We start from the raw sequence: 144,179 nt of genomic DNA on the forward strand, positions 1-144,179 counted from the left end.
TCTTGGCTTCCTGTCTGCCAGCTAGTTCTGTATCCACATCAATACTGAACCCCCAATACCATGTGCTTTAAGTTTGGAGAATCGCACAGCTCGCATCGAGAAGCGGTAGGACACGGGATTCTAACTGCAACGGACCCGATGCCAATTACGATTGCTTCTGATTACTTTAGGGAGATAATTAGTGCAAATGGGGAATTTTAACAGTAAATCCGCTAAATGTTGCCGTAAAGCAGGTGGACATTCTTTGTTGGTGATTATCTTTACCATGCAGTTCGTGTTTATCTTTTATGTGTTATTTATCTGTTAATCTAAATGCGATAATTTGCTTTACCAAGAGTCACTAGTTAAACGTCATACGTGGACATGAAGGCAACCTGCCCGGAACTAAATTAGCATCTTAAAGGAGAAGATTGAGTGGCGAATTGCATATAAATCAAATGAGCAAGACAATTAACCAATAGTGAGTACCCAGCCATAAAACTTCCAACAGACAGGTAATCCAATAGTAATCTTCGCATCCAGCAGATTTGTATTAGAACTACTAAGTTAATTATTGGCACCAGACACGTTGAACTCCTATCACTGATTTCTGTATGAAATTGGGACCACGAATACTGTGCCTTATTCATCATGTCATTTAAAAATAGCGATTTTTACATTTTTTATTAGTGGATCATTATAATTCGCTAATAATTTAATATTTTCATCTGACAATTTCTTATCAATTTTATTATATTGTCCTGTTTCGTATTACGCTGTGATATCTATATAACCCATTACACGATGTGCGGCAAGGAACTGCAGGAACTAGTTTACACTGAAGATGGACACAACATGCCGGAGTAACTCAGCTGGAAAGGCAGCGTCTCTGGATAGAAGGAATGGGTGGCGTTTCGGGTTGAGATCCTTCTTCTATGATGTTGTGTCTTCGTTCTTTACATCACAATAAACATAGGGCAACGTGACTAATGGCTAAAAGACAAGAATTAAAGTTAATTCAAACTGGTGATGGCGCAAGGAACCACTCTGGAACATGTCAACTGTAAGCCTATTTGGGATGTAGTAATGTGCGTAGTTTACCACTCAGAAGACAATTACGTTTACATCTAGCTCCTTGCGAAATATTTAGCCACATACCAAATTAACCGCACAACCTCGCAGCTTTATTTTACGAAAAGAATGAGATCATAGGCTGAGAGTGCTGTTGTGACCTTGGCCTATCATGTTCACGGCAGAATGAACGGCCAATCGTGTCAAATATGAATCGTCATATTCTACATATCAAAATATAGCAGAATTTGAATTACCAGTCATTTTGTTATTTAAAGTTAATTCGATTTCAGACTCTTGAAATAAATGCATCGTTAGTTACATTTATTCTCGTCACGTGTGGTTCGGAATTGAAGTTAACATTTATTTGGTATCTTTGGCCTGCACTGGTTTGATTCGTTCTCATGAGAACACGATAAAGCAGGATTCGACCAGTTATTTTTATTTAGGTTAATTAATTTTGGGAACAACAAGACATTCTTCAGAACACTAAGAGCGGTACTTTTCGCTACAAGGGACTCCTAAACATTTTCGTGATATTGAGAAATATTACATAACACGTGAAGATTTACGGACACAACAACACATTGGAAATGCTAAAGAAGTAAGCGAGAATCGAATTTCAATGCAGAAGCAGGTCAATGCCATCAACTGTAGTCTCTAACACGGTGAAAAATAATCATTTCTGCAGTCCTTCATGTCTTCGCTTGCAATTTTAATCGCATTCTAAAATGATGTCTGTTGTGATATTCTGTGAATCGTTCAATGGTTCCTGTCCTGTCATTGTCTTAATTAAGCTTTATTCAACCAATCCACTTCTTGATTGTTGCGAAGTGAACGGGAATGTGAAGACTCCACCAGGAATATAGCTTCCATTTCTCTAAATGCAAATTCGTTCTTTGATCATTGGAATTGTATTGGCTATCGATGGACCAGCAACAATTTCTCTCGAAGTCCTTCCAATGTCCGAAAAGACATATTACAACAGCATACGGTCGTGAAGAGTATTTGCTGATGGCAAGTCTACCATTTCAAACACGTAATCGCAGAATAGGTTCTGTTTTGGAGACGTATGTTGCGATAAATGCCCATGAGACGATGTGTGGTCAGCAGAATACTGCCGCAAATCGATTTGGCTCATTACGAAGACTTGCAGTTACAACCGTATTAGACATGAAGCGTAATCATGCACACTGAGATGGCCACTTGAGTAAATATAACGGAGAACAGGCAACATCTATGCAAACTGCTCGCCGCAATTAAGAGACAAAGTCATTTCCATCTAGTCGTGCATTCTATAAGGCGTGGGAATGTATTTCCATAAACCTTCTGTGATCCGGTTCCACTTCATTTTCACCCAAATTATACTGTCCAGAAGGGTACATTTCCATGGAAGATTGCTCCATATCCCACTGACGGTTACTGCAGATCTGAAATCGAAAGAGAAACCAGGTTTCAGAAATATATATTGTCAAGCTCTCTTATTTCGATAACGATGTGTATTACCGCGGAAACCTCAAAACCTTTTACGTCACGGTGATACAGTGATTACGTTCGCATTACGTTCCCAGACCTCTCAACTAACAATCCCACCTTGGCAATAATGTAATTTAATTCAATTCCTAATGTGATCACAAAAAAATAACGTTAGCAATTTTGTTTTGTTTAGAGATAGAGCGCGGAAACAGGCCCTTCGGCCCACCGCGCCCGCACCGACCAGCGACAAGCCTACACACACTAGGGACAATTTACACTTATACCAAGTATACAAACCCAAACCAATTAACCGACAAACCTGTACGTCTTTGGAGTGTGTGAGGAAACCGAAGATCACGGAGAAATCACACAAACTACAAACTCCCAACTCCGTACATACAGCACCTGTAGTCGGGATCGAACGCTGGTTTCCGGCGTTGCAAGGCAGCAATTTTACCGCTGCGCCACCGTGCCACCCAGCAATGATAATCCACTAAAAGGTCTTAATGAGATTGTGGCGGAAAGAGCAAAGGTTGCCCATTATATGGCAATGCTGTTGATTCTAAAATGCACATTGAAGTGGTCCACGAAATTGTGAAATACTACGTTATCATTCCAAAACCTCCCACGATAATCCGGAAATGGCTCTCTAATTTGGGAACTGTGCCTGGCAGATTAGTTCACCAACAGTCTGACAGCCATTCCTGCATTGTCAGCGCACAGTGTCTGTGTTATGCACCGTCGACAGAATGCACATTGCAACTCACCTCGGCTACTCCAACACTGCTTTTAAAACTCGTGAACTATGAAGGAGAACAAGCGACGAATACGCATAGAAAGGCCAGTACCCATTTATCCCTTGAAGCTGCATATTATCCTGACTTCGAAACATAATACAATCCATTCAATCTTCCTGCGTCCAAACCCTGCAACTCCTTATCAACAGCATAAAGGAGAACTATCTCCAGAATAACTGCAGCAATTCAAGCATCATACTCACAACTGCCTTTGCAAAGGCAATTAGTTGTCAGAGACAGTTGACAATAAATGGATTAGAAATAGTGGCACAAATAAGCAATGGTAGACATCCAACTAAAACATTTTAAAATGTGTTAGAAAAAACAATTCTTTTCGTAATATGTCGCAATTTACATTAGCATACTAGTCCATGGGATTATAAATTTATATAGTCTTAACTATTGTCTATTTACCTGAAACATGTTTAGGCTGCTTGAAATCAGCTTGTCGCCGAGTGCGTCCATTCAGCGCAAGAAATATGTTTGTGACTGTAATTGGGTATTATCGAATTCAACGTGGTGACTATTTGTACATCCACTTGGTGATGACACCGCTGCGTAATTTCTACGGTCATGTATATTTTATGTCTATGCGTAATTTTCTGATGTTTCACAAAAAAACTATGCAGTGTTCATTAGAGATAGAAGTGTATAACGAATACAATACATATATGTGGTGATAATACCACTCAGGCACCAGTGCAGGAAATATTTAGTAACTCATAACCGATTTTGTTTTCTAAATAGACTTTATTCAGATACATGAACCGTGCAAAAGACTCATCCGACAAATTACGGAGGCAATATAAAATATTCAATACAGTCTACATACATTGCTCAAATTTCACAAATGTATCCCCCACGCTTGACACTCATGTGGCCCACTGGCTTGGAATCCCTTCCCTTATTTTGAGGGCGTCTCCCCCACACCCTGCCCCCCATGTCCTGCAGCGGAAGGAACCTAGACTGCGGTCCTCCCGCACCGTGCCTTGGCGGCTGCACCGAGCTTCAGTGCGTCCCTCAGCACGTACTCCTGCATCTGCAGCGCGCCAGTCGGCAACATTCCCCGACGGACATCTCGCTCCGCTGGGTGGTGAACAACGCTCGGGCAGACCAAAGAGCGTCTTTCACCGAGTTGATGACCTTCCAGCAGCACTCGATGTCAGTCCCTGAATGCGTCCCTGGAAACAGTGCGCATATCACAGAGTCCTCTGTGACGGAGATGTTCGGAATAAACTGTAACGGGGACCCTTGCAGACCTCTCCAGGTCTCTGCAATCCACACTCTGCAAAGAGGTGGGCAACCATCTCCTCTCCATAACAGCCGTCCCGAGGGCAGCGTGCGCTGGTAGTGAGGTTCCAACGGTGCAGGAAGGATCTAACTGGAAGGGCTCCCCAGCCAAGCCAGGTCTTGTAGGTTGTTGGTGAGTTCTGGTGATGAGGCATGTTGCCAGACAAGCTGGGCAGTCTGCTCTGGGAACCAGGCCACAGGATCCATGGAGTCATTTCCCTGCAGTGCCTGCAGGACGTTGGTGCACGATGGACTTATGGTTAAAGGTGTTGGTCAGGAAGAACCTTTCCACAAACGACAGATGGTGCGGCAATGTCCAACTGACTGGCATATTGCGTGGCATCTGCGCCAGGCCCATTCTTCGCAACACCGGGGAAAGGTAGAACCTCAGCAGGCGGTGACACTTGGTGCCCACGTGCCTTGGCTCCACACTCCGCCTGATGCAGCCACACACGAAAGGTGAGGGCGACATTGGGCAGGCATTTACCCACGTTGTCTGCTGACTTGTGTATCGTGGTTCATCGCACCTGGTCCATCCTCGACCACAGATGAACTGGACGAAGGCACGGGTAATCCCTGTGGCGTAGGAGGGACAGGCCACACTTGCGCCAAGTACAGCAGCCTCGAGAGCACCTCACACCTGATGACCACATTGTTCCCAGTTATGGAGTGGGAGCGTTGCTTCCACAGCTCCAGTTTCTTCCCAACATTGGCTATCCGATCATCAGCATATCCGTCTGCAAGGATGTTACCGAGCCATCCTCCTCCCTAAAGCTGTTCATCGCAGAACTCCCCCTGTGAGCCTTATGGAAGAAGAAGCGTGAGCACGTCTCATCCTGCTCCGTGTGGCGGACCCTGGATCGGAAGATGATTTTAGAGGATTCAGAGGTAAAGTCGATCATGCTGGCCCTTCAACTCTCTAAGTTCCTCCCTCACATCCACCCCTCTCGACTGTAGAAGGAGTAGTTGCTGCAAATCTGTCTGGAGTTGACACAATTCCCTCTGACTCTGTCTTGCTTTCTGAACCCCTTTAAATATGAAGAACCTCTTAATGTTCTCCTTGGTTGCTTCCCACCAGTGTGTCGGGGAGTCAAAGAGGGGCTTCACCGTTCTCCAACATGCGTAGTCCCTCTTTATTTCCTCAATGGTCTCTGGGGTCAACAGCTTCACATTTAACTTCCACGTCCCTCTGCCATCCTTCTGGTCCCCCTGTAGGTGACAGGAAGCCTGAAGGAGGCAGTGGTCAGAGAAGAAGACGTGAGGTCAGTGTGTCTCACTGTGACGGCCTACGATGTGAAGAGGAAGTCTATCCGAGACCGGACTGAACCATGTGATCTCGAAAATGTGAACCGTGACTGGGATCCGCCTGCAGGGTTGCTGAAGGTGTCGCGCAGCTTTGCGTCTTTTACCGTCTCCACCAGAAGATTTGAGGTGCTGTCCAGTCAGCTGTCGGCACTTCTGGATCGTCCAGACGCATCAATAATGCAGTTGAAGTCACCAGCCAGAACGAGTTGCCGGGAGGTGGCCAGCAGCGGTGGGAGCTGCTGAAGAACTGCCAGCCGCTCGCTCCGCACCGGTGAGGCGTACACATTAACCGGCCGGAGCAGAGAGACACGGTACATAACATTCACGAGGAGACGCCCCCCAACCACCTCCATGACCTCAGTGATGGCGAAGCTCCCTTCCCGCAGCAAGATTCCCAGACCGGAAGCGCGACAATCATTGCCCCCCCGACCACACCGATAGTCCATGGGGCCACCATCGCGACCACATCCGATAGAAGCAGAGGTGTGGCAGCCCGCACTTCTGCATAAAAGTCACGTCCACCTTAACCTTGGCCAGGCACTGCAAGGCGATCACACCTCACACTGTGCACATCTAATGATGCCTCCATTGTCCTTTAGAGTCACTGACCGTCATCTTGTCCCCTCATGCCCACCGCTTTGGTGAATTGCAGCACCTTTCCGAGGCTCAGGATGCCAGCATCCTCAAGGAGGGGGGTCTGTCTTCACCTAAGTTGTCGTAGGGAGGACCCTCCTTGTTCCACCCCATTCTGGGCGCACCGCCCCCATCCGTCTCCTGTAGCTGGGGTACGGTGGCTGATTCAGTGCTACCAGTCTCCCAGACCTGGGGCCATTGGCCGCTGCACTATTACCAGTCTCCCGGAGCTGGGGTCCATCGGCCGCTGCACTGCTCCCGGTCTTCTGGAGCTGGGGGACAATAGGCATGACCTTTCTCTTTTCCCTCGCCCATTTTCTTCCTCTACCTCCGTCGTCGGGTTCTCGATGTCACCTCATCCTTCGACGAGGAGAGGTTGTTGCCGTCTGTCTGGGGAATAACTCTTTTCTTGGACTTACCATCTTTTGGCTCTTTAGGCAGAACCCTCCGGTGTTTCTTCCTGTTCAACAACTGCCATTAATCATGCTGTTCCCCTTCTTCCATCGATGGGGGTGAAGTGCGGCTGCACTTTCAGCAGCGACAGCGGAGCTTCATTACCCTTCTCCCGGAAGTCTTCCATCAGCTTCTGCCATCCCGTCGGATACATGAAGGTAACATCAAATTATCCATTACCCAGGAAGTCCTGGAGGCAGTAGAGACTAGAGGTCCAGTGAGAAGTGAGTCCCCTTGCTAAGGTCCTTCACACTGACTCGCAGGATATTGCGGATACCCTGTCCTCCCGCTCCAGTTGCTGCTGCCATTGTGACTGGAAAGGTGTTAGGTTGATCATTTATTGTACATGAATACGGGTTTTGTAGCTGAAATTCAGATAACCTTTTAGCTAGTGCAGGTGCATTCATCGGTTCCACTTTGTAGACAGCATAAGGTACTTTTTCAAACAACAATAAATTAATCAGGCACGATTTCTCGTTCACAATCCAAGTTGGATGTGTCTGGTAACATAATTTTATTTTACAAGTTCTTTGTTATTAACAGCTTCTAATATGTTCACATGGTAGGTTTAAAGATAACTACTTTATGTGTGCTTGCCTTTTTTCAATAAAGGAGTAATGTTTGATATGTCTTCATCTAATAATATTTGAAGAAACTTCGAAACTAAAACCAGCAAATGAGCTCTTACTAATCCCTTCTTTGAAATCCTCAGTAAACAGCCCACGAGGACTATGAGCGGCAACATTTATTTTAATTCCCAACTTACTTCTGGGAGAAAGTTCTCTACGCTACTTTGTCACTTCCAGTGACAGCTTTGTAGAACTTTTTGGTGCAATATATTGAGTTCAATGGATTAATGCAAACTACTAATATGTATCTATTTGTCTATTTTCCTATTATTAAATCTCCAGATACATGTTTTATCAGATCCGTGCTCATTTTCAAATATTCATAACAAATTTTACTAGCTTTGTCCTATCTTGTTACCTACTCCGTATGTTCTTTATTAACCTATTGCCATATTGTGAAAGATTATAAAATACTGATGGTCCGGTTTCTTTATGATATGTATGTCCCTGCCCCCCCCCCCCCCCCTAAATTGGATAATAAATTGGATAATACATATTTTTGTTTTAGTTAACGTGGATGGTGTGTCTAGCCATACATAATCATGTTAACCATATAACCATATAACAATTACAGCACGAAAACAGGCCATCTCGGCCCTACGTCCGTGCCGATCAACTTTTTTGCCCCTTAGTCCCACCTGCCTGCACTCATACCATAACCCTCCATTCCCTTCTCATCCATATGCCTATCCAATTTATTTTTAAATGATACCAATGAACCTGCCTCCACCACTTCCACTGGAAGTTCATTCCACACCGCTACCACTCTCTGAGTAAAGAAGTTCCCCCTCATATTACCCCTAAACTTCTGTTCCTTAATTCTGAAGTCATGTCCTCTTGTTTGAATCTTCCCTATTCTCAAAGGGAAAAGCTTGTCCACATCAACTCTGTCTATCCCTCTCATCATTTTAAAGACCTCTATCAAGTCCCCCCTTAACCTTCTGCGCTCCAGAGAATAAAGACCTAACTTATTCAACCTATCTCTGTAACTTAGTTGTTGAAACTCAGGCAACATTCTAGTAAATCTCCTCTGTACTCTCTCTATTTTGTTGACATCCTTCCTATAATTGGGCGACCAAAATTGTACACCATACTCCAGATTTGGTCTCACCAATGCCTTGTACAATTTTAACATTACATCCCAGCTTCTATACTCAATGCTCTGATTTATAAAGGCTAGCATACCAAAAGCTTTCTTTACCACCCTATCTATATAAGATTCCACCTTCAAGGAACTATGCACGGTTATACCCAGATCCCTCTGTTCAACTGTATTCTTCAATTCCCTACCATTTACCATGTACGTCCTATTTTGATTTGTCCTGCCAAGATGTAGCACCTCACATTTATCAGCATTAAACTCCATCTGCCATCTTTCAGCCCATTTTTCCAAATGGCCTAAATCACTCTGTAGACTTTGGAAATCCTCTTCATTATCCACAACACCCCCTATCTTGGTATCATCTGCATACTTACTAATCCAATTTACCACACCTTCATCCAGATCATTGATGTACATGACAAACAACAAAGGACCCAACACAGATCCCTGAGGCACCCCACTAGTCACCTGCCTCCAACCCGATAAACAGCCATCCACCATTACCCTCTGGCTTCTCCCATTCAGCCACTGTTGAATCCATCTTGCTATTCCTGCAGTTATACCCAACAGTTGAACCTTCTTAACCAACCTTCCATGAGGAACCTTAGCCAAAGGCCTTACTAAAGTCCAAATCCATGTTCACTGTTCCTAATCAGACCCTGTTTATCTAGATGCTTATATATATTATCTCTAAGTATCTTTTCCATTAATTTGCCCACCACTGAAGTCAAACTAACAGGTCTATCATTGCTAGGTTTACTCTTAGAACCCTTTTTAAACAATGGAACAACATGCGCAGTACACCAATCCTCGGGGACTATTCCCGTTTCTAATGACATTTGAAATATTTCTGTCATAGCCCCGGCTATTTCTACACTAACTTCCCTCAATGTCCTAGGGAATATCCTGTCAGGACCTGGAGACTTATCCACTTTTATATTTTTCAAAAGTGTCAGTACTTCTTTTACTTTGAACCTCATAGTATCCATAGCTACTCTACTAGTTTCCCTTACCTCACATAATTCAATATCCTTCTCCTTGGTGAATACCGAAGAAAAAAAAATGTTCAATATCTCCCCCATCTCTTTTGGCTCTGCAGATAACTGTCCACTCTGTCTCTCCAATGGACCAATTTTATCCCTGGTTATCCTTTTGCTATTAATATAGCTGTAGAAACCCTTTGGATTTACTTTCACCTTACTTGCCAAAGCAACCTCATATCTTCTTTTAGATTTTCCAATTTCTTTCTTAAGATTCTTTTTACATTCCTTATACTCCTCAAGCACCTCATTTACTTCATGCTGCCTATAATTATTGTAGATCTCCCTCTTTTTCCGAACAAGATGTCCAATTTCCCTTGAAAACCAGGGCTCTTTCCAATTTTTACTGTTTCCTTTCATCGGAACAGGAATATAAAGATTCTGTACTCTTAAAATTTCCCCTTTAAATGTCCTCCATTTATCTTCCACATTTTTCCAATAAATCAAAATGTCCCAGTTCATTCCTTTTAAATCATCTCGCATCTCATCAAAGTTAGCCTTTCTCCAATCAAAAATCTCAACCCTAGGTCCAGTTCTGACCCTCTCCATAATTATATTGAAACTAATGGTATTGTGATCACTGGACCCGAAGTGCTCCCCAACGCATACCTCCGCCACCTGTCCCGTCTCATTTCCTAACAGGAGGTCCAGCACTGTCCCTCCTCTAGTAGGTACCTCTAGGTATTGCTGCAAAAAACTATCCTGCACACATTTTACAAACTCCAACCTATCCAGCCCATTTACAGAATGTGTTTCCCAGTCTATGTGTGGAAAGTTGAAATCTCCCACAATCACTACCTTGTGCTTACTACTAATATCTGCTATCTCCTTACATATTTGCTCTTCCAATTCTCGTTCCCCGTTTGGCGGTCTATAATACACCCCTATAAGTGTTGCTACACCTTACCCACTTCTCAATTCCACCCGAATAGCCTCCCTAGATGAGCCCTCCAATCGATATTACTGCCAAAGCACTGCTGTAATATCTTCCCTGACTAGCAATGCAACACCTCCACCTCTTGCCCCTCCAATTCTATCACACCGGAAGCAACGAAAATCCTGGAATATTTGCAATGGATATATCGTCTGTGTTCTTAAATATTCCTTTAAATAGTCCCTAATTCTTGCAACCTTGCCCATCACTCTAACAGGAACATGCTGGTCCTGAATTCTCTCAATCTCATACTTTTTCCAATCACGATTGAAAAGCCAATAAAATTGTGGTAACTCTTCCAAAAGTGCTCCCCCATGATACTTCAATCAATTCCCCGGCTGCATTTGCCAAATAGGAGATCCAACATAACACTTTTCCTTGGTGGGTCATCTACATATTGTTTGATTTAAATCTTTTTATTTGAATTTCACAGCAATTTGCATACATACAATGATATCAGATAGTGTCAGTCAAGGCATAATTGTGCAACAGTATGTAAGCGACCCTCAAAGCCTTTACCCTTACCCACCTTCAACCCACCCGAATCAGGTCGGAACCAAACGGGGACAAACAACACTCACATACGTACACATCCACACAAATATGGTAAGATGAACGAAACAAAAAGCACAAAAAAAAGAAAAAAAAGGGGGTCACTAATAACAGTAAATAAGTAAGTAATTAAATAAGTGTGGGGAGGCGGGCGGGGGGTTAGGGGAGAGCAGCTGCAGTAGAGCAGGACAATTGTGGAGAGCACTCAGTCCTCTTGCGAGTCCGGGGACAAGTTGAGAGAGTTAACAAGTTCCAAGAAAGGGTTCCATGTATCTAGGAATGTCTTAGTAGAGCCTTTGAGAGAGAACCTAAGTTTTTCAAGCTTTAAATTGTAAAGCACCTCCTTAATCCAGCGGGTGTGTGTCGGGGGACAGGTGAACCTCCAGTTAAGCAAGATCAGTCTCCGGGCTAACAAGGTTGTAAAAGCTAGAACCCGTTTCACCGCAACAGAGAGGTTGGTGTTGGGAGGGGTACCGAAAATGGCTGACAGTGGGTTTGGAGGAATAGTCTGGCCGTAGGTTCTGCTTATCAAGTCGAAAACACTCCTCCAAAAGGCAGCTAGCTTAGGGCAAGACCAAAACATATGGCTATGGTTGGCAGGAGATTGATTACATCTGTTGCAGGTGTCCCTAACAGCGGGGTAAATTCTAGATAATCTTGCATTTGTGTAGTGGACTTTGTGAAGGGGTTTGCATTGGATTAGGCCATGACGGGCACATATGAAGAATGGATCAAATCCAAGGCAGAGTCCCATTGCTGGTCTGTTAGTTTCGTATTCAGCTCATCCTCCCACGCAGCTTTTAATGAGGTATGAGGTTTCAATATAACCGACCCTAACATGTTATACAAAACAGAGATGCATTTCTTCCGGTTGGGATCTAGACCTAAGATGGTATCGATCAGGGTTTCAGGAGGGCGATTTGGGAAATGGGGGAATGTCTTCTTCACAAAATCCCTAATCTGGGAAAAACGAAAAAGGTGGGAGTTTGGGAGGTTATAATTGGACGAGAGCTCCGCAAAAGACGAAAAGATGCCACCTTTGTATAGGTTTTTGATACTACTGATACCGTTGCTATGCCAGGTTTTGAATGCGTGGTCTGTACTTGAAGGTTTAAAGATGTGGTTTTTAAGCAGTGGGGTCAAGATGGAAGGGCCTTGTAAGCCGAGGTTTTTCCTGACTTGACTCCATATCTTGAGCAAGCGGGAAGCAATTGAGCCTGCACCCACAGGTGTTATAGGAAGGGGGAGTTTGGAGCATAGGACAGACCGCAACGGGAGATGTGAACTCGCCTTTTCCATGTGTACCCAGGTCGGTAGGTGGTCGCAATCGTCATTCATCCAATACAAGAGTTTTTGCAAGTTAGCTGCCAAACCAGTTAGCTGACCATTGAGAGGGGATCTTATAGAGAGGGTTGGGCAGGATCTTATAGGAAGATTGTTCCCGATGTTACAAAATTCTTAAGGGGGTTAAGGATAAGGGGCACCGGATGAGAAGAACTTTTTTCACGCAGGAAGATCTCTGAACTCTCTCCCGAGGGTTGAGCCAGTTCATTGGCTATATTTAAGAGGAGTTAATGTGGGCTAGGGGATCAGGGGGCTGGAGAGAAGGCAGGTTAGGATACTGAGTTGGGGATCAGCCAATCCTTTGAATGGCGGTGCAGGCTCGAAGGGCCGAATGGCCTACTCCTGCACCTAATTTCTATGTTTTTTTCACTTGTGCCAGAGAGTGGTGAATCACTCTGGAGACTGCAGAATCGCCTTCCATTCTATCCGGTTTGGTATTTGATATTTTTCTTTCTAATTCATCAAAAAAAGATTTGGCTATATTATAGGGACGTGCTGGAAAAGATTAGATGGGTGGCCTTGACCAGATTTCATCCGGCCTAAGGGGATCGGTAAAACTGGGGGTCAAAATCTCTTTGCTTTCTCATCCAGAGGCAGGCAGTTTTGTGGGCAACATATCTACTGTTTTGAACATTTTCCTCATTTTTAAGAAATTCTGCCACATGCTCTATATTGAAGTGGCGAAAGTTTGCACTGGCTCGACCCTACTATTTTTACAGTTAATGCAACCTTCCTACTCCTGCTCCCTAACTTTCTGGAGGCTGCAATACAACCGCAAAAAAAAAATTCCCCGCTTCTACCTAACTCCCAACCATGTTCACTCGGTCTATATTCTCTCTAACTTGTGCCATGAAAAGACTGCCAAATATAGTGCCTAAAATGAATGGGCCGTCACTCTTATTTGGCGCAGTTGAGACTGCCTTCAGAATCCCATTCCCTCCACACTCATTTACGGAGGCCCTACCTAGAAACCGGCAGGTTTTGGGGATGTGGGAGGAAACTGGAACACTTGGAGGAAATCCACATGGTTACATGGAGAATGTGTAAACTCCACACTGACAGTACCCAAGGTCAGGATCAAACTCGGGTCTCGGGCAAGCTCTGCCTGCTGCGCAAATGTGTGCCGACTCTGTTGTCCTGATATTTACAGTCCTACCAATATTAAAACATATGTGATGGGAAAGAAGGCCAAATGACCGGGTTTTAACTCGAAGAAAGGCAGCACATGTTTTTATTTAACAATGTTAATTAATCTCTATTTATATCCCTATCGTACCGTACAGTCCCGTATCGTGCCATACAAAGACTATCTCCGGAAAAAATATGTTTCCACTGTTAGATTCGGCTTGTCACTGAATACTCAAAGAAACGTCGACAGATATACCATAGAAAGTATCCTGGCACTTTACATCATGGCCAGGCATTACATTTCTAATTTCACAGCGATCTTGACCAGATTCATGGCCCACCATTGGGCGCCACAACAGCCTGCCACAGGGATAGTGGGTCAGGTAAACTACTTTCCTTCAACCATCGGTCTTGAAAAATCACTTTCACAACCTTCCTCAACATTGGGAGGCACAAACAACTACCTTGCTTTGCGCTGGACTTGTTACCTTTCCCATATTGTGCTGTTAACTGAATGATTGTCTTTCCCGCATAGCCGCTTTTTCTTTTTAAATTCATATAGAATATATGTGTAATGTATGTATCTTTTTTGTATTTGTGTGGTTGTTTGAGACTATACGTCTGCGATGCTGCAGGCATGATTTTTATTTTATTATACGTATGCCTGCTTGTATAAACTCCTGTGCTGTGGATAAAGGGGTAGTATTCTGTACTGTGTTTATCGGTTCTTCATCATATTGTCTTCCTGAACTTGAACAACACATCTTTCTGTTTCTCAATATAGAAACGGCACCCTAGAACCATGACATTTAAAACAATAGAATGATGCATTGAATCATCTCGATTAAATTAATTTTGGATTTACATGTTTTCTCCAGTAGTTTTCCTCGTCCATAGTCCTATTTTATCTTGAATTGACTAATTTCACCAGTTGAAATTGATTGCACAGAATGCTAATATTCAACCCTTTAAGATGAACGCATATCTAACTTGAAAAGGCAGTGTTATTCGTGGTTAAGGTATCAGAATCTCCCCCAAAAACATCTACAAAGTTATTTAATCATCTCACAAATTAAAGTGTGTCATTATCTCAACACCATTTCGCAGGATTTCGAAATGATTTATGCACATTAGTCTTAAAGCAGTTTCCTATATAAAATGAATAAATGCATTCTAGATGCAACTTAACACAGTATGCAATACATTTGCCAGAAAAACGAAGGTGTTATCATAGGTCATGTATAAGCTGCGTTGACGGATGTAGAAACAAACCGCGGCAGTTGGCAGAAACGCACATAATCAGAGGCAGCATCTGAGATCAGGGTCGAACTCGAAATTATGAGGCCATTTAGAACGGCGACGAGGGAACACTTTTTCTCACAGAGAGTGGTGAGTCTGTGGAATTCTCTGCCTCAGAGGGCGGTGGAGGCAGGTTCTCTGGATGCTTTCAAGAGAGAGCTAGATAGGGCTCTTAAAAATAGCGGAGTCAGGGGATAATGGGGAGAAGGCAGGAACGGGGTACTGATTGTGGATGATCAGTCATGATCACATTGAATGGCGGTGCTGGCTCGAAGGGCCAAATGGCCTGCTGCTGCACCTATTGTCTATTGTCTATTGAGGCAACAGCACCAGCTATTGCACCACTAGGCCGTATAGCAAATTCACATAAGCCCCAATGCTTCAATAATAGAATAAGCACCAAATAAGCGATACATTAATTGCTGGCATTTCTATTTCTAATTTGGAGACATTTTGTATACGGAAGGCTCTTTTTCTTCTTATTCCCTTCATTGTTACTAGCTTGAATTCATTGACCTGGAAAATAACTTATATTGAAACGATGGCATCAGCTATTGTTTCAATATAAATGCACGCTAGTCATTGCGCCAAGGTATACTAACTTTTTTTAACTGGTTACTTCAGATTGACGTTAACGTTAATGCTAATTTTAGCTCAGTTGATTAGCATTTTTTTTAATTGATCAATCATGCTATTGACAGGAGGTATCTCAATGGGCGCCACTACGATCCCCTGCCTGCCCCCCCCCCCCCCCCCCCCCCCACCCCCAATCTACCTTGCGTTATTCCCTCAATTGCTCGGTGCTTTCGAGATGATACTAACCAATGTAAGAATTAGAACCAATTCTCCAAATTTCATTGATGCCTCGATATTTTATTCACCTGAAATAAGAAGGACGTTCTTCTTCGAATTCGTTTGAATTTACTAAGTTACAGGGCAGTAGACTCTTAGACAATGTAACGATTCAAGAGCATCTGGATATGGTAGGGAAATCGCTTGATATGGTGGAGAGAGCAGGAAAGTGGCATTGACTTAAAATTATAGTTATAATAGCGAATGGTTAAACAGTTACCAGAGGCTGCTTAGCCTAACACAGCTTCGATTTCTTATGGAGATTTGCCTGGCCTCAAAAAAACATTATTATAAGGTTTCGCAAACAAGCAAACAATTCCTACTCTGTTTATTTCTTAACACAACCTATTTCTATCCAAGATGTTTATTCTGATTAGAATCGGGATCAATTGCTGGCACAGAACCAATTGAAGAACCAATAACATTATTTTCTGTTACGTGCACCGTAAACGAAGGCTGCGTAAATTGTGGGGCGTTGTCATTTACATCCGCAATTTGAACTCGGATTAATTTCTTGGTCGAAAGTGGAGGCGAGCCACTATCTGTGCATGTAATAGTAACATTATACTCCGGCACCTTTTCACGATCTATGTTACCACGGGTAATTAACGTGAAGTAATTATTAAAAGAACCATTCAGATTGAAAGGGATATCTCCGGGGATGCTGCAAGAAACATAGGGTGAGTTTTCAAAATCTCGGTCCCTAACTCTTATAAGAGACACTGCCGTATTCGCAACAATATTTTCTGGTATTGTGTTGAAGGTGGACGTTGTTATTATTTCAGGCCAGTTATCATTAACATCGCTAATCTTTAATATAACTTTACAGTATACTGGTATTTGCTGAGTGCCTCTGTTTTCAGCTTGTACCAAAATCTGATAGTTATTTGCTTCTTCGAAATCCACAGCACCAATTACCCTGATCTCCCCGCTTGCTGGGTCCAAACTAAACAATTCGCGTACTCTATCAGGAGTGTGATCACTGAAGGAATATATTACCTCGCCGTTTAGGCCTTCGTCCAAATCCTCGGCTGTTACCTGCACTATCAAGGAATCTTTAGGCACATTTTCTGGGGTTGTGATTTGATAAATGCTTTGCTTGCAGACCGGAGCATTATCGTTCACATCAAGCACTGTAATAATAATTTGGGTAGTCCCGATTTTTTTCGGGTTCCCGCCATCAGTGGCTGTCAAGGTTAATCTATGTGTTGTTTGCTGCTCGCGATCTAGTGGTCGTTCCAGTACCAATTCTGGGATAAGACTCTGTTCACTATCTGATTGCAGTTTTAAACTGAAATGCGCGCTTGGATTTAGCTGATAGGAATGAACACCATTTATTCCAGCGTCTGCGTCCATCGCACTCGGGAGTGGAATAATCGTCCCGACCGGCGCCACTTCAGATATTGCTTTGTTAATTTCCTCTCTCTGGAATAGGGGCGCATTGTCGTTTATGTCGAGTATTTCAACTTCAATGCGATATATCTCAAGCGGGCCCTCGATTATGGCTTCTAACATCAACACGCAACTGAAACTTTGTGCACAAAGCTCTTCTCTGTCTATTTTTTCATTGATAAATATTGCTCCCGTCCTCAGGTTCACGGCTAGGTGCTGTATTTGCTTTTCTGATGCAACTCTAAATCTGCGCTGCGAAAGCTGCTTAATCTCCAACCCGAGATCCCGGGCAACATCACCAACAAAGGCACCAACCTCCAGCTCTTCCGGAATTGAGTAACGAATATTACGTTGTACTGTACCAGAAAGGTGGAAGAGTAGCACATGAAAAACGGAAAGTTGCAACACTCGGTTGTTTAGCTGTGCGACCATTCTGGATTAAATTAGCCCAGTCATAGCGGCCGAATTTACGGATTTCTTCCAGCACGTTGGAAAGAACGCCGACAATGTAAATGCTGATTACCTTCAATATGTCGCCGAAAAGCTGTATTTCTTTCCCAAACATACGAGCGATTTTTCTTCTGCGTTAATATGAAGTACAGAAATCCTTTAAGCTGAGATATGAGTCCAGAGTGTGGAACAATGAAACCGTTGCCTCTCCTCGATACTGCGCAGTGCTTGTTCAAAGGAGACTGATGCAGGATCCTCGACTACATTTCCTCCCCTCATTGGTAGAGAGCGACACATAGGGACTTGACCAATTATAACAGCAAATGCTCTTAAAGCAATAATGCCTCCACTATGCTTCGGAAGATCTGCTTTGTGCATTTATCGGTGTGCAACTTTATATTTTGTAGCCTTATATTTATAAATGATATGTTATGTACTCTTTGAGATGCAGCGTCATTAAAATTATACTTCCCATTATTGTAAATCATGTATTTGACGGATATTACTTACCTATTTTTAAAGATAGATTGCATTGAATAACTGAAAGCGTTTGCTCCAAGTGCCTTTGAATATTATCTACATGCTTGTGCAACTAATTTATTATTCATCTATTAAACATACATTTAAAGTAATCTTCCATTAACATACAAAGTCTCTCATCATATGAAATGTGGCTGTCTTGTAACAATATTGTTAGTAATACAGAGAATATTTACAGAATGTGGAGCAGCTGAATGTCTCTATATTTTGAACGTTATTGTGTTCAATATGCAAGAAAATTTATCAAACTATAAAAGTAAACGTGCAGCATAGCCCGTTCGGCTCGTTCAATCCTAAACATTGCGTTCAATGCAGACATCAGTGGAGGTGACCAAGATCTTCATATTCCGATGTGTAAATGTTACTGATAGTTTTTTCCTGATACGACTACAGTGCATAAACTACATGAATTAATCCAGTGTCTCTTCGTCCCCAGAAGGCAAAGGAAGTTCGTTATTTCTTCATTGACTTTGGCCAATTTCCACAGTAGCTCTAGAGAAAACTATATAACCATATAACAATTACAGCACGGAAACAGACCATCTCGGCCCTTCAAGTCCGTGCCGAACACGTACTTTCCCCTAGTCCCCTATACCTGTAGCCCATAACCCTCCATTCCCTTCCCGTCCATATACCTATCCAATTTATTTTTAAATGATAAAAACGAACCTGTCTCCACCACTTCCACTGGAAGCTCATTCCACACAGCTACCACTCTGAGTAAAGAAGTTCCCCGTCATGTTACCCCTAAACTTCTGTCCCTTAATTCTCAAATCATGTCCTCTTATTTGAATCTTCCCTACTCTCAATGGGAAAAGCTTATCCACGTCAACTCTGTCTATCCCTCTCATCATTTTAAAGACCTCTATCGTCCCCCCTTAACCTTCTGCGCTCCAAAGAATAAAGACCTAACTTGTTCAACCTTTCTCTGTAACTTAGTTGCTGAAACCCAGGCAACATTCTAGTAAATCGCCTCTGTACTCTCTCTATTTTGTTGACATCCTTCCTATAATTAGGCGACCAAAATTGTACACCATACTCTAGAATTGGCCTTACCAATGCCTTGTACAATTTTAACATTACATCCCAACTTCTATACTCAATGCTCTGATTTATAAAGGCCAGAACACCAAAAGCTTTCTTTACCACCATATCTACATGAGATTCCACCTTCAGGGAACTATGCACAGTTATTCCTAGATCCCTCTGTTCAACTGCATTCCTCAATTCGCTACCATTTACCATGTACGTCCTATTTTGATTTGGCCTGCCAAGATGTAGCACCTCACACTTATTAGCATTAAACTCCATCTGCCATCTTTCAGTCCACTCTTCCAAATGGCCTAAATCTCTCTGTAGACTTTCAAAGTCTACTTCATTATCCACAACCCCACCTATCTTAGTATCATCTGCATACTTAGTAATCCAATTTACCACACCATCATCGAGATCATTGATGTGCATGACAAACAACAGTGGACCCAAAACAGATCCCTGAGGCACCCCACTGGTCACCGGCCTCCGACCTGACAAACAGCCATCCAACATTACTCTCTGGCATCTCCCATTCAGCCACTATTGAATCCATCTTGCTACTCCACCATTAATACCCAACAATTGAACCTTCTTAACCAACCTTCTATGAGGAACCTTGTCAAAAGCCTTACTGAAGTCCATATAGGCAATATCCACTGCTTTACCCTCATAAATTGACTGTTCCTAATCAGACTCTGTTTATCCAGATGCTTATATATACTATCTCTAAGTATCCTTTCCATTAATTTGCCCACCACTGACGTCAAACTAACAGGTCTATAATTGTAAGGTTTACTCTTAGAACCCCGTTTAAACAATGGAATGACATGCGCAGTACGCCAATCCTCTGGCACTATACCCGTTTCTAATTACATTTGAAATATTTCTGTCATAGCCCCTGCTATTTCTACACTAACTTCCCTCAATGTCCTAGGGAATATCCTGTCAGGACCTGGAGACTTATCCACTTATATATTTTTCAAACGTGTCAGTACTTCCTCTTCTTTGAATCTCATAGTTTCCATAGCTACTCTACTTGTTTCCCTTACCTCACATAATTCAATATCCTTCTTCCTGGTGCATACCGAAGAAAAGAAAGTGTTCAATATCTTCCCCCATCTCTTTTGGCTCTGCAGATAGCTGTCCACTCTGACTCCCTAATGGACCAATTGTATCCCTCGTTTCCATTTGCTATTAATATAGCTGTAGAAACCCTTTGGATTTACTTTCACCTTCCTTGCTAAAGTAACCTCATATCTTTTTTTAGCTTTTCTAATTTATTTCTTAAGATTCTTTTTACATTCTTTATACTCCTCAAGCACCTCATTTACTCCATGCTGCCTATAATTATTATAGATATCTCTCTTTTTCCGAACCAAGTGTCCAATTTCCCTTGAAAACCTTGGCGCTTTCCAATTTTTACTATTTTCTTTCAACCGAACAGGGACATAAAGATTATTTACTCTTAAAATGTCACATTTAAATGTACTCCATTTCTCTTGTACATCCTTCCCATAAAAAAAATGTCCAAATTCACTAATTTTAAATCCTTTCGCATCTCCTCAAAGTTAGCCTTTCTCCAATCAAAAAATCTCAAACCTAGGTCCAGTTCTGACCTTCTCCATAATTATATTAAAACTAATGGTATTGTGATCACTGAACCCGAAGTGCTCCCCAACACATACCTCCGCCACCTGACGTAACAGGAGGTCCAGCACTGCCCCATCTCTAGTAGGTACCTCTATGTATTGTTGCAAAAAACTATCCTGCACACATTTTACACACTCCAAACCATCCATCCCGTTTACAGAATGTGTTTCCCAGTCTATGTGCGGAAAATTGAAATTTCCCACAATCATTACCTTGTGCTTATTACTAATATCTGCGATCTCCTTACATATTTGCTCTTCGAATGCTCGCTCCCCATTAGGCGGTCTATAATACACCCCTATAAGTGTTGCTATACCTTTCCCATTTCTCAGTTCCACCCAAATAGCCTCCCTGGACGAGCCCTCTAAGCTATCCTGCCAAAACACTGCTGTAATATCTTCCCTGACAAGCAAAGCATCCATCCGGATGCATCACAGCTTGAGGTGGCAACAGCTGTGCCCACGGCCCCACGAAATTGCAGAGTTGTTAACACAGTCTAGTCAATCACATAATCCATCTTTTCCCCACCGTCGACGCTACCTATTCCTCACGCTGCCTCAGTAAAGCAGCGGTATACCAAATACCAGTGGAATTTGATCATTCTCTCTTATCTGTTCTCCCGTCGGACAGATGAGACAATAGCTGGAAAGAATGAACCTCCACATTCAGACTCTTGACCGGAATCTTCATTGGCTACGGATGATTTTTTGATCTTAGTCTACTTCGTTATAGCTTAAGCCCTTTTCATCTGCACTTTCTTTGTAGCAATAATGCCAAATCCTGACTTAAAAAAAAAACATTTTACTCTCGTGCGCTACCTTGTTGCTCTTATTTGTTGGTATAATTTGCCTGAATTGTACAGGAACGATGCTTTATACTTTATCTCAGTGCACGTGGAACGAATCATATAGACCTGTACTGTTCATATCCCTATTGCATAAAGTATAAACTAATCTGAAACGTTTCTAGCAATTATTCACTTGGTACACCTTTGGCCACACGCTTCCACTGCAAAATACAACACTCCATCATCACGCTCTGCCTCCTAATATAAAGCTAGGTATTTGATCCAATTGCATTGGATCCCATGGGCCCGTACATTTTAGACCAACATCCTTCGTGGAACCTCATGTCCAAAAACACTACATCAACCATGCTGCCATCGCCAATGCATTTTCTTCCAAACAAAGCCATATTAAAAGTCTATGATTAGTTCCTGACTTTGCAAGTGTAAAGTAATCCTTTGCCTCAGTTCTTTCTTTACAATAGACTTTCTTGTCACTGCACTTAGTCTAATGGCGTGTAAATACGGCCGTATTTTGGTGGGTTGAGGGCGCTGCGAGTCGGCTGTCCTGCCAGAAGCGTGTTCGTTATTTCGACTTTTTTTGTTTTTTGTAGTATGTCCAAATGTTTGTTTTAGTGTCGCTCGGTATGTCTTATGTGGGGGTGGTGGGGGAGAAAAGAGGGAAAACGTGTTTCAGTCATTTCCTTGACGGAAAGGCAACTTTACCATGTCACTTCTCCGCCTCGCCTCTCGCGGCCAGCAGGAATTGGAGCGGCCTTTCCCGTAGTCGGGCCCAGAGCTTCAGCAGTGGGCGCAGCGTGGACTTTTCCATTGGAGAGTGGGGCGAAACCCTTGCCGGTGTCGTCAGAAATGAGTGCTCCTGGTGACTTTGGCATCATGGGGCTGTGGTCTGCGGAGCTTCTAGTCGCGGGCGTGGCGTGGACTTATTACCATCCGGAGACTGGGATCCTTTGGCGGGGATCACCGAAGAAGAGCTCCGACCGCCCGTCTGCGGCCTATAACATCCTGAAGCCGCGGAGTGTGTTCGACCGTCCAGACGTCGGAGTTTCCATCATCCCGACGAGAGGGCCTATACATCTGGCCGTCGTAGCGGCGACTACGGAGGGTTCATGGCCCCGACCAGGGGTGAACAAAGGAGGAGAGGACTGACTGAATTTTGTTGCCTTCCACCACAGTGAAGAATGCTGTGGTGGATGTTTATTGTTAAATTCTATTGTGTATTGTGCGTTCTTTTTTCAATTGTATCGCTGCGTGGCAACTTCGTTTCACTGTATCGTAGTTGGTGCATATGACGAATGAATGTGTATTGTACTGTATTGTATTGTAATAAATCTGTATTGTATTGTATTTCTATTGTTCTTCCTGAATAAAGTTACCGTGCATTCTGTCCTCCGCGAATCTGCATGTTTCCTGCAGAGATGTAAAAATGTCTACCGTGCCTCGGCAATCTCCTCCTTTGCTGACCCGTATGTCTTTCAAGTATTTATACATGCATTTTAATTATTTTTAACCTTTTCAGCCAGTTATATTTCCTGTTCCCTCTTTGCCTTTCTAAATTATTTTTAATACACTGACGCTAACTTTAAACTCCACAACCAAGGCTCTCACTGCCTGTCACTTACACGAACGCATATTTTAGCGTTCCTGAAGGCTCTCCCAATTTTCAGCTCGCTATACTTTTCGTACACTTCATCGTTTATCATCATCCATTCCTCGACATCCCTTGAAATGTGGATTCCTTGTATTTCCTGCATTTATATTTCTCTCTCATGGATACACTGGGGCCCTGAAATCTCATTATTTCACTTTTGTATGACTTGGCGGATATAAATGCACCTGAAAGTAACTGCTCCAAGTCTATTGTTACCAGGTCCTATCGTGTAATATTGGAATCCGTCTCACCCAATTCAAGCTCTCATTAGCCAAACCATTCCTGTCTATTTCCAAGACTATCTTGAAACATACAGATCTATGGTTACCATCAACAATACCATTCCCTAAGATAAGTTTCAGTATTGCCTTTTGTCTGGTTGTGTCATCTACATACACGCCCATAAGGATCTCGTGGAAATAGATTAAAAACAGACTTTCTATATTCCTTCCATAGTAAAATGATCCCATTTGATATTAGGATTTTTTTTTAAGACGCTGCTCCCATAACCATATCATCGTTAAATCTCTGTTTCGCTATATCCAACTGACTGTACTGTGACCCGCAGTGTGTTGCCAGCACAGAGTTTTATTCTCTCTAACCTCTGCACATGTGGTCTCATTGGAAGAATCCTCTACTATGCTCTCCTTCCATACCATGGTAGTAGGCGTATGAAACACACCTTAAGATTCGATACTGTGAAATGTTGAGTTACATCCCCCGCTTTTTTTTTTCAAACATAACTATGATAGTTAACTTATTTCGGTGTGCTAATCAATGCCCAATATTATTGTGCCTCACATTCTTGTCTTCGACCCTTGAATTAAAGTTGATGCAATATTACCATATTTCCTTCATTGTTAATTATCACGCCAGGCCTATAATGCCACTGGAATGACTTAACTTACCTTCTATATTTGACTGAACATGCCCCCGATCCAAACACTGGGTTTCCAATTAGTTTTGCCAAATTAGTTTAAACCATTCCCAACAGCACTAACTAATAAGCCTTTCATTCTGGTTCCATTTCCAACCCAACTTCTCTGGAACTGACGACAGTTTGGGAGCCCACTGGATACACTGGAATAGATGTGTTTATTGATAATTGCTGACCTTTGCTATTCAGAAATACTAAAACGTTAATAATTGATTATTTTACTTAGGCCAATGATTCCTACTTTCCTCGCCATGAAAATTTGACCAATATTAAACTCAACATCGTTTCAACGAGATGGCCCAGTGCCATTGCAGAAGGAGAAAATTATGATGAGCGGAGAATAAATATCAGCATGTTTAATTTTCCACACTCAGAACTAATAATATGATAATAATAATAATAATAATAATAATAATAATAATAATAATAATAATAATAATAATAATAATAATAATAATAATAATAATAATAATAACAACAACGATGATGATAATATTGTTATGTTAATGTTAACTGAAATTTGAGATGAAAAATAATGGATATTTGCTTCAGTGACTCAAGAGAACCAAAGGCAACTCTGTGAAAGGCAAATGTACAGCACTTGCCGCCTTTCTGAATTTATGAATACTTCTAAGTCCTTCGCAACTCCATTCTCCAACGTCTGTCACTCTCATTCTGCCTGTAACACGTTTCATAAGTTCACACGGGCTGGGACGAGAATCAGGCCATTCCGCCCATCAAGTCCACTCCGCTATTCAATCGTGGCGGATCTATGTTTCTCTTTCAAACCTATTCTCCCGCATAACCCCTGATACCCTAACTTAACAAGATTATGTCAATCACCGCCTCAAAAATATCGTTGACCTGGCCTGAACAGCCGTCTGTGGCAACTCATTCCACAGATTAACCACCCTCCGACTAAAGCATATAGTAAGCATTGCTCATCTCGACGTTCTGCCAGAAAATAACATTCCTCCTTCATTACTCTCTATCTATTGGAAGCTATGTTCGGTAGAATTTACCAAATTATCGCTGAAACCATAGAACATAGAACATAACAGTGCAGCACAGGCTCCGCAGCCCACACACCCTGTGCCGAACATGACGCCAACACCATATCTTATCTATTCGCGCATAATTCATATATATATATCGATTCCCTCCATATCTATATGCCTATCCAAAGCCTCTTGAATGCCACTATCATATGTACCTCAACGACCAACCATGGCAGCGCATTCCAGGCATTCACCATGCTCTGTGCCAAAACGTTGCCCCGCACATCTCTTTTAAACCATGGCCCCAGACATTAAAGCAATGACCTCTAGTATTCGATTTTTTCCATCCTGGAAAAATGTTCTGACTAACTCGCTTATCTATGCCTCTTATCATATTACATATTTCTATCAGGTCTCTCCAAACCCCCCAGCATTCAATAGAAAACAACCCAACTCTGTCCAATCTCATTCTGTAGCTTATACATAAATGCGTAAATATGGACGGGTTGGTTAGGAAGTTTGCAGATTACACCAATGTTGCTGGCGGTCTGTGAGGAAAGCTGCGAGGTCACACAGCGGGATATATATATATATATATATATATATATATATATGTGTGTGTGTGTGTATGTGTGTGTGTGTGTGTGTGTGTGTGTGTGTGTGTGTGTGTGAGAGAGAGAGAGAGAGAGAGAGAGAGAGAGAGAGAGAGAGAGAGAGAGAGAGAGAGATGGAGAGGAGAGATCTGAGATGAGAGAGAGAGTCAGAGAGACCCCAAGCGAGAGAGTGGAGGAGAGAGATACTTTAGCTTTTTTTACCTTTCTACCACGGCGGATCTTATAATACTCCTCTTATAATAATACAATGCTCCTAATATACGCTTAAATTGCCATGATATTTTTCTTAATGGAACCCCACAAGGACATATCATGTCATCTGTTCATGTCATGTCATGACATGTCCTCCCAAGGACATGTCATCTATAGAGAACCCAAGCGAGAAGAGTGGAGGAGCCTCCAAATATTTGAGATACTTGTGCGAGCTGCATGGTGGACGACATAAATGAATATGACAGCATGCCAAAGGAAGCCTTTCAAATGAGTGCGAGGACATAACAATAATCTATTCGTGGAATGTGTTGACTCTGTTCGCCGTGGCGAGGATGAAATGTCCAGAACCGCATGACATCTGATTAGTGTCAGCATTCGCAATAATAATCGGTATTGGACGGGGATTTACAAGGGAAATTAAAAATCAATTCCCCTCGTTTTCTGTAAAGGTCGGTGACTTAGCCAAAATGCAGAAAGTGCTACTGTATAGCTAATGTATGGTCAAGCCTCAAATTAATGAGCAGAACCAAGGTTATACGTCAAGGTTATACGTCCTATTCGAAAGACAGATGGGTGGGCAGAAGGGATGGGGTAGCTCTGCTGGTAAGGAATGAAATTCGGTCTTTAGCAAGGGATGACATAGCATCAGAAGATGTAGAGTCATTGGATAAAGCTGTAAAATTGCACGGATTAAAATACCCTAAGGGAAGTTGTTTACAGGTCCCCAAACAGTAGCCAGGATATAGGGTACAAGTTATTTCAATATGCTGGTAGACCGGGTAAATTAGGTTGGTGCTGGACTCCAAGAACGGGATTTGTCGAGTGCTTCCGAGATGGTATCTTGGAGCAGTTTGTTGCGGAACATGCCAGGGAAAATGTTATTCTGGATTTAGTGTTGTGCAATGAACCAGATTTGATAAGGGAACTCAAAGTAAACTAATCATTAGGAGGTAACGACCACAATATTATAAGATTTAAGCTGCAATTTGAAAGGGAGAATATGAAATCAGATGTGACGGTATTACAGCTGAGCAAATGAGATTACAGATGCATGAGGAAGGAGCTGGCCAAAGTTGAGTGGGAAGGAACCGAGCAGGAATGACGATGGAAGACGAATGACAGGAATTTCTGGGAATAGGTTGGAAGGTGTAGGATCTTTACATTGAAAATAGGTAGAAAGATTCTAAGGAGAGAATGGGGCGACCGTAGCTGATAAGGGACATCAAGGACAGTACAAAACTAACAGTGAAGGTATAAAACATTGCAGAGATTAGTGGGAAACCAGGGGATTGGGAAGCTTTTAAAGAATAACAGAAGGCAACTAAAAAGGCAATGCGGAGAGGAAAGATTAAATCCGAAGGTAAGCTAGCCAATCATATGAAAGAGGACAGTAAGAGATTATTCAGTTATATAAATAGTAATAAGGAGACAAGAGTGAACGTTGGACCGTTGGAAATGATGCAGGGGAAGTGATAATGGGGAATAAAGAAATGGCAGAGGAATTGAATAACTTTTTTTGCATCAGTGGAAGACACCACCAATGTACCTGAAATTCAAGACAGTTGGGGGGTGGAAGTTGGTGGAGTGGCTATTACTAAGGTGAAGATGCTTGGGAAGCTGAAAAGGTTGAAGGGAATGTGAACTGGACCGGATGGACTGCACGCTAAGTTTCGGAAAGAGATGGGTTTAGAGATTGTGGCAACATTAATAGTGATTCCAGACGATTGGAAAATTGCCAATATTACCCCGCTGTACAAGTGTGGAGTCATGCATTTTGGTAGCAGGAATAAAGGCATAGAGTATTTCCTAAATGGGGAGATAATCCATAAATTGGAGATGCAAAGGGACTTGGCAGTGATGGTGCAAGATTCAGTAACAGTTAACTTGCGGTAGTAAGGAAGGCAAACGCAATGCTGGGATTTAATTCAAGAGGGCTAGAATACAAAAACAGGGATGTAATGCTGAGGCTCTAAAAGACGCAGGTCAGGCCGCTTTTGGGGTATTGTGAGCAATTTTGGCCACCAAATCTGAGGAAGGATGTTCTGCCTCTGGAGAGGGTCAAGAGGAGGTTTACAACAATGATCCCAAGAATGTGGGTTAACATATTGGTTATATGGACTAGGGGAGAATAAGTGTTCGGCACGGACTAGAAAGGCCGAGATGGCCTGCTTACGTGCTTTAATTGTTATATGGTTGTTATATGTTATATGATAAACATTTGACCGCACTGGGCCTGTAGCTGGAGTTTAGAAGGGTGAGGGGGGTTCATTGAAATTCACCGAATGGTGAAAGGCTTGCATAGAGTGGAAGTGGAGAGGATGTTTCTATTAGTGGGAGAGTCTTGGGCCAAAAATCATAACCTCAGAATTAAAGGGTTTTCATTTGGGAAGGAGATGAGGAGGAATTTCTTTAATCAGAGAACGCTGAATATGTTGAATTCTTTGCCACAGAAGGATCTAGAGGTCAAGTAAATTGATAAATTTAATGCAGAGATAGATAGATTCTAAATTAGTACGGTGTCAGGGGTTATGGGGAGAACGCCGGACAATAGAATTAGGAGGGAGAGATAGATCAGCCATGATTGAACGGCAGAGTCGAATTGATTGCCAGAATGGCCTAATTCTGCTCTTATCACTTACGACCTTATGAACCTCAAGGGAAAAATTTCAGGATTAGAATCTGAGCCACGATTTTTTTTGCCACGGGGCCAATAAAGATTAGCTAAATAAATGCATGGATAAAAATAATCGACGGCTAGATGCGGGTTCTAATTCTTAGAATATTGCCGCTATAATTTTGAAAATCGGGATCGAATCCACTAAGATGTTCTAACGTTGAAACACTTTACGAACAATTTTCAACTGTGTTGCCTGTGTGGAAAGTACAAGATAGTTGGCAAGGGATTCTGGTCGGATCATGCAGTACAAGAACAGGAGAAAATAGCAGCAGGTGAAGGTGTTCGGCCATACCAGCTTGCCCCGATGTTCAATATACAGGTCCCGCTCCTATAATAGGATTGTGTAGGATAGATTTCCAAGGTGGATTTGTTTTCTGCTTATCAATTTCAAGATAGCCCTTAAATGGTTCTCCATTTTACGATCGTTTTATAACCCATGTTTCCATGTAATACATAAAGTACTTCCTGATTCTCCAATCGCGTTGTATCTAATTCGTGTTATGCAAATACGCGTTGTGGCAGAACTGCGTGTAATGATAGCGATACAAGAAACTGCTGATGCTGGAATTTGTATTTTTAATCATAGCTGATCTCTGCTGACCTCGGCTCACTAAATACTTGATTGCGGGATACCAGGTACATTTGAATAGATAATGTTGGCTGAGTTACTGCAGGTTGGCGAAGAAACCAAATTGGCCGTGATTAACGTGGTTGTACTAGGCTTAGATTCCCAAAAGGTGTTGATATGAGGCTACATCAAAAGTTATTGCAGATAATAAAAGCTTGTGGTATAATATGTAACATATTGGCATGGGTGGAAGATAAGAGACGTAACTCTGCTATATATATCCATACTTCCATGACAAAGCATTTGATTATTAACTCACTTTGTGGGCTGTTGCGGTTCAACTCCTATGACAAAGCATTTGATTATTAACTCACTTTGTGGGCTGTTGCGGTTCAACACGACTGTGTGTGGCTTCAGTCAAGACCACAAATTCATTTAATGAACACCGGGTGATTTTATTGTTATTCTATGATTCTAAATAATCTTTGGGCGAATGGAAATGGAAAAGCTGGAGCAGAGTTGAGCGCAACTGAATGGGAGGCCTTTCCAACCAGCTCAGTTACACCTCATGTATTTTCGTCGCTATTTTTCCCAAGTTACTTGAACTTGAGAAAATATGTTTCGAATTGGAACTGCACCCACCACCTCAACTCGTTTTAGAGATCAATGAGTACAATTGAATCATATCCCCACGTGACGTTTTGTCATTACATGTAAACTGCCCACTCCTACCCACTATTATTCGCGTTTGCTTTCATAATCTGTGAAATCCAACTAGGACCTGTGCGTATCTGTCATGGTCCTAAATATACAGTAATGTACGGTTTCCAATGTTATCAAATGTCTGTACTCCGATTCTCCTTAGGTGGCGGACTATTGCCTTCTTCCGTTGCGTCAGTCTGATCCGCAGAGATAACTAATTTGTGTATAATACTATTCCTTCATCTACATTTTAATTTGGCAGCAAGTAAATTACCCGTGGGCTGAATATCATCGGTACATTACACCGTCCATTTAATTCAATGTACTTCGCTCTTATTACTAGGTAACAATATCGCAAAGATGTGTTTTGAATCATAGGGTCGCAATGAAATCACCAGGGGGTTATTCAACAGTTTACTGGTCTTGACTGAGATCTCACGGCTATGTTCATGCCATAGTCTGACATGAACCAGAAGCGCATCAAATGTGAAATAAGAGCCAAATGCTTCTAGGTGGACAGCAGAGCACAGAACAGCAGAGCACAGGCATGGTCCATAGTGTCCGCGAGCGGCCTAAACTGTCCAAGCGGACGGCCAGCCCCTACGTTTATGTTCCTGAGTCCACCTAGTCTGCTGAATTCTGCACCAGACTATGGGTACGTTGCATTTCAATGTTAAACATTTTGTCAAATATATGGCGATTAGTTTGATTGCGTAAAGACAGTTGGTGTCATGTCTTAAATTATATTTAGAAAGTTAATAATCTGTTGAATTTAGGAGTTCCTCCTGTTTAATCAGCACGTTTACACAGCATACTCTATTTTTTCTTTAACCTTGGTTTAGTGTAATTGAAGACATTTTCACATGCTCATTTTAGGATATCCAAGTTTCTCCTTGTACAGGTCCAGGGCGTTAATTGTTGCATTATGATACACTTTAAAGTACTTGATGAACGTTACACGTTTAAGCGCCTGTTAATAGAACTTACCTCATTAAATTCAGTTGGATCCTTGTTCGTAGAGCTTGCAGACAGTATATGTTTGTCAGAAGGATGAGGACCATTCGTGTTACTTATCCAGGGCGTAGAAGTATCATGGTACTTTAAGAGCATGAAATCCTTTATAGCTGGATCAGAACAGACTTCATAGCGAAATGGTTTCGAGAGAGTCTCTCTCTGGTAAACATCTGCGTAATTGACAGGCACTTGAAGATTCACACTAGCCTTTTGAATTCCCTGAAGCGAGCTTCTTCTCGAGAAGTTGCTAATGTCCCAACAGCAACATGATTTACTCTTCTGAGTCCTACCTTTCTGCACCATAATGCCAAGAATTGTAATTGCCACGAGGAATGCGAAGGAGGCTGAGCCAAATGCAATAATCAAATAAAATTTCATGTCATATTGCCATTGACCAGGCATTTCATCTCTGTCTAAATTGGATGCGTTTTCTGCATAATCGTCTTGCACCAATACAGTAATCGTGACAGTGGATGAAAGGGGTGGAGTTCCTTTGTCCTTTACAATAACGACGAGTTTTTGCTTAGCTGGATCTTTGTGCCGAAAGCGGCGAATTGTCCAAATTTCTCCCGTGTTTGGAGACACAGTAAACAGACTGTCATCAGTGGGCTGAGTAAGCTGATAGGAAAGTTGCGCATTTTGGCTAGAATCGAGATCAGTGGCCATCACTTTTGCAACCAAGTAGCCAGAGTCTGCAGATCGAGGTATCGTGTCTTCAATTCCTGTGCCTTTATTTGGTACAGGTGACACGATCAAAGGAGGATTGTCGTTTTGGTCGAGAATTATCACGTTGACGGTCACGTTATTGAACAGTGGAGGAATTCCAGCATCCACTGCTTGCACGTGGAGATTAATCCGTTTCAGTTGCTCAAAATCAAACGACCTTTCCGCAAAGATTACACCACTGGCAGCGTTTATGGAGACGAAAGTAGATGCAGGCAAGCCATTGATCAACTTATCTAAAATAAGGAACTTAATCTGTCCGTTTTCTTTGGAATCTGGATCGATGGCTGACGCAGAACCAATTGAAGCACCCACGGCATTATTTTCTTTCACATACACTGTGAAGGAAGGTTGGGTGAATCCTGGGGCGTTGTCATTTATATCAGTGACAAGAACATGGAGGGTTTTGCTGGTCGACAATGGAGGAGAGCCTGAATCAGTACATATTATAGTAATGTTGTATTCTGGCACCATCTCACGGTCTAACTCACCGTCGGTGACTAACGTGTAATAGCTATTTAATTTGTTAAGCTTAAAGGGGATACCTTTGGTGATGCCACAAAAAATATCCGCCGAATTTTCAGAATCCCTGTCGGAAACTCTGAGAAGAGCTATTGTGGTATGTGTGCCTATATTCTCAGCTACAGTGCCTGCCATCGTGGTTAGCATCATTTCAGGACTGTTATCGTTAACATCTGTAACCAGGACCACAACCTTGCAGTATGCTAATAATGGATTCGACCCCCTATCCTTGGCTTGCACTGAAATTTGATACATTTCTGTTTCTTCAAAGTCCACGTTACCAATTACTGTCATTTCTCCTGTTAATGAATCCAAGCTAAATACCTTCCGCACTTTTTCAGGAGTATGAACATTGAATGAATATATTAACTCACCGCTTAAGCCTTCGTCCAAATCCACGGCAGTTACTTTCACCACGGAGGTATTAGGGGGGACGTTTTCGGCTACTGAAACTTGTTGCACGTTCGGTTGGCAAACAGGGGCGTTGTCGTTCACATCCACGACAGTAATTTTAATATGGCTGGTTCCAACCTTTTGCGGATTCCCGTCATCAGACGCGGTCAGTGTTAGCTGGTGAACGGCTTGTTGCTCTCTATCAAGGGCCCGTTCCAATACGAGCTCGGGGGTGCCATTTTGCTCACCGCCTGGCAAGAATTTCAATGCGAAATGCTCATTCGGATTCAGTTTGTAAAAGCGCACACCGTTGGTTCCCGCGTCCGGGTCTAGTGCGCTCTGGAGCGGAAAGGACGTTCCTGCCACAGTGATCTCTGATATTTCAAGATTTATCTCGCTTCTCAGGAAAACAGGTGCATTGTCATTTACATCAAGAATCTCAATCTCTACACGATAGAGCGTCAGCGGATCTTCAAGAACTGCCTCCAGTATCAAAACGCACGTGAGGCTTTGTTCACAAAGCTGCTCCCGGTCGATCTTTTCCTTTATGAATAAATTCCCAGTGTTTATATTCACATCAATGTGCTGCCTTTTGCTATCGCTTAATATTTGAAATCTTCGCTGCAACAGATATTTTGCATGTAATCCCAGATCCGAGGCAATATTTCCGACAACGGCTCCGACCTCTAATTCTTCAGGAATTGAGTATCGAATATTCTCACAGATTAAATCCGATACACATACGAGTAACAGATAAAGAACTTGCCATTGGGACGGCCGATTCTTCAGTAACCAGGCCATTCAGGAACAAACAACCGAACACATAAATAATTACCAGATGCGCCGATTAACTTGCATCCCTCGATTTTTATGTGGAAGACAGTATTTCTTCATAAAACCGTTTGCCACATTAAGCATTTTATTTTAGTTTTATTTTACGAAGAAGTCTAGTAATTTGCAAAAAGCAAATCTTTTTGGTGTTCGCTGCCTTCTCTCAACTTGATTGAGAGCCTCTGACGAACAATGGTGCTGGTTCCCTCCACACAGAACAGCGCTTGGCTTTGGGGGAGGGCAGATGGATCACCACCCACACATCAACGTCTCATTGGTAGACAGCGACGCAAACTGATTGGGCCAGTAATAACAGAAAACTATCTTAAAGCAATGGTGCCTCTGCTGAACATCAGAGGAATTGCGCTCAGTGTTTCCTGTTGTGCAACTTCAATTTCAGTTTAGTTTAGTTTAGAGATACAGCGCGGAAACAGGCCCTTCTGACCATCGAACCCCACATAATTACATTATCCTACGCACACTAGGGAGCATTTACAATTATACCAAGCCAATTAACCTACAATCCCGTAAGTCTTTGGAGTCTGGGAGGAAACCGTAGATCCAGGAGAAACTTCACGCAGCCCGAATTAGAACCACGTAATATATTCTTGGTGCCACTGTCATAGCGTCATGGAACTTCCATGCAAATTATCTAATTAGGCATATTTAGAGCCACCGGGTCATAGTCATACAGCGTGCAAACAGGCCCTTCTGCCCAACTTTCCCACGCCGACCAACATGACCTATCTACACTAGTCCCACCTGCCTACGTTTGGCCTATATCCCTCTGAACATAACTTATCCATGTACATGTCCAAATGTTTTTAAATATTGTGAGAGTACCTGCCGCAACTACCTCCTCTGGCAATGGTTTCCATACGCCTACCAGATTTTATGTATAAAAGCTGCCCTCATCCTGTCGCAATCCGTGGAATGAAGTCCCAGCCTGTTCAACCTGTCCATGTACCTCAGGGCCTCTAGCCCTGGCATCACCCTCGTAAATCGTTACTGCACCATTTCCAGCTTAACAAACATCATATAACAGGGTGACAAAAACTGACACAATACAATAAATGTGGACTCATCAATGTCTTGTACAACTGTAACATGACCTCCCAATATCTATACTCAATACTCTGATGAAGGCCAATGTGCCGAAAGCCATCTTGACCATATTATCTGCATGTAACGCCACTTTTAAGGAACTGTGTACCTGCATTCCTAGATCATTCTTTAGTATATAACACTCATCAGAACCTTGCCATTCACTGTGTAGATCTTGCCCTGGTTAGACTTCACTAAATGCAATACCACTCACTTCTCTGTATTCAATTCCATCAACCAATTCGCAGCCCACCTGCCCAACCGATCATTATCCTGCTGCCATTTTTGACAACCATCTTCACTTTCTGCAATACCACCCACGTTAGTGTCACATGCAAACTTGGTAATCATGCCTTGTAATTCCTCATACAAATCATTGATAAGATGATAAACAGCAATGGGCACTGCACCGAAACCTAAAACTAGTCACAGGCCTCTAATCCGAAAAAAAACAACCTTTCACCATCACACACTGCTTCCTCCATGAACCCAATTTTATATCCAGTCGATTATCTTTCATGGATTCCAGGCGATTCAACCCTCCAGAATATCCTACCATGCGGATCTTTGATTAAATTAGTTCGATAGATTTTATTTCATTCTCCTGTGATACTGGGAATCATAGCCGATATGCTCGAGGGCCCGTTACCATTCTCCATTGTCAAACCAGCGTTTGGGATGAGACTAGGACTAAGCAGCGGAAGATAAAAAAATACTGTGGTACCCATTAACAGAAAACATACACATTCCATATTGGAAAGTCCAAGTGCATTTTAAATGGTGGGATCTGAATGATGTTGGTCTCGCAAGTCCTTGTACGTGATTACGAATATGGTAACATGGAGAAAAAAGACGAATTTACAAAACCAAATTGTTTGTTTGACTTTGCGGCGAAATTATTTTCGTGGAAGAGACAATTTTGCTCCTACGATAAAGGAACCTGATGAGACCACATATGTGATATTGTGTCGGTGTCGGGTATTTGTACCTAAGGAAAATGTGAAAAGATGGTGGTTTTGACGCATGGAAGATTATTTTATCCCTGTATTTATTATTCAATATCTGGGCGGTGTTACAAATCTAGCATATATTGGGCATCCCTAATTATTGATCATGGCACGTTACAGTCTTAAACCTTTGCAGTCCTTCTGCTGAAGGTTTTCCACATTGATGTTTGAACCACAATCAAAATGAAAGGGCAGCGATGTATTTCGAAGTCAGGGTAGTTTGCAAGTTGGAGTGGCACCTGCAGCTGATGTTGTTCTCAGGTGCCTGTTGCCCTTGTCTTTCTTGTTGAGGTCGCTGCTTTCGGAGATGCTGTTTGGAAAAGCATGTCCGAAAAACAACATTATATTTTGTAGTTGGTGCACATGACAGACATGATGCACAGAGTTGGAATAATGCATGTTTAAGCTATATTTCTCTTAAGGTTGAAAGGAAACAGTAAAAATTGGAAAGAGCCCTGGTTTTCAAGAGAAATTGGACATCTTGTTCGGAAAAAGAGGGAGATCTACAATAATTATAGGCAGCATGAAGTAAATGAGGTACTTGAGGAGTATAAGGAATGTAAAAAGAATCTTAAGAAAGAAATTAGAAAAGCTAAAAGAAGACATGAGGTTGCTTTGGCAAGTAAGGTGAAAGTAAATCCAAAGGATTTCTACAGCTATATTAATAGCAAAAGGATAACGAGGGATAAAATTGGTCCATTGGAGAGACAGAGTGGACAGTTATCTGCAGAGCCAAAAGAGATGGGGGAGATATTGAATAATTTTTTTCTTCGGTATTCACCAAGGAGAAGGATATTGAATTATGTGACGTAAGGGAAACTAGTAGAGTAGCTATGGATACTATGAGGTTCAAAGTAAAAGAAGTACTGACACTTTTGAAAAATATAAAAGTGGATAAGTCTCCAGGTCCTGACAGGATATTCCCTAGGACATTGAGGGAAGTTAGTGTAGAAATAGCCGTGGCTATGACAGAAATATTTCAAATGTCATTAGAAACGGGAATAGTTCCAGAGGATTGGCGTACTGCGCATGTTGTTCCATTGTTTAAAAAGGGTTTTAAGAGTAAACCTAGCAATTATAGACCTGTTAGTTTGACTTCAGTGGTGGGCAAATTAATGGAAAAGATACTTAGAGATAATACATATAAGCATCTAGATAAACAGGGTCTGATTAGGAACAGTCAACATGGATTTGTGCCTGGAAGGTCATGTTTGACTAATCTTCTTGAATTTTTTGAAGAGGTTACTAGGGAAATTGACGAGGGTAAGGCAGTGGATGTTGTCTATATGGACTTTAGTAAGGCCTTTGACAAGGTTCCTCATGGAAGGTTGGTTAAGAAGGTTCAACTGTTGGGTATAAATGCAGGAATAGCAAGATGGATTCAACAGTGGCTGAATGGGAGAAGCCAGAGGGTAATGGTGGATGGCTGTTTATCGGGTTGGAGGCAGGTGACTAGTGGGGTGCCTCCGGGATCTGTGTTGGGTCCTTTGTTGTTTGTCGTGTACATCAATGATCTGGATGAAGTTGTGGTAAATTGGATTAGTAAGTATGCAGATGATACCAAGATAGGGGGTGTTGTGGATAATGAAGAGGATTTCCAAAGTCTACAGAGTGATTTAGGCCATTTGGAAAAATGGGCTGAAAGATGACAGATGGAGTTTAATGCTGATAAATGTGAGGTGCTACACCTTGGCAGGACAAATCAAAATAGGACGTACATGGTAAATGGTAGGGAATTGAAGAATACAGTTGAACAGAGGGATCTGGGTATAACCGTGCATAGTTCCTTGAAGGTGGAATCTCATATAGATAGGGTGGTAAAGAAACCTTTTGGTATGCTAGCCTTTATAAATCAGAGCATTGAGTATAGAAGCTGGGATGTAATGTTAAAATTGTACAAGGCATTGGTGAGACCAAATCTGGAGTATGGTGTACAATTTTGGTTGCCCAATTATAGGAAGGATGTCAACAAAATAGAGAGAGTACAGAGGAGATTTACTAGAATGTTGCCTGGGTTTCAACAACTAAGTTACAGAGATAGGTTGAATAAGTTAGGTCTTTATTCTCTAGAGCGCAGAAGGTTAAGGGGGGACTTGATAGAGGTCTTTAAAACGATGAGAGGGATAGACAGAGTTGATGTGGACAAGCTTTTCCCTTTGAGAATAGGGAAGATTCAAACAAGAGGACATGACTTCAGAATTAAGGGACAGAAGTTTAGGGGTAATATGAGGGGGAACTTCTTTACTCAGAGAGTGGTAGCGGTGTGGAATGAGCTTCCAGTGGAAGTGGTGGAGGCAGGTTCATTGGTATCATTTAAAAATAAATTGGATAGGCATATGGATGAGAAGGGAATGGAGGGTTATGGTATGAATGCAGGCAGGTGGGACTAAGGGGAAAAAAATTGTTCGGCACGGACTTGTAGGGCCGAGATGGCCTGTTTCTGTGCTGTAATTGTTATATGGTTATATGGTAAGAAGGATGACAAGAGACATAATTGAAAAGTGCAGAATCGTATGTGGTCTGAATGAGTTCATGGGGACTTAACGGTTTCATTGCTTGCACTATATAGTAACAGGTTTCCCCGTCTGAAAACAAGGGATTGGCTCATCGTACTAAAATTGGAGACTTTTTTGGATAGGACTGGACCTGCAAGGTAGCCTTGTCAGCCAAGATGCCCCGTCTCCATTTGTCCCATTTAGGTCCGTTTGGTCCCTTTACTTCCTGTCCAACTGTATTTTAAATGCTGTGGTAGTATCTGCCTCAACTAAATCCTCTATGGAAAAAAAGGGTGGCCCTCAGGTTCCTGTGAAATGTTTCTCCTCTCAGCTTAAACCTTGCCAGTCGAATCTCAGTCAGTGCTGTGAACCTTCGGAATATTCTGCTGTAGAGGACTGTGCAAGTTTAGTTGTGGATAGATGTATTGACATTACGGGGTCGAGGATCATCGCATCAGTTCAGGAACGGATGCAAGATAATTGTCAGACAAGATTTTTCAAAATGGTGAACAGACGAGAGAGATTGGAACGGCCGCATTCCGATTTCAATTATGCTATTCTATAGCCCATGTCTTCTCTTACAAATTGATCAAAAAAATCTATCATCATTTATGAATTTTATCTCCATCCTTCAAACTTTTAATGAATGAATAATATCAAAGAAGGGGAGCTCCCAGTCTGTTAAATGATTGCAACGTCTACACCACAATTATAAACGTTTCCAATTAAATTGCCTGCCGAAGCGTTGTTATTTAACACAGAAACAAACGTTTCGATCCAACTCGACCACGCCGACGAAGTTACCTAACCAAGATAGACACGCTATTTTAATAAGAAATCCCGAATAATTAGATGGGCGAATGGATTTGTATTATATATTGTATACAGTTTAGCGCAGTTATTACTATTTGCAGACTTGAGAATATGCGGTAGTAATGTTACAAAATTTTGAGATTTGAAAAATCAAGTCTGCAATTTATCCCATCAGATAAAGCATAACAATAAGTTTAATTTGACACATAATTCACTTTCATATCTCAAGTAATAAACAAGTTATGGCCATTTTCATACTCGGAAATTAGCATCTTGTTCCCTATTGATTTTTTATGGACATAACAAAAAAGCTGTGATCGTGTGCAGTCAAAAGCCCATAACCTTCTTAAAAATTAAGAGAACTGAATGAAAATTTCAGTTATCATAGATTGAAGCATTCTGAAACAAATATAAAATAATCTTACTTGGATGACCTGAAATTAAAGCATATAATTAGTTACTTGCCCAATTGTAGCTAATTTCAAACCAATTACTAGATCTAAACATCTATCCATTTCTTAATAAATGATTAACATTTTTAAATAGCCCAAGTGTCCAAATAATATTCACAAATAATTCACAATAAAACATGATTTTTAAATCTCATTTACATCAATTTATAGGCCAAATGGAAGGAATTTAGTGTTCAATTGCTGTAAATTAAAGTCAATTTAAATCAGCTTTCTAGTGGGTTCCTGTGAACGCGCTGGTTTAGAACGTTCACATTGCGCTGGATTTGTGCCCTCAAGTGCCCAGAAAAATACTGCGGGATATAAAGAGCCCAAAATGAGCTACTCGCTATAGAAAACGTTATACACAGGGTTCTTAAGAAGCCCCATTTAATGTAAAAATAAGGTACATACCTTTAATTGTTTGCTTTATAAAACCCTGGGGCTGCGAGAGGTTGCGAGTTTAGAGAGTGATTTTTAAACTACTATAACTATTATACAAGGCCATAAAAACTAATAATACCTTTTGCGACGGGGTCTTTCAGCGATTTTCCGTTAATGATTTACTAGGCTGAACGTTTTCGATTGCAACAGCCTAGTAAAAATCGCGTTTTAAACCCGCCCCCTCTAAACAGCGCCAAAATCGCGCACACGGGGTAGGGCAGATGCTCAGCCACGATTCAGGTAGGTTTTGTAACATACCTATATGCAGTATCTAAAATTGATATAATCATGTATTATCGAAAAAAGGAATGCGCAACGTTAAGAATTGGCAAGTTGCTGTTATATCCCGAGCCGAAAGGAATTGGGGTTATCCTAATTTAGAACCTTCTCGCCTATGATTGACGACCATTTGCTGGGTATGCGTTTCAAATGGGCAACGGCAACAAAACACAAGCGAAATAAATAATTCGGTTTCAGGTTGAAATAAAAACCTGCAGCTGAATCACATTCTCTTTCGTGTGTTTTGGAATCCATAGATTCTCTCCTGCACTGTTTTGTTACGCATGGCCGTTAGAAATGTTATAGGTTACTCATCGCTTAGGAAGGGTCGCTGAAAAACAGAGGGATTCCTTCACGTGACCAGTCTGCAAATTGACTGATGACTGAATAATTTCTAGATTAGCAGTCCTAGTTTGAAACTTGTATACTTCTGTGTCGATAATTATGTGGAACACTCAGAATTGACCAGTCCCATTTAAAGTGATCCACAAATCAAGCAAGCAAGCATTGTGATTGCGGCAAGTAATTAAGATTATCTCATTAATATTCCTTATGAATTGAATTTAATTAAATTTTGCCACGTCTATACCAAGCATTTGGAGTACTGCATCTTCCCCCTCCTTAATTAAGAACGAAGGCTTTTGCCTTCCGTGCGTAAAGATAGTATTTCACTGAATTGAGACATGTGAACAGGTGGTGACCTTATGAAGAATATTTGGATAATGTTGGATGACGTTCTCTCTCATTTAGATCATCTCAGTTAAACACACAACCTTTTAATGGCGCCACCGTTTAACCTTTGTGGATGATTCACAGTGGGCGGATCTTTAAAATATAGAACGTAGTTTCAGTGAGGTGTAATCTGCTTCGATATCGAGGCATTTTTCTTAGAGCGATCGAAATCTTTGGCATTATGTGACCAGAGAGAGCGGGTTCAGCTAGGTAATTGTTTGTGAGGTTTCAATTAGTAATTGTAAAGACTACATGGCATTTTGCGTTGTGTGGGTAGGATGCAATGTGGATTAGCTGTTAATGACCAGACCACCCTTGATATTGAAGAACATAGAAGTCTTTAGACGGCTCTTGGTAGCAATGTGATGAATTACCCAACGTTTCCACATATATTGCTTGACCCATTAAGTTACTCCAGCACTTTGTGTTTAGCTCAAGATTCTAGCACCTCCAACTGCTCGTGTCACGGTATCCAAGCTTTGGGTTACTATCGTTTTCAGTTTGTACTAGACTAAGTGGGACCCGTGGGTCTTAATCACACGGGAGGCCTCGTCCCCCAATGCCATCCATTCCCCAATGCAATATTCCACCACTCACCTGTTCCCCCAACGCAGCGGCAGGAGCGTTCTGTGTGTGGGGGAGGGAGGTGTGTCGTAGAGGGGGAGTGTGTGGGGGATGCGGGGGGGGGGGGGGGGGGGGGGGGGGGGTGGTGGGGGGGGGAGGTATGGGGGGAGGGTGTGTGTGTGGGGGGGGGGGAGGTGTGTGGTGGAGGGGGAGTGTGTGTGGGAATGCGGGGGGGGGTGGGATATGGGGGGGGAGGGTGTGTGTGTGTGTGTGGGGGAGGGGGTTATGTGGGGGGGAGGGTGTGTGTTTGGGGGGGGTGTGTGTGTAGGGGAGGGGTGTGTGGTGGATGCGGGGGGTGGGTGGGCGGTGGGAGGTATGGGGGAGGGTGTGTGTGTTGGGGGAGTGTGTGTGGTGGAGGGGAAGTGTGTGGGGAATGCGGGGGGGGGGGGGGTGGAAGATATGGGGGGGGAGGGTGTGTGTGTGTGTGGGGGGGGGTTATGTGGGGGGGGGTGTGTGTTTGGGGAGGGGGTGTGTGTAGGGGAGGGTGTGTGGGGGAGCTGTCTGGGGGAGGTGGATGTGTGGGGGAGGGTGTGCGGGGGGGGGGGGGTGTGTGGGGGGGTGTGTGTAGGGTAGGGTGGGTGGTGTGTGGGTGTGTGGGTGTGGGGTGTGTGTGGCGAAATGTGTGGGGGAGGGTGTGTGTGAGGGAGGGGGAGGGGAGGGGGGTTGTTGGGGAGCTATGGTGTGTGGGGGGGGGGGGTGTGGGGGCGGTCAAACTCTCTGCCGTGTGTGTGTGTGTGTGTGTGTGTGTGTGGGAGGGGAGTGTGGGGAGGGGATATGTGTGGGAAGGGAGGTGTGTGTGGAGGAGGGTGGGTGTAGGGGGGTTGTGGGGGAGAGGGGGGGTGTATGGGGGGAGGAAGGGTGTGTGGGGAATGGGGAGTGTGTGGGGGGAGATGGGTGTGGGGGAGGATGTGTGTGGGGGTGTGTGTGTGGGAGAGGGGGGTGGGGGGGGTATGTGGGGGAGGCGGTGTGTGGGGGGGGGGAGGTGTGTGTGCGGGAGGGATGGTGGGGGAGGGGCTGTGTGTGGGAAGGGAGGTATGTGGGGAGGGGTGTGTGGGGGGGAGAGGTGAGTGTGGGGGAGGGATGGTGTGTGGGGGGGGGGGGGTGTGTGGTGGAGGAGGTGTGTGGGGGAGGGAGGAGGTGTGTGTGTGGGTGAGGGGTGAGTGTGGGGGAGGGGCTGTTTGTGGGAAGAGAGGTGTGTGGGGGAGGGCGGGTGGGGGGGGCTGTGGGGGAGAGGGGTGTGTGTGGGTGAGGGATGAGTGTGGGGGGGGGGGGTGTGCGGGGGAGGGTGTGTGAGGGGGGGGGGTGGGGGGGAGCGTGTCTGTCTGGGAGAGGGGGGGGGGGTGTGTGTATGGGGGGGGGTGTGTGTGGGGGAGGAGGGTGTGTGTGGTACGGGAGGGGGGTGTGGAGGGGCTGTGTGTGGGAAGGGAGGTGTGTGGTGGAGGGGGGGTGTGGTGGGGAATGGGGCTGTTTTACAGATGAAACTATACTGTGTGGGTGCGATGGATGGGGGTGTGTGGGGGAGGGAGTATGTGGAGTGGTGGGGGAGGGGGGTGTGTGGAATGGTGGGGGGGGGGGTGTGTGGAATGGTGGGGGAGGGGGGGGGAGGGGGGAGGGGGTGTGGGGAGAGGTTGTGTGGGGTGGGGTGTGTGGGGGGGGGGGGTGGGGAAGGGGGTGTGGCGGAGGGGAGTGGGGGTGTGGGGGGGGAGGTGTGTGTGTGGGGAGGGGGTGTGTGGGGGAGGGGCTGTGTGTGGGAAGGGGGGTGTGTGTGTGGGAGGGGGTGTGGGGGGGGGGGGCTGTGTGTGGGAGGGGCTGTGTGTGGGGGAGGGTGGGTGTGGGGGGGTTGTGGGGGAGAAGGGTGTGTGTGGGGGGGAGGGTGTGTGGGGCGGAGGTGTGTGTTTGGGGGGGGGGTGTGTGTGTGGGGGGGAGGGGGTGGAGTGTGGGGGAGGAGGGTGTGGGGGTGATGGTGTGTGTGTGGGGGAGGGTGTGTGTGGGGGGAGGGGGTGAGTGTGGGGGAGGGGGGTGTGAGGTGAGGTGTGTGTGCGGGAGGGGTGGGGGGAGGGGCTGTGTGTGTGGGAAGGGAGGTGTGTGGGGGGAGGGGGGTGGTGTGCGGGAGATGGAGAGGGTGGGGCTGTTTTACAGTTGAAACTGTACTGTGGGGGTGTGTTGGATGGGGGTGTGTGGGGGACGGGGGGTGTGTGGAATGGTGGGGGGGGGGAGGGTGGGGGGAAGGTGTGTGGGGACGGGGTGTGTGGGGAAGGGGGTGTGGTGGAGGGAGGGAGAGTGTGGAGGTGTGGGGGGTGGGGGTGTGTGGCAGGGGGGTTGGGGTGTGTGGGAGAGAGAGGGGTGTGGGCAGCGGGGATGTGGGAGAGGTGGGAGTGGGTGTGGGGGAGGGGATGTGGGGGAGGGGGGGGGTGTAGGGGGTGAAGGGGAGGAGGTGTAGGGGAGGGGGTGTGGAAGGGGCGTGTGTGGGCTCACCTGTTCCCGGCCCCGGCTCCGACCGCATTCTTGGCTCCAGGACCCGGTCCCGGACTCACTCAGCTGCTCCCGTCCCGAACATCCTGGCGCGCTCACAACCCCCGCCCGCGAACACGACCCGCCCTAGCGAACACAACCTGCCCCCGCCCGCGGAACACAGCCCACACTCCGCTGCTTCAGTTTTATTCTCGGCGGCTTCTGGTCGGGCGGCTTCTGGACGTGCTCACGGACTCAGCCCCGCCTCCGGGTTTTATTCTCCAACGGGTGCTGGAAGGGGCGTTACCTTCATGGTGACTGACAGGAGAGAAGACAAATCTGCTGATCTCATGATCTTTTAAACCTTCATAACTTTTGTAATCTTCCACCGATCGGAACAAAACCTGGTGCCTTGGAGCAGAGGAGAACGATGAGTGAGGTGGCGAAAAAATCCTAGCGATATGGGGTACCATTCTTCCGCAAATGAATAAACAACGCAGATCGGAAATGGTCAATATGAGAGTTTTAGTAATAGTGTAGATAGAAGATAGAATGAAGATTGGTATGACAACTGACAACTAATCGAGTAACAAACTGCAATGGAAATGTTCTCTCAGAAAATATTATTAGGGTTTTAATAACAGTGCACTCACCTTGTGCGAATCATCGCTCGAACATTTTGTAGACTTCTCATTGCCACTGACACCAGTCTTTATCTTAACCATGGGTGAAGCTGCGCCGTGCAATTTTAAAAACATGAAATCATTCATGGCTATATCTGAATGCACATCATAGGAAAGTGATTGGGGTGGTTCTTCGTTTTCACAGCTTTCTTTGTAATAAGGTGGCATGTGAGGATTCGCCCTTGCCTTTTGACTTCCTTGTCGCGTATCTCTCGCGGAATAACACAATGGGCTCCAACAATTGCAAATGTTCGTTCTCCCTCTGCGCAGCTTAATACCGAGAATTACAATAGCCAAAAGTAAAATGAACGAAGTTGTGCCAAATGAAATAATTAAATGTAAATTTACATTTGATGTCCATAGCCAGGAATTAGAAACCTTGCTAACTTCAGATTCATTTTCCGCTCTGGCTTCCAGTACTGATACGTTGATGGTGAGGGTAGTCGAAAGAGATGGCGCTCCTTCGTCCCTCACGAGAATTGCGACAATTTGCCTGCGCGAATCTTTATGAAGGAATCTCCGAATTGTCCAAATTTCTCCGGTTTCTGGGGCTACGGTAAACAAACTGTCGTCAGTGGGCTGAAGAAGTTGGTAGACGATTTGGGCGTTTTGTCCAGAATCTGCGTCTGTGGCTATCACCTTTGCAAGTAAGTATCCCGTCTCTGTGGATCTAGGTATGGTCTCCTCTACCGCGGGACCTCCATTTGGTAAAGGTGAAAGGATTGCAGGGGCATTGTCATTTTGATCAATTACCATTATATATACGGTCACGTTACTACTGAGAGGTGGGGACCCAGCATCTTTTACCTGAATATGGACCTGAAACCTTTTGATTTCTTCATAGTCTAGTGACTGTTGTGCATAGATCTCACCGCTAGATGAACTAATTGAGACGACATTTGATACAGGCAATCCATTGACAAGACTATCCAAAATATAAAAATTCAATTGGGCATTGTGACTATAATCCGGATCAGATGCTGATACAGAACCAATCGAAGCACCTTTAACATTATTTTCTTCCACGTATATGGCAAACTCGGCTTGCGTAAAGCGTGGCGCGTTGTCATTTATGTCGGAGATTTGAATTTGAATGGTTTTGCTGGTGTGTAATCGAGGGAAGCCCTTATCCGTGCAAGTTAAAGTAATGTTGTAGTCAGTGTTTTTCTCTCGATCTATATCACTGGTTGTAGCCACCGTAAAATAGTTATTAAACGATCTATCAAGTTCAAATGGTACGTTATCTGCGATGTAGCACGAAACCTCGCCATTCTGAGCAGCGTCCGCGTCAGTCACTTTTAAAAGTATCGCTGCAGTCGCCAGCGGAGCGTGCTCTCGAATAGGACTGAATGTGGAGGCTATTGTTATTTCTGGAGCGTTATCGTTTATATCTGTAATTTTGATGATAACTTTACAGTACGCGGGCACAGCAAACAATCCGCCATCCTTGGCTATAATAGAAATATCATATTCTTCTCTTTCTTCATAATCTATTCCACCAATTACACTCAGTTCTCCACTTACTGAGTCTATTGTGAATAGTTTACGGATGCTCCAGGGTGTATTGTCACTGAAATAATATTGCACGTCGCCATTTAGACCTTCGTCCACGTCAAGTGCCTGAACTTTTAGCATCAAAGTACCCACCGTCACATCTTCTGCAATGATGATCTGATAAACGTTCTGCTCGAAAACAGGCGGATTGTCATTCATGTCAATTACAGTAACTATGATTTGGGTAGTTCCGGTTCTCCGAGAGATTCCTCCGTCAATCGCCATAAGTGTTAGTCTATGCGTGGAGTTTTGTTCTCGGTCGAGTTGTCGCTCAAGGACTAAATCGGGCATACTGATTTGATCGTCGGCTATTTCTCCGTCTAAAATGAAATGCGCATTGTCGCTGAGCTGATAAGCGCGGACACCGTTGCTCCCGGCGTCCGGATCATGCGCACTCTGTAGCCTGAATCGGGATCCGGGAGATGTAATTTCTGAAATATCCAATCGGATTTCTTCTCCTTCGAATGTTGGCGAATTGTCATTTATATCAGCGATCTCAACGCTAACGCCAAATAGCTTCAGCGGATGTTCCACAACCGCCTCCATTTCCATGAAACATTCAAGGGTCCGTACGCAAAGCAGTTCTCTGTCTATTTTCTCATTGACGACCAATGCCCCGGTTTTCATATTCACATCTAGATATTTTGCTTCGTGTTCAGAGACAATGCGAAAATTACGAGCCGAGAGCTCGGCAATATCGAGCCCCAAATCTCGCGCAATGTTTCCAACAAAGGCGCCACGCTCCAGTTCCTCGGGAATGGAGTATCGAATGTGCCCGCTAACCGATACCGACATGTATACGAGGATTCCGCAAACTACTCGCAATGTGGGCACATGACAATTCATTGAATCGATCATTTCTGACGGGATACAGAAAACACGATGAGATAGAGCGGTAGTTTAAAAATAAAAAATATATATCACAACTCGTGAATGGTACGGTAGCTTGTTACCTTGCTTGGGGAACAAACGGGCAACTGTCAGTAGATTTTTTTTTGTAATTGCCGAGTCTCGATATAAAATCAGAGTTCTCAAAATTCCTCAAAGGCGCTCTAAGACGTACATCGCAGATGCAGTAGTGAATACAGTTTATTTCCCAGTGCTGAACTGTCTGTTGTTTAAATGGGAGTGGTTTTGGATCTCTTGCCACATCTCATCGTCTTATTGGCAGACAGCGACGCAAAGAAACTCAACCAATAATGACACTAGATACTCTTAAAGCCTATGTGTCTACACTGTACTTCATTAATATATCGATTTGTCTAATGTTTTCGTGTATCTTTAACTGCTTCAATTTGCATACAAACTATGCTTCATACTATTAAGCATTAAGGACATTGTTTTACAGATGAAACATTACTTTTTAGTTGAAGAAAAACCAAATGCCTTTGTTCACTTAGTTCATTTTGAATAATTGGCGATGCTCATCTAAATTATGATTTTGGATGTACTTCTATTTACCCAACAGATGACCAGTATTCTCTGGTATAATTTGTTTTAACGATACGATACGATAGAACTTGATTTAACCCAGGAGGGAAGATGTTCTGCCAACAGTCATAAAATCACAAAATACATGAAATATGAAATTAAAGTGAGTCGAAAGGATAGGTGATGCGCAAAGATCGAGGGAGGGGGGGGGGGGGGGGGGGGGTCTCTGTCTACCCCTGCGACAGAAGGAGGAGGAATTGTACAGTTTGATAGCCACAGGGAAAAAAGGATCTCCTGTGGCGTTTTGGCCTGCACCTTGGTGGAACCAGTCTGTTGCGGAAGGTACTCATCACGTTGACCAGTGTGTCGTGGAGGGGGTGAGCTGTATTGTCCAGGATGCTCTGGAGTTTGTGGAGTATCCTCCCTCCCAAGACCACCTCCCAGGAATCCAACTCCACCCTCAGGACGGAGCCAGCCTTCCAGATGAGTTTGATGATCCCATTGGTGTCCGTAACCTAGGCCCTGCTGCCCCAGCACACGCCAGCGAAGAAGATGGCAGTGGCTACAACATTTGCAGCATCTTACTGCGGACATTGACGGGGCGGAGCCGTCACAAAAAGTTCAGCCAGCTCTCTCCCTTCATGTACAGGGCCTCAGCGTTCCTGGATCAGTCGAGTTTACTGTCCAGGTACACTCCAAGGTATTTGTACTTCCTGGGAAACTGCACATCCACGCCATTGATGGAGACATGAGACGGGAGTGGTCCTCTCCTCCTAAAGTCTACCACTAACTCCTTAGTTTTGTCTGTGTAATGCTGCAGATGAGGCAGCCCACACCACTCAATAAAAGTCGTTGACTACAGCTCTGTATTCAGCTTCCCTCCCTTCATTGATGCAGCCCACAATTGCAGAATCATCTGAAAACTTCTGCAGGTGGTAGATGGAGGTAAGAACCAAACTACTTTATGCAAATGTTTGTTATAGTTATGTTTGCAACGCTCACAATATCAAGTTGCAACGTTCTTTGTGTATCTTGTACAGAATACTGCAAAGGGACATGACAGCTTGATATGCAACTTCAGTTGTACTTCCACATCCTACCATGAATAATCTTGGACAATGAGCATCTAATGCTATCAGCATCCATGAACATATTTATTCCTATGAATGGGGACTCTGGCACCAAGGTGTAAAATACAGGTATTGCGGCTTATAATCATTGGGTCGTGGAGTAACACAATGTGGGAATAGGCCCTTTGGCTGAACTGGCCCACATTGACCAACATGCCCCAACTACACTAATCCCACCTGCCTGCGTGTAGCTCATATCCCTCTGAACCAATCCTATTCATGTATGTGTCCATTTGTTATACGTTGTGATAGCACCTGCCTGAACTACCTCCTCCGGCAGCGAGTTCCATATATTCTACTCGCTTTATGTAAAAATGTTGTCCTTCGGGTTCCCATTAAATCGGAAGACACTGTGCGTCTGCGCTATCAATTTTTCTCTTGGCCTTGTACAACTCTATACGATCACCCCTTATCCTCCTACGCTCCAAGGAATAAATGCCTAGTCTGCTCAACCTTTCCATATGGCTCAGGCCGTCAAGTCCTGGAAACATCCTCGTAAATCTTTTCTGCACCCTTTCCAGCTTAACAACATGTTGCTACTATCTGCGCCAAGTACCAGCTGAATTTTCGAACCTGACCTGCTTCTGCGCGCTACCCAATCGAAAATGTCCGGCCGTCCAATTATTTTAATTCTACATTATATAAATAAGTTGAATAATTTGTAGCAAAGGCCATGAACTAAAAAAATGTCTGACGAAGTGCAAACCTGTTTTCACCAAAAAACAAGTTCGTTGAACTGTTCCATAGAACGCCAAATATTTTACAAAGGAATGTACCCATTCCCCAAAGTATACTGCCAACGCAAACACCTGCCTTGTCATGAATCACTACTGCACATATTTTAGAGTCTCGTACAAGTTAATTGCATGATCTACTCATGATTATTTAACTCATTGATCCCATGTTGTTCTTTTTTCAACATTCTAAGTTAACACCATGTATCTCGCGGGAACCCAAATTCTCGATAACACCAAACTGCGGACAAAAAATTCTTGCCTTCTGTTATGCAGCAAAGTGGGAATTAGGAGCAACACTAGCAAGTTTGCGGATGACACAAAGTTGAGTGGCAGTGTGAACTGTGAAGAGGATGTTGGGAGGTTGCAGGGTGACCTGGACAGGTTGAGTGAGTGCGCAGATACGTGGCAGATGCAGTATAATTTAGATAAATGTGAGGACCTTGGCATCAAAAACAAGGCGGCAGATTATTGTCTCGATGGGGTTAGGTTAGGTAAGGGGGAGGTACAGCGAGACCAGGGTATCCTTGTACACCAGTCACTGAAAGTTGGCGTGCAGGTACAACAGGCAGTGAAGAAAGCTAATGGAATGTTGGCCTTCATAACAAGGGAATTTCAGTATAAGAGTAAAGAGGTTCTTCTGCAGTTGTATAGGGCTCTGGTAAGACCACATCTGGAGTATTGTGTACAGTTTTGGTCTCCTACTTTGAGGAAGGACATCCTTGTGATTGTGGCAGTGCAGCGTAGGTTCACGATATTGATCCCTGGGATGGCGGGACTGTCAGATGAGGAAAGATTGAAAAGACTAGGCTTGTATTCACTGGAGTTTAGAAGGATGAGGGGGATCTTATAGAAACATATAAAATAATAAAAAGAACTGGTGAAGCTAGATGCAGGAAAAAAATGTCCCCAATGTTGGGCGAGTCCAGAACCAAGGGCCACAGTCTTAGAATAAAGGGACCATTTAGGACTGACGAGAAAAACGCTTTCACCCAGAGAGTTGTGAATTGTGGAATTCCCTGCCACAGAGGGCAGTGGAGGCCAAATCACTGGATGGATTTAAGAGAGAGTTAGATATAGCTGTAGGGGCTAGTGGAATCAAGGGATATGGGGAGGAGGCAGGCACGGGTTATTGATTTAGGACGATCAGCCATGATCACAATGAATGGCGGTGCTGGCTGGAAGGGCCGAATGGCATCCTCCTGCACCTATTTTCTAAGTTTCCATGTAGGTAGGGTGGATGGCAAGTCGTACCGCATATGTGCCTTTATCCATAATGGTATTGACTGTAAAAGTCGGCTAATCACATTACATCTGTATAGGCCTTTGGCCAGGCCACGTGTGAAATATTATGGACAATTATGGACGCTGCATTACTCAAAGAATGTCGAGGTTTTGTTATGGGAGCAGACGATGTTCACCAATATGTCACCTGGATTAGAAACAATTAGCTATAAAGATGTTTGGCAATCCTGTATTGTTTTCTCTGGAGCTTGGACGACGGATAGATCGTCCAAAATCAAATACATTCCTGACAGACATAAACAGGGTGTGAATATATAACACTATCAGGCCTAGGTTTAAGGCCACAAGGTATGGGGGGGGGGGGGGGGGGGGGGGGGGGGGGGGGGGCTATTTCAGGAGGTATTTGCGGGGCATGTGTTTTTGCACGGTGCGGAAGATGCCTGGAACATGCTGTCGCTGGAAGTGGTGGAACAAGATACTATTAAATTTTAAGAGGTATTCAGACAACACATCGCCAGGTAGAGGATGGAGGGATATGTAAAATATGTAATCAGATGGGATTAGTTCAAATGTCCATCATGGTCAATATATATACTATGGGTCAAAGGCCAGTTATGTTCTATGTTCTGCGATATCCACACCTAGAACATAGGCGCGTAAAGATACAAATGTAGTTATAGTCAAATTTCTAAATATCAGTGAACATAATGCACACCTTAACCAGTGCTTTTGCTCCATATGCTTCAACACTCCAATTCCACACGAAGACAGGAAGGCTTAAAGCACAATGTAGATGGCATACTGATTTGTCTGCGTCCATGCAGAAAGCTGCAGCATGACCTCGTGTTCTCCGCCCAAACCAAGTTTGGAGAACACAAGCGGTTAACGCAAGTCACCTTCCATTAGCAACTCCATTGAGCTCCTGAAACTCTAAACCTCTTCAACGCTGCTGCATTACGTCAGCTGCATTTGCAGGCAGCAACACGCTGGCAGCACCTACCAGGTCCATGGCGATAAAAAAAAAATGGCAAGAACAGCCAGGACTCATGAACCGCACCTTACTGAAATTCCACTGCGCTTCCTCCACAACACAGTCTTAGAAATACACCAACGTTCCCAAAACCTCAAGATATCCATGTGCAGGATATTTTTACGTTACAGAAGTGTGAGCGCAAATTCGCTAAACTATGGTGCAGTGGTTCAACAAGTCAGCTTTTGACCAATGATACATAACGACTGCACAGATGTACAGTGCATTCAGAAAGTACTGTTACGTTACAGCCTATTCTAAAGTGGAGTAAATTCATATTTTTTATCATCAATCTGCACACATACCCCATAACAAAAAAGCAAAACAGGTGTTTAAAAATGTTTGCAAAGTGATTAAAAAGAAACTGAAATATCACATTTGCATAAGTATTTATACCCATTACTCTGTGCTTTGTTGGGGCACCTTTAGCAGCGATTACAGCCTCGAGCCTTGGGTATGACGCTACAAGCTTGGCACGCCTGTATTTGGGTAATTTCTCCCATTCTTCTTTGCAGATCCTCTCAAGCTCTGTCATGTTGAATGGGGAACGTCAATGCACAGCTATTTTCAGGTCCCTCCAGATATGTTTGATTTGGTTCTGGGCTCTGGCTGGGCCACTCAAGGACATTCACAGAGTGTCACAAAGCCCCTCCTGCGTTGTATTTCTGCATGGTTAGGATCGTTGTCCTGTTGGAAGTTGAACCTCCGCACCAGTCTGAGGACACGAACGCACTGGAGCAGGTTTTCATTAAGGATCTCTCTGTACTTTGCTCCATTCATCTTTCCATCGATGCTGACTAGTCCCCCAGTTCCTGCCGCAGAAAAACATGCCCACAGCATGATGCTGCCATCACCATGCTTCACTTTAAGTATGGTATTGGCCACGTGATCAGCGGTGCCTGCTTTCCTTCAGACGCGACACTTGGCATGCAGGCCAAAAAGTTCAATCTTGGTTTTATCAGACCAGAGAATCTTGTTTAGGTGCCTTTTGGCAAACTCCAAGCGGGCTGTCATGTGCATTTTACTGAGGAGTGGCTTCCGTCTGGCCACTCTACCATAAAGATCTGATTAGTGGAGTGCTGCCGATACGGTTGTCCTTCTGGAAGGTTCTCCCATCTCCAAGAGTAGCTCTGAAGCTCTGTCATCTCCCTGACCAAGGCGCTTCTCCCCCAATCGCTCAGTTTGGTTGGGAGGGCAGCTCTATGAAGAGTCCTAATGGTTCCAAAGTTCTTCTATTAAAGAATGACAGAGGCCACTGTGCTCTTCGGGACTTGCAATGCTGTAGAAATTGTTTTATACCATTCCCCAGATCTGTGTCTCGACATAATCCTGTCTCGGAGGTCTCCGGATAATTTATTCGTCTTCATGGCTTGCTTTTTACTCTGACATGCCCTATCAACTGTGGAACCTTACATAGACAGGTGTGTGCCTTTCAAAACCATGTACAATCACTTTAATTTACCACGTGGACTCCAATCAAGTTGTAGAAACATCTGAAGGATAATCAATGGAAACAGGATGCACCTAAGCTCAATTTTAAGTATCATAGCTAAGGGTCTGAATACTTATGTAAATGTGATATTTCAGTTTGTTTTTTTAATTACCTTGCAAACATTTCTGAACACCTGCTTTCCCTTTTTATTATGGGGTATTGTGTGTAGATTGATGATGAAAAATGAATTTAATCCATTTTAGAATATGGGTGTAACTTAACAAAATGTGGAAAAGGTGAAGGGGTCTGAATACTTTCTGAATGCACTGTAGGTCTGGTCGTATTCCTTGTGCAAAGAGTAAAAGAACAGTGCACTAAAGTACACACATAACATAAAAGATGCATCAGCACATTTCATTCAGCATTTATTTTTCAGATGGGATTATTTAATACCCGCCTAATGATTTTCACGAGCAGGCAACTAGAAAATCATCATAATCATAGTCATAATCATACTTTATTAACCAAGTGTGTTTTGCAACATACGAGGAATTTGACTTGCCATACAGTCATACCTATACAAAGCAACAAAGCACAAAAAAAACATTTTAACATACATATCCACCACAGTGACTCTTCCACCTTCCTCACTGTGATGGAAGGCGAAAAAAAAGTTCAACCCCCCCAACATAAAACAAACCAGAGAACATGAACATAAACTTTTATAACAAACTTAAAGTAACAAAAGAGACGAAGAGACAGACAGACCGTCGGCGAGGCTGCCATCCCTGATAGCGGCACCCGGTGGGCCCATGTAGATGATAACACAAAATCTTGATATTTTCTGCATGCATCCTTTGTTGCCTCTAGGTCATTGACTGCTGTGACCCATGGTCCCTCTAAACCCACCAAATAATTGATGTTCAGACTGAAAATACAAATTGTAGTATTGCGCCCCACCATAATGCTAAATCAGAAAAATGCAGAGAAGCGAGCTTTAATGGAACATCTCTCTGTCCAATTATACGAGCAGATAAATTAAGATAAATATAATGGGGTCACAGATTGTAAGTATATGATTTGAGAAGTAACAATAGGTTTTGTCACAAAGCCTTGTCGAATATGTTAAGCTATTTAGAGTTATAGCGTCATTCTACATTTCCACAACATATTTTTACATTTTATACATTTTCCACCATTAAGGAAATGTTCAGCAGCTTGAAAGCAAATGCGGAGAGAGAAAAAATTATTAAGCTTCGGGTCGGTAGCATTTCATTAGAAGTTCAGTTTAGTTTAGTTTAGCTTAGTTTAATGTCACGTGTACCAGTCGCGGAAAGGCAATACTTGATTACAATGAGAACTAAGTAAAGTTTGAAAATAAACTTGTTTGATGCCATAGAGATGTGGGCGAGATGGCGAGAGGAAATGAAATACCCGTGGGAAATCAGATTAAATGAGACGATGGTCCGAATGCCGGTGAAGGACGGAGGAAACTTGTTAAATCTAGATGATCTGTCTGGGGGAGATGCATTTAAATGTAGACAAAGACGGGTGGAGGGGCAGGGAATTAAGGAATGTAACAGTGCTAAAATTATGAAAACAAACTCTATAAATGTTGGTAACCTGAAATGGAAGAGTTTGCGTGAAACGTTCAGCAGGATAGGAACCACCTGAGCAGAATAATATTGATTATGTGTTTATCATGTCACATCAAAGCTACCGAGCTCCAATACTGCCTGTAAGGACTACATGCCGTATTTTTAATTCAATGCTGAGTGGCGAGGGCTGCAATATTGCTCGTAAGATAACGAGATGTTACTCATCAAGCTTATTGTCAGGACTCCATTCAATTATCACAATTTCTGTCGCCTTAGTTTCTATTCGGTTGTCAACACACTTCACAATGTTGTTTTCCAATCACCTTCCTTCTTAGTTAACCATGGCTTTCACCTCCACCGGAGATGATAGTCCATCGAACCATGTAATTTAAATGTTCAGAAATTCCCATCTCACCACTTCTCTCCACGCCCATATCAAGGGAAAAAAAGTTCCTTCTCCCCATTAGATTTACAATCAACTTGCCACCTGACATGATATCTACCAGCTTCAAGAAGTCAACATATTCCGCTCCACATTTCTTTCATCAGTCAAAAGGAATCTGAACCCCATGGTTCACACCGACATTCCATCTCCTTATTACGACAGTTTACAACCTCACCACAGAAGTATCTGCAGCCTTTTTAGATTGTCTCTTGCACCATCAAAGGTCCTATCTACCCATATGCATTGCGTATATTGCTTTAACTTTGGCATCCATCTCGTAAATTAGACATTGTAAAAATATGCACTGCTCACAGAAAACAATGCAACCCCAATGCGGCAAATTGCCACTGCAATCAATCCACTCATAATCGATAACATGATCGAATATACCATACACGGAGCTATCAAATGGCACCACCTCATCAGTAACTTGCTCATTGGTGCACAGTTTAGTTTTTTTCAAGATTCCTAGTTCATCAGCATTGATCCAAGATGTAATAAAGCGTTCAACGCCAGAAGAACTCGCATTTGACATTGCGCCTACATTTGACTGAGTACATGGCTTCGAGCAACTCTAACAACATTGAACTCAATGGACTTGAAGGAAATGACACTCAAATGGTGCTAATCAAACCGCACATAAGGAAACATGATGCACAGTTGTTGTATGGTAACCATCGTGTCACAACATCATCGCAGGTGCTCATCTAGGCAGTTCTCCATGGCACGACCATCTTTCGCTGCTTGGCGAACATTCTTTCCATTGTAAAATCAGAGATGGAGAAAGTAGGTTGAAGGTCGCACTACATTTAATTACATTCATAATTTATCAGAAAATGGACGAATGCATGCCCAATTACAAGAGGTCCGAGGCAACATGTAGGAAATCCTGACCAGTGGCAAGCAATGACTGCCAGGCGAAGCTGAACTCAAACAAGAGAGTTTCTTACAAGGTACAATTGGTATTCCTCAGAATTTCCATTGTTGAGCACCAGAATATTAACAATCTGGGGGTCAGCAATTAACAGAAACTCAACTGGACTATCGGTTTAACCAACATGTTGGATGGTGAATGTTTAGTGACAAATAACTGATGTTTTGTTACCCCCAATGCCCTCCTATCATCTACGTGGTACCAGTTCGCTGCATTGAATCATACAGCGTGGAAACAGATCCTTCAGCACAACTTGCTTGCGTTGAACAACGTCCCATCTACACTAGCCCCACCTGCCTGCGTTTGGCCCATATCCATCTAAATCTGTCCTATCCATGTACCTGTCCAAATGATTCTTAAACGTCGCGATTGTACCTGCCTCGATTTCCTCCTGCAGCAGCTCCTTCCATACACCCACCACCCTTTTTGTATAGAACATTTAAATAAAATCTATTAAATCCTATCTTGTGTAATTCATTCAACTTTTCCCACCTGCCTGAATGATTACGGCACCACAAATTAGGAAGCATTGCGTAATCTTGTGAACTGAACATGTTTTAACGCGGAGAAAAAGAAAGGGGTTATAGAACACAGAGAATGCTTATGGATGTGCATTGCGTGCAATTCAAGTTTTGTACTGGATCAAACTTTCTGAGAGTCTTTAATAGATCAGTGGGTATGTGCATTCCATTGCACTTCCGAGTTTTACGTTATCAGTGGTGTAAAACTTTCGAAAGCCAGTAGATGAGTTATTCACTGAGCAATACCTCAATTCGGAATTGTCCTTGCAGCCGCAGTTCTTATGGAGCTGCATCTTTAAGATTCAGCGGAATTGTACAAAGACAATGTATTGGAGTTTGATTCAAGATGTTGTTCAGATCTGCTTCGTGAAGTTATGGACCGATTAATTAACTATAGGATTGCAAACAGAAAACAAACTGTGCAAGTTTCGAGGATAAGGAATTAATTGAAATCGGCAGCGTAATAGAGGGGAGATCTTTTTGAATCAGCTAAATATATATTGTGCCTGGGACGCTGTACACAATACATAGGGTCATAATGTCATGTGAAAGGAGTAGAATTAGGCCATTCAGCCCATCATGTCTACTCCGCTATTCAATCATGGCTGATCTATCACCCCATCCTCATACGTTCTCCCCATAACATCTGACACCTGTACTAATAAAAAATCTATCTATCTCTGCTTTAAATATATATACTCACGTGGCCTCCACCGCCTTCTGTGGCAAATAATTCCACAGACTCACCATCCTCTGACTAAATAAATGTCTCCAAATTTCCTTCCTAAAAGAACGTCCTTTAAATCTGAGGATATGAAGTCCAGTCCTGGACTCTCCCACGAGTGGAAACGTCCTCTCCATATCCTCTCCATACAAGTCTTTCACTATTCTGTATGTTTCAATGATGTCTCCCCTCAATCTTCTAAACTCCAGTGTGTACAGGCGCAATACTCATTCCTGGGATCATTTTTGTCAAATGCAGCTACATTGTGGCTCGGTAAAATGGTCGTCTAGTTCCCAGTTCTCGGACCAGCCTTACTATCTCCGACTACCTTTTATCTCTGTTTGCTTCGTTGTTGCCTTTTCCTAACTAACAATGATCTGTTCTACATGTTCTTTGATCTTCATTACATTTGTCCCGTTTTCACACCTTACACTGCATTATCTAGACACTTCCTTATCTATGTACCTCCCACTACTCTGATATCAGCCTGAAGAAGGGTCTCAATCAGAAATATCACTAATTCATTCTCTTCAGAGATGCTGCCTGGCCCGCTGAGTTACTCCAGCATTTTGTGCCTTTACTGATTCATAATGATGGTTTTTAACATATATTATCGTTACACTGCAAATTAGAAGGGCAATCGCCCTCATCTCAATGGCCTGACATGTAATCCCGCGAGGTGATGACCTTAACTTTGGGGAATACGAGTAGGAGAGAGAAAATTAATAAGAGGGTCTTGAGTTTTAAGCGACGGACGATCCTGAATATACGTTTACTTAGCCCTGAAGGTGGCAGCACAGAGCAAGAAGGCGGTGAAGAAGGCATACGGGAAATGTATTTTAATTTACCAGGGCATTGAACATAAGTGCATGGAGGTCGTGGAATTAAACGTTAAGTCTATTAAACATGGGCGAGGACACAACTGGAACACCGTGTACAATATTGGCCGCCACCTCATAGCAATCAGGTGATTGCACTTGATATGGCGCAGAGAAGGTCGAATGGGGCGATTAGTTACGTGAATTAACGGATGGAGTGGGTTTATTTTCGTTGCAGCGCAGGACGATTGAAGGCGTAGATGGGGGTAACGTGATATAAGTAATCTATGTTGTTAGGGACCTAGCCAGCGGAGACGGAACGAAACGCTCCCCGAGCAGGGGTATCTAAAACCTGCAAGCACAGTTTCAGGATATGGGACAAGAGTTAGAGGGACCTGTGGATGTTGTCTTTATATCTAGGGGGTGCTTAAAATATAGTGTCTGATAGCAATGGACCCTTTCATGATATTTATAAGATATTTAGACGAACTCTTGAATCGCTAAGTCAGAGACGACTGCCGAATGGGAACAGTGCAAAAGGGCGACGGCACGAATGCCCTATATCTCTGCTGAATCTGTCACTGTTTCGATATTTTATTGTGCAAATATATGGTACATTGAAGCATACACGCACATTTTATCTTCACATTTTACGCTCACATTTATCGGAGCAGAGGTTGCTTTTATTTAAGGAAGTAGCCCCAGAAATATTGGATGCATTAGTGATCATTTTTCCAAACTCTTTAGATTCTGGAGTAGTTCCTGAGGATTGGAGGGGAGCTAATGTAACCCCACTTTTTAAAAAGGGAGGGAGAGAGAAAACGGGGAATTACATACCAGTTAGTCTAACGTCGGTAGTGGGGAAACTGCTAGAATCAGTTATTAAAAATGGGATAGCAGCACATTTGGAAAGTGGTGAAATCTTTGGACAAAGTCAGCATGGATTTATGAAAGGTAAATCATGTCTGACGAATCTTATAGAATTTTTCGAGGATGTAACTAGTAGAGTGGATAAGGGAGACCCAGTGGATGTGTAATGTCTGGACTTTCAGAAGGCTTTCGACAAAGTGCCACATAAGAGATTAGTATACAAACTTAAAGCACACGGTATTGGGGGTTCAGTATTGATGTGGATAGAGAACTGGCTGGCAGACAAGAAGCAAAGAGTAGGAGTAAACGGATCATTTTCACAATGGCAGGCAGTGACTAGTGGGGTACCGCAAGGCTCAGTGCTGGGTCCCCAGCTATTTACGATATATATTAATGATTTGGACGAGGGAATTGAATGCAACATCTCCAAATTTGCGGATGATACGAAGCTGGAGGGCAGTGTTAGCTCTGTGGAGGATGCTAGGAGGCTGCAAGATGACTTGGATAGGCTGGGTGAGTGGGCAAATGCATGGCAGATGCAGTATAATGTGGATAAATGTGAGGTTATCCACTTTGGTGGCAAAAACAGGAAAGTAGACTATTATCTGAATGGTGGCCAATTAGGAAACGGGGAGATGCAACGAGACCTGGGTGTCATGGTACACCAGTCATTAAAAGTAGGCATGCAGGTGCAGCAGGCAGTGAAGAAGGCGAATGGTATGTTAGCATTCATAGCCAAAGGATTTGAGTATAGGAGCAGGGAGGTTGTACAGTTATACAGGGTCTTGGTGAGAACACACCTGGAGTATTGCATACAGTTTTGGTCTCCTAATCTGAGGAAGGACATTCTTGCCATAGAGGGAGTACAGAGGAGGTTCACCAGACTGATTCCTGCGATGTCAGGACTGTCTTATGAAGAAAGACTGGATAGACTCGGTTTATACTCGCTAGAATTTAGAAGATTGAGGGGGGATCTTATAGAAACTTACAAAATGCTTAAGGGGTTGGACAGGCTAGATGCAGGAAGATTATTCCCGATGTTGGTGAAGTCCAGAACAAGGGGTCACAGTTTAAGGATAAGGGGGAAATCTTTTAGGACCGAGGTGAGGAAAACATTTTTCACACAGAGAGTGGTGAACCTCTGGAATTCTCTGCCACAGAAGGTAGCTGAGGCTAGTCATTGGCTATATTTAAGAGGGAGTTAGATGTGGCCCTTATGGCTAAAGGGATCAGGGGGTATGGAGAGAAGGCAGGTACAGGATACTGAGTTGGATGATCAGCCATGATCATATTGAATGGCGGTGCAGGCTCGAAGGGCCGAATGGCCTACTCCTGCACCTATTTTCTATGTTTCTATGTTTTAGTGAACCCCCGATTGCATGTTTTAGTGGTAACGTTGTCCTATTGGGTAGCTATGACGCGTTTGTCAAATTGTATGCTCGCAAAAAATAAATTGCGCCCCATCTCTTACTTGGGCCCTCAGCTACCACGCGCGGATTGGAATGGGTACATGGCGCGGTTTGACTATGATACGTTGAAGCGCGTAAAAGGACAAGAATCTCCGAAGTCCCTGTACAAAAATCGTCGCGAATTCCGCCAGCTCTTGGTCACCTTCTAAGTAGCACGTAGACATCAGAGAAAGTTCTGATTTTGCCCGACGTGGGGCACTGCCCAGAACCTGTGCCATCTCCCGCTCTGGTAAGTGGGTATCTCCGGTCGGTTAGCCACCCTAGGATATTTATGCTGGGATATCGAGTTTGCAATGTCAATTTTCCTTGCCGTGAGTCCACCCTCTTGCGGTGACTGTGTTGCACACCAGTCTCCATTTTGCTGTTTAGTTTTATTGTCATTTTGCAAGAAATACCACGCTTCGAACAATGCTACTGCTCCGCGAAATTTAGATATCGATAGGACCAAAAACGTAGAGTCAAGATGCACCGTTGTACCGAAATTAGCAGGCAGTGTACTACTTTTCAATTAGTGAGGAGTTGTAACTGTGATTTCTCCCGGCATTGTGATCGCCACCTATATATGCATGTCAACAAATAAGCTTGCATGTACCGCAGACAGTGTAATGCAGAAAGCGAAGCATTTCAGTAGAACGCAGATAGACGGGAGGAACTTCAGGGGCATTTAAGAATGGCATGAACATTTGAGGCTTCTGTATTAAAAGGGCGCCGAAGGTTGAAAATGGTGGCGTTTGCACATAAATATTCGCAAGTGAAAAGGCCGGCCAACAGAGCAGTGAACATAATTTATAGATCCCGGGTCTATGGAGAAAGCCATAGACAACAAATATAAGTTGTCCCAATTGTGCGTATTCAAACTGGAACAATAACAAATAATAATGTCCGTGAAATGTATCAGTATTGTATTCAATGAAAATCTGACAGTGGGGTGTGTGTGGCCAGACGGAAAACGTCCACTCTCTCTACCTCCACCCCCCCCCCCCCCCCCCCCCCCCCCATCAAAGAAAATGGAAGCAAACACTTATTCTAGAAGAGTTTCTATTCGTTCTTAATGCACGTTGTAATAATGACTAGGTATAATAGGATAGGTGATGAATGGTACTCTTGCAACAATGGCGCTAGAGCGAGAAAGAAGAGAGGGTTCGTTTGAGGAGAAATTAAATCCAGACAGGAAGGGGATAGATAGATAGATAGATAGATAGATGGATGGATGGATGGATGGATGGATGGATGGATGGATAGATAGATGGATAGATAGATGGATAGATTGGATGGATGGATGGATGGATAGATGGATAGATAGATAGATATAGATAGATAGATAGATAGATACTTTATTAATCCCCTCAGGGAAATTCAGAGACTTGACATTTGCAGCACACCAATAAAAATCAGACACACATTAAATAATTTAACAATCAACATAAAAACATCCCCCCCACTATGGTTCTCATTGTGAGGGAAGGCAGCATAGTACAGTCCTATCCCCTGTCCACCCATGGTCGGGCTTATTGAGGCCTCCGCAGTCGCCGTTACGGCAGCCCGATGCTTCAGGCCCTCTTGCCAGATGATGGAACTCCGGCTTCGGCAGAACCCTCTCAGCGGCTTGGAGTGTCTGAAACGGCCGCTTCCTCCCCGGAGACCACGGCTCCCAAAGTCCACAGGCCACGCTGGTCGGAGCTCCAACACTGGTGATCTCGGCAAGAGGTCCCAGGCTCCGCGATGTTGGAGTCGGTGGTCTCAGCACTCCGGAGCCCACCGCACGGTGACCCGGATAAGGCATCGCCAGCTCCATGATGTTGCTTCAGCGCTGTGCCGCTGCTGAAGCTGAGGTCCTGGCCGGTCCCGGCAGGAAACGCCGCTCCAATCTCATTGGTAGGCGACGAGGAAGGGGCGAAGATCCGGTTCGGAGAAAAGCCGCATCTCCGACCAGGTAGGGACTGAGAAAAACTGTTTCCCCCTCCCCCCACTGCTCACGTGAAAAGTTTTGACTTCCAATACAAACACTTTTTAACTCAGTGTTGGAAACTGTTCAATTCAATGTCATTTAACCAGGGACATCATAAATATTTTGCAAAGCAAACTTGCTTGCACAGACAAATCGCTTCCCAAATCAAATGACTCCTGGTCAAACCCACTGCATTAGGTTTCAATTGAAAATCCACTCTTCACGCGTCACATCTATTTAGTTGCCCACGTATATTCAAATATGTCACACGTTTGGAGTCCACAATGCTTAGATCTGGATCCCAACGCACCTACTGCTGCAAAGGAATGGAAGCACTGGCTTTGTACACTAAATAACTTATTTGATGAGAGTGGTGACAATGCAGCAAATTCAGGACATTAATAAGCTCTGTCTCTTATGATGTGTGTGATTACATAGAGTAATGTACAACTTATGATTCTGCTATTGATGTACTAAGCATACACTTTGTTAAGACACCCAACGTAATATTTTCTCACCTCCTTGTTACTCGTAAACACAACCCTGGTGAGACACGAGGAATTTTTACAAGAACTTCAAAGACTTAGTAAAGTCTGTGCCTTCAAAGCAGTTACAGCTGATCAATATCGACAGGAACTTATTCGAGATGTTAGCAACATGCTAGGTTAAATGGAGAGGAATTTTTTACATTTTTTCAAAAACACTAAAATTAAAATTGGATCCCGACACGGAATTGATCATTCTAGGTACGTCAGAAGCCTGCTCTGAGCTATCATTATTTCAAAGACGTTTCCTTAATTATGGCCTGATAACCGCAAAAAAATGAATACTCAAATTTTCGAGACATACATCAGTCCCTACTCTTAAGATGTGGATTATAAACATGGATCATTGGGACTTCTTTTGGGGAAGGCGGGACCTGTACAGAAAGGATGGGTTGCACTTGAACCCGAGGGGGACCAATATCCTGGCGGGGAAATTTGCAAAGGCTACTGGGGAGACTTTAAACTAGAATGGTTGGGGCGAGGGACTCAAATAGAGAAAGCTAGTAGACAGAATGGGAGGCAGGAAGCAGAAAAGGGAAGCACTCGGACACAAGAGGAGAAAGAAAAAAAAAGGAAATAAACAGAGAATAAAAGGCGTGGGGGTTTCTTAAATATGCATATTTTAATGCTAGGAGCATTGTAAGAAAGGTGGATGAGCTTAGAGTCTGGATAGACACCTGGAAGTATGATGTTGTGGCGATCAGTGAAACATGGTTGCAGTAGGGCTGTGATTGGAAACTAAATATTCCAGGATTTTGTTGCTTCAGGTGTGATAGAATTGGTGGGGCAAAAGGTGGTGGTGTTGCATTGCTAGTCAGGGAAGATATTACAGCAGTGCTTTGGCAGGATAGATTGGAGGGTTCATCTAGGGAGGCTATTTGGGTGGAACTGAGAAGTGGGAAAGGTGTAGCAACACTTACACTTAGGGGTGTATTATAGACCGCCAAATGGGGATCGAGAATTGGAAGAGCAAATATTTAAGGAGATAGCAGATATTAGTAGTAAGCACAAGGTAGTGATTGTGGGAGATTTCAACTTTCCACACATAGACTGGGAAACACATTCTGTAAATGGGCTGGATGGTTTGGAGTTTGTAAAATGTGTGCAGGACAGTTTTTTGCAGCAATACATAGAGGTACCTACTAGAGGAGGGCCATGCTGGACCTCCTGTTAGGAAATGAGATGGGACAGGTGGCGGAGGTATGCGTTGGGGAGCACTTCAGGTCCAGTGATCACAATACCATTAGTTTCAATATAATTATGGAGAGGGTCAGAATTGGACCTAGGGTTGAGATTTTTGATTGGAGAAAGGCTAATTTTGATGAGATGCGAAATGATTTAAAAGGAGTGAACTGGGACATTTTGTTTTATGGGAAGGATGTAGAAGAGAAATGGAGGACATTTAAAGGGGAAATTTTAAGAGTACAGAATCTTTATGTTCCTGTTCGGTTGAAAGGAAACAGTAAAAATTGGAAAGAGCCCTGGTTTTCAAGGGAAATTGGACATCTTGTTCGGAAAAAGAGGGAGATCTACAATAATTATAGGCAGCATGAAGTAAATGAGGTGCTTGACAAGTATAAGGAATGTAAAAAGAATCTCAAGAAAGAAATTAGAAAAGCTAAAAGAAGATATGAGGTTGCTTTGGCAAGTAAGGTGAAAGTAAATCCAAAGGGTTTCTACAGCTATATTAATAGCAAAAGGATAATGAGGGATAAAATTGGTCCATTGGAGAGACAGAGTGGACAGCTATCTGCAGAGCCAAAAGAGATGGGGGAGATATTGAACAATTTCTTTTCTTCGGTATTCACCAAGGAGAAGGATATTAAATTATGTGAGGTAAGGGAAACTAGTAGAGTAGCTATGGATACTATGAGTTTCAAAGTAAAAGAAATACTGACACTTTTGAAAAATCTAAGAGTGGATAAGTCTCCAGGTCCTGACAGGATATTCCCTAGGACATTTAGGGAAGTTAGTGTAGAAATAGCCGGGGTTTTGACAGAAATATTTCAAATGTCATTAGAAACGGGAATAGTCCCCGAGGATTGGCGTACTGCGCATGTTGTTCCATTGTTTAAAAAGGGTTCTAAGAGAAAACCTAGCAATTATAGACCTGTTAGTTTGACTTCAGTGGTGGAAAAATTAATGGAAAAGATACTTAGAGATAATATATATAAGCATCTGGATAAACAGGGTCTGATTAGGAACAGTCAGCATGGATTTGTGCCTGGAGGGCATGTTTGACTAATCTTCTTGAATTTTTTGAAGAGGTTACTAGGGAAATTGACGAGGGTAAAGCAGTGGATGTTGTCTATATGGACTTTAGTAAGGCCTTTGACAAGGTTCCTCATGGAAGGTTGGTTAAGAAGGTTCAACTGTTGGGTATAAATGCAGGAGTAGCAAGATGGATTCAACAGTGGCTGAATGGGAGAAGCCAGAGGGTAATGGTGGATGGCTGTTTGTCGGGTTGGAGGCAGGTGACTAGTGGGGTGCCTCAGGGATCTGTGTTGGGTCCATTGTTGTTTGTCATGTACATCAATGATCTGGATGAAGGTGTGGTAAATTGGATTAGTAAGTATGCAGATGATACCAAGATAGGGGGTGTTGTGGATAATGAAGAGGATTTCCAAAGTCTACAGAGTGATTTAGGCCATTTGGAAGAATGGGCTGAAAGATGGCAGATGGAGTTTAATGCTGATAAATGTGAGGTGCTACACCTTGGCAGGACAAATCAAAATAGGACGTACATGGTAAATGGGAATTGAAGAATACAGTTGAACAGAGGGATCTGGGAATAACCGTGCGTAGTTCCTTGAAGGTGGAATCTCACATAGATAGGGTGGTAAAGAAAGCTTTTGGTATGCCAGCCTTTATAAATCAGAGCATTGAGTATAGAAGCTGGGATGTAATGTTAAGATTGTACAAGGCATTGGTGAGACCAAATCTGGAGCATGGTGTACAATTTTGGTCGCCCAATTATAGGAAGGATGTCAACAAAATAGAGAGAGTACAGAGGAGATTTACTAGAATGTTGCCTGGGTTTCAACAACTAAGTTACAGAGAAAGGTTGAATAAGTTAGGTCTTTACTCTCTGGAGCGCAGAAGGTTAAGGGGGGACTTGATAGAGGTCTTTAAAATGATGAGAGGGATAGACAGAGATGATGTGGACAAGCTTTTCCCTTTGAGAATAGGGAAGATTCAAACAAGAGGACATGACTTGAGAATTAAGGGACAGAAGTTTAGGGGTAACATGAGGGGGAACTTCTTTACTCAGAGAGTGGTAGCAGTGTGGAATGAGCTTCCAGTGGAAGTGGTGGAGGCAGGTTCGTTAGTATCATTTAAAAATAAATTGGATAGGCATATGGATGAGAAGGGAATGGAGGGTTATGGTATGAGTGCAGGCAGGTGGGACTAAGGGAAAAAAAGTTGTTCGGCACGGACTTGTAGGGCGAGATGGCCTGTTTCCATGCTGTAATTGTTAATTGGTTATCTCCGGTTTGCTTCCAGTTCCCCGTGCTGGCGAGAGCAGGAACAGGGAGATACGGGACCTGAACGTGTGGCTGAGGAACTGGTGCATGGGGCAGGGATTTAGATTCTTAGATCACTGGGATCTGTTTTGGGGTAAAGGGGAACTGTACAAAAGGGACGGATTGCATCTTAACAGGTGTGGGACCAGCATTCTGGCAGGCAGGTTTGCCACTGCTACACGGGTGGCTTTAAACTGAATAAGGGGGGTGGGGTGTCGAATAGGATAGTGGAGGATGGAGCTAAAGGGAAAGGGTTTCTTAAATGTGTGAGCGTAGAGACCGAGGGGTGTAAAATGAGGGTAGAAGCAACAGGTAGCAAGGTGAAAAGTAAAAGTGGCAGGCAGACAAAACCAGGGCAAAAATCAAAAAGGGCCACTTTTCAACATAATTGTATAAGGGGTAAGAGTGTTGTAAAAACAAGCCTGAAGGCTTTGTGTCTCAATGCAAGGAGCATTCGTAATAAGGTGGATGAGTTGAATGTGCATATAGCTATTAATGACTATGATATAGTTGGGATCACGGAGACATGGCTCCAGGGTGACCAAGGCTGGGAGCTGAACACCCAGGGATATTCAATATTCAGGAGGGATAGAGAGAAAGGAAAAGGAGGTGGGGTAGCGTTGCTGATTAGAGAGGAGATTAACGCAATGGAAAGGAAGGACATTAGTTTGCAGGATGTGGAATCGGTATGGGTAGAGCTGCGAAACACTAAGGGGCAGAAAATGCTGGTGGGTGTTGTGTATAGGCCACCTAACAGTAGTAGTGAAGTTGGAGATGGTATCAAACAGGAAATTAGAAATGCGTGCGACAAAGACAAAACAGTTATAATGGGTGACTTCAATCTACACATAGATTGGGTGAATCAAATTGGCAGGGGTGCTGAGGAAGAAGATTTCTTGGAATGTATGCGGGATAGTTATCTAAATCAACATGTAGAGGAACCAACGAGAGAGCAGGCTATTTTAGACTGGGTATTGAGTAATGAGGAAGGGATAGTTAGCAGTCTTGTTGTACGTGCCCCCTTGGGCAAGAGTGACCATAATATGGTTGAGTTCTTCATTAGGATGGAGAGTGACATTGTTAATTCAGAAACAATGGTTCTGAACTTAAAGAAAGGTAACTTTGAGGGTATGATACGTGAATTGGCCAAGATTGACTGGCAATTAATTCTAAAAGGGTTGACGGTGGATATGCAATGGAAGACATTTAAAGACTGCATGGATGAACTACAAAAAATGTTCATCCCAGTTTGGCAAAATAATAAATCAGGGAAGGTAGTACATCCGTGGATAACAAGGGAAATCAGGGATAGTATCAAAGCGAAGGATGATGCGTACAAATTAGTCAGAAAAAGCAGCATACTGGAGGACTGGGAGAAATTCAGAGACCAGCAGAGGAGGACAAAGGGCTTAATTAGGAAAGGAAAAATAGATTATGAAAGAAAACTGGCAGGGAACATAAAAACTGACTGCAAAAGTTTTTATAGATATGTGAAAAGAAAGAGATTAGTTAAAACAAATGTAGGTCCCTTGCAGTCAGAAACAGGTGAGTTGATCATGGGGAACAAGGATATGGCAGACCAATTAAATAACTACTTTGGTTCCGTCTTCACTAAGGAAGACATAAATAATTTGCCGGAAATAGCAGGGGACCGCGGGTCAAAGGAGTTGGAGGAATTGAGTGAAATCCAGGTTAGCCGGGAAGTGGTGTTGGGTAAATTGAATGGATTAAAGGCCGATAAATCCCCAGGGCCAGATAGGCTGCATCCCAGAGTACTTAAGGAAGTAGCTCCAGAAATAGTGGATGCATTAGTAATAATCTTTCAAAACTTTTTAGATTCTGGAGTAGTTCCTGAGAATTGGCAGGTAGCAAACGTAACCCCACTTTTTAAGAAGGGAGGGAGAGAAAAAACAGGGAATTACAGACCAGTTAGTCTAACATCGGTAGTGGGGACACGGCAAAGAGTCAGTTATTAAAGATGGGATAGCAGCACATTTGGAAAGTGGTGAAATCATTGGACAAAGTCAGCATGGATTTACGAAAGGTAAATCATGTCTGACGAATCTTATAGAATTTTTCGAGGATGTAACTAGTAGCGTGGATAGGGGAGAACCAGTGGATGTGGTGTATCTGGACTTCCAGAAGGCTTTCGACAAGGTCCCACATAAGAGATTAGTATACAAACTTAAAGTACACGGCATTGGGGATTCAGTATTGATGTGGATAGAGAACTGGCTGGCAAACAGGAAGCAAAGAGTAGGAGTAAACGGGTCCTTTTCACAATGGCAGGCAGTGACTAGTGGGGTACCACAAGGCTCAGTGCTGGGACCCCAGCTATTTACAATATATATTAATGATCTGGATGAGGGAATTGAAGGCAATATCTCCAAGTTTGCGGATGACACTAAGCTGGGGGGCAGTGTTGGCTGTGAGGAGGATGCTAGGAGACTGCAAGGTGACTTGGATAGGCTGGGTGAGTGGGCAAATGTTTGGCAGACGCAGTATAATGTGGATAAATGTGAGGTTATCCATTTTGGTGGCAAAAACAGGAAAGCAGACTATTATCTAAATGGTGGCCGACTAGGAAAAGGGGAGATGCAGTGAGATCTGGGTGTCATGGTACACCAGTCATTGAAAGTAGGCATGCAGGTGCAGCAGGCAGTGAAGAAAGCGAATGGTATGATAGCTTTCATAGCAGAAGGATTTGAGTATAGGAGCAGGGAGGTTCTACTGCAGTTGTACAGGGTCTTGGTGAGACCACACCTGCACTATTGCGTACAGTTTTGGTCTCCAAATCTGAGGAAGGACATTATTGCCATAGAGGGAGTGCAGAGAAGGTTCACCAGACTGATTCCTGGGATGTCAGGACTGTCTTATGAAGAAAGACTGGATAGACTTGGTTTATACTCTCTAGAATTTAGGAGATTGAGAGGGGATCTTATAGAAACTTACAAAATTCTTAAGGGGTTGGACAGGCTAGATGCAGGAAGATTGCTCCCGATGTTGGGGAAGTCCAGAACAAGGGGTCACAGCTTAAGGATAAGGGGCAAATCCTTTAAAACCAAGATGAGAAGAACTTTTTTCACACAGAGAGTGGTGAGTCTCTGGAACTCTCTGCCGCAGAGGGTAGTCGAGGCCAGTTCATTGGCTATATTTAAGAGGGAGTTAGATGTGGCCCTTGTGGCTAAGGGGATCAGAGGGTATGGAGAGAAGGCAGGTACGGGATACAGAGTTGGATGATCAGCCATGATCATATTGAATGGCGGTGCAGGCTCGAAAGGCCGAATGGCCTACTCCTGCACCTAATTTCTATGTTTCTATGTTTCTATGTTTCTATATGGTTATATGTCCGAGATGCTACATCTTGAAAATATTAGACTTGTCTTGGCTGAAAAACCAGATCATTTTTCGAAAACATGGACACCATTCATTGATTTATTACAAGGATAGTATGGCACAACACAACTTTGGATTTAAATCTAATTACGGGTTGGGTGAGGTGGGTGGGGAGGGATGTGAGGCAGGTATATCACTACTTTTTTTCTTTCTTTTATTGTCCTTTTATTTTTATTTTTTTCTATTCCTCTCTTCTTTCTTGTATTTATTCACTCTTTGGCTACACCACTTTGGTAGTCTAGGGGTTCTATCTTTGCACATCTCACTTTTTCTCTTTCCTGCTTTTTCTCCTTTCTTTTCTTCCAACTATAGCTAAAACAGTTAAAATTGAAGCTGTACAATAAATGTATAATTGTATATGCTGCCGGTTCTATTTCTGTACAATGCTTTTAATAAATATAAATATAAAATAATAATAATAATAATAATAATATGACAGAGACTATTAGAAAACAAATCCTTGGATTTACAGTCAGCTTACATTCAAGCTTACTCATTACACTTGGCTCAGAAAAATTCAGATGCTTATGGCTCATCTAATGTGTATTCTGTTGCAACGACTACAAAAGAATCTCACCCAAATACTAATATGGTGCAAGCTGAAACAATTTCTACTGATAAATGTGCACTTGCTGCAGCATATAATTATTCAAAAAGGAAATTTTACTTTTACGGGGTAATATTCATAAAAGAGAGATCTGTCCTGCTTGAGAGGAAACTTGTAAACACTATTCGAGAATATTCAAGTCCAAAGCAACTACTAAAAGTGTGACCGCTGCCATGTGTATGCCTTATTTATGTGCAATTATAGCTGCATTTCCTCCAAGCTTGTCTCATGCAGCTACAACGGTATTCGTTGCCTATCAATGGCCAGCTTTTCTGTGTACACTTAATATACTACTTGATTCTAGCAGTTCAGAAAGTTTTATAAGTGAACAAGTTGCACCTCGACTAAATCTAACAATAATTATTTCAAATAGAAAAATCTCGATGGCTCTGACAACTCTCAATACTCAAATTATTGGATCTTGTATCTGAACAAAAATAGTTATAAATCTGCATGTCTTGGTATTTTGAAAAATTTGTTTAACAATATAAATCTAGGTCAGGATTTTCAGAAACAGCACAGATCACTTCAAATAATGTACTGATGAATAGAAATTCTGAATCAATGTTATAAGATTGTTCTGAAAGACAAAATGGTTGGCCAGGTAGACTGAAACAAAGGACATAAGATGGCTGCTGACCAGACTTGCTGGAACAGCAGCCTAGGAGCGAATACACAATCTCTTGCAGTTACTGTGTAGTCATGAATAAAGGATCACAGGCCCAGTCTGACAAGATTGAGGAATACACAACCCCCCCGTAGCCAGAAAGACTAAGGAATGTACTGGTCTGAGATTATGCGTGGTTCCTCTAACATCCCCTTATATGGACATACTTGGTTTCCTGTTTCTCCCAACGTGTTGGTCCTTTGATCGGGGGGGAATGTGGGAGGTGCTAAACGGTGGCATTAACATATAAAGAGCCTTGCAATTAAGGGCAGGCAGCTTGACTCTTTGCCAGGTTGTAACCTGTGTGGAGATTCCTGCTCAATAAAACGTACGTTTAAAAGCAACCCTGGTGCCTGGTCGATTTTGTCGAAACAACCGATGTGAGAGAGAAACGTGAATCAACATTTTGGTGTCAGAAGTGGGATGTCAACCAGCGACTGATCGAGCCGGCGAGTGAATCCACTGGGCGACGGGATCGATGTGAAGGGTGCGCAGCCAAGTGAGTAGATTTAGTTAAATCTCCTTTGGTCCTTCCTCGTATCCCGGCGTAGCAGGGTAATTCGCTGACTTGCGTCAGTTGGTGGGACGACATCCGAACATTCCGGTTGTGGGCACGGGGATAGGGCCGTCTCGAGGATTATCCTAGTCTGATCGAGCGGATAAAACACCCCGTAGAGGGGGACCGTAGACGGTATATAAGAGGAGTGCACTGTGTATAGGAAGTTAACTAGTTGAAAGAGTTAACAAGTGGTGAGTGTTAACCGAGACCAAGGTACCCCCGTATCTCACAGAAAGTCCGCTTTAAAGTGGCCGAGTGAGATACGACGGAACCAAGGACTCACGGTTAACCCTGAAATTTTGTTGTGATAATTGTGTAATAAAGTTAACTAGTGTTGAGACGTTAACTGAGACCAAGGTACCCCCATATCTCACAGAAAGTCCACTTTAAAGTGGCCGAGTGAGATATGGAGGAACCAAGGGCTCTAGGTTAACCCTGAAAGAGTTAGCAAGTGGTGAGTGTTAACCGAGACCAAGGTACCCCCGTATCTCACAGAAAGTCCGCTTTAAAGTGGCCGAGTGAGATACGACGGAACCAAGGACTCACGGTTAACCCTGAAATTTTGTTGTGATAATTGTGTAATAAAGTTAACTAGTGTTGAGACGTTAACTGAGACCAAGGTACCCCCATATCTCACAGAAAGTCCACTTTAAAGTGGCCGAGTGAGATACGGAGGAACCAAGGGCTCTAGGTTAACCCTGAAAGAGTTAGCAAGTGTTGAGTGTTAGCCGAGACCAAAGTACCTCCGTATCTCACAGAAAGTCCGCCTTAGACTGGTTGTTAAGAGAGGAAATCCTCCACGCGAAGGTCAGGAATTGAAGTGACCGAGTGAGATACGGTGGAACCAAGGACTCGCGGTTAACCCTGAAATATTGTGTGTAATAGTAATAAGTTTAAAAATGGGTAATGGTATGGACACCAGTTGTCACCCAGACCGGCCATTACATCAGCTATGTTTCTTGCATCCAGAAATGGAGGAGACCTTTAGGCGTATGTCGGGAGGACTCTTTCATAAACTGGGGAAGGATGAATGGCCTGAAGGGGGTTATGAGTGTGTTATCAAGAGCCCAAAGTGTAATATGGAGAACGGATTTAAAAAAAAAAAAAAAAATGTAAAAGGGCCATTCAGTTGTGGATCGATCATTGTAACAAAGAAAAGGCACGGTCTTTAACGGCCAGTTGGCAGAGCAATGCCTTGAAACAGGAATACCCCTGACCGAGGGGGGGTCAGGAGAAGTCAGTGACAGTATTAAAACAGGAATGCAGGCATGCTAAGGAAAGTAAGGATCGTCAGGAGAGAGAGAGAGACAAAATATGGCCAAGGTAGATAAAGACTTACGTAAGTCGGTGGCTGGCATAGATTTGGGAGGTGATGACGAGGAGGAGGTAGAGGATTATCCTTGGGGAGTCCGTGGAGCACCCCCGTTGAACCAGACTGCCCCCGTTGCCAGTCCTGTTCGGTAACAGGTTGGCTGACGAAGCGGCTAAGTGTGCTTCACGCGGTAGATTTAAAGTGGTGGGTAGTATGATGAGGCAGGTGAAAAGCCTTTATATGGGCTCGTCTGAATCTGAGAAACCTATGCCAGCCATAAATGATGTATTGCTCTTACAGGGGGACGCCTCTGCTAATGTTATAATGGAATGGGAGCAGCTGGGCTGTCGGAAGGCTGACTCTGGATTGTGGCTCACGCCGGCCGGACAGACCTGTATGACAGACCAGTTAGCGACCTGGGTCGTTGATTGCCTACAGTTAGCCACTCACTGTGGGGCCACCTTGCTAGTAGACGCTCTCTTACAGGCATGGTGGCACCCTCGACAAGGTTTTGGCAGCCCAAACTAGTGCGCGGTGCCTCACCTGGGCTACACACAACCCTGGTAAAGGAGTTGTCTGCCAGACGGGTCGTACTCCATTACCTACTGTTCCGTTTGAAACCTTGCAGATGTATTTTATTGATTTGCCTAAGTGTCAGTGTTATAAACATGTACTTGTTATTGTTGATGTGTTTTCTAGGTAGATTGAAGCCTTTCCAACCACTGATTGCACTGCTTCTACGGTGGTGTCTATTTTATTACGGCAGGTTGTTCCTCGTTTCGGGGTTCCAAACACCATCAGTTCGGATAACGGCCCTCACTTCATTGCCGCTATCAATAAAGAATTGTACCGACAGCTGGGCGTAACCCAGCGGCTGCATTGTGCTTATCGCCCACAAGCTGCAGGAATGGTGGAAGCTTGAACCAGACCCTGAAGACCAAGCTTGCCAAGCTGGTGGACCAATCAGGCTCCACCTGGGTTAAAATGTTGCCTGTTGCTTTGTTCCAGATCAGAGTCCTTCCAGCAGGGAAGACAAGGTTGTCTCCTGCAAAGATCATCTATGGCCGACCTCTGTGCAAACCCTGGACAGACATTATCCCGGCCACAATGACGTTGCATCACATGACGGAGGAGATGGTCCCCTACGTCCCTGCCCTTACAAGGGCCCTGCGTGAGATTCATGGGGAGGTCAAGGCCGCTTATGTGGGCGACATAGAATTTCCCGTTAATGGACGGATCACCCCGGGTTCTTATGTGTTGATTAAGAATTGGATTTGTAAGGACACCCTTTCTCCTCGATGGTTGGGCCCCTTCCAGGTTCTCCTCACCACTCCCACCGCAGTAAAGGTAGAAGGACGATCGGCATGGGTGCATTTGCACCATTGCAAAGTGGTTGGTGACACCAAGCAAAGGGGGGAGGTCGAGGTCAGGGAGGGGGATCCAGTCCACGGAAAGCAGGGCACGAATTATTTTTGTCATGAATTTGCACGTTCTTTTCTTTTTCACTCCCTTGTCTTCACAGATACGAAATAATTCACTGAGATCAGGGTCTTTGTGGCATTAATATGTGTGGCGACCACTGCCAGGTTAATCGGTTTTGGCTGGAAATGGACAAAGCCTGAACACGGACGGAACAAACGAGGAAAGAGAGGGGAACGAGAAAACTCCAATTTATTCATCCAGGGACACAACGAGCTATTCGGGAAGGGGCCAAGGTTATTGTTATCCACAAATGACATCAGAGTATAGGAGCACCTCCCTGTTTACAGGGGGTGAGGATACATGGAGTAATTGCGTACTGCATGGGTTCTTGAAACTGAACGGGCAGAGGTGTTTGTTATCCACAAAGTGACATCAGTTACCTCCCTGTTTACCCCATCCCCTGCATGGGGTTGAACTGAACGACTGGTGAAGTGCCAGGACAAAAATCCGGTCCCTGTCAAGCCCGATTAATGGTGGCCTTATTGGGTTTGGGGACCACCCCCGAGGAAGCTAAAAGTTCTGTACGAATGATGGTCTTACAACGTGAGCAGCAGAGACTGTTACCATTCCCCAACGACAGCGAAAACGATGAAGTGCGTGAGGAAGGAGAATTGGGGATAAAGGTTGGACGGTCCAAGAAGCCTTGGCCAGGGAACTAAAAGGTTACGAGTTTTGGCGAATGGGACTTTTAAATGGACTATGAGTGTTGCCATAAGAATGGCAAAAGGGGGGAATGATGAATAGAAATTCTGAATCAATGTTATAAGATTGTTCTGAAAGACAAAATGGTTGGCCAGGTAGACTGAAACAAAGGACATAAGATGGCTGCTGACCAGACTTGCTGGAACAGCAGCCTAGGAGCGAATACACAATCTCTTGCAGTTACTGTGTAGTCATGAATAAAGGATCACAGGCCCAGTCTGACAAGATTGAGGAATACACAACCCCCCCCTAGCCAGAAAGACTAAGGAATGTACTGGTCTGAGATTATGCGTGGTTCCTCTAACATCCCCTTATATGGACATACTTGGTTTCCTGTTTCTCCCAACGTGTTGGTCCTTTGATCGGGGGGGGAATGTGGGAGGTGCTAAACGGTGGCATTAACATATAAAGAGCCTTGCAATTAAGGGCAGGCAGCTTGACTCTTTGCCAGGTTGTAACCTGTGTGGAGATTCCTGCTCAATAAAACGTACGTTTAAAGCAACCCTGGTGCCTGGTCGATTATTGTCGAAACAACCGATGTGAGAGAGAAACGTGAATCAACAGTACGAAGAAACTATGCCTGATCTTTTATTGTCAAAGCTTATTGTTATTGTGTGGTTTTTCTGCTGCACCTGTTGAATGTGATTCATTATTCACTAATTTATCCTCTAAGTGCAAACCAATTGCTACAAAATCAAGATATTTTAGTAAAGATGACAGAAACTTTACCAACACAGAAGTAACTAATCTTTTACAAGAAGGTATCATAGAACCCAGCTCTTCCCCTTGGAGGGCATAAGTTGTCGTGGTTAAGGACCCCTTGGAGAGACATAGGAAGAGACTACATTGATTACTCTCAAACTATAAACCAGTTCACGGAGCTTGATGCTAATCCATTGCTTCGTATAGAGAGATTATCAATACATTTGCTAAGTATAAGATATTCTCTACTTTTAACCTAAAATGTGCTTACTACCAAATTCCTTTGTAAGAATCAGAGAATAAATACACTGCGTTTGAAGCAAATGGGAAATTATATCACTACTGCAGAGTTCCTTTTGGTGTAACTAATGGTGTGGCCGTTTTCAGAGAGAGATGGACAAACTTGGTGAACAGGAAAACCTTAAAGATACTTTCCCTTATCTTCCCTGATAATATAACTATTACAGAAAAAGACCAAGCTGAACATGACGAAAATGTACAACGGTTTTTAGAAGTTGTACATTTAGAAATTAGAATCTGCGACATTACACGCCATCAATGAGGATCTCCCCTTTGTTGTTGAATGTGATGCCTCTGATTTAGCAGTATCAGCAACATTAAATCGAGGATGACCAGTGGCTTTTATGTCTCGTACTCTCTAAGGTGGTGAATTGCACTACCGACCTGTCGAAAAGGAAGCTACAGCAATTATTGAAGCAGTGAGAAAGTTGTGTCATTTCCTTGCTCGCCAGCACTTTGATAACCGATCAGCATTCAATAGCTTTTATGCTGGCTAATCAGAAACGAACGAAGATTAAAAAGTAAAAATCATGAATTATCTGCATATAGTTATTCAATTGAGTATCGCCCTAGTAAGGATAATGTTGCTCCGGATACATTAACTCAAACATTTTGTGCCTCTGTTCATTCTTCTGTACCCACTGATCTTCACAATGGGCTGTGTCATCCTGGAGTCAATCATATGTTACACTATGTTCGTTCGAAAAACTTAACTTTCTCTACAGAAGACGTGAAGATGACGTGTGCTTCATGTAGAATCTGTGCTGAATTAAAAACAAGGTTCTTCCGTCCAGAAGAAGGAAGATTGATCAATGCTACTCAACCTATGGAATGTTTGAGTGTTGACTTCAAAGGGCCTCCTCTTGAACTCTTTATATACTTACCATAGTTGATGAATATTCGAGTTTTCCATATGCCTTTCCTTGTCCAAATATGTCAGCTGCTACAGTTAACAAATGGTTAGGTCAACTGTTTTCATTCTGAGGATTTCCAAGTTACATTCTGATGGGGGCACCTCATTCAGGTCAAAAGATTTAAAAGACTACCTTTCTAATAGAGGAATTGCAACAAGTAAAACAACACCATATCATCCTATTGGAAATGGTCAGGTTGAGAGGTATAACTGAATAATTTGGAAAGCAGTGAAAATGGCTTTAAAGTCAAATGACGTACCAGATCAGCAGAGGGAATGTGTTCTACCAGATGCATTACACTACATCAGATCTCTACTGTCGACTGCCACCAATACTACTCCGCATGAGCGGTTCTTTAACTTCAAACGGCGTTCTTCTAGTGGTACTTCTCTGCCATCATGGTTGACTAGCCCTGGGCCTGCATTGCCTCGTCGGTATGTCTGATCAAATAAGAATGAGCCTTTGTTGATGACGTTGAACTGATTGATGTCAGCCCTTCTTATGCAACTGTCAAGTATCAGGATGGACTTCAGTCAACTATCTCACTTCATGACCTTGCACCATGTCCGTATTCTTGATCAGCTCCATCACTCCTTGATCATATTAATCGAGAACTTCCTTCAACACTCCCATCATCCCCTATGGAAACCTCTATAAGTAATTCTAAAATTGAAAATGTAAATAACAATATGAGTGAAGTTGATGACCAAGCAATATATGTACCACCAGCTATTGAAACACCATTACCTCCTGATGCTCCATTGCAAAGAGTAGGAGTGAACGGGTCATTTTCAGAATGGCAGACAGTGACTAATGGGGTACCGCAAGGCTCAGTGCTGGGACCCCAGCTATTTACAATATATACTAATGATTTGGACGAGGGAATTGAATACAACATCTCCAAGTTTGCGGATGGCACAAAGCTGGGGGGCAGTGTTAGCTGTGAGGAGGATGCTAGGAGGCTGCAAGATGACTTGGATAGGCTGGGTGAGTGGGCAAATGCATGGCAGATGCAGTATAATGTGGATAAATGTGAGGTTATCCACTTTGGTGGCAAAAACAGGAAAGCAGACTTTTTCTCTAAATGGTGGCCGATTAGGAAAAGGGGAAATGCAACGAGACCTGGGTGTCATGGTACACCAGTCATTGAAAGTGGGCATGTAGGTGCAGCAGGCAGTGAAGAAGGCGAATGGTATGTTAGCATTCATAGCAAAAGGATTTGAGTATAGGAGCAGGGAAGTCTATTGCAGTTGTATAGGGTCTTGGTGAGACCATACCTGGAGTATTGCGTACAGTTTTGGTCTCCAAATCTGAGGAAATACATTCTTGCCATAGAGGGAGTACAGAGAAGGTTCACCAGACTGATTCCTAGGATGTCATGACTTTCATATGAAGAAAGACTGGATAGACTCGGCTTGTACTCGCTAGAATTTAGGAGATTGAGGGGGGATCTTATAGAAACTTACAAAATTATTAAGGGGTTGGACAGGCTAGATGCAGGAAGATTGTTCCCGATGTTGGGGAAGTCCAGGACAAGGAGTCACAGTTTAAGGATAAAGGGGAAATCCTTTGTGACCGAGATGAGAAAAGCATTTTTCACACAGAGAGTGGGGAATCTCTGGAACTCTCTGCCACAAAGGTAGTTTAGGCCAGTCCATTGGCTATATTTAAGAGGGAGTTAGATGTGGCCCTTGTGGCTAAAGGGATCAGGGGCTATGGAGAGAAGGCAGGTACGGGATACTGAGTTGGATCATCAGCCATGATCATATTCAATGGCGGTGCAGGCTCGAAGGGCCGAAGGGCCTACTCCTGCATCTATTTTCTATGAATCTATGAATCTATGCTGCGACGGTCATCAAGACATACTAAACATCCTGACCATCTCATCTTATAAATAGGAGGGGAAAATGAAGTGTGCGCATGTGCGGGGCCTTTCCAGAGTGTGCACATGTGCGGGGCCTATCCAGAGTGTGCGCATGTGCGGGGCTTTTCCAGACTGGGTGCATGTGCAGGGTCTCGGGCCATCGAGGCCTACGGAAACAGCGATATTTTCCAGACGCTTTGAAGTTATGTATTACAGAAATTAGTTGCTTAAATCTTAAATAAAGTTTAAGTCAATTACGAGTAGCGTAAAAGTTCATAACACAGATATAAATCCTCAATATATTTGAATTAAAATCCTAAAGCATCCTATTACAAAACGGTCCTGGTTCACTGTTTTATTTTAAAGTTCAATGTACCTTTGCAGGTTGCAGCAAAACTTTTCTTATTGCCTTTCCAAACAAAAACATTGCAAAATTCAATATTTCTTAAATTCTACTAAACATCTCGATGTTTGTTCCCATTTTACAATTGTCCATTCCTAATTTGTTTCTCCAGTTCCATTCACTGTTGTGTTTCCATTATTCTTAAATGATATAAAACTTGTTTTAAATGCTGACAAGACAAAGCTCATGCTGTTCACTAAATCAAAGCCCTCGGACCTCCCTCCTATCACCACTTTGCAGAGCTCTGTGATTGAATCTGTTTCTCAATATAAATATCTGGGAATTATAATTGACGATTCTCTCTCTTTTAAACCTCATATCCAGCAACTTGTGAAAAAACGAAAGATAAAATTAGGTTTTTACTTTAGAAACAAATCTTGTTTTTCTTTTGAAGCCAAAAAAAGACTTGTTGCTGCAACGTTTATGTCTGTGTTGGACTATGGTGATGTTTTATATATGAATGCATCTTCAAAATGCCTACAGTCATTGGACACGGTCTACCACGGAGCACTGAGATTTGTTACTAATTTTAAAACCCTCACGCACCACTGCTCTTTGTATGCTCAAGTTGGATGGTTTGCCCTGTCCACCTGCAGACTCCATCATTGGCATATCCTTATTTATAAGACTATCCTCGGTGTTCTTCCTTCATACCTGCAGAAGTATGTGATTCGAAAAAACAAAGGAACTTATTAGCTCCGCTCTGAGGACTTGTTCTTACTAACTGTACCTAAAGTCCGTACTGAACTGGGGAAAAGGGCATTTAGTTATGCTGCTCCCTTCGCATGGAACCAGCTGCAGAATGAACTGAAACTTAAGGAGCTGGTTTCTATAAACAGATTTAAATCCCTTCTTAATGATGTTGAAGCGGGCTCTTCTGTCTGTACATGCTTTGTTTGATGATGTTTTGACTGTGACTCTATTTATATGTTCTCTGTTGTTTTTAAATTATTGTCTGTAACTGTGGAACTGTGCTGCTGCCTGTCTTGGCCATGGCTCTCTTGTAAAAGCGATTTTTAATCTCAATGAGACTTCTCCTGGTTAAATAAAGGTTAAAAAGAAAAAGAAAAAAAATCCCTCTCAGACCTCAAAAGATCGGTCCTTTGGACCGGTCTCAGCCTTAGCTGACTACGGCCTCTGAAGCCTGATCCCAACCAAAAATGTTGCCTATCCATGTTCTCCGGAGATGCTATCTGACTCGTTGAGTTACTGCAGCACTTTGTGTCTTTTTTGTAAAATAGCATCTGAAGTTTTCCCTCTCTTTCCCTTTCACTTTCTTGCTCTCCACCAGGACTCCCACTAATTTAACCCCTCCACCCTCCATCTCTCCCCAATCCCCTCTAGCTTCACAATGCATCAAGCTTCAAAACCCTCACACCTTCTGTTTTTTTATCTCTGGCATTTGATCCAACCATCTGCCTATAAGAACTTCCCCTTTGCTTGTGTCCGCATATTGCCTGCCACGTTTTGTCCTGCCTCTTCCCATTTCCATTTGTCTTCCCCTTCCCTCCCCCACCCCTACGATCAGTGTGAAGAAAAGCCTTGACCTATCCACCTATCGTGACCTTTCTATGTAATCCAGTGATGCTGCCTGACGTGCATTTAGTGTATTAACCAGCACCCGCAGTCCCTTCTTTCTACATCTGCAGTTTTACGTTGTGTCCACAGCGGAATGATTTTGGGTCCAAACATTATATTGAATTATTTTTCTGCTGCCAATTGTTTGATGTCCATTTCTAGGCAGGAATTTTCATTCAGAATATGGACTCTTTCTTCAATCTCCAGGCGTCCCATTGCACCTCTACCCATCTCTTTGGCCTGTTACCTTCTCTGGATAAACTTATTGCTAACTGATGAGCCAACGTTAACCATCAGTATTTTACTACTCAAATGTTTTAACCTTTGCAATATGCAGCATTCCATTCATGAAGCATTAACATACACTTTCATCAAATCCACCAGAAAACACGGTGTTTTTGCAAATTTGCAAGCTGGCCTTAATCTTGCAGAGGTCAATCTTCAGATCCGAGGCAACTCCCCATAGGTCACTCTGCACCACGACCCCAGAACTCTGTATGCCTAAAGAAATCATCGCTCTAGCCCCTCCAGCTTTAAAGTTGCCCAATAACTATGAACAGGATAGAATAGGCAAAACCATTAATTCGGCCTGTTCTTACCCCATCAAGGTTCATTTCCACCATTAACGCTGTCCTTTTGCTTTGGTCCAGACCATTGTCACTTATATTCATGACATGTTCCCTGACATTTCCATAAGTTTCTAATCTCCATATTTGGAATGGCACGGTAAAGAAAAAAAGTACAATCTCAGATATGTCTGTGTGAAGATTTATTCGAGTAGATGGCAGAACTGCGGATACAGAATTTAATCCTTATGGAAGCTTTTAATTAATGTTGTCACCAACCTATTGTAGGCATGGAGCAGTGAATTGAGCGGACATCAAGGAGTTGGAGATAGACCTTGCGAAAGTAAGCACATGAAGGACATTACTCATAATCATGAAAATGAGCATTAATAAATGTCCAAATGTGGTCCCAATTCTGCATCTGCGAAGTTCATCAAGGCAATAGACAATAGACAATAGAAAATAGACAGTAGACAATAGACAATAGGTGCAGGAGTAGGCCATTCGGCCCTTCGAGTCAGCACCGCCATTCAATGTGATCATGGCTGATCATCCCCAATCAGTTCCCCGTTCCTGCCTTCTCCCCATATCCCTGACTCCGCTATCTTTAAAAGCCCTATCCAGCTCGCTCTGGAAAGTATCCAGAGAACCAGCCTCCACCCGCCCTTTGAGGCAGAGAATTCCACACACTCACAACTATCTGTGTGATAAAGGCGAATGAGAACTACTCCCTCACATACACTGGGAAAAACAATCTTTGCTTGCTGGAACTCGCTAAACTGTCATGTGACCTTCATTCGAAAATGGAGAAAAACTGAGAAATTTGGGCATGCTAAATGGCAAAAGCAATAAATTAGAGATAATTGTGAGATCATATCAAAGGTCGCATTCTGAGATATCCAGTTGTGATGGTTATAAATAATTATATGCAATGTCAGAGAAGTATGTTTAATTCAATGCACCGATTATTATATATTTGCAGAGAATCGTGGAGCGTAGTTTGTTGCAAGGAACTATAATTTTAGGAATTTTGGTTATGAGACAGGTTCCATTATGGCAACCAAATAACCCGAGGGTTGGTATTTCAGACGAGATCGAGAGGGATGTAAACAAACTGGGGATTATTCATCAGGGGAAATGTCATAGAAGCACACAGAGGCACACACTGGAGGGTTCATACATTGAGGTAATATTGATATAATTCGGAAATAAGAGAAGCGCAAACATAGAAACATAGAAACATAGAAACATAGAAATTAGGTGCAGGAGTAGGCCATTCGGCCCTTCGAGCCTGCACCGCCATTCAATATGATCATGGCTGATCATCCAACTCAGTATCCCGTACCTGCCTTCTCTCCATACCCCCTGATCCCCTTAGCCACAAGGGCCACATCTAACTCCCTCTTAAATATAGCCAATGAACTGGCCTCAACTATACTCTGTGGCAGAGAGTTCCAGAGATTCACCACTCTCTGCGTGAAAAAAGTTCTTCTCATCTCGGTTTTAAAGGATTTCCCCTTTATCCTTAAGCTGTGACCCCTTGTCCTGGACTTCCCTAACATCGGGAACAATCTTCCTGCATCTAGCCTGTCCAACCCCTTAAGAATTTTGTAAGTTTCTATAAGTTTTGTAAGTTTCTATAAGTTTTGTAAGTTTCTATAAGCACAACAGTTGGGCGTAAATTATGCTTCTCAGTAGCCAGCAAGAGGAACAGATGTGTCAGTGGATTATGGTAAGACGTAGATAGCGACAAGGTTGTTATGGTGGATACATTTAATTACCCCGATATAGAGTTTGTCTTCCTTCGTGCAAGGGACTTACATGGGGCATGATTTGTTAGGTGTATCCACCTAACCCAGTACGTAGATACTCCAAGCAGAGAAGAGGCCATTTTGGACCTCGCGTTCGGAAATGTTTCTGGCTGGATGTTTAGGGATACAATGGGAGATAATTTTGGGAAATGTGAACACAACTCCTTAACTTTTAAGATCGTTATGGATGAGGACAATTCTGGACCTGGGATTTCAGCCAAATTGGGGAAAGGCAAATTAGAACATATTTAAACACGATCTTGGGAAAGCAGATTGAAAGCAAATGTTATTGGGAATGTCCAAGTCTGTCACGTGGTAGTTTACGCTCCAGCTGATCAGAATTCAGAACCAGCATGTTCCAGTGAGAAATAAACACATGAATGGCATCTTTTGGGATTCATGGATGACTCAACGTTGTACTTTTAGTCAAAAGGGAAGAAAATAGCATATGTATGGTTTAGAGAGCTGAAAGAAGAGCAAACTCTGAAGGGATACATATTGAAAATTATAACTTAAACAGTGAATCAGGAGGGCTAAGGGGGAAGGGGGGGGGGGGGCAGGATGAAATGTCTGCAATCAGTAACATTAAAGAAAATCCCAAACTATTTTCCATAAATAGCAAACAATAGAGTAGCTAAACACATGATAAGATTTTTCAGAGACAAACAAAGGAATTTGTGCGTGGAGCCTGAGAGAGTAGGAGTGGACCAGCTAGCGGGAGTAGGAGCGGACATCTTTAGTCTCTCGCTACTCCGTCTGAGGTACCCAACTGCTTCAAAAAGACCACCATCATCTTGGTGCCGAAGAAAAGCAAGACCTCGTGCCTAAACGACTATCATCCAGTGGCCTTGACATTCACCATCATGAAATGTTTTGAGAGGCTAGTTATAGAACACATTAAAACCAGTCTATCCAGCGGCATTGACCCACTACAATTCATCTACCGCCATAAAAGGTCCACGGATGATGCCATCGCTCCAGTCCTGGAGCACCTGGATAAGAGAGACACCTACAGAATGTCAGACTCCTTTTCAAAGACTACAGCTCTGCCTTTAACACCATTATACCATCCAAGCTTATCACCATACTCGCGAGTCTTGATGTCAGCACTCATCTCTGCAACTGGATCTTCGACTTCCCGACCAACAGACCCCAATCTTAGAGGATAGGGGATAAATCATTCTCTATAATAATCCTGCACACTGGTGCTCCGCAAGGATGCATTCTCATTCCTCTTTACTCCTTGTATACCCACGAAGGTGCAAATTCAATTCAATCTTAGAATTTGCAGATTACACCATCATTGTAGGTTGGATATCAAAAGATGAGGCGATGAAGTACAGGAAGGATATTGAGAACCTCATATCCTGGTGATGACAACAACCTTTCTCTCAATGTCAGCAAGACAAAGGAGATAGTGATTGACTTTAGGAAATGAAGTGGTACACATACCCCAGTTTGCATTGATGGCGCCAAAGTAGAAATGGTCCGATACTTCAAATTCTGAGGAGTCAATATCACCTATTCCTGGACCACCCCTAGCAATGAGCAAGAAAGCACACTAATGCTTATACTTCCTTAGAAGGCTTATGAAGTTTTGCATGTCCCCAACAACACTCAGCAACTTCTATAGATGTGCCTTAGAAAGTGTTTTATCAGGATGCATCACAACTTGGTTTGCGAACAGCTCCATCCAAGACCGCAAGAAATTGCGGTGAATTGTGTATGCAGCCCAGGCCATCACACAAACAAACCTCTGAAGAAGGGTCTCGACCTGAAATGTCTCCCATTCCTTCTCTCCAAAGGTGCTGCCTGTCCCACTGAGTTACTCCAGCATTTTGTGTCTTCCTTTCACTGACTCAATTTATGCCTCATGCAGCCTCGGCAAGGCCAGCAGCATAATCAATGATGATTTGCACCCTGGCCATTCCCTTCTCCCCTTTCCAATCAGGCAAAATATATAGGTGTGAAAATGCGCCGCTCCAGATTCAGGGGCAGTTTCTTCCCAGCTGTTGTCAGGGAACTGAATCATCTTACCACAACTAGAGAGCAGTCCAAAACTGTTATCTACCTCATTGGTGAACCTTGGATTATCTTTGGTAGACAAAAAGGCCAGAGAAACTCAGCGGGTGAGGAAGCATCTATGGAGCGAAGGAAAAGGTGATGTTTTAGGTTGAGGCATCTTGGAGCTGGGGGGGGGGGGAGGAAGAAAGGAAGAGGTGGAGACAGTAGACTGTGGGAGACCTGGGAAGGGGAGGGGAAGGGAAGGAGGGAGAAAGCAGGGACTACCTGAAATTGGAGAAATCAATGTTCATACCGCTGGGGTGTAAACTGCCCAAATAAAATATGAGGTGCTGCTCCTCCAATTTGTGGTGGGACTCACTCTGGCCATGGAGGAGCCCCTGGACAGAAAGGTCAGATTCGGAATGGGAGGGGGAGTGCTGGGCCACCGGGAGATCAGGTTGGTTAGTGCGAACCGAGGGGAGGTGTTGGGCGAAGCGATCGCCAAGCCTGCGCTTGGTCTCACCAATGTAGAGCAGCTGATATCTAGAGCAGCGGATGTAATAGATGAGGTTGGAGGAGGTGCAGGTGAACCTCTGCCTCACCTGAAAAGACTGCTTGGGTCCTTGGATGGAGTCAAGGGGGAGGTAAAGCGACAAGTATAGCATTTCCTGTGGTTCCAAGGGAAAGTACCAGGGGAGGGGTGGTTTGGGTGGGAAGGGACGAATTGACCAAGGAGTTACGGAGGGAGCGGTCTCCACGGAAAGTCTAAAGGGGAGGAGATGGGCAGATGTGGCCAGTGGTGGGATCCCGTTGGAGGTGGTTAAAATGTCAGATGATTATCTGTAGTATATGATGACTGGTGGGGTGGAAGGTGAGAGCAAGGGCAACTCTGTCCTTGTTATGAGTAGGGGGATGGGGAGCAGAGCTACGGGACATAGAGGAGACCCTGGTGAGAGCCTCATCTATAGTCGAAGTGCGGAACCCCCGTTCCCTAAAGAATGAGGTTTGAAACACCTCATCCTGGGTGCAGATGCGGCGTAGATGGAGGAATTGGGAGTAGGGGATAGAATCCTTACAGGAAGCAGGGTGGGAAGAAGTGTAGTCCAGATAGTCAGTGAGTTTTTAGTAGAATCTTTGATTATCTTTCATTGGAATTTATTGGCTTTACTAACCGGCATTCCCCTATCATTTATCTATACACTGTAAATGGCTCGATTGTAATTGTGTATTGCGAGAGGATTTGAGTATTGGAGCAAGGAGGTCCTACTGCAGGTGTACAGAGCCCTGGTGAGACCACATCTGGAGTATTGTGTGCAGGTTTGGTCCCCTAATTTGAGGAAGGACATTCTTGCTATTGAGGGAGTGCAGCGTAGGTTCATCGGGTTAATTGTCTGGATGGCGATACTAACATATGATGAAAGAATGGGTGAATCGGGCATGTATTCACTGGAATTTAGAAGGATGAGAGGAGATCTTATAGAAATATATAACATTCTTAAGGGGTTGGACAGGCTAGATGCAGGAAATACTTTCTCGATGTTAAGGGAGTCCAGAACCAGGTGTCACAGTTTAAGATTAAGGGGTAGGTCATTTACGACTGAGATGAGGAAAACCTTTTTCACCCAGAGACTTGTGAATCCGTGCAATTCTCTGCCATGGAATGCATTGGAGGCCAATTCACTGGATGTTTTTAAGAGAGAGCTAGATTTAACTCTTAGGGCTAACGGAATCAAGGGATATGGGGAGAAAGCAGGAACGGGGTACTTATTTTAGATGATCAGCCATGATCATATTGAATGGCGGTGCTGGCTCGAAGGGCCGAATGGCCTCCGCACCTTTTTTCTATGTTTCCGCTGAGTGGATAGCACGCAACACAAGCTTTTTATTGTACCTCAGAACACGTGACAATAAATTAAACTAACTAACCACGTACTAAATGAATACATGCATAGGTATTGACCAAGAAGAAATATGCAGAGAATGGTGGGCTCTGTGTGAAGTATACTAATATATCAATATTTGTTGATATTAAGATAGCGGAGGTTGCTGGCTATTCAAAAACAGTAAGGTTCCAAGGCCTGCTGGGTTCTAACCCAGGTTGAGAGAGGCAATAGGTGAGATGCTGGGGCTTTTTCATTCTCTCTGGCCCCAGGCGTGATCCATGTGGACTTGAGAGTGGCCAATGTTGTTCCTTTGTTTATAAGACCAATATGGACAGTCCAACACACTACATTAGCCTTGCATCCATGGTAGGGAAACTACTTTACAGGACATTTGGAGATAAGGTTTAAACATATTTGGAAAAGAATCGGCTTTTTGGGGACAATCCACATGGATATCTGTGGGGCAGGTCAAGTCGAAGGAATGATTGAGTGCTTTGATGAGGTGATGAAAGTAATTGATGAGGGTAGTTATGGCAATAGAAGACAGAATGAAGTGATGCTGCAAGTTTCTATGACTGGAGGTTGGTGACCAATGGCTCTTTGCAAGCATTGGTGCTGAGACTGCTATCGTTCATATCAGCAAAAATCTAAACGGGCTGGTAGGTCAATTTGCAGATAACTCAAATATTGTTGTATTTGGACTTCGTGAAGAAGGCTGATAAAGGATGCAGCATTGTACAGATTAGTTGAAGAGGTAAGGTGGAGAAATAGCAGATGGAGTTGAATCCAGACAAATGTGAGCTTTGCACTTTGGGATATGAATCGTTTGGAGAAAGAATACAGTAAATGGCAGGACATTAGGTGCATTGAACTACAGCAGGATATAGGTGTGCATATCCATAGCTCCCTGAAAGTGGCCGCACAAATGGAGACAGTGGTAGAGAATGCGTGTAGCATACTTTTCTTCTTTGGTCATGACGTTGAGTATAAACCTGTATAATGTATGTTGCTTCTGTATTAAACTTTGGTTAATCTACATTTGGAGTATCATATGCAATTCCGGTCGCCCATTTATAGGAAATGCATGGAGGTTCTGAAGAGGGTCTATAAGATGTTCACCAGCATATTCCCTGCATTAACAGTATTAACTGCCAGTAAAGGTTGAGCAAAACTGGATTGTTTTCTCCTGAGCATCAGAGGCTTAGAGGAGACCTGATAGAAATGTATAAAATAGTGAGGCATATAGTTACATGGCCATCCGAAGTGGGGGTGCGTTGGGTGCCTCCGCACCCTCCCCCCCCTTTTTTCCCCCTAAGAAAAAATCACAAAAAAAAACAAAAACAAAAATCGGGGGAAAAAAAAAAGAATCGGAAAAAAAAACAAAAAAACCACGCCACCCACACTGACCCCCGCTGTGCCCCCGCCATTCCCGCTGGGCTCACGCCACCTTCATCCCACCCGGCCGCTGGGCCCCTGCTGGGCCTGCGCCATCTTCATCTTCGCCCCCCACCCGCAAGGAAGGGGGGATGGGATGTGAGATGGGGGGAGGGGGAGAGAGAGGGGAAGGGAGGGGAGAAAGAGATGGGGGAGGGGAGAGGGAAAGGGGGATTATCTTAAGTGAGATTGCAAAATTAAGGTAGGTTTAGAGCTATTATATTTTCTCCTCCATATGAATAATATTAAACAATATCAAATAATATCAAACAATTGGAACTGCTTTCTTTTCCTTGATAACAATCTTGAAAAATATGAATTCCACAGTTTGTGACATAAAGACACATTTTAATGGGATCATTATATACAGATGTAACATTTCAATTTCGAGATGGGGGGGGGTGGGGGGGGGGGGGGGGGGGCGGGCGGGGGTGTTGGGGCAAATATGCGTCAAGCCGATAGCCTAATCGTTAAAGAGTTAAAAGATAGCCTATTATAGCTGAGGAGAGGAATCAGAGCTGCAAAGGAAAGGCACTCTGAGAAGTTGAGGAGCAAGTTCTCAGCTAATGACTCTTCTTCAGTTTGGAAGGGCATGCAATAAATCACCAGTTATAAGAGGAAAGCCCCCCGCTCTTTGGACAATCGTCGGCTGACGAACAACCTGAATGAGTGTTACTGCAGGTTTGAAAATCAGAAACGTAACCCTGGTATCTCCTTCCCCAACAAACACAGCCAGACCCCGGTCTGCAAAGAATGGACCCTGCACCCTCTCCTTCCCATTCACCACTTCACACCAACTTAAGGCAAGACTCCAGTATGAAAAGAGTGGACCCTTTCCCACCCCACCCAACATTTCACACATACTCACAGCCTGACCTCAGTCTGCAAAGACTGGGCCCTTCTACACCCATCCCATTCTAATGGTATGTTAGCTTTCATTGCAAAAGGATTTGAGTATAGGAGCAGGGAGGTTCTACTGCAGTTGTACAGGGTCTTGGCGAGACCACACCTGGAGTATTGCGTGCAGTTTTGGTCTCTCCAAATCTGAGGAAGGACATTATTGCCATAGAGGGAGTGCAGAGAAGGTTCACCAGACTGATTCCTGGGATGTCAGGACTGTCTTATGAAGAAAGACTGGATAGACTTGGTTTATACTCTCTAGAATTTAGGAGATTGAGAGGGGATCTTATAGAAACTTACAAAATTCTTAAGGGGTTGGACAGGCTAGATGCAGGAAGATTGTTCCCGATGTTGGGGAAGTCCAGGACAAGGGGTCACAGCTTAAGGATAAGGGGGAAATCCTTTAAAACTAAGATGAGAAGAACTTGTTTCACACAGAGAGTGGTGAATCTCTGGAACTCTCTGCCACAGAGGGTAGTTGAGGCCAGTTCATTGGCTATATTTAAGAGGGAGTTAGATGTGGCCCTTCTGGCTAAGGGGATCAGGGGGTATGGAGAGAAGGCAGGTACGGGATACTGAGTTGGATGATCAGCCATGATCATATTGAATGGCGGTGCAGGCTCGAAGGGCCGAATGGCCTACTCCTGCACCTAATTTCTATGTTTCTATGTTTCTAATCACCACTTCACACCCAATTACTCATTTTTAACCAGTCCCCCTGCCTGCTTCAAAGTCTCCACTATTGTCCTTGTACCGAAAAAGATAAGGATTACTGGTCTTATAACCATATAACCATATAACAATTACAGCACGGAAACAGGCCATCTCGGCCCTACAAGTCCGTGCCAAACAACTTTTTTTCGCCTTAGTCCCACCTGCCTGCACTCATACCATAACCCTCCATTCCCTTCTCATCCATATGCCTATCCAATTTATTTTTAAATGATACCAATGAACCTGCCTCCACCACTTCCACTGGAAGCTCATTCCACACCGCTACCACTCTCTGAGTAAAGAAGTTCCCCCTCATATTACCCCTAAACTTCTGTCCCTTAATTCTGAAGTCATGTCCTCTTGTTTGAATCTTCCCTATTCTCAAAGAGAAAAGCTTGTCCACATCAACTTTGTCTATCCCTCTCATCATTTTAAAGACCTCTATCAAGTCCCCCCTTAACCTTCTGCGCTCCAGAGAATAAAGACCTAACTTATTCAACCTCTCTCTGTAACTTAGTTGTTGAAACCCAGGCAACATTCTAGTAAATCTCCTCTGTACTCGCTCTATTTTGTTGACATCCTTCCTATTATTGGGCGACCAAAATTGTACACCATACTCCAGATTTGGTCTCACCAATGCCTTGTACAATTTTAACATTACATCCCAGCTTCTATACTCAATGCTCTGATTTATAAAGGCTAGCATACCAAAAGCTTTCTTTACCACCCTATCTATATGAGATTCCACCTTCAAGGAACTATGCATGGTTATACCCAGATCCCTCTGTTCAACTGTATTCTTCAATTCCCTACCATTTACCATGTACGTCCTATTTTGATTTGGCCTGCCAAGGTGTAGCACCTCACATTTATCAGCATTAAACTCCATCTGCCATCTTTCAGCCCATTTTTCCAAATGGCCTAACTCACTCTGTAGACTTTGGAAATCCTCTTCATTATCCACAACACCCCCTATCTTGGTATCATCTGCATACTTACTAATCCAATGTACCACACCTTCATCCAGATCATTGATGTACATGACAAACAACAATGGACCCAACACAGATCCCTGAGGCACTGCACTAGTCACCTGCCTCCAACCCGACAAACAGCCATCCACCATTACCCTCTGGCTTCTCCCATTCAGCCACTGTTGAATCTATCTTGCTACTCCTGCATTTATACCCAACAGTTGAACCTTCTTAACCAACCTTCCATGAGGAACCTTGTCAAAGGCCTTACTAAAGTCCATATAGACAACATGCACTGCTTTACCCTCGTCAATTTCCCTAGTAACCGCTTCAAAAAATTCAAGAAGATTAGTCAAACATGACCTTCCAGGCACAAATCCAAGTTGACTGTTCCTAATCAGACCCTGTTTATCTAGATGCTTATATATATTATCTCTGAGTATCTTTTCCATTAATTTGCCCACCACTGAAGTCAAACTAACAGGTCTATAATTGCTAGGTTTACTCTTAGAACCCTTTTTAAACAATGGAACAACATGCGCAGTATGCCAATCCTCGGGGACTATTCCCATTTCTAATGACATTTGAAATATTTCTGTCATAGCCCCGGCTATTTCTACACTAACTTCCCTCAATGTCCTATGGAATATCCTGTCAGGACCTGGAGACTTATCCACTTTTATATTTTTCAAAAGTGTCAGTACTTCTTTTACTTTGAACCTCATAGCATCCATAGCTACTCTACTAGTTTCCCTTACCTCACATAATTCAATATCCTTCTCCTTGGTGAATACCGAAGAAACAAAATTGTTCAATATCTTTTACATTCCTTATACTCCTCAAGCACCTCATTTACTTCATGCTGCCTATAATTTTTGTTGATCTCCCTCTTTTTCCGAACAAGTTGTCCAATTTCCCTAGTCTTAAAGACTAAAGGCCTGTCCATTGTGCCAGAGCTACTACACTCCAAACTTTCTGAGTTGACTGTGCCTGAAACCGTCTGTCGGTGGATCACCAGCTTTCTGACGGACAGGAAGCAGCATGTGAGGCGGGAATGCATATCTCGGACCCGCAAACGTTCAGCATAGGAGCACTGCAAGATGCGTACTCTCCCCTCTCCTCTACTCTCGCCACACCAATGACTGCACCTCCACAGACACCTCTGTCAAGCTTCTCCAGTTTGCGGATGACACAACCCTGATTGGACTGATCCAGGATCGGATCTATGTACTCTTTTCAGTTTGACATCTTTCCTATAACATGGTGCCCAGAACTGAACGCAATATTCTAAATGCGGTCTCACCAATGTCTTATGCAACTGCAACATGGCCTCCCAACTTCTATTCTCAATAGGTACACAAAAAAGCTGGAGAAACTCAGCGGGTGCAGCAGCATCTATGGAGTGAAGGAAATAGGCAACGTTTCGGGCTGAAACCCTTCTTCAGACTTCTATACTCCATACTCTGACGGATGAAGGCCAAAGTGCCAAAATACTTTTTGACCACATGATATGCCTGCGACACGACCTTCAAGGAACCATGCAACCATCAACCATTCCTCTGCCCACCTGGCTAATTGATCCAGATCCTGCTGCAATCTTTCACAACCATCTTCACTATCTGCAATACCACTCACTTCTGTATCATCAGCAAACTTGTTAATCTCGCCCTGTTCTGTGACGTTTCACAGAGTGCTGGAGTAACTCAGCAGGCCAGGCTGAGTATAGAAGTTGGGAAGTCATGTTGCAGTTGCATAAGAAGTTGGTGAGGCCGCATCCAGAGTATTGTGTTCAGTTCTGGGCACCATGTTATAGGAAATATGTCATCAAACTGGAAAGGGTACAGTGAAGATTTATGAGGATGGTGCCAGGACTAGAGAGCCAGAGCTATAGGGAGAGGTTGAGTAGGTTGGGACTATTTCATGAAGCACAGGAGGATGAGGGATGATCTAATAGAAGTGTATAAAATCATGACTTGAATAGATATGGTTGAGTCTTTTGCCCAGAGTAAGTGAATCGAGGAGCAGAGGACATTAGTTTAAGGTGAAGGGCAAAAGATTTGATAGGAATCTGTGGGGTTTTTCACACAAAGGGTGCTAGGTGTATGAAACAAGCTGCCAGAGGAGGTAGTTGAGGCAGGGACTATTGCAACATTTAAGAAACAGTTAGACAGGTACATGGATAGGACAGGTTCGGAGGGATATAGATCAAACGTGGGCAGGTGGGATGTACAGATGGGGCATGCTAGGCCGAAAAGCCTGTTTCCACACTGTATCACTCTATGACTCTATCTTTCCCTCTCAAACCCATTCTCCTGCCTTCTCCCCATTATCTCTGACACCTGTATCAATCAAGAATCTATCAATCTCCTCCTGCAAAATGTCCATTGACTTGACCTTCACAGCTGTCTGGGGCAATGCATTCCACAGTTCACCACCCTCTGACTTAAGGAATTCCTGCTCATCTCCTTCCTAAATGAATGTCTTTTAATTCTGAGCCTGTGGCCACTGGTCCTAGACTCTCCCACTAGTGGAAACATCCTCTCCAAATCCACTCCATCCAGGTTTTTACCAGGCTGGGACAGACGGCAACAGCTTCACACTGTGTCCCAAAGCTTGTGTCCTGTCCTGCATCACCCAAGGCAGCAGAGATGTTATAGGAGAGGGCAAGCACCGTAACAAAGTAGCTCACAATGGTTTGGGTAACATTCAGGAATGTCTATGCATGTCACATCATGAATATTACTGAAGAACGGTCTTGACCCGAAATATAATCTATACCATTTCTCCAGAGATGCTGCCTGACTCACTGAGTTACTCCAGCACTCTGTGACATGTCACCTATCCATGTTCTCCACAGATGCTGCCTGACTCGCTGAGTTACACCAGCACTCTGTGAAACGTCGCCTATTCATATTATTCGCAGATGCTGCCTGACCCACTGAGTTACTCCAGCACTTTGTGACAATTTTCCCTTCACCCATCTGCCCAAGCCCACTCTTCCCCCTCCTTTCCTATGTTCCTTTTCCACCCATAAACCTCTCTCTGCCTTTACATTTCACTCCTCTTTCAAATCTGCTCTACTTATCTACATGCATTTTTCTTCTTCACTTTTTAGTCATAGAATGATGCAGTGTGGAAACAGGCCCTTCAGCCCAACTTGCCCACATCGACCGACATGTCCCATCTAAACTAGTCCCACTCACACGCGTCTGGCCCATATCGATCTAAATCTGTCCTATCCATGTACATGTCCAAATGTTTCTTAAACAGTAGGATAGTCCCAGCCTTAACTACCTCCTCTGGCAGCTCGTTACATACACCCAGCACCCCTTGTGTGAAAAAGCTACCTCTCAGGTTCCTGTTAATTTCTGAAATATTGGTCATAAATTTGGTGCAAAAATGCTCCAAAATAAGGCTCAGAATGCATCAGAGCATCTAAAACCCCTGGCATCGAGGGACTGCAGTATAATGTGGATAAATGTGAGGTTATCCATTTTGGTGGCAAAAACGGGAAAGCAGACTATTATCTAAATGGTGGTCGATTGGGAAAGGGGGAGATACAGCGAGACCTGGGTGTCATGGTACACCAGTCATTGAAGGTAGGCATGCAGGTGCAGCAGGCAGTAAAGAAAGCGAATGGTATGTTAGCTTTCATTGCAAAAGGATTTGAGTATAGGAGCAGGGAGGTTCTACTGCAGTTGTACAGGGTCTTGGTGAGACCACACCTGGAGTATTGTGTACAGTTTTGGTCTCCAAATCTGAGGAAGGACATTATTGCCATAGAGGGAGTGCAGAGACGGTTCACCAGACTGATTCCTGGGATGTCAGGACTGTCTTATGAAGAAAGACTGGATAGACTTGGTTTATACTCTCTAGAATTTAGGAGATTGAGAGGGGATCTTATAGAAACTTACAAAATTCTTAAGGGGTTGGACAGGCTAGATGCAGGAAGATTGTTCCCGATGTTAGGGAAGTCCAGGACAAGGGGTCACAGCTTAAGGATAAGGGGGAAATCCTTTAAAACCGAGATGAGAAGAACTTTTTTCACACAGAGAGTGGTGAATCTCTGGAACTCTCTGCCACAGAGGGTAGTTGAGGCCAGTTCATTGGCTATATTTAAGAGGGAGTTAGATGTGGCCCTTCTGGCTAAGGGGATTAGGGGGTATGGAGAGAAGGCAGGTACGGGATACTGAGTTGGATGATCAGCCATGATCATATTGAATGGCGGTGCAGGCTCGAAGGGCCGAATGGCCTACTCCTGCACCTAATTTCTATGTTTCTATGTTTCTATGACTTCACGCTTCGCGCTCGTGATGTGCGCAGCGCGCACATTATTTCACATTATGTTTTTTGTAATCCTGTCATGCCACCCCCCTTTTTGAAAAGCTTCGTACGGGCCTGTAGTTATGGTATACAGTCAGAGTTTTTCCCCCCAGGATGGAAATGTCCGTGTCTAATATCAGAGGGCATAAGTTTAAAGTGAGGGCGCAGGGAGTTTAAAAAAATGTGCGGTTATTTTAAATAGAGAGTGGTAGGTGCCCGGACGTGCTTCGGGGAAGTGGGCTATAAAAGTGGAGGTTGTTGGAAGAAGATAGGTTGGTAACGTTTAAGAGGCACATGAACTGCCAGCAACGGAGAGACATGGGTGACATGCAGGCAGATGGGATTCGATTAACTTGACAGTATATTTGGCACAGACACAATGGACTAAAAAAACTGTCATTTACCATTTACGATTATTTGTTACAAAATTCTGTTCTAACACTGGATATAACAAAGGTTGGGGTTAGTCAACGTCAAAACTCTGGAGCTGCTGAATTTTATTCCTTCATCCTTCATTCCTTTATTCCATCCTTCAATATGTTTTCGCAGATAAATAAGACCTGGCAATGTGAACGAATCCACAGGGAACATTAGGACAAATCAAATCCGTCTAATTGTCACTCCTCCCATTTGCTCTTAATCGACAAGCAACATGTTGCCACGTGAAAACGACAGTAATATTAGGTGACACATAGTGACAATTTGTTCATGGATACTGACTTTCTCCGGGACCACTAAATCGCACTGACGTTTTATTCTATAGGAGGATTAAGTATCAGAATTAGCGGTGGTGCATTGGATCTGACTGCCGTTTACATCAAAGTTGAACTTAATAATGTTCATCACCAAGGAGCAGTGATAAAGTTAAAATCGATGGAGATCAAGGAATATTCTCAAATATTCCCAATCCGAAACGTCGTATGCCTATTCCCTCCACAAATGCTGCGTGAACCGCTGAGTTCTTCAAGTACTTTGGGGCTTTTTGGTCAAGATTCCAGCACCTGCAACCTCCCGTGTCTCCAGGAATGTTCTCCTTTGTCTATAGTCAATAGACAATAGACAATAGACAATGGGTGCAGGAGTAGGCCATTCGGCCCTTCGAGCCAGCACCGCCATTCAATGTGATCATGGCTGATCATCCCCAATCAGTACCCCGTTCCTGCTTGCGATAATTAGACGCCAATTTTCTGATTTTCAGCTCAATATTCCGTGAGTTACTTGGTGCAATATTCAAAGGATTGCCATCTTCAACAAATCACAGGTTCGCGCATATTTTACATCAAATATTGTTGATTCTTGCGCGGTTCGATAGTGCACATCAAAAGGAACAATCAATTAATGTTTGCAGCAGAACTTAAATATGACCACATACCGCCCGTATAATCGTATCATTCACTTGAATGGCCTGGCGCATTTATAACGATATTCAAGGGTTCTATACTTTGCAACTAAAATCAGCTTACTTGGCTGTAACCATATCCAGCAGCCTAAATATTCACTTCCTCTCATCCCATTTCAATACGAATGCGGTTGTATTATCTACTCTATTAATACTGGCCAAAGCTTTGACAACAACACTTCTGAAACCAATGCATGCTGGCACTAAAGGATGGACATTGGAGCACCAGCAACGCCAGATTCTCCTCAATGTCTTTATTTTGGTGCTGCCTTCCCCAAGCACCCAGCCGCCTCCGTCTCCCTCCGAACACTTTTACGCCACACTGCTTGACTCCACCCATCTGTCGTCCGGCACCCTTCCTCTGTCCATCAGTCACTTACCGAACCATGCTTTCGCATTCGCTCTCTCAATACCGGCCAGTTTCCGTGAGACAGGCACCGTGAGACAGGACAGTCCTTATGCGGGTTTTCGACCCCAAATGTCAACAATTCCTTTCCTATCCCAGCTGCGGCTTGGTCCGCTGAGTTCTTCCAGCAGATAATGGTTGATACAGCATCTGCACTCTTGTGTTTCACATATTACCCCGCTTTGAAAATGTATCACTGCCCTTTGTCATGGACGGTATACCGTAAACCCAGTTATTCCCTATTGGATAATACTGTGCGATACTCTTCGCCAGAACGATCGCCAAGGTTTAAAAGGTTACCTGAAAACAATCTTCCCATGGCTAGCTTCCCATGGCCATGCACAGGCCACGCTGGCTTTTAGTAGCGACGCCTTCATCTCATGGATGAGTGAGAAATCATAGATGAGCCTCAGCATCGGTTTGTATTCTTAATTAAACTAATAACAATGAATTTGTTAAGTATTTCTACAGCGCCAAGGAAGAGGTATCCTTGCGCTGTCCATGCATGTGCATGTTATGTGATTTGTTTTAATATCGTGCCAGTGGATAGGTAAACGAAATTTACATTTGGCAAATACTCAAGAGAATTGTCAGAAAACTAAAGTTGGATAAGCAAAATGGCTGCGACTCATGATAAAGGGAGGCCATCAACATTAAACGTTAGATTGGAATCGATTTCCTACGTACAATTGACCATGGCCAATTCCTGATTTAATATTCAAGGCAATACATACGTAATCGAGCTTACTGTATCGACATGTGCACAATTAAGATGCAGTGAGAACGTATGCTTGCAGCTGCATCACAGGCGCGTAGAGTTAGGGAGAAACAAATTACATATAAATTATATACAAATAACCCTAAAGATTCTGAAGGATAATAGACTGCAAAAACACAATCAGAAAAAAAAGAATGTCCATGATAGCACAAAAGATGGACAGCCCTGTTCATTTTTGAGGACATTGTTAGAATTGAGCAAGTTGGTTCCAGAACATAGTAGTTGTACGAAAGTAGCTGTTCCTGAACCCGGTGATGTGGCATGTCGAACTTCTGTACTTCGTATCGAAGATAGCAGTGAGAAGAGGGGCAGAGGTATGGGGATCCCGATGATAGATCTCTGATTTCAAATAGCCCTTGCTTTTCCTCTCTCTCCATCCGCCCTCCCCACCCCAGTCCTCCCACCAGTCTTACTGTCTGCGGTTTCATTCTATCTCTGTCCAGCCCACTCCCCTGACATCAGTCTGAAGAAGGGTGTCGACCCGAAACCTCACCCATTCATACTCGACAAAGATGCTGCCTGGCCTGCTGCGTTACTCCAGCATTTTGTGTCTACCTTCGATTGAATCCAGCGTCTGCAGTTATTTCCGACACATTGATGCCATCTTCTTAAAGTAGTCTCCTATGTAGATGTTTTTGATGGAACGAAGGATAGTGCAATTCATGGACCGGGCTGAGTCCCCTACTCTGCAGCCTCTAATGTTCCTGAGCATTGCAATCGTCATAGTAGGCCATGATATAAGGAGTTTATGCCCCTGCCCCACTTAGGAAACCTGAACCGAAACCTCTGGAGACTTTGCGCCCCGCCCAAGGTTTCCGTTCGGTTCCCAGAGGTTCCCGGAGGTTTTTGTCAGCCTCCCTACCTGCTTTACTCCACCTCCGGCAACAACCTGCAACCTCCGGGAACCGCACGGAAATCTTGGGTGGGCGCAAAGTCTCCAGAGGTTTCCGTTCAGGTTTCCTAAGTGGGACAGATGCATATAGGATGCTTTTTGCAACACACGTGTATAAGAGTAATCCAAGACATACTGAACATTTGTAAACGACTAAGAAAGTAGAGGTTTAGAAAAGAAAACAAACCGCTGGAATAGTTCAACGCATCAGGCAGCTTCTCAGGCGAACATGATGACGCGAACTTTCTGATCGGGACCTCCCTTCGGACTGATTTGAAGGGGGGGGGGGGGGGGGGGGGGTAGCAAGAGTTGGGGGGGGGGGGGGGGAGGGGAAGCCTGCCAAATAATAGGCCAACAGGTAAAGAGGGTTCTTTGATAAGCAGATGGTTGGACAAAGGGCAGAGATGAAAACAGAAGGTGTGAGACAGAAGGATTGTGAATTGTGAAACTAGAAGAAGGAATGTAGGTGGAAGGGGAGAGGGGGGGGGGAGAGGGAGGGGATAAATAGTTACGAGTCCAGGTGGCGCACAGGGGAGAAGAGGAGGAGGGGGGGTGGGGGAGATTGGGGTTATCTGTGAAAGAAGGAAAAGTTATGTATTGGTGAATTCCATTTTCATACTGGTGGGTTGTAAGCTACCCAAGCGGAAAAAAAGAGGTGTTGTTCCTCCAATTTGCATGTGGCCTCACTCTGGCAATGGAGTAGAACCAGGACAGAAGTGTTGGTACGAGAATAAGAAGGGGAGTTAAAATCTGCTCCGTGATTCAGTCACAAAGTCTATGCTTGGTCTTACTGGAAGGCACATGGGGAGCACTGGATGCAGTAGATGAAGTTAGAGCAAGTGCATGCGAACCACCGTCTCACTGGAAGGCCTGCTGGGGTACTTGAATGGAGTCGAGGGAGCATGTATTGGAATAGGTGTTACATTTCCTGTGTTTGCAAGGGAAAGAATCTGGGAAGGGTATGATTTGAGTGGGAAAATATGAACGAACCAGGAGGTCATGGAGGGAGCTGTCTCTGCGGACGGCGAAAGGGAGTGGGGATGGAAAGCTGTGGTGGGTGGTGGAATCTCATTGAAAGTGATGGAAATGTTAGAGGCTAATGTGTCGAAAGAGAAGGCTGGTGGCGTGAAAGGTCTAGGAGAACTCTTTCCGTGTTTCGTTTGGGGGTAGGGAAACGAGAGCAGAACTATGGAACACAGCGAGGACAATAGACAATAGATACAGGAGTAGGCCATTCGGCACTTGGAGCCAGCACCGTCATTCAACGTGATCATGGCTAATCATCCCCAATCAGTACCCCGTTCCTGCCTTCTCCCCATATCCCCTGACTCCGCTATTTTTAAGAGCCCTATCGAGCTCTCTCTTGAAAGCATCCAGAGAACCCGCCTCCACCGCCTCTGAGGCAGAGAATTCCACACTCACCACTCCACAGCGGGTGAGGGATCTATATATGACTGTGTGTGTGTGGGGGGGGGGGCGGTGATAATGTACCACATATAATAAAGAACATCTCGGATGTCCTAGAATGGAATGTCTCATCTTAGGAGCAGATGCAGTGGAAATTGGGAAATTGAGAGTAATTGAGAAAGTAGATGGACTGTTTGCATGTTTCATGAATGTCACCACATTTTGGAGCCAGGATAGATCACCGAAGGACTAGCTCAGGACTACGAAGTAGCTAATTCACTCCATCATGGACCCACTCCTGAAAACTGTCGTTATTCCTAACTTCTCCATTCTGAACAATGATTAGTTATTTGGTCTTGTTAACATTGAGAAAGAGGTTACTGTTGGGGCACCAATCAAGTATGTGTTATATCTGTCTCCTCTACACTCACTCATCACCATCAGTGATTTTGCCATCCACGGCAGTGTCATTGATGAATTTCTCGTTGGTACTGGCACTGTTCTGAGCCATTCAATTATGGGTGTTAAGAGAGTAAAATAGCAGGCTAAGCATGCACGTTCAAGGTGACGTGTTCATGGTCAGTGGTGAGGTAATGTAATTGATCTGCACTGATTGAGGTCTCACAATGATGATGTCAATGTTCCAGTAGGAAAGGGAAGTAATGAAGTCCTGGTGTTGGAGCTCGGTGATGAGTTTGGAGGGGATGGTAGCAATGGACACGGAACTGTTTTTGATGAATAGCAGGATAATGTATATCCTGCATGTAAGTATCCACATGGCCCAGAGCAAAGTGAAGAGCAAGTGAAATAGCATCTACTGTTTACCTGTTGTGGCAATAGATAACTTGAGGCAGGTCCAGGGAAGTTATGAGGCAGGAGTTGATTTATGCCACGTTGAACCTCTACAAACCTTTCATTATGGTCGACATAGTGCTACGGATGGTAGTCATTGATGCAGGTCACCATATTTTTCATGGGCACCTGTATGATACATACCCCTTTGAATCACATGAGAATCTCAGATAGCAGAAGGGATATGTTGAAACTGACCTTGAATATTCCAGTCATTACTCTACACAGGTCTTCAGCACTCAGACAGATATGCCCTTTGTGCCACATGTTTTTTTGTGCATTAAACCTTTTGAAGTGTGTTCTAACATCAGCCTCAGAGATTAAGATCACAAGATTGTCAAAAGCTGTGGGGGGGGTCGTGTAGATTTGTTGTTGTTATCCATTCCAACGTGTGCATGAAGGCATCTGGAAGTGATGCATCTCTACCACGTGTGGCACTCTGTTTTGCTTGTAGGGTGTGACGGTGTGCCAACCTTTTGCGAGCGAGCAAGGCATTTGCAAGGAACCAGTAATCATTGTGTCCCCGCGTGTGCAGATTTACACCCTGATCGGGATCACGGTGAGCTGGTGATGATAGTGTGAGGATGGGTTGATAATGTTGTGGTTAAGGTTCTTTTCGTTCAAATTCAGTTCGCTAATTGCTACAGCTTCTTCAACTTGTCTTCGCGTTGTTCTCTGTGGAAGATCAATCTTTGCGACACCACCCCCTGCAGCTGGTCCCAGACCTCTTGTCTGCATGTCTCAGTAGGCGGAAAAATGCTGCAACACCGTTTGCACACCACCAAGCAGCAGCCAATTAAAATCCACATAGGGATGTTTATGGGTAGCTATGTTGTAATATTAATTGAATTTATCCTTCAACAACTGACCTAGTAAGTGAGTGGAACATTTCCAGCCTATTTGGAAATTAGAGAATCAGTAACAAAAGTGCAAAACAAAAATTCAATGAAAACATGTTTTTCCCCACCTTTGACATATTTTTGTTTACCAATCTCATCCTTTGAAGAACAGCGATTATATTTTTTGCTCAATCATCAGAACATTGTGTAGCGAAATATATGACGAAATTATTTAATAATCTGAAACAGACAAAATAGCTACCAAACATTGAATCATTGTTTCTAAGCATAGCCTCCAAAGAAACCAGCTATGGTAGATGACTATAAAACCACATATTCACACTGGCGTTTGAACAACATACAGTAGGATTTCTGCACCATCAACTACTTTAAATATAATATATTCTTTGTCACTGTTTTCCTATTCCATGCCTCGCTTGTTACGCACGCTACAAAGCGCCCATTGCTTTCTGAAACTGTGTTTCAAAAGGGAGCACATATATAACTTTTCAAACCAATTTAGCAGCCGAACTATTATTTAATGTAACACTTATATTAATTGTATGATGCACCTGACCAAGCAAATCCCCTGAAGGCAAAAACCTTTATTCATATGATGGACAGGCAAGACGTGTAAGACGAATAAATACATCGACTAAAATAAAAAATAATAGAAACAAAGAACTGCTGATTCTGGTTTACACAACATGATTCAAAGTGCTGGAGTAACTCAGCGGGTCAGGAAGCCTCTCTGAAAAACATGGACAAGTGACCTGGCGTGTTGGGAACCTTCTCCAGAACTGATAGGTGATCTTTCGAGTCGGGGTTCCTCTTCATGGTCTGAAGGGTCCCGATCCGAAATCTCGCCTGTGCATATTGTCCATAGATGCTGCCTGGGTTACTCCAGCACTCTGTGTCCTTTTTGGACTAAAATCAACTTTTCGTTGAAATGAAAATGTAAAACTAAGAAAGGGATTCTGCAACATTGGACAGGTCTAGTCAATCCATAAACAAACTTCTCACCTGGCTGGCTGCATTTCCATCCCACTCACGATTCTTCATGGCTTTGACTTTGCAATTTGACTCTGACACATCGTTGTTCAAAGATTTTAGTGCATTCCACTCCATGCCACTTGTGTCACCCTTTCTATTCCCGGCCATCGATGTTGCTGGACTGCACGGTTTGAGAAAAGTAAAATCACTCTTTGCAGATTCCGGAGTCAAACAGACCCTATAATAATACATCTGTGAGGCGGCTCCGTTTCCACCCGCATCCAAAAAATCAGACGGCACTTTGGAATTCGCTGTAACTTGGAGATTTATGCTGGATGTTTTCAGAATATCTGGCGAATGGAAATGCCGAAGACAACAGCAATTCCCAAAAGGAGAGCTGCGGTCTCGACCATTATTCCTATATTGGTGGCATTTGATGGCAGAGATAACAACTATGGCCACAATAAATAGAAACGAGAAGGATCCTAAGCTAATGATTAAGTAGAACGTTAAGCTGGAATTCTCTTGTGTATTTTCAGACAAGTTGCTGATTTCAGGAAGAATGTCCGTGATGATGTCCATTATTGAAAATATGATGGTGGCGGTAGCTGAAAGTGGAGCCTGCCCGTTGTCCTTCACGAGGATGAGAAGCCTTTGCTTAGAGGCGTCTCTTTCACCGAAACGTCGGGTTGTCCTTATCTCTCCTGTATGGACTGCTACGTTGAACAGAGTTGGATCTGTGGCTTGCAGTAGCTTATAGGACAGTTTAGCGTTCTGCCCCGAGTCAGCATCTGTAGCAATTATTTTGCTCACAAGTTGTCCTGCGTCCGCTGTTCGCCGGACTGTCTGAAGTGCCGCTGAACCGTTGTTTGGCCGCGGTGACAGAATAGCGGGGACGTTATCATTCTGATCCAAGATAACTACATTCACTTTGACGGTGCTACTAAGTGGCGGGAATCCAGTATCCTGAGCTAGGATCTGGATTTGAAATTCCTTGAGTTGCTCGTAGTCAAAGGAGCGTAACGCGTAAACTTTCCCATTATCGGAGTTGATTGAAACGTAGGTTCTTGAGGGCAATCCTTGAATCATCCGGTCCAGTATAGAATAGGACAAATAAGAGTTTTGATTAGAATCAGGGTCAAGTGCGGTCACCGAGCAAACAGTGGCACCCGGTGGATTATTCTCAGTGACATATACTGTGTAGGATGGCTTCGAAAACCGTGGCGCATTGTCATTCACGTCCGAGACCTTTAAAAGTATAGTCTTGTTGGTAGAAAGGGAAGGATATCCAGAATCAGTGGCGGTAATGGTGATATTATACTCTGAGACTTTTTCTCGGTCCAGAGGTTCGGCTGTCATCAAGGTATAATGATTATTGAAGGACGACTGAATTTTAAATGGGACGTCCTGAGATATCACGCAGTCGATATGTCCATTCTTTCCGGAATCTATGTCGGTAACACTGATGAGAGCGATTACTGTCCCGACCATCGCGTCTTCCATGACAGGACTGGACAGGGAAGTCAGTATCACTTCAGGGGCATTATCGTTTAGATCTAGGATACGTACTAGAACTTTGCAATGTGCAGGTATTGCATATGAGCCGCCTTTATCCTTGGCTTGTATATAGAATTCATAATTATCCACTTCCTCGTGATCGATAACACTTTTTACTCTAATTTCACCTGTGTGGGAATCCACAGTAAACAGTTGCTGCACTCTAGGGGGAGTATGCCGACTGAAGGAATATGTTATCGCCCCGTTGGAGCCTTCATCTAAGTCGCTGGCGTTTAGTTTTAACACCAACGTCCCCTTTGTTGCATTTTCTTCCAAAGAAACTTTATAAGTTGTCTGCTCGAAGACAGGTTGATTGTCGTTGGCGTCTAACACAATAACGGAAATGACAGCGCTGCCGGATCGGACTGGGATGCCGCCGTCAACGGCAGTCAGAATTAGTTGATGGATCTGTTGTTGCTCTCGGTCCAATGCTTTCTCCAGCACTAACTCGGCATATTTGCTGTAATCGCTCCGCGTCTCCACGTCGAGTGTAAAATGATCATTTGGACTTAGCCTATAGGTCCGGATTGAATTAGTACCCACGTCGGGATCGTGTGCACTCTCGAGAGGGAAACGTGTGCCCGGCAAAGCTGATTCTATAATTTCCAAAGATAGATCCTTCTTCAAGAAACTTGGGGAGTTATCATTTATATCCATAATTTCCACTTCAATACGGTACAGTTCAAGGGGATTTTCGATAACAATTTCCAGATGGAGAAAACAGTTGAAGCTCGGACCACAGAGCTGTTCTCTATCTATCTTCTCATTCACAAACAGGATGCCATTACCCAAATTTACCTCCAAATATTGCTTTGGAGCGGCGGTAACTATGCGCAGCCTTCTGGCCGATAGCTTACGAACGTCTAAACCCAAATCATCAGCCACGTTCCCAACAAAAGCCCCGTGTTTCAGTTCTTCCGGAATTGTATAGCGAATCTGTCCAGAAATCAAATCAGTGAAACAGGACATCGTTATAAAACAGAGCACTTGCCTTGTTAGTGGCCATGGTCTCTTTCCAGTCAACATTTCCTGGCAGTCGAGCAGATATTCCCGTCTGCTGATGAAAGATGCAGGAATGAGTATAAAACAAGAATCGCAGGCTTAACTTCTTGATTGGTAACTTATTCTATTGGCGAATAGATGGGTAAATTCGGTAGAGCAATCCCTAATACAGAATTGTTGCCTTTTGTGGGACCGACGTTCCCATCTTCTCGGTCGCACAGTGCTGATAATTCACTCTCATATATTTCAGTTAGCACAGCGGTGCTCCAAGTGTGTGAGTGTGCGTGTATCCGTGGAGGTGGCTCCTTTGTCTGGAGGGTGTGAAGGCTCTCCGCTCACATTTCAGTACTCGGTGGCGGACAGCACCAGTGCGAAATCCGGCGCGTAATGTTTGGTGTATCTTAAAGACACAGTCCACGCAAACTGCCAGAAGACAGTAGATGTGAAGATTGTTCGCTTTTTACACGATTTGATGCTCCTTGTAGCTTAATAATCGATTCTCCCCACTTTGTTATGGTGAAATATTGTAATTAACCACTCTCACCTTTCTCCACGGTTTTCAAATACTTGAAATCTAGATTTCCATATAAAATGCTTATTGAAGATAATATATTTTCATTGGTTGTGACCAAGTTTGCTGAAAGTCAAGGTTTTTTTTGAAGAATGAAACGTATTAAAATGTATATGGTCAATGAGGTGATATGTACCAAATTAAGATAAAACCGTATTCAAATTACTGTACATATATTCTGCTGACTCTGCAATATTCTGGGTATTTTTTAGTTAACTTATTAAACTCATTACAATGCACTCAAGCGATAACTGGCTCGCGGTGTTCCCACTCAATGTCCAAACTCAATGAGCCTTGAAATATTCTTCATTGGACCTCTGGCACAATTCCCGAAGGGACTAGAATTAATTCTGCACTGAGCACCAGATAATCACTTCAGCATTTGGTCGTTACATATTTTAGGGGTAAGAATTAGTCACATTTACTGGAATATATATTACATATCCGCCACACTAAAGGGTAAAGTACAGATAGAATGATGCGTGCATGCTAAAGGAATTGAGATTGAGAGTGGCAGGATGATGGATGAACTGGCAGGTGGACCAAGTAGTGTGGATGTGCAATATGTAAATTCCGTCATCTTCTCTGTAATGACAGTCATCAATGCTGAAAATGTCAGCCTGCACTACACACAATATGAATGATACAGATATGAGAAGCAATTAAAACCTTCACCTTCCTCTTAGAATATAATGCATAAAATTTTAAACGGAACCACGAGCATGAAGTGAACAGCTCGGGTCTGCAAAGCAAGGGAATTCAAATTTCAAATACTATACAGCCAAAATATTCAGGCAAGACTTAGGCAATTAATGAATCGTGGTAAAATATTAGTTGTGAGGCTCTTGAATACATGCACGCCATGTAAAGTACTTACATTCGGACAAAATCTAAAATAGGAAAATATTTAAAAGAAGAAAAACAAAATGCAAATATTTAACAGGGCGGTCGGCATCTGTAAAGAAAGAAATGGAACTGACGCTTCCTTCAGTTAAATCTTCAGTATTGAAGGCACCAAAAATAAATCACAAACTTCTCTTTCTACTTTATGTTGCTGAAAGATTTGCAAGCTAAAGCCTTGGTAAAATAATGAAATTGATTTTAATATATTGCAGTGAACTCGCCATTTACATTCACACTGAAGACGTTTATCGCTTTTCTGCAATCTCTGAGTTATATCCTGTTAAGAACAGGTTAAAATGGACCACATCTACAAAACAATGCATTATTGAGCAAAGTTTCCTTTTAGTATTGAAGGCTTTAGGCAACAAGTCCTTGGCAGCATTTGCAAATGAGTTCCCATGGAAACAAACATCACCCAGGCTCAATTTTATTTGTCCTGAAATGTTGTATGAGGTATAAAGAAAGTTGAAGCTAAGGGAGAAATTAATTTGAAGCAGAAAGAATATCAAGGGGCTGAGGAGCAAGATACATGGTTTTGATGAAAGTCTGCAGACTTAACGTTAAACCATCCAGGCAAAGAATTTCTTGACTAATTGAAGGATAGATGCAACTCAGATGTTCCTCTTCGTGTTTCAATTGATCCAGAATGCCACTAGCAAGAACGATAATTCCCTGACACACGAAAGGAATTGGTCACAATAGATACATAAAATACTAACGGTTGCTCTGAGTGGAATATATTGCAGTACAGACTTGAATAAAGAATACTGAAATCCCTTTGAGTTGGAACCTGAGCTGGCTTAAAGATGAGAATGTAGCCCATGGGTAAGGATCTGAAATGTACTTGGCTGAGCCAGGGGATTAGAGTGGGGCTGAGAGTTTTTCTCTACAGCTTGTAAAATGTATCTTTCTGAAAATGCCTGATAGGAATCTTGAATTCATTGTGCAAAAAGTTGAGCACATTTTCCATTACTGCGTGTTCTTCAAACACACATAATCAATACAATGTTTTGCTACCCCTATGGCAACACTGTCTTTTTTGATGCATTGAGTTGCACAGATTAGCAAACCCTCTGCTCTGTGACCAGTTAAGGATGCAACGCCACACTATAGTCAAAGCTAGAGAAGCATTCACTGCTTCTCATTAGCTAGGGGAATATGATGTTCAGTTAGCATTTACCAATTTAGCAATCTGTGTGGCATTTCATATTCCTAATGTCACAATCAATGTCAAAGTTCACATTATGGAACAATTGGATTTTTTTTCAAATGGAAGGCGTCAACAGTGACAATACCAGATTTTACTGCGAATGGTTAATTGTGTTTGAGGGGGTGGAGCTGATTTACTTTCTTGGTGGCTGGCTGCTAAATAAACTCAAGGAGGTGGCTTTAGAAATCGTGGATGCATTGGTGATCATTTTCTAATGCACTATAGATTCTGGAACAGTTCCTGTCGATTGGAGGGTAGCTAATTTTATCCCACTTTTCAAGAAAGGAGAGATTAAGCAGGGAATTATAGACCAGTTAGCCTGGCATCAGTGGTGGGGAAGATGCTGGAGTCGATTATCAAAGATGTACTAGAGACGCATTTGGATAGCAATAACAGGATCAGTCCGAGTCGGTATGGATTTACAAAGGGGAAATCATGCTTGACTAATCTTCTGGAATTTTTTGAGGATGTAACTAGGAAAATGGACAAGGGAGAGCCAGTGGATGTAGTGTACCTGGACTTTGATAAAAACTTTGATAAGGTCCCACACAGGAGATTAGTGGCCAAAATTAGTTCACATGGTATCGGGGGTAGGGTATTGACATGGATAGAAATTTGTTTGGCAGACAGAAAACAAGGAGTAGGGATTAATGGGTCCCTTTAAGAATGGCAGGCATTGACAAGTTGGGTGCCGCAAGTCTTGGTGCTGGGACCCAGCTATTTACAATATTCATTAATGATTTAGATGAAAGAATCAGAAGTAACATTAGCAAATTTGCAAAAGCTGGGTGGAAGTATGAACTGTTAAGAAGATGCCATGAGGATGCAGGGTGATTTGGATAGGTTGGGTAAGTGCGCCTTTGCATGGCAGATGCAGTATAATGTGGATAAATGTGAGGTTATCCACTTTGGTGGCAAGAACGGGAAGGCAGATTATTATCTGGATGGTGTCAGGTTAGGAAAAGGGGAAGTACAATGGGGCCTGTGTTTTCCTTGTACACCAGTCACTGAAAGTAAGTATGCAGGTACAACAGGCAGTGAATAAAGCTAATGTTTGCCTTCATAACAAGAGTAGTTGAGTATAGGGACAAAGAGGACCTTCTGCAGTTGTACAGGGCCCTGGTGAGACCATCCCTGGAGTATTGCATGCAGTTGTGGTCTCCTAATTTGAGGAAGGATATTCTTGCCATTGAGGGAGTGCGGCGTAGGTTCACAAGGTTAATTCCCACGAATGGTGGGACTGTCATATGATGGAAGAATGGAGCGACTGGGCTTGTATTTACTGGAATTTAGAAGGATGAGAGGGTATCTTATAGAAACATATAAAATTATTAAGGGATTGAACATGCTAGATGCAGAAAACATGTTCCCGATGTTAGGGGAGACCAGAACCAGGGGCCACAGTTTAAGAATAAGGGGCAGGCCATTTAGAACTGAGATGAGGAAAAACCTTTTCACACAGAGAGCTGTGAATTTCTGGAATTCTCTGCCTCAGAAGGCAGTGGAGGCCTATTCACTGGAAACATTCCGGAGAGAGTTAGTGAAAACTCTTTGGGCTAGGGGAATTAAGGGTTGTTGGGAGAAGGCCTGAACGGGGTACAGATTGTAGATGATCTGCCATGATTACATTGAATGGTGCTGACTCGAAGGGCCAAATCGTCTACTCCTGCACCTATTGTCTATGTATCTATGTATCTATGTAAATAATTTCAGTTAAGAATGAGACACAAGGAACTGCAGATGCTGGAATTTTTAACAAATATGCTGGAAAGTGCTGGAGGAACTCAGAAGTTGGTGGGTATATGGAACAAGCTGTCGGAAGGGGTAATGGAGGCAGGTACTATAGCAACATTTAAAAGACATTTGGACAGAAACACTGATCGGAAAGGGTTTGAAGAATATGGGCCAAATGTGTGCAAGTGGGACAAGTGTAGATGAGGCATCATTGTTGGCACAGACAAATTGGGGTGAAAGCCTGTTTCTATGCTGTATAACTCTGTGACTCCATCACAGTATGTCAGACAGCATGTGCAAAAGGGAATCAACAGGGGACATTTTGGATCAAGGCACTTCTTCAGAGAAAGCAGTGTTAAGATCTAAGTTTCATTGTCACCATTGACAATACTGCCTTTTTGACAAATGTAAATCAGCAGCCCACTATTCCCAACCAGTAACTTAATCATTAAACCTCCATGTATTCAATGTGATGAAAAGTACAAAGTCCCCCCCCCCCCCCCCCCCCCCCACATGGAAACATCACTCCAGAAGATGTCAAGGCAGCAAATGGTGGAAGGAATGAGGGTGAGTGGGGGGTAACAAGGATTGCTAAAGTCTGCTTTAATCCCACCAGCAACTTCTTCACATCATCAAAATAGATTTGCTTATAATCCGAAGTAAAAGCAAAATTGCTTGACATTTCAAGCACCATCTATGGACCTCTACAGATGCTGCTGGGTTTGTTGTATTTCCAGCATCTGCTACTTCACGTTAGATTTCCAGTATCTGCTAGTTTTTTTTCAATTTTCATTTCCTTATAAAATTTTGCATTGTAATTGCTCATGGGGTGAAAGCTATTCATTATAAAAGTTTCTTTGCAATTTGAGACAAATGATAACACTAATGATAACTTCTATTTAAGGTGGTTTATTTTTATAAGAGATTAGAAATGAAAATAAATTGAGAATCAAATTTCAAAACTAAATTCAGAATTTATCTTGTCAATGCAGCATTAAGATGATTTTCTCACATCAGTTAATAACAAACTAACCACGTGAAGTTAGTTCATTCACCAAAGATATAAAGGTATAATCTGCTGAATCAAAACATTGAATTTATTTTACAGGTAAACCTTAGCTAGGTCAGCAGTAACATTGTTACAAGAGCATTATGGACTTTATGCTTCCAAGTTGTTGATGGGGGAGACCACGGCTTGAATATATGGACACTATAGGAAGGAATCAGTCATAGTGTTATAGTGTCATATGTGGAAAACAGCCCCTTCAGCGCAATTTGCCCACACCGACCAGCATGTCCTATCCACACTAATCCCATCTACCTGTGTTTGGCCCACAACCCTCTAAACCCATCCTATCTATGTCCTTGTCTAAATGTTCCTAAATGATTCTTAGTCAGTACCATGACACTGTAGAGAATGATGAAAATGAAAAAGAAAATCCATAGTGGTGTCCCTTTTTGATCAGGATTAAATCAAATTATAATGCATAGGTAATTCAAATAGCAATCTGCAATTAGGCAGCGTAAATGACCAGTGAAATGAATATAAGGTGACATACAATATACATCTATTGTCAGCACGAGATATGCGAGGCATTGAGAATCCGTTAAGAGATATTTTAGGTGACCAGCTTCCTTAATCCATTTACTCCCAATAAGCAAGAATGCTCAAGAGGAAGGTGATGCAAGAGATTGCAGATGCCGGAATCTAGAGCGACAAGCAATCTACTGGGGGGACTCAGTGGATTGATAAACATCTGTGTGGGGAGGGAGGGTGGGGAGTGGGGAAGGAATAGAACATTTCAGATCTACTTTCTGCATCAGGGCCTAGCATTCAAGAGCTAGGAATGTTCAAGTTAGAAATTTAACAATGTGACACATTATTGTTTTCATATTGTTTTATTCTTGTTGTGCGTGTGAATTTTAGCAAGTCTTTTGACAAGATCTGCTATGGTGGACTGGTCCAGAAGGTGAAATTACATGGGATTCAGGGTAAGCTATCCGATTAGAACATAATTGGATTAATGGAAGGGATTAAAGTGGGGTAATTGAGGGTCGTTTATCAAATTGGAGACTGTAACTAATAATGTGTCAATGTGAGGTTTGTCATATGCATTCATGATTTGGATGAGAATGTCAATGGCACGATTAGCAAGAGAGCATTAGAATTGGCGGCATGGTGGACAGTGTCTAAAGTTACACAAGTGGCTTGATGAACTGGGAACATGGGCAAAGGAATAGCAGATGGGATTTAAAAAGTGCAAAGTGAAGAATTTGGGGAATTTAAAGTAGGTTTATTTGAACCAGGTGAAAGTAAGTGAGCGAGCAGAATAAGGAGTACAAGTACTGCACATAGTGCCTTGAAAGTGGCTACACATGTGAATATGGTAGTGAAGAGTTTATTTGGCAAGTTTTCCATGCATCAAAGAAGGCTAAAGGTCACCTTATGGGCTTTATATTTATAAATACACAAGAGGCATAGATAAGATAGATGGTCACAGTCTTTTACCTAGGGTAGGAAGTCCAAAAATATAGGGTACAGATTTTAGGTGCAAGGTAAAGATTAACACATGACCTGAAGGCCACGATTTTCACAAAGACGGTGGACAGTAATGGAACAAGCTGCCAGAGGAAGTGGCAGAGGCAGATACAATTATAATATTTAAATAACAATTGAACAGCTTCACCATTAGGAAAGATGTAGAGGGATATGGCCCAAATGTAGGTAAATGGAACTAGTTCAAGAAAGTACCTTGGGGACCATGGACAAACTTGGGATGAAAGTCCCTTGTTCAGTGCAGAATATCTCTATAACTTTAACATCTTTAACATCCATCTCCATGTTGAAAATAGTAACTGCTTGTGTGAGTTTATGACAGTGTAATTATACCCTGTTATCATTGCAGCACTGTGGGCATCTCCCAGCTCCTCAAATGGAAATTGCAAAGACATAAATTTTACCAGGAGTTTCCACATGGTCTATTCCATTTATCTCATAAAAGTTAAAGTCTAAAGAAACAATTATTTTCTGAACATGATGTAGAACATCTGCAAATACAGATAGTGGTGGGTGGCTGGAATGCTTTTTCATGGGTGCTGGTGAGAGTATACATATAAGAAGTTTTTATATAGGTACATGGATACACAATAAATGGAGAGTTAGGGATCACCTGTAGCAGAAAGAATTAGTATAACTTGTCATCATGTTCGGCATATACATTGTGGGCCGAAGGCTATGTTCCTGAACTGCATTGTTCTATGCTCTTTGTTCGATGACATACAGTCTATGTTGTTTGTAAGAGTTGGGAAGCATTTGCAAAAAGTATGGCTAACTATGTAGAAACTGCGACGAGCATACATTTCTTTACTCGGAACACAGAAGAATGTGGATGTTAAGCTACTTAGTATGCTTTAAACTATATTTGATTGATTTTGGGCAAATATGTGCAGACTGTGCAAAAGTGGATCAAATACAGGATTAGCTCAATCTGACTGAACTGTGGATCAGATATAGCATTCATTCAATCTCACTGAATTGTGAAGAAGGCTACTTGACTAATTATTATTAACCTCGATTCCATGGGCTGATGATCTGATGCGTGTCTCCTCATAGGTCTTTCTTAGATGATTTGCAGAGTCTAATTTGTTTCGAAGACATTCACATTTTCTTGCAACAACAATCTAACATGCAGGCACTTTTTGACTAATATTTTGCTTATATCAGTCGGAAATATTTTTCAAAGCTTTTGTTTTTCTTGATATCACAACATAATTATCATTTAGGATTCTGTGCTTAATCATCCTGGTCTACACTAATCCCTTTTACCTGTAAAATCCACCAGTGCTGGTAAAATCAGTAACTAGAAAATCTTGTTATGGCTTAAAATTGCTTTGTGCATTCATTGCTCCCTCAGAAACTACAGAAGCTCAAATGCCTTTGACACAATGCATGATTTACAAAGAGGTTAGAATGTTTTTCTCTAAACTCTTGCTTAGTAGCACATAACATGCAATATTCACTTTTTCTAAGAGAATGCAATACACACACAGGAACACAAAATGGGAGAACCAGCGAAGAAAAGTAACATTTTATTTCAGATTGCAAGTACGTTACAAATTATAACACATGAAAACCTTTGAAATATTTACTTGGAAAGGTTTATTAAAAATAGTCAAAGTGCACAATATGCTCATGACAAAATCATTGTGAAAATATTTTTCAACATTAACTTCTTTCTGAGATTTACTACATTATTATTAAAAACAATGCATCTTTTAAAAAACATATTTTCACAATGTAAAGGAGAAATCATTCGTCCTATGTATATATAAATAAATTTGGCTTTTGTCCTGAAAACATGTGTAAATACATAGGTGTTATGCCGTATGGGAGGCTTCCATTTTAAAGAGATCCACACTAACCCTGTTCTTATTTTTATAATTTGTCTTTTATTCCAGATTTCTTGCAACTGCATTTAATTTACAATTACTCTTGAGCACACAAATCATCTGTGCGGAGATAATTTGTTAATACAAAAGGAGTGAGCGATTTAATCATAAAATTTCATTTTAAATTAGGCTGAGAAATTCTAACAATAAGCTAGTTTTCATAATTGCTATTCGATTTCCTTCAATGTACCTGATAACATGAACAAATGTTAAACCAGTATTACAAGGTATTATACTCCTATATGCTCATTTTTCTGAAGCATTTATTAAGAATGCTGGAGCACATTTATCTCACTAAGTTTGAAGATTATTGTCCATACAGAAAACATGCTTTGTGGTTACACTCTTGGCATTTCACTAATGAGAAATAAGTGAACCTTAGATTTATTTTAGCAGCAACGAATAACGATTCAACCATGATGTCTTCCAGCTCTTTACGAGACCTTTGCTTATATCCATTGCCCACTTTAAATTTTCTTGACAGGGATGTTTCTCAGCATTCTGCCAATTTTGATTATTCCAGCATCAGCTTTCAGCACCACAGAGTCATTTGCATTTCTCCTCTAAACACAATAAGAAAATGGAGAATATAGTCACTTCTGAAATAGAAATAGAAATATCTACCACTGTGTCGCAATTAAAATGGTTGCAGTAATTATTTGATAAAGATCTTCTTCCTGCAATTTATTATTCATGCACATGTGAAGAGAAAATGTTTTGTTCAGATTTATTTTAGTGGTTCAGTTTCAATATGTGTAGCAACTCATTCAACATGGTAGCTACTGACCTTTATTTTGGACAAGGGAACAATAGATACACTTGCTTCTCAATGATCTTCAGTGTCCATGCAGATCAAAAAGCAGAGTTCTCAAATATTTTCCCCTTGATGCAATAGATTAAATTCTCTTTAAATTCATAATCATGCACAAAGCAGTTTTAAATGCACAAAATGATACAAAATGCTGGAGTGACTCAGCAGGTCAGGCAGAATGTCTGAGAGCACGGAGAGGTGACTTTTCAATTCAAGAGTCTCGATCTGAAACATCACCTATCCATGTTCTCCAGGGATGCTGCCTGACCTGCTTCAGACACTCCAGCACTTTGTGTTCTTTTGTGTATTAACCAGCATCAGCAATTCTTTGTTGCTAGTTTTATGTACAGACGTGCAAAAAAAACATAACAAATAGGGAAGAAAGAAGGTGTAAGTTACTTGCTCTGCAACAGGCACTTTGAAGTGCAAAGCCTAAGGATTTAGTTAGGAAACATTTAATGATAACAATTTTGTAAAGGTAATTGACCTCTGGTCGGCACGGACTATTCAAATCAAATTTAAAAAGTGAACAAATATACATTTATTATATTCATTAAATAAATAAGATCAAGAAATACATTGCATTGAGATGTTTCATATTTTATTAATGCTGATTTAGGCAATACTACAATATCACAAACAAAGGTTTAGCACAATTAATATGGTGATCAAATGTATTCTTTGTTCTACCGCATATGTGGACATATAAATACAGTGACTTTCAATATTTGTTTTTGTTGTGACTGGAATTAAAAAATTACATATCTTATGCAAAATCTGTACGTGGTTACACATAAACCATAAACAACCGTAAGCTTTTGAAATCCCGGATTTACACTTAAGTAATTAACAAAGAAAAATATGTGAGGTGCACCGTTGCCAGTCCACTTATTCCCACATTGCAATGAAATGAAAATCTTAGGAAGACGGTCAAGGGATACTTAAAATAGCTGGAAATTAGTTGAAGGATCAGTAGATAATTACTGCATTCCGCGTGATTGAATATGCAGCTTGGTTCGCTGGAGAAGAATCTATCCTTATTAGCATACTTAAAACGTTAAATTGTAGTTAAGCAACACCCACGCATGAGAAATCAGTCTTGGTTACAGCTCATTTTGCTCCTGATTTCATATTGAAAAATAGTTAACTATTGAATTACACAAATAAGTTTCCAATGACTGAATAGGAAAAATATCTGAACGATTTTAGAATTTTTAGTTTTGTAGTCACAGCGTGGAAATAAGGACCTTCGGCCTACCGAGTCCATGCTGACCCTGTGAACTAACACTATCTTAAACACTAGGGATGATTTACAATGTTTTCACCGAAGTCAATTAACCTACAAACCTGTACAGCTTAGATGGGTACCACAGGCGGCATGGATGAATTAGGTGGAAGGGTCTGATTGCATATTATGTGATTCTATGACAATGGCCATCTAAGGATAAGACCAAGACTCATCTGTTGTCTCAGATGGACATAATGAATCCAACACCACTACCAAGTCCGTGCCGACCAGAGAACACCCTGTTCTTTAACACTATCTTAAACATTCGGGATCATTTACAATTTTTTTACTAAGGCCATTTCACCTACATACCTGTACATCTTTGGAGTGTGGGAGGAAACCGAAGCACCCGATGAAAACCCACGTGGTCAGCGGGAGAACTTACAAACTCCATACAGACAGCACCCATAGTCAGGATCGAACCCAGGTTTCTGGCACTGTAAGGCCGAAGCTCTACTGCTGCACCACCGTGTTGCCCTCACGGGTTAGGGTTCTTCCCTATTATTTCAAATGAAACATTGCAACTAAATTGATCAATATATCTTGATGATACTGTGAAATTTCATTATCCAGTCTTATTTACGTCATATTAGGAAAATAAGATTATATTCTAAAATGTCCAAATAGAAAAGTTATGGATAAACGTTCCATGGTCCTTACCAGATGGATGTATATATCTTATGTAACAGCCATCTTTTCAACAGTCCTGGATTATTCTCGCACCGCTTGCTTCTTCTTGTATTGTTCCACAGGAGACTCCTCAGATGTCTGTCTGACTGTTCTGAGGTAGTTGGAAGAAGTTGTTTTGCACAGGGAACAACAATAATCTTAAAAAATACTAATTTCAAGTATCGCTAGGTGTTGCACGCAGTTGACTAAGCCCAATAAAGTATTTGCACAGTTAAGGGCCTGTCCCACTTGGCCATCATTTACGCATCATGCAGGTGGCGTGCGAAGATTTTGTACATCACAAAATTCTGGGACACCACACTTGACCGCGCGTCACTGTCTATGTCACCACGCACCATGTGCGCATTACGCGCGTGTCACGACGCATGCGTTGTGTGTCATGACACGTAAATGATGTTGCGTAAATTACGCGCAAATGACAGCCAAGTGGGACAGGCCCTATAGTCATAAGAGTGCAGAATATGGTGGAAGCAATGATTGAGATTGTGAACCAATGTTTGACATGCTTGAGGTAATTTGGCTGCATTGTGTAGTCATGGGATATCAGTTCATCACTGATTGTTGCATTGTGCATAACGTAGCTATGTCCGATGCACCACACAAAAGGAAAGCAAAGGAGACATGGAAACAAAAGAGAAGAAAAATTTAAATAGGAAGTCAAAGAACAGCATGAATGTCAACAATAGAAGGCAATGATTAGAAGCCCTTTGTGGATCTGCTGCAAATATCAAGATTGGTCTCTGTTTAAATCTTGTGTGGGATGTCAGAATGAAATGGCATTAGTTATGAGCATACCATCATCATTAATTATCTGTGTATCCCACTGGACACAGTTTCTATTAAGGCTGTTTCCCCAAATGGCCTGCATGGTCTTCTCCATACCACTGAACTCATGGATGCCAGAGTGATTACCACCAGATTTCTTTCACTGGAAACCTATTTATAATGATAATCCTGCAAGAAAGAATAAACTGTATTAGTGACAATGCTTTTGTAGGTCAGTGCAATGTATCTGCCATGGTATAAATGTATCAGATGCCTGTATTTAGCTGTGAGAAGTGAATGTATGAGTAGTGGTAAGCTTCTGAGGCTGTGAAGGGACAATAGACAATAAGTGCAGGAGTAGGCCATTCGGCCCTTCAAGCCAGCACTGCCATTCAATGGTTGATCATCCCAAATCAGTACCCCGTTCCTGCCTTCTCCCCATATCACCTGACTCCGTTATCATTAATTGTTAAGACATGAATAGTGATTGGCAAGACATTTTTGGTTAATTAAGTGTGATGGAGGTGCACAGCATTGAACAGGGTTTTAAGTAAATGTTGCTGTTGTTAGGAGATGAGATTTGTGATTTGTAAAAAAAACATGCCCACATAGATATACGATCAATGTTTTTTCTCTAGCATTGCACATTTACCATTGATATTCGTTGTCATTGCCTGCTTGTGATCTTCATGGTATCTCAACAGATTTCTCCATTCATTGGCAGTGGGCACTTCCATTTCTTTAGATTGCCAGTAAAATTGGCCAGCCCGCTTTCGGTTCTCAGGACCAGTTAGAAAAACTGAGTACCTTTCCTTGGGAGATGCAGTCAGATTTTCAAACTCTCATGGGTGCCAAAGTATTAGAGTTTTACTGTACTCCGTTTCTGTAGATAGCAAGGCCTGGATGCTGCAAACTTTAATAAGGTTTAGTTTTGTTTAGTTTAGAGTTGCAGCATGGAAACAGGATCTTTGGTCCACCTAGTTCACCCTGATCAGCGATCACCCCATTCACCAGCGGTATTCTACACACTGGGGACATTTGCAATTTTTTTACCAAAACCAATTAACTTACAAACCTGTATGTCTTTCGAGTGTGGGAGGAATCCGTAGCACCTGAAGAAAACCCAAGCAGTCACAGGGAGAATGTACAAACTCCAACAGACAGTAGTCGATATGAATGAATGAATAAGTATATTGGCCAAGTATGTACACATATAAGGAATTTGCCTTGGTGCTCTGCTCGCAAGTAACAACACGACATACAGTAAACAATTAAGAATAAAACATAAAACATTAAAACATTTAGAAAAAAACATTAAGGTTTAAACATGTGAATGAAATAAAATACAAGAGCAAAAGGAGGCGACAGACTTTTGCTTATTGAGTGGAGTTATTGCTCGTGGAAAAAAGCTGTTTTTATGTCTGGCTGTGGTGGCTTTGACAGTCCGGAGTCGCGTTCCAGAGGGAAGCGTTTCAAAGAGTTTGTGGCCAGGGTGAGAGGGATCAGAGATGATCTTACCCATTCGCTTCCTGGTCCTTGCAGTGTACAGTTCATCAATGGGGGGGAGGTTGCAACCAACAATCTTCTCAGCTGATCGAACGATTCGCTGCAGCCTCCGGATGTCACGCTTGGTGAATGAGCCAAACCAGACCATGAATGAAAAGGTGAGGACAGAGTCTATGATGGCAGTATAGAATTGGACCATCATTGCCTGTGGCAGATTGTGTTTCCTCAGCTGCCGCAGGAAGTACATCCTCTGTTGGGCCTTTTTGACTGTGGAGTCGATGGTGGCCCCCTATTTAAGGACCTTGGAGATGATGGTTCCAAGGAACTAAAAATACTCCACAGATGTGACTGTGGTGTTGTTGATGGTGAGTGGGGGGAGGGGAGGGAGAGCTCTCCTAAAGTCTACCATCAATTCCACTGTCTTAAGAGCATTGAACTCCAGGTTGTTACGAAGGCACCAGGTCGTCAGCTGTGTCACTTCCTGTCTGCAGGCAGATTCTTACCCATCCTAGATCAGTCCAGGGTTGTGTCAGGGCCACTGTAATGCTCCGAGTTCCATTTGTAATGTGCATTGGGTTAGACTAGTTTGGGATAATCATGCAAGGCAATTCCAGTGCATGTTTTGCAGAACAATTCAGCACAATGCGATTTCCTGCAAAAGTTCTACTATACAGATACCCATTTTTTGGCAATATTTGAGTATATAATGATTGCTTGTATAATGATTCAGAAATAAAAATGCATTTGCAAGTAATGTTCAGTAAGGATAACTTTGAATGACCTAATGTATTTTGGAATAATGACAGCCCATCAATTGTGATTAAATAATTTTCAGTTTTGTGCAGTCTAAATTGAGTTTGCACGGTTCTCCCTGTGACCTCTGGGTGCCCCTGTTTCTCCCCTCATCTCAAAGATGTGAGTGTTTGTAGTTCAATTAGCCTCTATAAATTACCCTTAGAGTGTGGGGCGTGGATGCGATTATGGACTAACATGGAAATAGTGTGAACGAGTGATCAATGGTCAGCATGGATTCTGTGGGCCAAAGGCCCTGTTTCTATGCTGTATCTCTAAATGAAACAATTAGGAAATAATTCCAATGTCTGCGCATTTATAATGGGTGTTCTGTTGACTGCCAGCCAAAAGTGGTTGTATGTAGCCTGCACTATTTCCATTTTCTTAACTTGTCTTAAATTGAAACTGCATGTGGTCTTGTCATTTATTAAGCAATGAATTTTCTCATAAATATCAAACTGGGATAATTGTTAAACGGATACCCTGTTGATCTGTCATTCACCTGAATACTTTTTTAGTGGTGAAGAAAGAATAATTTATGTCAAAACATTTTCAAAATATCAAAGCAGGTAGTTTGTAGAGAAAAGCTACTATCACAAACTGGGTCTTAGCATTCAGAAATTGATTTCATATTCATAATCCAGCACTCTTCTATGAGAGATGCACAAAATTAGCCCAGGGCCAAAATGTAAATGAACAATCCTTACCTAACAAATCAATTTGGGTTTTGTTTCCCTCTCCTTTTCTAGAGGAACATATTATACGAGATGCTAGTGGGTGCAAAATAGAGATGCAAGAGACGCAGTTACATTTGCAAAATGCAGGTGCAGTTGCTGGGGTTTGGAGAAAAAAATGAAATTGCTGATGGACAATAAAGGAAACTGAGTGCTGGAGTAACTCTGCAGGTCAAGCACCATCTCTGAAGAACATGGATAGGTGACGTTTTGATTCAGGGCCCTTCTTCCTATCCTGAAATATCACCTCTTCATGTTCTCCAGAGATCCTGCATTTTGTGGCCCTTTGTGTAAACCAGCATCTGCAGTTCATTGTTTCTGCAAACTGCTTGGTGGAATTCAGCAGCTTAATGCATCATTGTAGATGGAAAGGAACAGTTGACATTTCAGGTCAAGATCTGGACTGGGACTAGAATCTTGACCTGTAAGTATGACTCTCCATTTCCCACCACAGATGCTGCAGTTAGGTCCCCTGAGTATGCAGCAGTTTGTTTTTTGCTCAATATTATTGGCTATCATCAGTCCCATATCAAGCTGCAATTTGTTTATATGTATGAATAAACTAATAGTGAAATTCACTGCATATGTATGTACACCCCAAATGCTACATGAGCTTCTCAGTGGTAAATATAATTTTAGATATAAAACATAGAAACATAGAAACATAGAAATTAGGTGCAGGAGTAGGCCATTCGGCCCTTCGAGCTGCACCGCCATCAATATGATCATGGCTGATCATCCAACTCAGTATCCCGTACCTGCCTTCTCTCCATACCCCCTGATCCCCTTAGCCACAAGGGCCACATCTAACTCCCTCTTAAATATAGCCAATGAACTGGCCTCAACTACCCTCTGTGGCAGAGAGTTCCAGAGATTCACCACTCTCTGCGTGAAAAAAGTTCTTCTCATCTCGGTTTTAAAGGATTTCCCCTTTATCCTTAAGCTGTGACCCCTTGTCCTGGACTTCCCCAACTTCGGGAACAATCTTCCTGCATCTAGCCTGTCCAACCCCTTAAGAATGTTGTAAGTTTCTATAAGATCCCCTCTCAATCTTCTAAATTCTAGAGAGTATAAACCAAGTCTATCCAGTCTTTCTTCATAAGACAGTCCTGACATCCCAGGAATCAGTCTGGTGAACCGTCTCTGCACTCCCTCTATGGCAATAATGTCCTTCCTCAGATTTGGAAACCAAAACTGTACGCAATACTCCAGGTGTGGTCTCACCAAGACCCTGTACAACTGCAGTAGAACCTCTCTGCTCCTATACTCAAATCCTTTTGCAATGAAAGCTAACATACCATTCGCTTTCTTTACTGCCTGCTGCACCTGCATGCCTACCTTCAATGACTGGTGTACCATGACACCCAGGTCTCGCTGCATCTCCCCCTTTCCCAATCGGCCACCATTTAGATAATAGTCTGCTTTCCTGTTTTTTTTGCCACACAAAATGGATAACCTCACATTTCTGGAGAGGGAACATTGAAGCTAGATAGTATCCCCACAGCAAAATTAAGCACAATCAGGAATTTTGCTTGTCCGCATGAATTCATAATATGTCCTATTATGATGAACATAACATAATATATGAAAGAAAAGCTGCTTCATCACTTTTAAAGAAACATATGGTATTCTTATTTCATCCAATAACTCTAATTAAAATTTAGTTCACTGATTTGAAATTAATTTGGTTATGTGATTTCCTATTTTATGAACATTATTCCCTGTAGATCAGATGTCAAATACCTGAAAGCACACAATATCTCCAAGATTCTTCCTGGCTGTTATCAGACTCTTGACAAACCTCTTATATGCTAGGGATAGATTCCCAATCTTCCAATCTCTCATGGTGATCTTTGAACTTTTTTTGTCTTCTCTTTCTCTGTAGCTTTAACATCATATTCTACCCTATGCCTATTTCTTTTTGCACTACATGATATACTCATGTATGCTATGATATGCCTTGATAGGATGTAAAACAAAGTTGTTCACTGTACACATGGCAATAATAAACAAATACCAATCTCTTGGACATAGGACTCAGCAAGCTACTCCACAAATGAATCCTTGACATCTTAACCCACAGATTGCAATCAGTAATGATAGACATTAACATCTTCTCCATGATAATTCACAATTTGGTGCCCTGCAATGTTACTTCATCAACACAGCCAAGGCAATCTTGACCACTCTGTCAGAGATATTGCTTTTCATCAATCCATCCTTCCTTTGCCCTTTCTGCAGGTTGAAACTAATTTGAGTTTCCATTTTCCAGTTTTAATGAAGGGTCTATAACCTGAAACACTATCTTTTTTGTCACCATCCACAGATGCTGCCTAACCTGCTGAGCATTTCCAGCATTTTCTGTTTTTGGTTCAAAGTGCCTTATTGGTGATCAAGAATACATTTCGAAACAGCAAATAATTCAAATGTAAACCACATAATTGCTAACAGTATTTAAAAAGAGGAAATGTGTTTGCCATCAATGAGTGAATAAAGAGCTACTCTGTTAGAAAGTTATTGGTGTGCAAAAAGCTGTAAAGTTGTACACAGAGTGGCGAAAAGATGACTCGTTAATAACCACATACATGGTAAAGATTGTCCTGATCACGTTTACTTAAACATGCAAAAAACAGAATACATCTGAAAATAGACTAAGCATAAAAGATTACATTAGATGTCATTGAGAAAGAAAGCCACCTTTGGTACAAATGTAACAAAATGCATAGTTGCCGCAGGTGATTGAAGAAATGACCTCTGTGTTTACTGCTGCTACAAACGCACAAAGTGATTCAGATGAGTATTAAGCAGTCACAGTCTGACTTAGCCAAGATGAGCAGCTGAAGCCAGTTTATTGTTTCATCCACATTTTGTTAGATACACTGTGGTGCACTTTGCCCTGCTTGCAAACTTAAAGAAACTTTTTCAACTAATTATTTCCATGTTACGTAAAAACAGTTACATTCTTATCTTCAACTTTGAACACAGAGAAAAATATATCCAGTTGTCAGCAGTTAAAATACCATAAAAATAACGGTGTATACATGCTGTTCTTCGACCCAAGTCCCAATTTGTTGAGACATGAAAAAAAACATGCATTAATTCTCGATTTGCTAAATTCAAATTCCCATGGAATAAAATTGCTTATGATGGCACTGAAAATAATCACTGCTTCATAAAGATTACAGATTTTGTGTACGTTTGCCTTCACTCAGTTCTTGACAATTGAGATGTCTTCTCCAGCGTGATATTTAATCAATATTTGCAAATGTATAACTTTTCATCTTAATACAATTAACCTGTCCTGTAGTCAGACTGTAGGTTATGACACTAGGGAGTGCAAAGTGAAAAAAACATTTTCATAAGGTCACTGTCTTAGTCTGTACATTGAATTAACAAAATGCTATTTTTAATTTGTTTTTCTCACCGACTCCTGTGCATTTACAGCTGAACATATAAGAAATGAATGTTGCCTGACAGAAGAAAGGGAGCCAAGCTAAATAAAAGCATTGAACTAAAATTATAAAACATTCAAGACAACAAGTTAGCATTTGAGTACACACAACAATATCTCTTCCAAATGTGACTTTAAATTTAATTTACAGAACCCTTGTGTCTACACTGATGATCTGACTTGGATATCGGGAGTACTCAAATTACCATGAGAAGAGGCGTTACTCATTTTGTGGCTCCTCCATGGTACATTTGCTTTCCCGCTTTTCCGAACGTTTGCTGCGCTTCTTCTTCTTTTTCGTAGAAGATGCAGAATGTTGCCTGTCCTGCTTGATAGCTTTGTCCTGGTGACCGGAGAGCATGACAGGGCTGCCGCCCATGTAGATGTTTGACTGATAATCATCGGCTTCCAGGGTTTCGAGGTTCTGTGGTGCAAACCTGGGGGTCCAGCCAGGTATACCACCTTCCAAATCTGGAGATGCTTTAATGTAATCCACATCTGTAAAATCAAGCATGGATAAATACAATGATCATTTTCAATTTTTGATAACCATTAGATTAAATTCATGAAATCTGAAGTGAAGCACACGTTTAGCACAAGCAACCGAGGGAAAATTTCCATTCTGTAGCTTCATTTCCGTAGAATATTCATCTAACAACTATTATCCTTCATGGCGCCAATTTAGGCGTTGCTTCATTTACTGATATCTTTGTCCTTTCTACCTCCTCTACTTGTATTTAATTTGTTTTTCTCCTTTGTGACATCTCCTTTCTCATCCTTTGAAAAAGGGCCAATGCCCCATTGCAGCTAATATTATCTCTGCCTCATAAATTAATATTGTCCATTAGCAAGGGATATAAACAAAAATTAACTGTGCCAAGCAATGAAACATCCAAGTTATGCTTCATTTCCAATTTTAATTCCAAGGAATCGAATATTCTTGTGAGATATATGAAGTGTATCTTTCGACCATATTTACGATTTCTATAAAGGTTTGGTTGAAGATAGGAAAAAAGAAAACCAAACTCAGTTAGAAGCAGTGCAGCTGGTAGAGATTGTGCTTCACAGCGCCAGAGCTTCGAGGTTGATCCTGACCTCTGGTGCTGTCTGTGTGGAGTTTGCATGTTCTCTCTGTGACCCCCAGAGGTCTCCACAAGGTGCACATCCCAAAGACGTGTGGGCTTGTAGGTTAATTGGTCTATGTAAAATTCATCCCAAATGTGCAAGGAGTGGATGGGAATGTGGGATAACATAGAACTAATGTGAATGCGTGATCAATGGTCGCCATGGACTCGGTCTAGCGAAAGACCCATTTCCATGCTGTATCTCTGACCTAAACTAAAGTAAACAGTTCATGTTCAAACTTGATTGTACGTATCTAAACCAGTCATTTTATGCCATCTCCAATTCTCCATTTGTGCGCACTCATGCCTTAACTTAAACCATCTTGACATAATCAAGGCCTTGGCCTACGGCTACATTCATTATTTTTTTTTCCCAGATTTGGAAATGTGTCATCTACAGAAAACTTACTCCAGGCATTTTATTCTACGCTAATTTATCAGCTGCATGTTTATTTTTAATTAGGAAGGAAATGAATTGCATTTGTACAGCACTTTTCATTTCTCCAGAATGCCCTACAGGATCTTTACTGTCAAATAATTACTGTGGAATAAATTCATTGAGGTGTTTTAGGAAAATACAATATACAATGTGTGCACAATACCATCCCACAAACAACAATGATCAACAGAATTGCTTTGGTGTTTCTATTAATTTGTTTGTGGGATGTTGGAATAGAAACATAGAAACATAGAAAATAGGTGCAGGAGTGGGCCATTCGGCCCTTCAAGCCTGCACCGCATTCAATATGATCATAGCTGATCATCCAACTCAGTATCCTATACCTGCCTTCTCTCCCTTTAGCCACAAGGGCCACACCTAAATCCCTCTTAAATATAGCCAATGAACTGGCCTCAACTACCTTCTGTGGCAGAGAATTCCACAGATTCACCACTCTCTGTGTGAAAAATTTTTTTCTCATCTCGGTCCTAAAAGACTTCCCCCTTATCCTCAAACTGTGACCCCTTGTTCTGGACCTCCCCAACATCAGGAACAATCTTCCTGCATCTAGCGTGTCCAACCCGTTAAGAATTTTGTAAGTTTCTATAAGATCCCCCCTCAATCTTCTAAATTCTAGCGAGTACAAGCCGAGTCTATCCAGTCTTTCTTCATATGAATCTCTGACCAGCCCAGCAATGATTGCTCAAAAATCTGCAAGAAAAGGGTGAGGAAGATATGACAGTCATAATCATAAAGACATACAGTTGGAGACAGGCCCTTCGACCCAACTTGCCCATGTCGACCAAAATGCCCCATCTATGCTAGTCCCTTCTGCCCACGTTTGGCCCTTATCCCTCAAAACTTTTCCTATCCATGTACCTGTCCAAATGTCTTTTAAATGTTGTTATAATACCTGCCTCAGTATGTCCCCTGCCTCATTCCACATACCCACAACCATCTGTGTGCACACTGCCCCTCAGGTTTTAACTGTCTATCTTATCTATGCCTCTCATCATTTTATATGTGGAATGTTCTGTTACGAGACAAACTGAGGCTCTGGTAAAATTGTTTGTCAATGCAAAATACAATTCAAGTTTTTTTACATAGTGGGTTGTGGGTGTGTGGAATGTGCTGCCAGGGATTGTGGTGGAGGCAAATATGATACTGGGATTTTTGAGAGTCTTTTAGATGGTCACATGGATATGCAGGGAATGTATGGATATAGATTGTGTACGGGCAGATGAGGTTAGCTTATCTTGGCATTATGTTTGACACAGACATTGTAGGCTGAAGGACCTTTCCTGTGCTGTAATGTTCTATGTTATATTTTTGAAGTCAGGCAGTCCTCAGGCAGTCTACCACTGCGTCGCTGAGCTTCCCCAGTTGGCAATGTGGAATTTAGCTTGCTCCAGGATTCTATCGATCGTTTATAATGTCTTTGTCATCAAAGTTTGCAAAATCTCCTGTATTTTACATTGATCATCTGAAATTTTTGTCATCATAGTTTCTACAATCTCCTGCATTTTTCATTGATCTTCTAAAGATGCTTTGGTAACTCCAGAGAAACTAATGTGGGATTAACCTAAATCTCTGTGCTTCCATCGTGTTGCCCAGAATTGTCATCACTATTTTCATAACCTCTCTCTTGCAATTTTCTTCTTTCTGCTTTATTGACCATCCTTCCTCTCATTTTGTCTTCCATCCACATCAAATTGAGGAGTAAATTAAAATCAAAAGAAAACATAACTGCTGATACTGGAAATCTGATGTTAAAAAGCAGAACATTCTCAGCAGATCATGCAGAATCTGTTGAAAGAGAACAAGTTAATGTTTCAGACCCTAGGTTCTGGCAAAGGGTTTAGCACTTGCAACTTTAATTGTTTCTCTCTCCATTAAGTTGCAAGTGCTAAACCTTTGCAAGAACCTAGGGCCTGAAGCATTGTTGCATCACCTTCCTATTGCATGCTTCATGTTTTGTCACTTAGACCTATTTCACCATCTCAATTGTTGACTGATCTACCTAGATACAGGGGCAGCTTAAGTTCCTTCCAGCTGATCCATCCTGTCCTATCCACACACAGAGACTGCTCAGTTTCCCTTGTGTCCAGAGTGCTGCAACTACAAACCATGCCTTCCACTACAGGACACAACATGTTCGAGTAACTCAACAGGTCAGGCAGCATCTCTGGAGGACGTGAATAGGTGACATTCCAGGTTAGGACCCTTAATCTGAAGAAGGGTCCCCACTCAAAATATCATCTACCCATTTTTTCCAGAGATGCTGCCTGACCCGCTGACTTACTTCAACACATTGTGGCCTTTTGTGTAAACAAGCATCTGCAGTTCCTTGTTTATTCGTGGGTGCACTTTATTTTTTTGATACATAGCGTGGAAACAACCCTTCAGCCCACTGAGTCCATGCCAACCATTTGGTCTGTTCAACTAGTTCTATATTATTACACTTTCACACCTACTCCCTACACACGAGGGGCAATTTACAGCGGCAAATTAGTTAGTTAGTTTGTTTAATTAGATTAGTTTATTGTCAGTGAAAAGATTTTTATTGCAAGCTAACCCATCAGCGGGAAGACTATACATGATTACAATCCAGCCATCCACGGTGTATACTGATAAATGATAAATGATACATGATAAATGGAATGGAATGTTAATGCAAGATAAAGTCCAGTAAATTCTGATTAATTAACCAACAAATCCACATGATTTGGGGATGTAGGAGGAAACCGGAGCACCCGGAGAAAACCACAGTCATAGGGCGAACGTCCATATTCCACAGACAACTCCAATGGTCCAGATCGACACTGGGTCTCTGGCACTGGGAGGCAGCAGCTCCACCAGCTGCGCCAATTTGCCACCACTGGCTATCTGTGTTACAAGATAAGACTCTTGCATAACTCCTGGGATTCTACAGCATCTTCATGTCGCAGAAAATGAGTGGCTGACATACCTTCTTTGTCTTCTCCTTTCTCATCAGCTGGTCCAGTGAGGATATACAAGCTGATAACATTTGGTGGTTAAACCAGCCAGTGATGGGAGCTTGAAGTCATTTTACATCGAACATACCACAGAGAAAGGTATGGCCCTTTGGTTCACAATGTCTGTGCCAAACATAATGCCAAGGTAAACTAATCTCATCTGCTTATGCGTCACCCATATCCCTCCATTCTCTGCATATCCATGTGCCTCTACAAATATCTGAAACACCATAGTATCGTATCTGTTCCACCACAGCGGATTATGTACCAGATTGTCATCTCAGGGGCAGCAAAACCCAGGGTGTGTTTCTAACTTATATTCCCAATGAAAGTTGTTACTCTGAACCTTCAACTCTATTTCTCCTTCCAACATGCTGGTTTCCAACATTTCTGTTTTTGTTCCATATTTCCAGCATTTGTAGTATTTTGCTTTAATGTTGGCATTCCTCTTAGATTATTTTTTGCACTGCCACTGATTAATTTCATTCCTTTGAAACAATTAAAATTTTTATACTGCTGTCTCAGCTAATTTTCACAGAGTGAGAATAAAAACTTTTTTATCTGCGTGGCTAGGTATTGTACACTTATTATTAGATTGCTTTTTATTAAGTATGCCTCTGGGAGACTTTCTTAATTTCCAACTTAGCTATTGCTCCTTACGAGACTGGCTACCACTGCCAAAGTAGATATTGTTTTAATTTTTACTTTTTCCCTGTAGCATTTAGAATATGCACAGTTGCTTTTGTATATTCACGGTTTTTAATTTTATGCACCCAGTGAACAAAAGGATAATTATTTTGATATTGCTTTATGTGACAAATGGAAAAAAAGGGATTAATTCTATTTGATGGAAATGTGTTGGCACTCACATCGAGATGTTAAAGATTGGCTACAGGCAAAATGCACTAGTAAATCAGAAACTGGTCAGTTGAGAAATAATTAGCTTCAGAAATAATTTTAGTGATGGAACCATGAAATTTGAATGCGTTAAATACATACATTCAGGGGTAATTTTGATATTAGAATATATTTGTATACTGCATCCATCCTTTTGAAGTTACAATATATGCAATGTCTATTGCAGAGCAGTCTGATCACCATAACAGTTCGAATGTGTATCTTCTGTTTCAGTGGTGCTAAATCATCTTTTACACATGCAGTACAATATGCAGAAAGCATGTTAAAGCACAGGGTGCAGCCTGGCAAATAAATAAAGGGTCAAAAATGTTGGAATGCCTGGACCTGAATCACATTTAAGCCCTATATTTCCCATATAATCTACAATTGGAAGTCTATGTGTCCTATTTAGTGTTAAATCATCTTTCATGTACACATTAAAGTGAGCAAAATACACTTTAAGGCAAACGGTACCACTTGGCACATAACTAAATGCCCAAACTGTTGGGTTACAATGACCACACTTGAATAACTTATAGGTTCTGTATATATACAGTACTAATCATTTTTTACTATAGAGATACAGCATAGATACTATTCCTTAGGCCCACTGAGTCGATCGATCACCAATTCACACTAGTTCTGTGTTATCCCATTTTCGTATCCAAGGCAATTTACAAAGGGCAACTAACCTAAAACCCTGCAAATCTTTTGGATGTGGGAGGAAACCAGAGCATCCAGAGGAAACCCATATGATCAGAGGAAGAATGTGCAACTTCCACACAAACAGCACTCGAGTATCAGGATTGAACCTGGCTCCCTGGCGCTGTGAGGCTGCAGCTCGACCAGCTTTGCCACAGTGCCGTCCAATCTCCTTTTTGAAGCATTCACAATGACTGATTTGCTTGTGAAGCTGACTACCAGGAAGATATGTATTCTTCCTTGGATACACTTGTAGTTTAGAAGGATGAAGGGGAACCTCTTATTGAAACATATAAGATTATTGAGGATTTGGACACGCTAGAGTTGGGGGAGTCCAGAACCAGGGGTCACAGTTTAAGAACAAGGGGTAAACCATTTGGAACGGAGATGAGGAAGCACTTTTTCAGAGAGTTGTGAGTCTGTGGAATTCTCTGCCTCAGAGGGTGGTGGAGGCCGGTTCTCTGGATACGTTCAAGAGAGAGCTAGATAGGGCTCTTAAAGATAGCGGAGTCAGACGATGTGGGGAGAAGACAGGAACAGGGTACTGATTGAGGATGATCAGCCATGATCACATTGAATGGTGGTGCTGGCTCGAAAGGCCGAATTGCTGCTCCTGCACATATTGTCTATTGGCTACTGATCATTCAGAAGCCACCAATCAACACCCGATCAATTGACGAATTCCCCCAAATTATCTGTCCAATTTTGTTTTTCAGATGGCTAACAAGTCTTTCAAAAATATTGACTGATATGATCCACTCATTTCTCAATATTTCTGTGGCATTCTTTGCTCACAGTTCAATCTTCATACTTTTTCTTGTAGGAAGGAACTGCAGATGCTGAATAATACCGAAGATAGACACAAAATGCCGGAGTAACCCAGTGGGTCAGGCAGCATTTCTGGAGAAAAGATATATGTGACACTTTGGGCCAAGACCCATCAGTCTGAAGAAGGGTTTCGGCCCGAAACGTCACCTATTTCCTTCGCTCCATAGATTCTGCTGCACCCGCTGAGTTTCTCCAGCATTTTTGTGTACCGTCGATCTTCCAGCATCTGCAGTTCCTTCTTGAATACTTCATACTTTTTTGTTTGCCTTCTAAAATATTTCAGTGGAAGTACTGATTTTATTTTTAAATTGGGAGCTACAGACACATATCCCCACATGTTGCTGCTTACATCTACATTGTCAATTTAAAATTGGGAGCTATAAAAATATCACAGAAAACAGACAATGTTGGAAGAAAATTATGGTGAATAGTGTAAAATACTTCCAGTTTAGTTTAGTTTAGTTAGTTTATTGGTGTGTATACTGAGATACAGTGAAAAGCTTCTTGTTGCATGCTATCCAGTCAGCAGAAAGACTGCATATGATTACTCTCAAACCGCCCACAGTGTACAGATAGAGGATGAAGGGAATAACATTTAGTGCACGATAAAGTCCAATTAAATATAATCTGTGGGTCTCCAAATACGTAGATAGTAGCTCAGGATTTCTCTCTAGTTGTTCGTATTGTGGATCACTTCTCGAATAACACATGGGAATAAACTGCCTCTGAATATGGAGGTATGTGTTTTTACACTTCTGTACCTCTTGCCTGAAGGGGAGGGGAGGGGAGAAGAGGGAGTGTCTGGGGTGAGACTTGACCTTGATGATGCTGTTGGCCTTGCCGAGGCAGCGTGAAGTGTAGATGGAGTCAATGAAAGGGAAGTTGGTTTGCATGATGGTCTGATTCAATAGACAATAGACAATAGGTGCAGGAGTAGGCCAATTGGCCCTTCGAGCCAGCACAGCCGTTCAATGGCTGATCATCCCCAATCAGAACCCCGTTCCTGCCTTCTCCCCATATCCCCTAACTCCGCTATTTTTAAGAGCCCTATCGAGCTCTTTAAGAGCCCTATCCAGCTCATTAAGAGCCCTATCTAGCTTGTTGCCCTAGAATTGTTGAATAGAAGTGCACGGCACATTCAGCACATAATGTGTGTGCCGAACATGATGTGAAGTTAAACTGATTTCATCTGCCTGTACATGATCCATGTTCCACATCCCTTTATTCCAGACATTTTCATGTGCTTATTTAAAATCCTCAAATATCACTATCATATCTGCCTTCACGACCAATCCTGGCAATGAGTTCCAAGCCCCACCACACTCTGTGGTAAAAAACCTGCCCCATACTTCTCCACTCTCACCTTATAGCTATTCCCTCTGCTGTTGGACATTTCCACCAAAGGAAACAAGGTTTTGACTGTCTACCATATCTATGCCATGCATAATTTTAAGTGCTTCTATCAAGACTCCCCTTCAACCTCCGATAGGATTGTTTTAAAGGGATATGGGTCAAACCCAGGCAAGTAGGACTCGTGTGGTTTAGACTCATCTGGACAGGTGTAGTTGGAGCATTTTGTCAGCATGGCCAAGTTGGCCCGGCAGGCCGTGCTCTAATATTTGACTCCAATATTTACAAAACACACAGTTAATTTGGCGATACTTGGCAATTCAAATAGATGCAAACCTCATAGTGTACTCAGAAGTTCCCCGCTGTTAAAAGAAGTGCATACAAAATATAATGATCTTATCAGTGCTATATCAAAGCTGCATTTACAAAGAGAGGCTTCACATTTAATTAAACCTGTTGTGACTGCTACTTCTCAGAATTAATTGCCTAGATTCCTTTTAATTTTCCTGCTCTTCCACATTGTACTTACAGAGTGATTATTTGCATGCCAGATGAAATGCATGGGGCGAGGCTTTATTACAACTTAACCCTAAAGATTAGAGAGACTGGACAGTGACCAAAATGGAAATACAGTCTTTAAATTAGATAAAGAGAATCCAAGAGCATCCCATCCTCAATGTGGGTGGGGACCAGCAGGCTGATCGAAGGTATTATCAACTATTTTCAGATAGAAGTTCATGTCATAGGAGTAGAATTAGGCTATTTGGCCGATTGAATCAACTCCACCATTAATCATGGCTGATCTATCTTTCCTCTTCAACCCCATACTCCTACCTTCTCCCCATACCTTTAATAACCTTATTAATCAAGAACCTGTCAATTCCAGCTTTAAAAAATACTCAATGACTCGGCCTCCATTGCAGTCTGTAGCAATGAATTTCAGATTCACCTCTCTGTGTAAAGAAATTCCTCCTTATATACTTTCTAACGGTAGATCTTATTCTGAGCCTGTACACTCTGGTCCTAGACTCTCGCACTACTGGAAACATGCTCACCATGTCCACACTATCCACCTCTTTCACTATTCAGTGCTGAATACATGATCAATCTTCCCCTCCCCCTTCTATATCCACCATCATAGAAACCTGTCCCCAGCCAAATCCGTCTCGTCCATAAGATATTTCAATGTGATATGTACATTTAAATTTCTTCTGAAATGCCGACCCATTGACTTGATTAGCTTCTTCATTCATTCAGGGAGATCAAAATCCAAGCAATCAGATGGCAAAAAAGGAAACCACCTGAGCTAGCTTGTCATGGAATACCCATTCTAAAAAACATTCAAGCACTAAGGTCCATCAAACACTCACCAGGATTAAGCAGTTTAGGTTAACACAGACTTTAGAGAGAGGTCTAGAGGACATAAGATTAAGGTGAAGAGGGAAAGCTGTAATAGGAAACTGAGGGATCGCTTCTTCACACAAAGGGTGGTGGGTGTAAGAAACAATCTGCCAGAGGAGGTAGTTGAGACAGGTACTATTGCAACATTTGATAAATATTTAGGTAGGCACATGGATTCGACAGGTTTAGAGGGATAAAGGCAAAAAGCGGGCAGGTGGGATTTGTATAGATAGGACATGTTGGTCAGTGTGGGCAACTTGGGCAGCAGGGCCTGTTTCCACAATTTGCGACTATGATCCTAAGATTCTATACAGCGTGGAAACAGGCCCTTTGACCACTAAGACCAGCAATCATCCCACATTGTACACACGCACTGGCCTACACTCTCGTGACAATTTACTATTTTAGCTGAGCCAATTAGCGACAAATCTATGGGTCAAATGGGCCAACAAGTGGGCCAACTAGCGACAAATGAATGGTGGGAGGAAGTTTGAACACCCCGATAAAACTCACCCACTCACAGGGAGAACGTACAAACCCCATATACACAGCACGCATAGTCAGGATTGAACCCGGGTCTCTGGCGCTGTTAGGCAGCAACTCTACCGTTGGGCCACTGTGCCGCCCAGTTGACAATAACTAAGTGAAATTATTTAATTGGTTAAAAATGGCAATGAATTGGCAATTAAATGGCAATGAACTGTGAATGGATTACAAATGAGCCAAACAACTAATAATGAAATTGTGCAATTATAACATGCATTCTTTGGTTACGCCAACCTGTTTTGTATCATAATTTGTATGGTGTTAATGATGTTTGCAAATTTACACCATGGTTTGCAATTATTTCAAGTAATTGAGTTGCTCAAGTCTGCTCTCCATGCCATTCACAATAACACTATCTCCAAAAGAAAACACTAAATGTCCCTAATTCAAGCACCCTTTAATGAATCAACGAACTCTACATCTCTATGTGTTTCTACATAATTTATATTCCTTGGACAGGTATACCTGACATTGGGAGCTTAAAAACATGGGCTGACATGTTGGCGCCAGAGTGTGGCTGGTCCCAGAAGAGGATCTGCTATTATCCAATAATATTGTTCCACACTTCTATATCTCCATTCCACTTGAGATACAGCATGGAAACAGGCCTTTTGGACAACCGAGTCCGCATCGACCAATGATCACCAGTAACCTAGTTCTATCCTACATTCTTGGGACAATTTACCGAATCCAATTAACTTACAAACCTGCACATCTTTGGAATGTGGGAGGAAACCGGAGCACCCGGGGAAAACCCATGCAGTCACAGAGAGACATACCAACTCCTTTCAGACAGCAGCAGTAGTCAGGATTTTACCTGAATCTCTGGTGCTGTAAGGCAGCAGCTCTACCACTGCACTATTGTGCCACCTGTGAAAGCAAATAATGCATTCTGTATTTGTGACACTGGACAGCCGAGTGACTTTTGTGGTAGATTATTTGTGGAGAATTTCAAGCATAATGATGGGTTGCCACCCATATAATGGATGTGAAAAATAAAAATTTGTATGGTCCATTTTACAGAATACAAAATAATGAACTCTTTGTGTTGGCAGAAACGCAAGCAGTTATAAATACTCCAGTCTGAAATTAAATCTTGTTGGATTTAATGAAAAAAAACCCTGATATTACCGGGTGACAGAAAATGTTAAGGTTGGAACATGGTCATTACAGGCAAGGTTCCGAAAAATGATATTGGACATGATCCTCCTCACCGCCTACACTGAAAGTGATTTGGATTTTCTTTCAGCTAGAAAGAAGTGAAAATATATTAGCTTTTTTTATTAGCTTAGGAAATGTATGGGCCCATGCATTACAGTCACCATACCTGCACAGGAATACCTGAGGCATTCAATCAAGCACCCAACCAACAAACCAGAAGTAATATTGGTCGTCAGTCTGATTTTCACAAAACCATGCTGGCTTTAAAGTCATATTTGAACATGGGGCTAATGGGCCACAAATAATAACACTCAGGCAAGTGTGAGTGATTGGGTCAGAATGGATCCGTTAGGGACAGTAATGAAAGCTGGAGAAATGTTAGTCAATAATCAAAAATGGTGGTGATTAGGAATCGATTGGTTGGCAGATTTGTTGGCTAAAAAGAGTTTATGATCTGAGAATTCATCAATATTCGGGAGTGGCTCTATTGGTCATTGTACTTATTCACTTGATCTCCAATTAATATGTCATGTTGTGCTATGTACACACAAGGAACTGCAGATGCTGGGTTACAAAAAATACACAAGGTTCTGGAGTAACTCAGCAGGCCAGGATGAAGAAGGGACTCGACCTAAAAGGTTGCCCATCCATGTTCTCCAGAGACGCTGCTTGACCTGCCGAGTTACTCCAACATTTTGTGTTGTTTTCATGTTATGCAACTCTCTCCACCTCCTCCTGCAATGTGACAAAAAAACATGACCTTTGCTTCTTCATCAATATCATTTCTCAGAGCACAGCACTGACTCAAAATGAAGTTGCTGCATTCTGATTTAGTCTGGCTTTCTTATTCTGTGCTGCTGTACGTCCATTAACGCAGGGTGGCAGAGTGGCAGAGTGGCACAATTGGGCGACTCGCTGCCTTAGAGCACCAGAGACCTGAGGATGTTGCCAGGATGCAAGGGCCTGAGCTATAGTTTATCCTTTACAGTTTATACTTTATTCCTTAGAGCACAGGAGGTCCTATAGACGTGTATATGATAATGGGTGGAATAGATAGGGTAAATGCACAGAGTCTTTTAAAGGAGGAGAATCAAAAAAGGACGGCATAGGTTTAATGTGAGGGGGAGAAGGTTTGATAGGAGCCAGATGGGCAACTTTTTGCACAATGTGTGGTAGCTATTTGGAACAGAGGAGGTAGATGAGGCAGGTGCTATCACAACAATTTAAAAAGTGTCTCCATGCTGCATGACTCTGAGGCTATGACACTGTTTCTTCCAGCACGGTGCAGGTGACAATCATGCAGGGAGGGTCTGACCTCTACTACATTAGAAAAGCATAGATCAATGCAGAGCCTCTTTTAAAGCACGCGGCTGGCTGCATCGTCAAGAATGCTCCTGCACTGAAACCCTGAGTCTGACAGAATGCTGTTAAATATTCTGCTTACATCTAATATTATGAATCTCTTAAAATTTAATTGAGAGGCAATAATGTGTTCATGTAATGAAAGACTAATGAGCTTAATGTTGGTGGTTGGCAAAATAAAGAAAACCTGCGAAAGGAAAGAATAAAAGATAATTGGGAAATGAAAAGTAGAATAACAGTTTAGAGATAGAGCATGGAAACAGATCACATTGAGTCTAGTTCTGATTTTATCTATTTTATCCCACTTTTTCATCCACTCCCTACATATTAGGGGCAAGTATAAATAGGCCTGTTAACCTACAAACCCACAAGTCTATGCGATGTGGAAGGGAAGCGGAGAACCCAGAGAAACGCCCAGGATCAGAGGGAGAAAGTACAAACTCCATACAGACAGCACCCACGGCCAGGATTGAATCTGGGTCTCTGGCTCTGTGAGGCAACATCTTCACCAGCTGTGCCACTGTACCACCCAGGATTCTTGCAATAGCATACATTCTTGATTTAAAAAAAATAAATAATGGAAAGAATAGATAATGATAATGCAGCATATCCAATTTATCTATGTTTTCCTGAGGCTTTGACGGAATTATGAGGCATAATAAATATAAAAGTCACGAAATACAGTGTTTGGGGAAAATATAGTAAAATGAACGATGTGGTTGACTTTACGAAAGGAAGCAGTCAGTGGGAGTAAATGCCATTTACAGTAGAAGAAGATTAGTGGTGGTGTTCCATGTTGATCAGTATGTGACCACTGCTGTTTGAAATTGACACCGGAGATTTCAATTTTGGAATCAAAAGCATGATACCAAATTGGATGGAAGTTGGCTGCAAAATGGACACAAAGTGCTGGCGGAACTCAGCAGGTCAGGCAGCATCGCTGGAGAAGCTGGACAGGTGATGTTTCAAGTCGAGACCCTTCTTAGGACTGCAATATATAACAGGAGGCCAATAATAAGATGGTCAAGTAATAATCATATGAGGTTCAATGCAGATAATTGTATTATGAGCAATAATCACCGGATGTTGAACCATATGCTAGCAAGAGTATGTACAAGACAAACCCAACAGGGTTTCGGCCCGAAACGTTGCCTATTTCCTTCGCTCCATAGATGCTGCTGCACCGGCTGACTTTTTTGTGTAACACCCAACAGTACTGTTTAATTCAAAGGATAGAATTGAAAAATTGTAAAGTGATCAGTGTGAAGAAGGGTTCTGACACGAAACATCACCTATCCATGTTTTCCAGAGATACTGCTTGACCCGTTGTGTTACTCTAGCATTTTGTGTCCCAAAGTGATCTTAACCTGGATTCAAAGCGTAAACAGGCTTATAGCACCGCATGCAGTTTTGGTTGCTATATTATAGAAGTTTCGAGGTATAGAGGTATCGCAGAGGGGAGCGAGATTTCTGCAATATAAAATGTGGTGCTATTCACATCAGGTAAGCAGGTATAAATTATGGTACTTTGCTCTTGATGAAAGAACGCTGAAATATATCATAATGGAGGTCTTTAAAAGCATCCAGAACATGCCGCTATTACAAGAAAAATCTCATTGAGGAACCCATTATGAAAATCATGGGACAGCAATTCAGGCAATTTTCTTCCTCAGCATTAAAATTAGGAAAGGTTTTGATGGACTGAAGAAGGAAGGAATGTTTCCACGCGAGGAAAAATATAAAATAGCCACTAAGAAATCAAAAAAATAATTTAGATGCTTAGTGTAGTTTATTGGTTTAGTTTATTATTGTTTTATGTACCAAGGTGCATTGAAAAGCTTTTTGTTGCATGCTTTACAGACAGTGATAAGACTATATATGATAACAATCAAGCAGTGCACAGTGTATGAATACAGGTTAAAGACTATAATGCTTAGGGCAAGATAAAGTCCAGTGAACTTCGATTAAAGATAGTTAAAAAAATCTCCAATCAGGTCAGGACCACTCTCTAGTTGGTGAGAGGATGGATCATTTGCCTGATAACAGCTGGGAATAAACTGTCCCTGAATCTGGAAGTATACATTTTCAAACCACTGTACCTCTTGCCTGATGGGAGAGGGGAGAAGAGGGAGTGACCGGAGTGAGACTGGTCCTTGATTATGCGGGTGGCCTTGCTGAGGCAGCGTGAAATGTAGATGGTGTTAAGGAAGAGAGGTTGGTTTGCGTGATGGTCTATGCTACATCCACAACTCCGCAATTTCTTGCGGTCTTGGATGAACCTGTTCCCAAACCATGCATCCTGATAAAATGCTTTTGAAAGTGCATTTATAGAGGGTGGTGAGGGCTGTTGGAGATACGCTGAACTTCATAAGCCTTCCAGGGAAGTAACTTTACCGAATGAATGATAAGAAAGTGGATTTTGTTTTGACAGGGAGCAGTTGAAGCAAAGAAAGTGCACACATCAAAGAGGTTGGACAAGAAGATAAGGTAGATTGAAATGCTGATTAATTTTGCTGAATTGAGAAGGGAGAAAGGCATATGTTGGACATAATAGCTGCATGAAACAGATGGGCTAAATGCCCTGTTTCAGGTCTAAATATTCTGGGATAATATTATGAGCATGAGAATGGAGATTAGGAGGAATTTGTTAAAGGCTGGTGAATCTGTGGAATTTACTGCCACAAACGGCTATGGAGGCTGTCATTGGTTATTTTTAAAGCAGAGATTGACAGGTACATGATAAGTAAGGTTGTTAAAGATCCCAGAGAAAAGGCAGGGGAAGGGTTTGATTGGGAAGCCAGTCATGATCGAATGGTGGAGTAGACCCGATGGGCAAAATGGCTTAATTCTGCTCCTATGGTTTTTGATCCTATGGTCATCGCTGCTGGCAAGCTGGCTATTGCCAGCAGCAATATTGATACATTAAATGTCTAAAACTGCATAGAAAGCATAACCACGCTATGGGCAGATGGCGTGATATTGATGATGGGGGAATGTGTGATGGCAGCTATCATTCAGGTGAGTCATGCATAGTTTATGGAAGGAATCCCATGTTTGCCTGCGATGCACGAGAGGCAATGGGGATATGGAATGACATTAGGCTCAAGGATCGTACGGTGGCGCAGCAGTAGGGTCGCTGCCTTACAGCGCCAGAGACCGAGGTTCAATCCCGACTACAGGTGCCGTCTGTATAGAATTTGTACGTTTCCCTCATAACCCGGTTTTCCCCGGGTGTTCTGGTTTCCTCCCACACTCCAAAGACCTACAAGGGTTTGTGAGTTAATTGGCTTTGGTAAAAATTGTAGATTAGTGCGCCTGATAGGGCTAGTGTACAGGGATGGCTGGTCTGTGAAGAGCCTGTTCCCAAGTTGTATTTCTAAACTAAACCAGTATATGTGTGTTTGTTGATTGGCGTTGACTCAGTTGGCCAAAGGGCCTGTTTCCACATTGCATTTCTAAACTTAACTAAAACTAAACAGTTTGTATATCATTTCAGTGGGGCTTACACTCGTAGGACTTCTCTGTTCCATCCAGTAACTTGATTATTGCTCTACTTGGTAGTCATTACTACCAAACAATTGTGGGTAGAATTAGAATGTCTAATTCACAACAATTTTAACTACATGAAAATGATTTAACTTAAATGAAACATTAATAACACTTTGCTAGTTAAATTTGCTCATTACATTATCTTCAGTTATATGTAACAGAATTAGTGATGTACCTAATCATGCCCTTATACTTGAGCACAGTTTTATTCTACAGATTTTTCAAAGCTCGGCAAAGGAGGAAAATTAAAGAAAATGTTTAAAGCAGATTAATTCAGTCTGAAGGCATGTCCTGTATTTTGGACAGGGTTGCTTTGCAACGTGACATTTTTAAACCAGCACAAAGACCTGCAGAAACTGAATTTACATAAAATAAAATTTGTACTGAGCTTTGCATGGTTTCTTTGTGCTGCTTCTGCCAAATTCGGGGGAATTGGATCGATTCATCCATCTCTGCCATGAGATGCTCCAGGCCCTGACTTCCCAACATAGTTGCTCCTCATTTTAATCATATGGGTATTTACATTATAAAGGCTAGACAGAACAAGATGAGCCACAGGGTGAATGGCTATACTGAATAATTCTATTTGTAATGTAGTACTATGACATATGGAGCTTCTTGCTTCCCAAAAGAATTCTCCATGCCGTACTTTGCTGAAGAGCGAGAAGCAGGCACAGAAACATTGTAACTCATACAGCAAAATTGTTTCTATACTTTATATTTTGTCAGCTTGCCTTCAGAACTTGTTCACCTGATAACCATATTCTCAATTTAAATGGTCATGCCAATTCCCTTTCCATGCTTCCCTGCTGCAATAAAAATAAGGTGTGCATTTTATAGGGGGATTCTCAAATATTTCTACAATTGCTTCAGTGTAAAAAGCAGATTTTAGTTTAATATTAGAGATGCAGCGCAGAAACAGGCCCTTCGGCTCACTGAGCCAAGCTAACCAGCGATCCCTGTACACTGTACAAAGGGATATGGGCCAAACACGGGCAGGTAGGACTAGTGTAGATGGGGCACATTGGTCGGCATGGGCAAATTGTGCCGAAAGGCCTGCTTCAATGCTATATCATGATTCTATCTGTCCACTTAAATTTAAATAGTGACACAGATTTTTGAAAGAAATATGGAGGCTGTGACAAAAAGCTTCTTTATTCAATGAGCTGTAATGTTCTGGAATAGACAAGAGTGAAGGAAATCAAGCAATCAATGATGTTGAAAGGAAATTGGATAGGGACTTGCAAGAAATATACTTGCATATCTAATGCAACATTAGAGATTGAAAAATAGGATATACTGTATTGTTGGCGAGAGAGCTGGCATAAACCATCAGATAAACATTCTTCTGAATTGAAATTATTTTGTACCTCTATATTGGTGTTTATTTTTAATATTTAGTTTAGTTTACAGAGTGGAAATAGGTCCTTTGGCCCACTGAGTACGCACCGACCAGCAATCGCCACGTACACCAGCACTATCATACACGCTAGGGACAATATGCAATTTAACCAACAAACCTGTACACTATTTGTTTATAAGTGATCCACAACAACACACACATGGGAGTGTGGGAGGAAAACGGAGCATCGGGGAAACCCTTGCGGTCACGGGGAGAACATACTGACACCGTACAGACAGCACCCATAGTCAGAATCGAACCCGGGTCTCTGGCACTGTACGGCAGCAACGCTACCTCTGCGCCATCATGCTGCCCATTAAAGTTTAATATGGTTATTTTTCTTCCTGCAGGTCTTGTTCTTTCTCTTTTTTTATTGTGCTTAGTTTCCTCTCTCTCTCTTATAATTCCTCTCATTTGACCCGCATATGTGCATGAATGCAGCTTAGGTAAATACTCAAACATTAACTATCTTTATTTTCCATTGTTGCTACTTCATCCATATTTCAAGCATTTATTTCAGAATTTGTGCAACTAATATATTCCTCATCTCTTCATTTATTTTCCCTTTGTTTGTAAATGGGCTGGAAACTCAATGCAATTTTACTCCACTGCAAATTCACTTCAAGGCATGGCCACCATGGGCTGGAAGTTCTTCTCTTTTCACCAGAATTTCTGAGCCCTTCTCCTACAGTTCACCCATCTATCAATCACACCTCCTCCTCTGTACCCAACTATCACCTAACATAATGTGTTCCTCCAGGAGTTTGGATTTTTGCTCCTGTTTTTTCCACTGCTCTGGTTCCACTTATCACCTCCCAACATCTGTCTTTACCCACCATGCACTCATTCCCCACTTGATTCTATTTGTCTAATATTATCCACACTTATCTTTATCCGCCCATCACCTATCAGTCTCAACAGTCCCCCCTTCCACCACCTTGCTCCATTGTGCAGCACTTCTGGCAATGGGTGTGAAACAAGTTCAGGAACCTGATAGTCATGGGAAGAGTCAGTTCTTTAGCTGATGTCTGAACATTCAGGCTCCTATACCATCTCTCAGAATGTAGAAGGGAGGGGATTGGTCAGGTTGGCAGACATCCTTGATGATATCTGCAACTTTCCAGATACAACACACTGTGAAGATGGATTGGATGGAAGGAAGTGACAAGCATGTGATGGACTGGGCTGCATTCACGTTCTCTGCAAGTTCAGGCAGTTAAGGCAGAGCAGAGCAGTTGCCATGGAGGCTAAAATCTATTGCATTAGAATACTTTCTATCCCTCATCTGTGGAGGTTTGAATGAATATTTGTGGCCCATTGGAATCTTCTCAGACTCCTAAGTCATTGGTCTGACACCCTCACACAAAATTCTCGATCGCTTTCTTGTATTTTGTCTCCTCATTGTTGTTGATCTGACCAACAGCAATTGTATAAGAAAGAACTGCAGATGCTGGAAAAATCGAATGTAGACAAAAAGCTGGAGAAACTCAGCGGGTGAGGCAGCATCTATGGAGCGAAGGAATAGGTGACATTTCGGGTCGAAACCCTTCTTCAGACTGATGTAGAGGTGGGTGGGTCGGGAAGAAAGGAAGAAGCGGAGACAGTAGGCTATGGGAAGGGGAGGGGAAAGAGGGTGAAAGCAAGGACAACCTGAAATTGGAAAAGT

The 144,179-nt window shown here is 42.6% G+C and overlaps 2 protein-coding genes across 3 annotated transcripts in view; both read right to left on the reverse strand.

Moving 5' to 3' along the window:
• Positions 1 to 903: 903 nt before the first annotated feature.
• On the reverse strand, positions 904 to 106,534 carry LOC129701513 (protocadherin-10-like). 2 transcript variants are annotated; one of them, XM_055642761.1, is made up of 2 exons: positions 103,324 to 106,534; positions 904 to 2,480 (listed from the first exon to the last, which is right to left on the reverse strand). In XM_055642761.1, the coding sequence occupies exons 1-2, from the start codon at positions 105,874 to 105,876 to the stop codon at positions 2,346 to 2,348; spliced, it is 2,688 nt and encodes an 895-aa protein (XP_055498736.1). In that variant the 5' UTR covers positions 105,877 to 106,534; the 3' UTR covers positions 904 to 2,345. The 2 variants fall into 2 exon arrangements, with proteins under 2 accessions (XP_055498736.1, XP_055498737.1); XM_055642762.1 differs by lacking the exon at positions 103,324 to 106,534 and adding an exon at positions 31,104 to 35,935 and having other exon boundaries at positions 912 to 2,480.
• Positions 106,535 to 123,888: 17,354 nt separating this feature from the next.
• Positions 123,889 to 144,179, reverse strand: part of LOC129701362 (uncharacterized) — a 227,863-nt gene continuing 207,572 nt past the window's right edge. The window contains exon 9 of the mRNA XM_055642496.1: positions 123,889 to 125,254. Coding sequence (XP_055498471.1) covers positions 124,977 to 125,254 — 278 coding nt within the window. The 3' untranslated portion in view covers positions 123,889 to 124,976. The remainder of the gene's footprint in view (positions 125,255 to 144,179) is intronic.

This window comes from Leucoraja erinacea, chromosome 11 (genome assembly GCF_028641065.1).
Source record: "Leucoraja erinacea ecotype New England chromosome 11, Leri_hhj_1, whole genome shotgun sequence".
In the NCBI taxonomy this organism is placed as follows: Eukaryota; Metazoa; Chordata; class Chondrichthyes; order Rajiformes; family Rajidae; genus Leucoraja; species Leucoraja erinaceus.

What these genes read in the sequence shown, in the direction of transcription:
- LOC129701513 (XM_055642761.1), bottom strand. Translation starts at nt 105,876, where the DNA reads ATGTTGACTGGAAAGAGACCATGGCCACTAACAAGGCAAGTGCTCTGT. An exon ending in ATGGAAATGCAGCCAGCCAG is followed by an intron (nt 2,481 to 103,323) that starts GTGAGAAGTTTG and finishes TTTCGATTTCAG; the next exon opens with ATCTGCAGTAACCGTCAGTG.